The sequence below is a fragment of the Sebastes umbrosus genome, chromosome 7, assembly GCF_015220745.1.
Source record: "Sebastes umbrosus isolate fSebUmb1 chromosome 7, fSebUmb1.pri, whole genome shotgun sequence".
Lineage (NCBI taxonomy): Eukaryota > Metazoa > Chordata > Actinopteri > Perciformes > Sebastidae > Sebastes > Sebastes umbrosus.
In genome coordinates this window covers 34,580,158-34,715,632 of record NC_051275.1, presented here as the reverse complement: position 1 = coordinate 34,715,632, position 135,475 = coordinate 34,580,158, and the positions used below count along the sequence as shown (strand labels likewise).

Here is a 135,475-nt window from a genome sequence, read left to right as displayed (position 1 = left end):
TTTGTTTTAAACCTTTAAATCGGTCCACAGATCCGCCTGCAGACGCTTACGGCCGAACTCTTTGTGTTTGAACTTTGGTGAATATTATTCATATATTTATTATTTATCCAGGACGTCCTCATGGGACTCTTTAGCTGTGATTAAACAGCAGAGGGACATCTGAGCGGGTCAACAGCTCCTCATGCTGTGACCTCTGAACCTTCACATCCCCCTGACACTACTCCACAGTATGGAGACGTTCACAGTAGCTGCTGACCTCTGACTGCAGTTATACCTCCAACATGCTCAGTGACATCATCACAGGGTCGCACATGATGGACGGCGTCCTCGCCATCTTCACTGATATTCTCTCTGCGTTGATCGGCAGCTACAGGAAACAAAGATACAAGTGGAAATAATTAAAAAATACTTTAGGTGAGTCAAAGGTGGGAGATTTTATGAATCAACTGTTTATTTTATTTCATCAATTTATGACCTTCAAAGTCTTAAATCCTGACTTCCTCCAAATCAAAATTATGGAGATGAAAAGGATAATTTTTTTTTTTACATATGAAATCAAAATTATGAGACAAAAAGTTAACGTAAACAATTGTCAAAAATATGAAAAATAAAATAAAAAAATATCTGACTTGAGTTAAAATGATGAAATACAAGGTAAAATTCTGGCTTTGTAAAAATTCAAATAAATCAAAAATACGAGATAGAAAGTAAAAAGTAAGGCAACTTTAAATAAAGTTAAAAGAAGTAAAAGAAATTGGATAAAAAGTAAAAACTAAGGCATCTTTAAAAAAAAAAAAGTTCAAATAAATAATAAAAAAAAATCAGATAAAAAAATACAGGATACAAAGAAAAAAACGAAGGCAACTTAAAAATTTTTTTTTTAAATAAATCAAAAATATGAGATGCAAAGTAAAAATATTGACTGTAAAAATTTGAATGGATAAAAACATAAGGTATAAAGTAAAAAAAAACGGCAAGTGCATTTTTTTTTAAATAAATCAAAATAATGGAATGCAAAGTAAAAACTAAGGCCACTTCAAAAAACGAAACAAAGTTTTAAAAAGATAAAATTAATAAAAATATGGGAAGCAAAGTAAAATATTTGAAAAATTCTGAAAAAGTGAAAAAATCATAATTATAAATTAATATTCCATTATTTGATTTTTTTCATCATAACTTGTCATATTAACAAAGTGAAAATTATAAAAAAAATCTCAATTTCCATTTTGTAGGTTAGTATTTTTATATAATAATAATAATAATAATATTGACATTATTTTAACTTGCTGTCGGTATTGGACTCTGATCTGTTTGTATGTCAGAGTGAACTCATGTGTCTGGTTCAGATCCAGATCTGCAGGTTGAGATGACGTGTGTTCTTATTTATTTGTGCCAACACAAGATTCGCCGTTTCCCATGATGCCCTCTGGTCACAGACCAGGACCTGGTTTCCATACCAGGCCGATGAGGCGAGGTGTTAAGTGTCCCGACACCTTCACAGATGGGTGGTGTTGGTGGCGGAGGAGCAGGAGTCCAACCGAGAGGGGACAAGAACAACAGATTTACAGGTCTCAGGGCTCCGCGGGGTTTCTCTTAAATCCCAGGATGAGATCCAGATTCCTGAAGTTTGGTCTTTTGTTTTCCTGTTAATGAAAATATACAGAAGAACGACACGTGTTCCCTTTTTTACCCTCAAATCAAACTGTTTCTTTAACATCTGCTGGTTGGAGACGTAAACCTGAGGAGGAAAAAATAAACAAATTAAATTAATTTAGTCTTCTTTTGTGCTCCATAAAAAATAATATTATTAAAATGATGCTTAAACTTTCACAGTTAAAATCTTACAAGTTGAAGTGCTCAATTACTCAGAAAGACGAGTAAATTAGTTATTTATTGAACATTATTCGACATTAGTTTGTCCTGTAGAGAACAGGATGGTTTGAGTGAAATACTATTTAATATAAAACCATCTTAAACGAGTGTAAATCCAGTTTTAATGGGGAACGGCAAAGAAATGGCCTGGTCGTAAACAGCAATAAAAACAATTAAAATAGTTCAGATACCTGGGAAAACTGGAAATCAATCCTGTTGAGCAAAAAATCCAGTTCTATACTTTGATAGAACGAACTTTTTGGATGGTTGTTCTCTCCGGAGGAGTAAGAGAGAACAGGACGAGAGTTCAGAGAATTAAATTAAAATTTCACAAAAAGAAGAAAGAAACATTAAATCCTCCAACACACACTGTTTAATGTGTATACAATTGAACTAAATATTTTCTTCAATCCATATTTGTTGGCGTTTAGCCTTTCTGCTTCAATCCATATTTGTTGGCGTTTAGCCTTTGTTTTAGGAAGTTACTGAGCCTTTATTTTTTCAAATGAATGTGTTTTTACAGATGTACGTCATCAGTAGGAACCAATGTGCTTGGAGCTGCAGACAGGAAGTCAGACAGTAATGAGGGACGGACTTACACGTTGTTGGTTTGAGTCTTTTTTTTTTTTATGGGATTTGTTGACAATAAGAAAAATACAGAACAGACTGATCCTTGTGTGTAAATGAGAGACGAGGAGGGATCTTCGCTTCTCCACCAGTCCAGTCTTCACCGCGGCCACAAGCCGAGGCGATCACCCGTCCACGCCGCCACCACCGCCGGACGACGCCGACGGTCTGACACGCTGAATAAACTCTCAGGAACACTACTTCCTGTTTAATCTTTATTTCTTATAAACAATATTCATTATTTTAACGTCGTCTCCGGCAGCCAGTCTGACACACACACACAGAGAGGAACAGGAAATACAATTAAATAGACATTCTGGAGGTGCGGTACGGGAGCGCCGCTGATCTCAGGTCAGATCCTGTGAGCGGGCGGGGCCGATCCACAGCTGGAGTGGCGATAGCAGCGCTGATCTCAGATCAGCCTCCAAACCGCCAACAACAAGAGTTTATCCTGACCTGGATCCTCCGTCTCTTGTTTTTCTTTTTTTAACCAATCAGCAGCTTAGATACGCGTCAGGTGACATCCAACGGGAGCGGGGCCGCCGACGCCCCGCCTCCAAAAGAACAGGAAGTGCCTCTCATTGGTGCAGAGGACGGACAATGTTCCCGCCAACTGAGACATGATTGGTTGCAGGGACGCAGGTCTCTCCCCCCCGCCTCTCCTCTGGCCCCTCCCCTCGACGCAGATGGCGAGCCGGGCTGCGATTGGTGGACGTGTGAGAGGGTGGGGGCGGGGCCTCACTGCTGTTTGGAGCGCCAGAACCGCGAGGCGATGGAGCCGAGAGACAGTCCCTGTTTCTTCTGCTGGGAGAGCTCGGCCAGACGCTGCTCCTCCTCCTGAGGGACGGACGGACAGACGGAGACACAATTAAACCAAACAACCAAACAGAACTAAACAGAACAGGGTGCGTTTGATTTCTCCTCCTACCAGCGCCAGCTGAGCCTGTCGGCGTTTGAAGGCGTCGATGGGGTCGTCTTCCAGAGCGTAGTTCTCCAACACCGAGCGCACGTCGTCCACGCCGCTCAGAGCGATGGCTGCCAGAGAGACACACAAGCAGTTTGATTTATACGGATCATTACAAGACGACCAGCTAGCTAACGCCTGCTCGGGCTGGAGGCCAGCGGCAGAATGTAAAGATAAACTGAGGGCGTATAAATCTGTGGATGTCTCTAGTTAACTCTCCTTCAGTAAAGTCAGTCACAAAGAGAGTCGGACGATATCAGAGAAGCGTTTCAGAGACGGAGAGAAAGGGTTGCTAATAGTTTAGCCTCCTGCTAACAGCAGCTAACGGCTCACGTTAGCTGCTGTTAGCAGAAGGCTAAATATTAGCATCATTTCCTCTCCGTCTCTGAAACGCTTCTCTGATATTGTAGCTCTAGAGCTCCAATCACAGTTACTCATCTCTGATGTCTGAGATCTGGATTCAGACAACAACACAGAGGACATTTAGATGTGGAGCTTTAGCCCACTGCTAGCGTTAGCCTCCAGCTAACATTCATGACGTCGACACTAAAAGGATCTCTGTACATAAACACAACAGATGAGCGCTTCATGCTTCTTTCTGAGGCGAGATGAGAAGATGTTTTTGTTTCTACAAACTAAATAAACTAAACTAAATAAAGTGCAACAACTACGAGCCGATGGACCCTGAACGTCTCGTCTGGCGTCTTACTCTTGAGGAAGTTGGCGAGGTCGTAGAGCGTCCGGTCCTCTGAGTTTCCGTCCCACTTCTTCAGAGCCATGCCGTTGAAGGGCTGCAGGCTGAACGCCTCCCGCTTACAGTCCACCACAATCACCTTACTGGTGTCCCGGTTCAGACAGGACACGTCCTGGACACACAAGAGAGAGACGGGGGTTCAGAAACACACGGACGTGATCTTTAAAATCACATCACAACTAAATAAAAGGGTTAGTTTGAATCCTCCTCCTCCTCCTCCTCCTGCTCTTCCTCCTCCTCCTCCTCCTCCAGCCCAACATGAGCTGCAGGACCTCGTTGAGCTGCTTAAGTCTTAATCAAACACACAACTTTATCATCTGAATCATCCTCAATATTCTAATTAAAACACTTTCTCTGGTGGCTCCAGCTGGTGACTATTAGTGTGTGTGAGACAGATGGAGAGGGACGCTGCTCGTTGTCTCTATCACCACGCTCATCTGGCGCCCAGCCCCCCCCCACCCAAACACTGCTCTGTGCGTGCGTGCGTGCGCGTGTGCATGTGTGTGTGTGTGTGTGTGTGCAAACCCCAGCGGACACATCCGTCCATCCTCCTCACAGCCAATGAATAAAAGGCATCTGTCTTCCTTCAGTGTGTGTTTGAGGCTATAACCTAAACTGAACTGTCTGCACACGCACGCACGCACGCACGCACGCACCCTAAGTTTGATTACCATGAATTAACATTAGAGATATCCACACTTGTTTTGACTAGTGGTAACGTCATTATGACTAGTCAGAGTTCTTATTCCAGATATCTATAACCTCATTGTGACTAGCTAAGACGACAGTTAGAGATGTCTGTATTTAGCAGCACACATGCTCTGCACATGTAATGAAGTCACAGGATTCCATCAATGAAAGGTCGCGCCCCGACATCTTCTCTCTCTGTTCTCTGTGAATGAAGGAATTAGTCGGAAAATGCCTCTCGTCAAATCTGCCCTGTGATGTTATTGACAGGAGACATCTGTGGCTGCAGATCTCTGTTTGGAGAGTAGAAACAGAAGCGACATCTACCGCTGTGAGGAACATCTACTGCTGTGAGGAGCATCTACCGCTGTGAGGAACATCTACTACTGTGAGGAACATCAACCGCTGTGAGGAACATCTACCGCTGTGAGGAACATCTACTACTGTGAGGAACATCAACCGCTGTGAGGAACATCTACCGCTGTGAGGAACATCTACTACTGTGAGGAACATCAACCGCTGTGAGGAACATCTACCGCTGTGAGGAACATCAACCGCTGTGAGGAACATCTACCGCTGTGAGGAACATCAACCGCTGTGAGGAACATCTACCGCTGTGAGGAACATCTACTACTGTGAGGAACATCAACCGTTGTGAGGAACATCAACCGCTGTGAGGAACATCTACTACTGTGAGGAACATCAACCGCTGTGAGGAACATCTACCGCTGTGAGGAACATCTACCGCTGTGAGGAACATCTACTGCTGTGATGTGAGGAACATCTACCGCTGTGAGGAACATCTACTGCTGTGATGTGAGGAACATCTACCGCTGTGAGGAACATCAACCGCTGTGAGGAACATCAACCGCTGTGAGGAACATCTACCGCTGTGAGGAACATCTACTACTGTGAGGAACATCAACCGTTGTGAGGAACATCAACCGCTGTGAGGAACATCTACTACTGTGAGGAACATCAACCGTTGTGAGGAACATCAACCGCTGTGAGGAACATCTACTACTGTGAGGAACATCAACCGCTGTGAGGAACATCTACCGCTGTGAGGAACATCTACTGCTGTGATGTGAGGAACATCTACCGCTGTGATGTGAGGAACATCTACCGCTGTGAGGAACATCAACCGCTGTGAGGAACATCTACCGCTGTGAGGAACATCTACCGCTGTGAGGAACATCTACCGCTGTGAGGAACATCTACTGCTGTGATGTGAGGAACATCTACTGCTGTGATGTGAGGAACATCTACCGCTGTGAGGAACATCTACTGCTGTAAGGAACATCTACTGCTGTGATGTGAGGAACATCTACCGCTGTGAGGAACATCTACCGCTGTGATGTGAGGAACATCCTCCGCTGTGAGGAACATCTACTGCTGTGAGGAACATCTATTGAGGAACATCTACTGCTGTGAGGAACTATTGCTGTCATCCAGACACAGTTCCTGGAGAAGGCGGTGATATTCAGAGCTGTGTTTACCTCCGGATGATGTATGAACCCAGACACAACGACATATTTGGGACTTACACAACATGTACAAAACATCATTTCGACCATGGTTGATGAAACAGTGGAAATAAACACTGTTGGTGTCCATGGAGGAACGCCCCTCTTCCTCTCCGGCGCGTCTCGAGTAACGTGAGGTGAAAACTGGCTTTGCGTTCGGTGTGAACACAGCATAAAACAATTTTACTTTTGCCAATTTGTGTATTTAATTTTATTCATTGTTTATTTTTAGTTCAATATTTATCTGCAAATCTACAACCCAGCCTAAAACTGCTGACTTTCCTCTGAGAGATTAAGATTTAAATATTATTTCATGTTGTAATTATGTTTATATATGTTTTTACATTTGTTTGTTTTGTTAGTTTATTAAAATTAATGATCCACGGTGTCATTTCTAGCTAAAAAGGCAGCATGTGTGTGTGTTGTGTTATTCATAAATAAATAAATAAATAAATATAAGCGGTGTAATTAAGTCATTGTCTCTTGAACTCTACAGTTTTAAATGAAACCCACTTTGTCTCCATTAAACCTCCTGACAGTGAAGTCTACATGGACAGCAGGCTGTTGTGTTGTGTTTCCTATCCCGGCAACAACAGCCAACAAACAATAAGACGTCTGACGCTCAGATGCAGGGCAGCAAAACAATAGCTGCATGTTGGTCAGGTTTATGAGAGGGTGAGGACGGTCGACGCGCCGCGGCATCAGGAGGAATTAATATTATTCTAGCTAAGAGAAGAGAAAAGGAGGACTGGTAGACGACCCTCAGAATGCTGCCGTCTGTCTGATAAACGTCGGAAAAGTTTGAAAAGTAAATGAAATCTGGAGGTGTGGAGTTAGAAAGGAGTGAGACCTCTGTAACCCGCTGCTCCTCTCTGCTGCAGGCTACATTAGCCTAGCTGCTAACTAGCACAACACACCTGAATCTCTGAACCCAACTGTCAGAGGAAGAGTTGCATTGTGGGTAACGTAGGCGCCAGGTTTTGACGAGGGAGAAGAACGTGTGGAATGAAATAAAAAGACGATATCTCCGCAGGTTCTGCTGCATCAACTTTGATCCTCCTTGTTGTTAAAGGGCTTTTCTGGGTTTTTCAAATTAAAACGCCAACTCAGCCGTTAGCAAACACCCCGCCCGACAACCGTCAGCAAAAGCCCACGATTTCTTCTCATTTCTACTGAATAGCACCTGAATGCATCATAATGTAAATCAATGGTACCGTGTTGAAATCTGCAGGACGAGAGCTAGCTAGCGTTAGCTGTTAGTAGCCTGTAGTCCTGCACGGAGCTAACAGTTAGCTAACGTTAACTAGCTCTCGTCCCGCGGGATGACGGGATGCCGTTATAGTCTCGAGCCCTGACGGTACCTGCAGTGCTGCAGCAGAACATCACGTTTTCAGAACTTTCTTATCGACTCGGTACCCGAGTATCGGTTCTTGTGACGTCCCCAGTAGGGACTTTGGAGGACAGACGTTTTGCACATTACAAAAACACTGAAACTGCTCACAGTGTGTTTTTGTGTGCATGTTACAGACTTTCTGAACTCTGTCCACAGTATCTGGATTATAATGGTAGCTGGCAGAAAATGCACATCCATAAATGATCATTTACTAACTTTCTCTTTGACATATGCAGCATCTCGGACTCTCCCTCAGCATATGGAGCATTAATAACTCTCCCTCAGCATCTGTTGCATTCAGCGCCGCCTTGGCGTCATGGAGATGAGACGATAAGTGTGGAAGTAGGTTAACCAGCTCCTTAAAAACCTCCAGACTGTTCGTCAATAAAAACCCAGAGATGACAGTTGGAGGGAGACAGAAGGAAGAGGAGGAGGAGGGAGGAGGGGAGGAAGAAAGGAGGGAGGGAGGGGAAACATGAAGGAGGGAGTTAAAGAAATGGAGCAAAGGAAATGAGAGAGGAGGGGAGGAAAGGAAGGTAGGGGTGAAGGAGGGAGGTGAGATAAGAGGAAGAGGGGAGTGATGGGTTAATGAGGCCTGAGAGGGGAGGAGGGAGGACTATTGTGGTGAGGAGGAGAAGGAGGAGGAGGAGGAGGACGAGGAGGAAGGGGAGGAAGGGGAGGAGGAGGAAGAAATCAATGGCAGCAGCAGAAGGCAGCTCTGGAGATGAGACACGGGGGTTCATGCAGCCCGTTACAGGTGTTTTATCAACTTTATTTAATACATGAAGAAACTACAGAGCAGCTCTGGATTTATTTAAAGAAACACACGATTCTTTATTCAGAAAACAAGATTTAGTGGTAAAGAAGTTTTAATAATAAACTGTAAAGAGCTGGGTTTAAAGGAGACGTTGAATATCTGGAAGTGTTTATTATCATCAACTTTTAATACAATTAATAATATTTTGAATGATCACAGTTTGTTTAACTGGTACATTTAAAAACATAATAAAAAATGTTTATTATATATATATATATATATATCCTGACTTTCCTCTGAGAGATTAAGATTTAAATATTATTTCATGTTGTAATTATGTTTATATATGTTTTTACATTTGTTTGTTTTGTTAGTTTATTAAAATTAATGATCCACGGTGTCATTTCTAGCTAAAAAGGCTGCATGTGTGTGTGTTGTGTTATTCATAAATAAATAAATAAATAAATATAAGCGGTGTAATTAAGTCATTGTCTCTTGAACTCTACAGTTTTAGATGAAACCCACTTTGTCTCCATTAAACCTCCTGACAGTGAAGTCTACATGGACAGCAGGCTGTTGTGTTGTGTTTCCTATCCCGGCAACAACAGCCAACAAACAATAAGACGTCTGACGCTCAGATGCATATATATATATATATATATATATATATATATATATATATATATAGCCAGCATTAATTTTAATAAACTAACAAAACAAACAAATGTAAAAACATATATAAACATAATTACAACATGAAATAATATTTAAATCTTAATCTCTCAGAGGAAAGTCAGGATATATATATATATATATATATATATAATAAACATTTTTTATTATGTTTTTAAATGTACCAGTTAAACAAACTGTGATCATTCAAAATATTATTAATTGCATTAAAAGTTGATGATAATAAACACTTCCAGATATTCAACGTCTCCTTTAATATATATATACATATATATATAATATATTTAAATATTAAAAACAGCAAAATCTACATCAAAGTGGAAAAATATAAGAAATAATAATAAAAACATATTTATATTATATATATAAATTATATATATTTAAATATTAAAAACAGCTAAATCTACAACAAAGTGAAAAAAGATAATAAAAAATAATAAAAGATATTTATATTATATTATTTGATATACATATATACATTTTTAAAAATATTAAATATATATTTAAATATTAAAAACATAAAAATATATTTTTCTTTATTATTTTTGTTAATGTTTTTTTTTTTTTTTAAATGATTACACACCTTGTTTCTTACAATCTACTCTACGTGTCCTCTCCATAGGCTGTATAAAACATGGACGTAGTCTCCGTGACGTCAACTGAAGGTTTCTTAAGAGCCTGATACGACTCACCTGAGCTTCTTTTAAACGTCAGAAGATGAAGCAGAGAAACAGTCTTTGACCTCCGTCTCTGATTCAGTAGTGAAACATTTCCTTCACACATCAAACTTGCAGCAAACACAAAAATACACATCGTACCTTAACATGATGCCCCTCCATGTAGTGCGTTGCATCTCTGAAGAGGCGATACATGACGAACCCTGAGGGTCGATGCTGTCGATCAGAGGATACGCCGTCTGGACGGAAGATAACAAAGATAAAATCAGACATAACACACCGGAAAACTGTGTTTTCAACTCATTTAAACAGATGACATTAGTTGTTTTTGAGTCAAATTCAAGTTTCTCAGTAAAAAGATTCCAGCTGGCTGGCTCTCTGAAGCGCCGTCGCCGCCGTTGTTTGTCGGCGGTATGGAGGTCTGCGGGGACCACCGGTACACTAACAATATGATTTTAATTCACAAATATGGAGCATATTACTACTGCTGTCTCTCGCCGGTTAAAAACAACAACACATTTGGTCTTTTGCAAACAGAACTGATGTCTACGTGTGTGTTTGTGGCCTTCAGACGACTGTAAACAAGTCGACACACTTCACACACAAACAGAGCGGCGAGCTGCCTGACGGCTCCGTTAGCATCTCAAAGACCAGAACAAGAGACTGTAGAGGTGACTCAAAACAAATGACTGTTTAATACCAATAATCTGCCTGTTGCTACTCCTCACTTGATGTGTTCACACTAAACACACTCTATTTCACATGTTAATCAGGCAGCATTAGAGGTGCTGGGAGGTGGATATATATATATATATATATATATATTATTATTATTATTATCCTCTTTATAAAGAATTTATAAAAAGACTCCATAGATCCGCTGCTATTTAATGTATTTACTGCACGTTGTGCTATTTATTGTTGTGATTTACTATGATGTGAATTATCCAACCAGTGAAGTCGAAGGCAAATTTCCACATTTATGGACAATAAAAATTATTATTATTATTATCTAACTGCCAGTAACAAAGCCTGCATGTATTAAGCATGTTTCCCAAAATGTCTAACTAATCCTTTAAGAGTTTTACCTTGTTAATGTTAACTAACATCAGACTAAAACTTCTGCAGCTTCTTTTCTTTGAAAGTTGGTATTAAAAAAATAACTTCTGTGGGACTAAGATCAGATTTACCTTCAGAGACTCTACAAACATTTCTAACTAAACTAGAACACTGAAGAGCGCTCATCATTATTAAACCGCCGTGTTTCCTCGGGCAGCTTTCTGCTCCTGACGACATTAAACACAAAAAGATCTGATCTGATCAAACAGAAGTCAGCTCACATCAGCATGACAGAGAAACCTCTGAGGGCTTATTCACTGATAAACACACATTATCTAAAGTGTGTGTGTGTGTGTGTGTGTGTGTGTGTGTGTGTGTGTGTGTGCGTGTGTCTCACCATGCCGGTCTCTGCGGTGAAGATGACAATCTCGTAGAGCGGAGCGAGCTGCTGGAACAGGTAGTCGATGCCCGGACGCTTCTTAAACCGCCAACCTGTCGACAACTGGACACACAAAGAACCAGTCAGTGACTCGGAGAGATCGATGTGATCGACTCTTTCTCTTTAACCTGAGATCAAACTGTGGCCTTGAGGATTAAATCACATACAAACTAAACCAGAATATTGTGATTATTATTAATAATAAAGAGTAAACCACACCGTTGGTTGGAGCTACAGAATCGTACTAATGATGAGATATATTGTACCACAGGGTGTCCAGCAGATGATCGTGGTGGCAGGTCACGACAGTAATGTGAGAAACATTTAGTAAACTTAGAAACCTTGAGGGAAAAAGAGATGATGTGTTATTTAACACGTGTTAAATGAAGCTGTTGTTCAGAGCAGAGCTGCAACTAATAATTATTTTCAATTTCAATTAATCCGTTGATTATTTTCTCTATGAAATCAAGTAAAAAAACATGGATCAGTTCTTCCCAAAGCCTGAGATGACGTCCTCAAATGTCTTGTTATGTCTGAAAGTTTACCTCATTAACTTGGAAATAATTTCCCGTTGCCGCTGTGGCTGTCATGAGGTCAGAGGTCAGAGGTCAGAGGCCGGCGGTAGGCTACACAACACTACAACGATCTACACAAAACATGCAGTCATTTTCATCACCATTCATTCTAATAAAACAGGGATTTTTCTTTCAACTCTTGTCCCAAATTCGTCCCAAAATTTATTTCCATCCTCCCCAAACATATCTTCTGGCCACGGGACGGGAACCTGGGAACTTAATTTAGACCCTGGTCCCGGCGGTGGAAACGCAACGAGGTTCCTAGTTTCAGGGGGAAAGTTCCTGCGGTGGAAACAGAGCTCATGTAGCAGCAGGACCGCCGCTGTTTAGTTCCAGTCAATCGCTCAGAGGTCGTGACCTTTCCCACTCAGGTCGCCTCCTGTTTGCTGCGGCTCCAGTTAAACACACACAACATCAACAACCTGAGTGTGGGTCGGGATATGGACGGTGAACAGACTGATGTTTTTACACAGTGTGTTCTTTAGTTTCTGTTCCGACCCGGAGGACTCTGGTTGATCATCTGCAGCTGTACAGCTATAAAATGTTGGTGACAGTTGAAGCTGTTACTCTGTGTGTGTGTGTGTGTGTGTGTGTGTACACACACGGCTGTTAGAGAAAGGGAAGAAAGCTGGAAGCAGAGTGTGTTTGTACAAGTTGGATACGTTTGTGTGTGTGTTTCTGTGACAGGAAGGAAGATTGAAGTGGGGGGGCAGGTGAAGCTACCTGAGTGTGTGTTTGTCTGTTTTAACAGGCGGCAGGTGTCGAGTTACGGCTGCTGCACACCTGTCAGGTAGGAGGACAGAGTGTGTGTGTGTGTGTGTGTGTGTGTGTGTGTGTGTGTGTGTGTGCGCGTCTCAGCAGACAAAAAGACAAGTCGACAGGTGGTGGTCGACACACACTCCATATCCTCCACCTGTCCCGTAAAACCATTAACTTCACCTCCTCTCCTTCTTCTTCTCATCTTTAACTGTTACCCGTTTTCTTCTTCTGTTTGTTCTATGATGCCAGCGTGTCACTAAATAATAATCTCTATATTAAATATAATTGATTATCTTCATTATAATTCTTGACTGGTGAAAGACTGTAGAGGAGCAGAGAGATATTAGAGGAGTAACGGAGGAATCATTTGGTCGTTCTTCCATTTTTTCCACATTAAAAGGAAGGTTTTTCCTGATCCGAATCGAGAGTCTAAGGACGGAGGGTGTCATGTGCTGTACAGATTGTAAATTAGTAATGTGTAATATCGGGCTTTATAAATAAAGTTGACTTGAGTGGTAGTGAAAGGTAGGAGAGAGCATTAAGGCCTCAGTGTGTGAACACCAAAGTGCTTGTTGGAGGTCCGACTACGTCTGAAAATGTGCTCCGTTATCCCCGTCACCCATCACGTGGTCAGAGAACACGTAGGAGGAACAGAGGAGGCACAGAGAAGGAGTAAGAAAACACGTGGAAAACGCCAACCATCCTTTTATCCAAGGTGCTTGGGAGGTGGTTCCTGTCACTGGCTGACCTTTCAACTGGATGTTGTGACGTTCTTGGTCGTAACGTTGGTCAGATAATAAAGCTCTGGGTAGCCCTGCACTAAAATGATTAAGAAGTGGAACTACCTTTATCAGCCATTGCGCACTGCACAGGTGTCACTCTCACGTTTGAGCGCGCCTTCACCTCGTCTACATTGACAACAAAGAAATCCTGCGTCAGAGGCGTGAAGTGTGCGGGGAAACGTACCGACCACTCCGGGTGCAGCAGGACGTCGGTGAGCTCCAGCACCAGCGTGTAGGGAGGCTGGTAGTACGGCTCCTTCAGGGGGTCGGGCAGCAGCTTCGGGCTCGTCGGCTCGATGATCATCTGACCGTGACATCATCATCATCAACAACACACAAACACACACACAGAGAGAGAGAGAGAGAGAGAGAGAGAGAGACAGCAGGTCAAGCAGGTGACCTTGACACCGAAACAGGAAACTGTTCACATTCTGATGAACCGTTGGAAGGTGTTTCGTTCTCCGTGTACTAAAACATGTATTTCAGCTTCACACGAGGAAGTCGGCAAGTCAGAGAAAATTCCTGAGGTTCTATCTGATCTGTTAACAGGAGACCAAATCAGCTCATATCATCGCTGTGAAAAACCCAAACAGGAAGAAGGGAAACGCCCACATCAAGATACATCTGCAGAATATAGATTCAGGATTCTCTGTGGAGGAAAACCCAAAACTATAATCTACATCCTAAATGACTGGTTTAGGGGTTGGCACAAGGCTCATATGAATTACATTTTCTTTCCACGGTAACTCAAACCATTACTATTCATTCTGGTAACTCAGATCCAAAACAAGAAATAAGTGTGTGAATGACCTTTTCTATTAGTGTAACAGAAGAGTGAGAGTGAAAGTTAAGAAGCAGAAAACATCTCATGATGTGGATGACTGCACGTATAAAGCAGTTATACGAAGATAGGGCTGGACGCAAATAATCGACTATTCGGTTAATGGTTCGTTGGTATATGTCAGGGGTCAGGGGTCAGCAACATGCGTCTCTTTAGCTCCTATCCAGCGGCTCCCCGTGGAGTTTTTAAAATGGAAATGATTAACTGTTTCTTGTTTACATTTTCATATTTATGTATCATTGTTGTAGTATTAGGGCCACATTGAGGAAAAAAATAATAATCTGAGATTACGAGAATAGTCATAATATTATAAAGAAGTAAATTTACGTGTTATTTTTTCTCGTAAAGTTATGACTTTTTTCTCGTAATATTACGACATTTTTAAATGAATAACTTTTTTTTTGTTTACATTTTCATGTTTATTTATCATTGTTGTAGGTCTATGGTACGACGGTAGGACGGAGTATTAGGGCCGCATGGAGGAAAAATAAATAAACCTGAGATTTAGAGAATAAAGTCATAAATTTACGAGAAAAGAGGTCGTGATATTATGAGAATAAAGTCATAATATTATAAAGTAGTAATTTTACGTGTTATTTTCTTTTTTTCTTATGACGCTCCAGATTCCCGGTCCAGGATGTCGGACTCACCTGTCTGTAGTCCTGGAAGTATTTGAAGGTTCTTTTCAACTGTTGGACGACGGGAGGATCTGAGAGGAAGAATGGAAACAACACGTCAACAAATGTCTAGAAAAGACTCTGGAATAAACAATAGATGATTAATTAATTCACAAGAGCAAAGAAACATAAGTGTTAAAGCCAAAGAGAGAGAGAGAGAGAGAGAGAGAGAGAGAGAGAGAGAGAGAGAGAGAGGGAGAGAGAGAGAGAGAGGGAGAGAGAGAGAGAAAGGGAGAGAGAGAGAGAGTGCAGGAAGTGGAGAATCTTCTATAAATGTAGGTTGATCCTAAAAGTAAAATAATCTTCATTTCCAGGTTTAACTGAAGAGAAATGAAGGAAAATATAAACGAAGATGAGTCCAACAATAGAACTAAAGTGGTTAGATCCCCTTTAACACAGACAGATGTGGACCAGAAGGACAGCTGTAAAAACTACAACTCCCTCAGGAGTGACCGTCACTAACAGCTGATAACATCTGAGCAGCTCAATGAGCCTGTCTGGACCTCGACAAGCAGCCGAGCTGGAGCTGCAAACACTGAATATCAATGTTCATGTGACTGATGGATGATATTTCATGCTGATGTTGCATTTTTACATTTTCATGAAGCAGTATTTACCGTCTTCCTCGGATATTAAAACATTCAAATGAAGCTTCTGAAATGGATCTAAATTTAAATTCCTCTGGATTTAAATCTGCAGAGCTCAAGACGTTGTTTAAAGGCTCTTGGACAAGCGGCGAATTGTCTCCAATAATTACATTTCAAGTCAAGTATAATCAGTACACTAATCAGTATACTCCAAGGATGTCCTGAAACGTCTCACACAGACTATGAACAAGTTTAAAATTGGATCAGCTCTTCAGAGGTCCATTAACCCAAGCAGCTCCAGAATCACCTGTATCATCTCAGGGTGCTTTCACACCTAACCTGTTTGGTCAGTTTGCCTTGTTAATACCGTTTTTTTGGGGCTGAAAGCCGTCAATCAAACCCTTGTGCGGACCAAACAACCGAACCAAGACCACCTGAAAAGGTGGGTCTCGGTTCTGCTTCCAGTGAAGTGGTTCGTTTTGAAGTTTGTGTGAAAGCAAACCAACCATCCGGAGGATTTTATGATAGCAGATATGTGATTTGATCATGATTTCAAAACGCTAAACTACTAATAAATCCATCTGCTGATGGTGAAATCTGTTCAGGAGGCGACCTATTGATCTGTATTTAAGGTCATGTATATAGAAGCACGTCACAGCGGGTACTTTCCCTGATTAACAGGTTCAAATACAGATGTTAAAACTGCTGCGCTTGTATTCGACTCCGTGCACTTTGTGAGTTCATTACACCGGTCATCTGGGAGCGTGCTAAGGGGCTTTTGTACAGTCCTGTCTCTTCTATTATTCATCATAACATGCTGTCCATTTGCAGTAAAATAATAAAGGTTTTGTGTAAGTATTTATTTAAATGTAACTGTTGGACATCTCCTGGGACACTGAATTTGTATGAGGCCAAAGATTACATAATAAAAGAGAATATATATCCGTGTGTAACTATGAACTACGATAACTGATGCTGTCAAATCCAACACACCACAACTGAAGCGTACCAGAAGCTCACTGACATTTTACTTTTAGAGCAACGCTGGATGAGCTGTGATTGGTCAGGATGACGACACGAGGCTCAGCCGATCACAGTTATTGATTATCAGCGTGGTGATCGGTGACCTGCAGCCTCCAAGCTGATCAATGAGGCCGAGACACGACCTGCTGATGACGATGCTGATAAGCCAGCCAGCTAGCTAGCTAGCGAAGCTAGCAGAGTCCTGCTAAAGACACCTCCAGCTGTCAACGCGTTAATGACTAACAATAATAAAGACTCCATTTACCATGGGGCCGCGGGGCTCATTACTGCAAGTAGGGAGCACACACCTCTCTCTCTCTCTCTCTCTCCTCTCTCTCTCTCTCTCTCTCTCTCTCTCTCTCTCTCTCTCTCTCTCTCTCTCTCTCTCTCTCTCTCTCTCTCTCTCTCTCTCTCTCTCTCTCTCTCTCTCTCTCTCTCTCTCTCTCTCTCTCTCTCTCTCTCTCTCTCTCTCTCTCTCTCTCTCTCTCTCTCTCTCTCTCTCTCTCTCTCTCTCTCTCTCTCTCTCTCTCAACACGCACGCACGCTGAAGCTAGCACGCTCTGGTCCCCGGGGACTCAATCCCCCAGAGTTCATAGCAGCGTGCTGAAGCAGGAAGCAGAAGCCATCTGCCGCGGTCCTGCTGTGATGATGCGCTGACGCTTTCACACGTGTGGGTGTGTGTGTATACGTGTGTGTGTGTGTTAGCAGATGGGGAGGTAAATAAAGATCAGTGTGGAGTAAAGGTTGGAGGAGACGGATGTACAGAAAGAAAAAGTTACAGGTCGGAGTGAGTTTGATTTGTTTTTACAGAAATCTGGATTCAATTTGAGGGAAGATTTTGATCTTATTTTGAAGCTGTAAAACCCTGTGTTGTGAACGTACAGAGACAAGAAGAGAAGGAAGACAAACTGGAAGAAAATAATAGTTCCTGGTGACATGTAAAAAAAGTTTGGGAAAAGTCCGACATACGATGAACACCGAGGTTGCCACTCTCTCGTACTATTCTTTGGTTTATCCATATACACTCACCGGCCACTTTATTAGGCACACCTGTTCAATTGCCTGTTAACACAAATAGCTAATCAGCCAATCACATGGCAGTAACTCAATGCATTACGTCATCTAGACGTGGTGAAGACGACTTGCTGAAGTTCAAACCGAGCATCAGAATGGGGAAGAAAGGGGATTTAAGTGACTTTGAACGTGGCATGGTTGTTGGTGCCAGACGGGCTGGTCTGAGTATTAAACTGCTGATCTACTGGGATTTTCACGCACAACCATCTCTAGGGTTTACAGAGAATGGTCCGAACAAGAGAACAGATCCAGTGAGCGGCAGTTGTGTGGACGGAAATGCCTTGTTGATGTCAGAGGTCAGAGGAGAATGGGCAGAGTGGTTGGAGATGATAGAAAGGCAACAGTAACTCAAATAACCACTCATTACAACCAAGGTATGCAGAATACCATCTCTGAACGCACAACACGTCCAACCTTGAAGCAGATGAAGACCACCCGGTACTAGCAAGGTGTACCTAATAAAGTGGCCGGTGAGTGTATATTACTGTAACTCAGTATGGGCAAGTACTCATCCCACTAAACTCGTCCCTATTCTTCGTCTTCAGAAACGAGCATTAAGAATTATTAACTGTGTTCATCAAACTCATTCATCTCAACCTTTGTTTTTCCAGTCCGGCATCCTCAGTGTTTATGAAGTTAACCAACTTCAGGTCGCTGTATTTGGGTGCAGCTCTTTGAACAGGACCCTTCCCTCATATTTCCATGAACAGTATTCCTATAAATTCCACAATTATTCGACTCAAAATAACAAACTCAGAGCTCCGCAGAGTCGAACATCTCAGTCACAGTTTGGTTTAATCTACCGAGGTTCAGGAACCTTCTACCATCTAAGATTTGAAAGTTGGCACCAGAACAATTTCAGAAAGCCGTTAAAAGGTTTGTTTTAATCCCCCCAATGTTTTCCTTATTCCTACCAAAGATTCAACACGCTGAATCGGCTGAAAAACTTTTCAAATGACAAAAAAAAGAAATATGAATTAGGAGCGTTTCCATCAACTGGTTTGGAGCGAATAAACTGGACTACAGCGTAGTGGCTATAAGGAACGCATGGCTGTGATAAACAGAGTAGAAGAAGAAGTAGAGGTAGCGAACCGGAAACAAAACAAGTCGGCTTGGCCATCTAACCATCTAGAGAGAGAAATGGAGAGCGGTCTTCAGGAATCTGATTTTATAGTTCTTTCATGTCCGCTAGTATTGACCATGTTTCACACTATATACTGTGAATATGTATCCAGGAAGCCGCCGACAGCAGAAGCGCTGATCAGTCATGTGAGTTAAATGTTCACTACGTCAACAAAGACGTTTCCATATCCCATTTAGTGCATCAACTTTGACAAAAAAAACACAACTCAAACAAGCGTAACATTTTGCAGATTTTCTAACGAGATACTTCAAAATGCATTTAAAAACATGTTGATGGAAACACGACTGGTGTGGCGGAGTTTAGAGGTTTGGTAGCGATCCTAAACTCACACTTGATTTGAGGGGGGTGATAACATGCACTGTGCTGGGGAGGAGGATGTTTAACACACACACACACACACACTCACACACACTGAGTGGCAGAGTGGGAGTGTAAGCGTGGCTGTTGAGTAACCTCTCCCCTGGGAACCCAATCAAACACACCCTATAATAGGAGAACTGAGCCTCTGTGTGTGTGTGTGTGTGTGTGTGTGTGTGTGTGTGTGTGTGTGTGTGTGTGTGTGTGTGTGTGTGTGTGGTATGAGAGTATATTGCAGTGTTTTCCAGTGATGTCAGCCTTGTGAGTGTGTGTGGAAGCCCTCTGTGATGTGTTTGGGAGGGCAGAGATTAAGGCAGGCTTTTATTATGTTAATTGAAGAGGGGGAGGAGGATGGAGGAGGAGGAGAGGTGGTGGTGGTGGGGGAGGATGGAGGAGTGGAAGTGATGCTGATGGGTGGATGAACAGAGGATGACAGGAAAGAGATGGAGAGGAGGAGGAATGTTTGTCAGTGGAGGAAGCCGGCATTGATTAAAATTCAGTGGCCACTGTCACTCTCTATGATTTTAGAACATACGGGTACTTGTACTATTGTACACGGAGCTGAAACAATCAGTTGATTCGTTGAGGAGTTCTGGATCGTTGGTCGAACTAAACAAGCAACTAGAAAACGTCTCTTTGAGCGTTTTAGTTTTGGTCTTGAGAGAAACAATCATTTAGATATATTTTTGTGGTTGAAATGACAAAATGAATGTTCTTCTTGAATGCTTTGTTGATAACTTATTATTAGGGCTGTCAATCAATTAAAATATTCAATCGTGATTAATCACATGTCCATAGTTAATTGGGATTAATCGCAAATTAATCTTAATTTTGTATCTGTTTAAAATGTACCTTAAAGGGAGATTTGTCAAGTATTTAATACTCTTATCAACATGGGAGTGGACTAATATGCTGCTTTATGCAAAATGTATGTAAATATTTATCATGTCTGTAAAGGGGAGACTCGTGGGTACCCACAGAACCCATTTACATTCACATATCTGGAGGTCAGAGGTCAAGGGACCCCTTTGAAAATGGACATGACAGTTTTTCCTCGACAAACTTTAGCACAAGTTTGGAGCGTTATTTATCCTCCTTCCCGACAAGCTAGTATGACACGGTTGGTACCGATGGATTCATCAGGTTTTGTAGTTTCATATGATACCAGTATCTTCACTCTGGCTTTAAAACTGAGCCGCTACAACCTCTGGTTTGATCGATTGTGTTAAATAAATTAGTGGTAGTGTATTACGTTAAGGCATTATTATCGCGTTAACTTTGACAGCCCCATTAAAAACATTTAAAAATGGTGAAAATAGAATCAAACATGGAGCTAACTTTAAATAAAAATAAGACTATTTTTCTGAATATATGTTTTAAAATAGATATTGGTTGGGTACCAGTATGAGGGGTAAACCTTTACAGGATTAAATGTCTTCAATTTCCTCTATTTTAGGGCTTTGAAAGGTCTTGAAACCAAACAGGTCTTCTACTTCATCCATGCTTTACTTTCATCCCTACTTTACCAACTGCAGTGTCTGTTTGGATGTAAAATAACTGGGATTCCTGAGTGTTTCATCCTGATGATATTCTGGGAGTTGGGAAGAAGAGGCCACCAACTCCTCTACCTCCTCCTCTCTTGTTTCTCTCCTTTCATCTCCTCTCCCTCTCTAACGGTCGTCCTTTCATAGTCAATGTCGGCTCTTTGTGCGGAGAGGCCTCGCTCCGTCGAGCTGTCAGATCGAGGCTGTTTTTCCTCCAAAAAAACGGCCTGGGTGGGCCGATATGGGCCAAAACAACTGATCTGTCGGGGTGATGCCGAGGCCGGGCGAGCTAAATTTATCCTGCCTGAGGTCATTGGCTACTGTGCAGCGGCAGATTTAACCAGAAGGACGTTAAATACGCACTTCAGCTATGATCGGGTGTGAATATCCAACCGGATGTTCCACTTCCTTCACCGGGACGTCCCTGACCGTGTCTGCTGGGAACTCTGAGACCGAACCAGACAGTAAACGGGCCATAAAAAACAAAACTAGGAGCTAAAACTAAAAAGCTCTGATAGACGTCTAACAACATCCCAAAAGACTAAAGTGTGTCTCGTTTTTTTTGCTTTCTCTCATAAAGTTTGACTCTACGTCTCTACGACGTGTTTGACGTTACAGGTGGAGTCTGAGAGGAGAAAATGTTTTTGTGATCTGTAATATTAGCGGTATACATCAGGTTTGGGTGTTATGGTGCGTCCACACCAACGTTTTGTGCCGCGCGATTACATACAAAGTCAATGCACAGAGACGGATAGACGTGAATTTGCGCCGGGCAACACGAATGACAACGCAAACGCACGAATTTCGCATCATTATCTTGAGTGTTGATTGAGCAGCTGCAATGTTGGCATAGCCTGACACTGATCAATCCAAACTCCATTCAGAAAACAAGCATTTTAAAAGTTGTTTGCTTGTCGTCATGGTAACAGACCTGACAAAGCATCAATTCAGACTTTTGACTAACCAGCATAATTTTGTAGTTATTTCGGCATCATTTTGATCTGTTTATTACGATTAAATCACAGTTTATTTTGGGTTCATACCTCAGTAGCGACGTGTATGTGAATACAGCTCGCCGCCGGGTGATGTTATGAACCCAGACACGACGGCGTTTGGTTTTCTGTCGTATCTGGGACTTCACCAACATGTACAAAGCAGCAACAGTGGCTATTTCTTCCATGATTGATGGAGGAAATGGAGGAAAGAAGAGTTGTTGGAGACAAGCTCCTTCTCCTCTCCGACGCGTGAACATGAATGATACCGGCGGTCCGGCTCGCGCGAGTAAAGCGAGGCCGAAAATGTGCTTGGCTCTTGGTGTGAACACAGATTTAATCCTCCAGAATCAGAGCGAGAGCGTTCACTGCTCTCATTTTGAAACTGACAAAGAGGAAATAAATTGGACGTGGCATTGGGACATACATTTTTTCTGGGAAACAAATAAACTTTCTAAATGAAGTAGAAGCAGATGACGGAGATCACGAGAAATAATTACACTTCATCTTGAAATAAAATAAATCCTTTTAAAGTTGTTATTTAGCTTTTTGGAAGAAAAGACGCATATTCTGACGGTGAAGAAATTCATTTTAAAGTTTCTGTCACGTGTCGCGGAGGGGGTGAAAATATTCCCTTTTAAAGCAGCAATAAAGCTGAAAACGAGGGATGAAACAAAGAAAGAGAGGACGTAAACAAGCTGACCAGTTAAGGAGAGAGAGAGAGAGAGAGAGAGAGAATGAATGAAGGAGGGAGGGAGGGGCTGAAAAAAATAATGAGAGAAGAGAGAAGAAAGAGGAAGGATAAACAGAAAGAGACGGTTATGAATGCAGCGTAGAGGAAGAGGAGGAGGTGAAGGGAGAGGGGAGGAAATAAGGAAAGAGGGAGGATAAGAATGCAGGATAAAGGGATGGATGAAAGGAGACGAGGAAGGAAGGATAAAGAATAAGAAGGAGGTGAAAAGAAGAGAAAGGAGAAAGTAAAAGAGGGAGGAGAAAGAAAAGGAAGCATAGGAGGGAGAAAAGGACAGATGCAAGGGAACGAGAGAAGGAAGGAAAAGGACAGATGCAAGGGAACGAGAGAAGGAAGGAACAGGACAGATGCGGGAGGAAAGGAAGGAGGAAAGGGGGACGAGTGAGGAGAAAGAAGGCTAAAAGGATGAATGAAAGGGAAGGAGAGGAGGAATAACAAGGAGAGGAAGGAGAACGAATAAGGAGGCGAAAAGGAGAAAAGGAAGGAGTAAAAGAGGAAGGACACAGAAAAGGAAGGATGGGAGGGAGAAAGGGACAGATGAAAGTGGACGAGAGAAGGAAGGAAAAGGGAGAAAAGGACAGATGAGGGAGTACAGGAAGGAGACGAGGACAAAATGGAAGATTTAAAGGAGACAAAGGAGATAATGAAAGAAAGATATTTCATGAAAGGAGGGAGGAGGAAAGAAAGAAAGGATGAGTGAAGGAGAAGAACAAGGATACAAGGATGGATGAAAGGGAAGGAGAGAAAGATAAAAAGGTGTGGAAGCAGAGGAGGAAGAGGACGAAGAAGAAAGCATGGAAAGGAGAAAACATGAGAAAGAAAAGAAGGGAGAAAAACGAGGGATGAAGTGAAGAGGTAAAGACGGAGGTGTGGAGAGATGGATGGAGGGGCCTCCGTCCCAAACAAAAGCTGTGGTCAGGCTCAGCATCTGCTTCACAACAACACCCTTCCTCCTCCTCCTCCTCCTCCTCCTCCTCTCGTCAATCGCTTGTTTTCTCTCCGGGTGACAAACGGCGGCGTGGCGCGGCCTCTTTAATGTGTGGACCGCGGTGTGTGTGTGTGTGTGTGTGTGTGAGTGTGTGTGTGTGTGTGTGTGACGGGCCTCTAAGGAGTGTGTGTGTGTTAAAGCAGCAGCAGCGGTGAGCTGGTTTCATGTTCCACATTTACATTTAGAGATAAATGACTATATGATAAACACACGCAGAGACTCTTAAAGTGATTAAACTAAAGGCTTCATTTGGAGCTCAGAGTCGACGTCACAGACGAGAGAGAGGTGGATGGCTGATTATAAAGACACACACAAGTTCTTCTTGTGCTCAACAGTTCACGTCTTTACAGCCAGAATGTTCATTTGTGTTGAAAACATGCCTAAAATACGGACAAAGGACAAAGTTCATCAATGTTAAAATCGGTCTTAAATTAACACTCAGTCAGTCAGGGTTTACATTCCTCCTATTCATAGTCGAGTCCAAAGGTTTGTGTTACGAGGCTTCGGCAGGTTTGTTTTACAAAATAGTTTTGACATTTTTCAGACTTTTTTTTAGACATTTTTTAGACATTTTTCAGACATCCTGGATGCACCAATTTCAAACGGTAAATATTGTTAAGTTGCGGCAAGACTCACTTCCGAGAACCGAACAATGTCTGAGAAAAAACCCCCAAAGCTGTCAAAAATATTTAAGTTGTGTGAAAGAGACGAACAGCATCAACCTGGCGGCCGGGGCGATGCAGAAATATGAAAACAACAGTTTCTATGTTCATATGAGCCTGTTCTTTAAGGTTAACTTTATTAGCAGCATTAACGCCTTTACAGACTGCAGTGTTTGTTGTTGTTGGGGCTGTGACAAATAAACAACACAAAAATGCAGATGCAATGTCTAGACTTATATGCCTGAGGCTTTTATTGTGAAAGGTAAGAAGGGAAGGAGTGGATCTGGTCCTTTGCCGAGGTTGAAAGGAGTTATAAAGTATTGGTTCGGACTACGGAGCTTCCGTGTTGTTATTTCATAATCCTTATAAACATAGCCACACCGTGATTGGTTGAGGACTTTATTCGCGGTGTGAAAGCTCAGAATAATCTACCTTATTCCAGAAAAAAAAACTACATTGATTTTCTTTGCCCCATAATATTTACATTGTGTATGAAAGTATTCATGACAAAAACAACTGTTCATATTAATCGCACGGTGTTTAACGACCTTCAGAGGAAATCCACCTGATTGAAAGCTCAGAAAAAGCTAATAAGTGCACCTTGCATTGACGTTGTTCTGTATTTTTTTTTGTTTTTGCATCATACTGTGGACAGTTAACTATTAAAAATGAATAGAAAATAGTAGAAAACACACAGTTCTTGTCTATTAGTTATATGTTTAGGTGTGTGTTTGTATTTATCATGTCAGAGAACACACACAGAGCAGATTGGTCAGATAATTGTTGGCCTGGGAGGATCAAGGGGTCAGTGGACATGTCATGAAATCCAAGGGGAGTGCTTTGTGTGTGTGTGTGTGTGTGTGTGTGTGTGTGTGTGTGTGTGTGTGCGTGTGAAGGAGGAGGTGTCACATTTCCTGGTTGCTATGGTATCTGACGCTCCTCTGCATCACGCACACGAATGCCGCCACTTGGCACGCAAACAGAGTCTGTAGCCAAACACGACCCATTCATTCATCAATCCCTCCATCATCCATCCCTCTGCTCGCCGTCTGCTGCTCCCAGAGGAGCAGGAGGAAGAGGAGGAGGAGGAGGACGATGGCAGAGGGGGAGGATGGGATGAAGGAGAGGATACTGGAAGAAGAGGATGAGAGAAGAGGAGGGATGAAGAGGAAGATGAAAAGGAGGAGAGGATTGAGAGGGATGAAGGAGGACGAAGAAGAAAGTAAGGGATGGCAGAGAGGGATGATGGATGGAGGAGAGGATACTGGAGGAAGAGGATGAGAAAGAGGAGGAAGACAGGATGGAGGAGAAGAGGAGGGATGAAGAGGAAGATAGTAAGAAGGAGAGGATTGAGAGAGATGGACGAGGAGGAGGAAGAAAGCAGGAGGTGGCAGATGGGGAAGATGGGACGGAGGAGAGGATACTGGAGGAAGAGGACAAAGACAGGATGGAGGAGAAGAGAGTGAATAGGTGAAGATAAAAAGGATGAGGATTGAGAGGGATGGAGGAGGAGGAGGAGGAGACAATTAAAGGGATGAAGGAGTAGAGATTATCCATCGTTGCTCCCTGAGGGATGATGAACTTTTACCCCGGTCTCTAAACTCATCAGGGAATATTTGGCCCCGGTCCCTAAGGTCCCTCAGAGGTCCCTCAGAGGTCCTGATTGGCCCTCTGAAGAGGGCTGATGGGAAATGTTACAGAGATCTGAACCACGTACGAGTCAGCAGCTAATAATCATATATCAATATCATTTATCACCTTTCAGTGAAATCTATAACTGATGACGACGTGATGCTATGAATTTCTAAATTCCCTGATTGAAGTTTGTCCAGATGCAAAAAATATAACCAACCAAAAACTCCATACTTGAGTTGATTCACAATAAAAGACAATTATCTATTTCTCTGACTAATTCATTAATTGTTTGGTTTGTAAAGTGTCACATCATAGTGAGGGATGTCTTTTATTAGAGGTAACATCCACAGATGTCTTTGTTTTGTCCAACCAACTGTCCACAACCCAGACATACGCAGTTAGCAGCAAACGTTTCCAAGTGAGAAGCTGGAAGTAAGAAAGGTTTGGCATCTTGATTTTTGAATGCAATATCCAGAAGTAAAAAGCTAAACGTTAGGCTGCAGACAAACTCCACCACGGTCACATGACACAACGAGGCTGTAAAGGAGTACGAATCAGCGTGATGACGTTTAGTCGTCTCATTAAGCCGCTTGTTAACAACCGCCTTTTTGAAGACACGTAAAAGCTTCAAAATGTACGAGTGGGATATTTACTAACGTGTTTTAAGTAAACGTTAAAATCTCTTCAGCTTCTATTATCCACAGACGTTATTTCAGACATCTAACTGACAATTTAAAAACATCCAAATAACCCATTGACTTCCACACGAGGGAACAGGAAGTGCTAAAATGATAACTCATTTCAGGGTTTTAGCGCTTTATACCCGGCGGCTTCTGTCAACGAGCTGTCATCAGTCTGTGCTCTCTCGGCGCGGCTCAGTCGATGTGACGCGTCCTCCTCTGTGCAGAGGATTGTGGGTAAGAACAGCCAGAAAAGCATGCCGGCTTGCGTACTGCAAAATGTGACCAGATGCAGGAGGACAGCGTGGGAGGTCGGCGTCTAACGGAGCATACTGGTGTGTGTGAGCAGCAGCTGTGAGGTTTCCATCAGGTCGATCTGACGGGACAGAACTCTCCTTTTAAACTAATTCTGATCGCCTGCTGATACCAATAATCCCTTCGTCAATACCTCTGTGTTCCCCCCCCCCGTGCCCACATCCCTCTCCTTCTGTTCATCAATCCATCCATCCATCCATCCATCCATCCATCCATCCCTCTATCTATCTACACATCACCCCATCCTCTCCTGTCTGTCCTCACCAGACTCCATTCACTTTTCCTCCCGTTTTAATTTTAGCCTCAGCGTTGGTGAAAACCAAAACAAGCTGCCGGCTGTAAACAACACATTAGCTTTATGAGCGGAGGACCTCGGGGAGGGACCAGGACAGAGACGGAGACAGATGGACAGACAGACAGATAGAGACAGACAGTAATAAAGTTACAGACACAGTGGGAGGGATGATGAGTCAGGAGAGGACAAAGTGGACCTCGGGGAGTGTTTTATGATGGATGGATTCAGGAGGAGGGATTATCCTCTGGGGACAGAGAGTTATTGATGAAGTGATTATTGGAAGCAGCAGGCGATCAGAACTCGTTTAGAGGGGGAGTCAAATCACAGCAGATCTATCAGATTAGTTTAACATCATCTGGACTCATCTTCATCATCATCATCATCATCATCATCATCATCATCTTCATCACAAGAATCTGTGTTGATGTTCCAGCTCATCATTGAACACTGATTTGTTGCTGATGTTGTACATTACCACGTCTTTAGTCTTCTAAGATCATACGTCTATCTGAGTTTTATACATTTGTACATAAAACATCTATTTCCTGTCTGTCCATCCAGAGAGAGGGATCTCTCCTCCGTTGCTCTTCCTGAGGTTTCCTCCATTTTTTCCCTATTAAAAGCCGGGTTGTGAATTCTTTGCACCGCATATTTACGCTGTACTACAAACACAGGTACTTCCCGGGGCCGTGGCCAAAGTGTCACCGGGGCGGACTGTCCTTAGTGCGCCCCGACCGCATCATGTCCCCAGGACGGGGCTCAGCCCACGTAAAAGGCGCCAGGGGTCTGCGGCGATGTCGGCAACCCACCCGACCCGTCTTGGAACACGGACCAAGGAGTCTAACGCATGCACGAGTCAGAGGTTGAAGGCAAAACCCCCGTGGCGCAATGAAAGTGAGAGCCGGCGCGAGCCGGCTGAGGTGGGATCCTGGCGGGTGCACCACCGGCCCGTCTCGCCCGTACAGTCGGGGAGGTGGAGTGTGAGCGCGTGCGATAGGACCCAAAAGATGGTGAAGAGAGGTTAATGGCACGTTGCCGTAAAGTGGTATCAGTGCCGTTGTATCGGAGCCGTTTTGCGAGTACATGAGCACAGTATCGGACCCAATACTGGTATCGGTGCATCACTAATCCAGACATTCTTTAAGTTTCTATTTTCTAATTCCATTTTATTGTCCTCTTTTTTCGTCAACGATATCATATGGAGATTTAATCACAATTATTGTTGAATGACGTTTCATCTCATCAAGTGAGGTTTTAGTTTTTTTGGCGTTTTATCACATTTTTCACCAACAAAATGAACACAAGAGAAAAACTCTCTAATATGAGAATGTGACTCAATAAAGGTACTTTGAATCCGAGGAAGTTTTGGGAAGTTTAGTTTGGTTGTCTGTCCTTACGTTATGCGTGACCTCTGACCTCCTTCATCTGCTGATTCTCTTTCTCTGGATAAATAACCGTGAATGACAGTGTGTGTGTGTTTTGGGGTGGTCAGATGGGCAGTTTGGGGGGGATGAATGATGGGATAGGGGCATATGGGTGGTTGGTACACACACCAGTTGGCAGTGCCACCGAGGCTCTGTGGACTGATCCATCATTCAAACAAACACCGACATCAACACACACACACACACACACGCACGCACACGCGCGCGCACACGCACACACACGCACACACGCACACACACACACACACGTCGCTGCTTCTGCCAGGGTGTCAATAAAAACACACATGTTCAGTAGAAGATGGAGGAGGACTCATCTGGTCCGAGGCAGCGTGAATACAACACACACACACTGTTCATTCAATAACAACACATATACTGAAGGAAAGGCATCTCTCAGTCAGTCTGCTGCTGGTTGTTTTGGTTGTTTGGTGTTTTCAGACACATCGAGTCTCCTCTAAACATGATTCATTCTTTAGTCATATTAATGTCAGAAGATAGTGGGAAAATTCAGATTACAAGTTCCTTATCTTGTCGTTTTAGGTCCGATTCAAAAATATTTTTTGGAGAAACATACTGAAAAAACTGAGTTTCTCTTTCTGCTGACTGGCGCCATTTTGGACTGAAAACACCGATGAGTCTGAGGATGTATAACGAGACGTCTGTCAATCAGAGGATCATGTTTTTGAGTTGTGAAAACACAGAGTGAAGAAGAGATAAAAAGGGAAGTTGACACTCACCTCTGTCGAACTCGTCTGGAATCTGTCAGGGAGGCAGAAAGGTGAGAACAGTTATTAGAAATCTGAACAGCTGGCTGATAACCAATCACATCCATCAATCAATCAATCCATCAGTGTGTGGTGTTGACAGTAAACGTGTCGGCATCTCATCAGGACCTATCGGTGCACGTGATGTGACGACTCGGGGTTTTACGTTTGTGGTGACGACAAATAAACTACAAATCAATCCCACTCTGCCATCGATGGTGAAACAGACAGAAATCAATTAATCAATCAATCAATCAATGAGAGGCTGGAGGGCAGCATGTGGCACCGTGGGGGGGTTAGACTGACACACCTGCTGAGGTTTTATACAACAAACCACTGAGAGATGATATCAAGAAATGAATCATCAGATTCATGAAAATAATGTGGAGACGCAGCAGCCGTCATAAACAAAAACATTTTAGAGAAGCATTTAGAGGAGGAGGAGGAGGAGGAGGAGGAGGAGAAGAAGAAAAAGTGGAAGAGGAAGAATGAGAAGTATCAGGAGGAGAAAAGGAAGAGAAGGTGGAGGAGAAGATGAATGAGAAGAAGAAAACGAAGAAGGAGAAGGAGAGCATAAGAAGAAGGAGATGATGAAGAAGGAGGAGGAGGAGGAGGAGGAGGATGAGAAGAAGAAGCAGGAGGAGAAGAAGGAGGAGGAGGATCAGATCAATGAGAAGAAGAAGAAGAAGAAGAAGAAGAAGAAGAAAATTAAGAAGGAGGAGAAAACAAAGAAGAAGAAGGAGGAGCAGGAGGAGAAGAAGACGAAGAACAAGAAGGAGGAGAGGAAGAAGGAGAAGGAGAAAACAAAGAAGGAGAAGAAGAAGAAGAAGCAGAAGAAGAAGAAGATGAAGGAGATGATGAAGAAGGAGGAGGAGGAACAGAAGATGGAGAAGGAACAGAAGAATAAGGAGGAGGAAGAGCAGAAGAAGGAGGAAGAGAAGGAACAGAAGAATAAGGAAAAGGAGGAGCAGAAGAAGAAGAAGGAGCAGCCCTTTCTAGTAGAAATCCCTGAAGGCAAACTTCTATGTGCAAAGAAGGAGCAGAAGGAGCAGAAGGAGAAGGAAGAGAAGAAGAAGAAGATGAACTAGAAAGATTTGAAGAATCAGGAAGACAAATTGAGACATTGAGGAAAGAGGAGGAGAAGCAGTAAAAGTAAAGTATGAAGGAGGAAGGAAAGAAGCAGAAGGAAAAGCAAGAGGAAGAGGGAGGAGGAGACGGAGAGGGAGAAACATGGATGAAGGAGGAGGAGGAGAAGAAGCAGGTGATGCAGGAAGGTGATCAGTCAGAGAAGGAGACTGTGGGACCGACAGAGCTCACAGCTCGGGTGTCTGACTCCACCTGGTGGCCGTGACGCAGAGCTGCAGCTGGATTTACCAAACACTCTGACTGACTCAACATCATCATCATCATCATCATCATCATTCATTATTTATGATTTCCAGTATTTCACCTGCTGGGCTCTTTATAAACAGAGAGGTGAGAGGCAACTATAATGTACTCATCTTTAGTGAGTGACCAAACTTCCATAAAAACATTAATAAAATGACAAAATACAAACAACTATCAATAACTCCCTTCTGTCTGAGTGAACAAAGTGTAAACAAACATGTACTACGTGTACTACTCGGGATGAAGGACTTACTGAAGTTGAAATGTAGGAAAAGTTCCTGAATAAAACCTCTGGAAAAGTTCCTTCAGTTGAAAAACTCCTCCAACAAACACATTAGATTCTCAGCTAAGATTTTATAATAAATCCCTTAACTTTACAACGAGCTGAAAACAGACGACAACGCGACTCATTTTAATTTAAAACATCAAGTGTCAGGAGGGAGAGAAGGAGCGAGAGCGCTGTACGAAACGTCTTCTCGCCAACACTGCCGGAGCGTTGAACAGAGGTCATTAGAGGGGAACCAGATGCTAACATACGGGGGTGAATTGATGTCAGGAACACAGCTCAGCTGCTGGTGGGTCAGCGTGGACCGACGGAGGTGTGAAACAGGCCGTTAAACCTCATCGACACCTCGGTACGACTGCTGCTGCTGCAGCCTGGGAGAGCAGGAGGGGGACCGGTTCCCACGAGGACATAAATACTGAACTATTACATTATAAAAGTAGAGGCCTACAGCAGGGGAGTCTGTCCTACGGGATTTCATCTGTGACACAAATACGTCACCGAAAGAGAACATGTACAATAAGATATCCTTATAAACGTCGTTGGAGAGAACAACGACTGTTTTGTTGTGCATATCAAACGACAAATAAAGACTTGAACTTGAATGTTCTCCCTGAGTCAACAGCTGGAATCTGGGAACACACATTGTTTTAATCAATCATTCATCTTATTGTGGGGTCGCTGTGACGCTCCGCCCTGCAGAGACTCCACATGTGCACCATCATCCAACCATCAGATAACATGCATCGATGCCGACTTAACCAGCGGACCTTACCGACGACGTGCAACTCCGTTTAGTGTTCGTCACGGAGCACGCTCCACAAACATACGCTACAAACATTTACTGTAAACTGCTCAAAATAAGAGAGACATTCAATTACATCTACTTTATCGTCATACAGACGTTAAAAACTTAAAGTAAATAGGTTGTATTTAGGATCGAATGTACCCTTTAGACTAGAACACAGTAGACATGTTCAATAGATTGTTAAGTGTTGTATATTTATACATATGTAATATGCTTTACCCCTATCAGCAGCTATAACCCCATCATTTATTATCATTATTATTCAACTGTGCAATACTGATTTAACAGTGCAATACTTTTATGCCATAATTCAGCTCTGCAATAATCTGGTTTACTTATTCTTAATTATTTTTACACACTTAATTCTAAATCCTATTTTTCAGCATTATTATTTGCACTGTTTTTATACATATTTATTATTTATATTTTCTTCTTTCTTAATATATCTAGGCTAGAATAGATAAAATATATATATATTATATGATATATATATATATAATATATGATATATAATATATAATAAATATATATATAATATATAATAAATATATATATAATATATATATATATATATATATATATAATGTATTATATATATATATAATATATAATATATAAATATATATATATATACACACTATATAATATATATATATATATATTCTAAAATGGGAGCAAAACGTAACTCAATTCCCCCCCGGGAATCAATAAAGTATTTCTGATTCTGATATTTATTCATTGCCAGAGAGGGAAGTTGGTCCCAAAGCTTGTCGCTGTATTTAAATCCCCCCACCTTGAAGAAGAGAGCTTCATTGAGCTGTGAGTTGGAATAGTGGAATAGGGCCTTTATCACACCTCGCTGACACAAGTGTGCACTTTGAAGAACAACAAATGTCCAGTTCTGACAGATAGAAAGCTTAAAGTTGAGACAGGAAGGTGAGAGAAGTGTGCCGTCTCAACACCTCTTACAGTGAACCACGAGACACGACTAAACTAAAGAAAAAGAAAAGGACCTTCCATAATCTATTAAACCACAAACAAGTCACATTAATACAAATTCAATAAGAGCAGCTGACAAATAACATCATGTCATTTATGAACATGTTGGAACCAACCATCCTACACTACAGCGCTGCAGGTCAAATCACTTTACATATTCCACATGTGGCTTCTGGTGCAGTTTGTAAACCAGTTTAGCCTGATCTGGTTCTCCCCCTCATTCACACCTCAGCACTGGAAACTAAAGTAGTTCACTCTGCTGGATGTTTGTATTTCATTAGAAACAAACACATTCTATTTCATATATGTTGTTTTGTTTGTCACATATTTAATTTGCAGGAAAAGTCCAAAAGAAGAAAACCATATTTGTTTTTTTTATCTAAAAATAGTTTATCAAATACATTTGCACGAGATTGTACGAGATTAGGATACATTATATATGAAATATCACAATATAAAATACTAAAACACTGTGACCGGATGAGTGCACGTTGCTCATTTCCACTTATAGAGCCACATGAATTTATCACACTTCAAAAGACATTTAAAGCTGCAACAATTAGTCGATTCATTGACTAAATTAATCTGCAATTATTTCAATAATCGATTAATCGTTTTAAAATGTGACAATTCCAGCTTCTCAAAAGGAAGACTTTTCGCTCGTCTTACTTTACAGCATATTAAATATTTTTATGGCTGCAACTAACGATTATTTTCATTGTTGGTTAATCTGTTGAATATTTTCTGGATGTATTGATTAGTTGTTTGGTCTATAAAATGTTAGAAAATGGTGTTAAATGTTGTTCACAACTCAAAGATATTCAGTTTACTGTCACAGAGGAGTAAAGAAACCAGAACATATTCACATTTAAGAAGCTGGAAGAATTTAGACTTTTTTTTTTCTTAAAAATGACTCAAACGGATTAATTGATCATCAAAATAGTTTGTGATTAATTTAATAGTTGACAAATACTCGGTTAACTGTTCTAAAATATGTTGGTGTTTTGAACTGTCCGTGACTCTCTTAGGCGTCGTACACACGGCATGTCTTTGCGCCCTCAAATCCATTGTTGTCAATGTAAGCGTGTGGCAGGCGTGCACAAATATAGGAGGAAATAGGAGAGCTACGCCGTCGCGGTGCGGCGCACAAGCGCTTCCACGCGCCTATTTTTCAGCTTTTGGAACGCTGCAGTGTGCACTGCATGTCATGTGACGAGGAACCAATCACAGCGAGGAGAAGTTTTTTAGCGCAGGGCTACCAAGAGCTTTATGAATCCATCTGTCCCATGGAGTATTTTACTGGCTTCACCCGTTCTGACCGAGGACGTCACAACATCCGGTTGAAAGGTCAGCCAGACTGACGATAGAGAAATGGAGCAGTAAAGCGTCTGTGAGGGATTTACGCTGCTGGAAATGCATTTATCTTTGAGGCTTCCTCCTAAATTACAGCAACATCATCATCATCATTGTAGCGTGCAGGTTTTGGTTGCTTAGTAACGGCAGGCGCGACAGGAGCGCAACCTCCCAAGCACCTTGGATAAAAGCGGCACGGTTGGCGTTTTCCACCCGTTTTTAGACACAGCATGTGTACGGGTCCTGACGCATCTTTCACCATTTGAAGCTTTATCGCCCAAGAAATTAAAAGATGAATTAAGAAAATAACTGGCATAATCATAAAATGTCAGCACAGAGGCTTTTGGAAACGGACTTTCAAGTTGAACGTCTGATGAAAGAATCAAACAATTAGAAAGATCTAATTGGATCTCTTCTGACGGCGTCCAGGCTGAGACGTTCCCTCAAGATGAGAGAAGTGTGTCCTAGTTTCCCGTCCCCTCAGATGTCTGAACACAATCAGATGTAAAGCTGATGAGAAGTGTGTCCTTTTGAAGAACTTCTCCCCTATAAGTGTCCTCTCTGACAGCTGGGACATGTGCCCTCTGATGGGGGGAGGAGGAGGAGGAGGAGGAGTATGCCTCCTCAGCTTTGATCCAGTCTGCCTGTTGGCTAGACAGGATACAGCCAGAGAGGTTTATAACGTGTGAGACCGGGAAGGAGTACAGTACGGAGGAGAGGACAGGTCCTGGTTCCCGCATCCGAACAAAACCTCTCTAAAAAAACAAATACTTCACGGCAATTACAAACTTCATCCTGGAATAACATCCATCAGGAAGCGTCTTATTAACAGAAAATGATGGTTGATGTTGTAGGGGGCGCTAGCGAGCCATTTTACAACACCCAACCCCGAGACCCTCAAAATATCAAATTGTTCACCGCGTCTGATAAGTGTGCCAAGTTAAGCAACTTTTGGAGCATGGCAAAGGCCTGAAAAATGCAATTCATTTGCATGAAAAATAATAATTCCTACAGTTTCAATCGGGCCTTCGCTGGCCCGACGTCGTCGGTGCTCGGGCCCTAATTAGGGCTGTTCTCGGCCAAAGGAATTCTTAAGACGACTAAAATACAATTTTGTCGACTCGATAAGTTGATTTAATCGACAGATCTATAAAACTGAGGTTCTCCATAAGGAATCACACAAAAGCAAAAACTGTTTGCATGAACCAGACCCTGTAAAAAACAGGGAAGTCATGGATGACTCGGCTGAGACGAACACGTCACGTCATAAAAATTAATTTAAATTTTTACTCAAATGCAAGTAGAAAGTAGTCTTTGAAGTAAAGTGAAGTTCCCAGACAGCACTGGCACTCGCCACATGTCACCATCCCGTTTAGCAGATATCCTCTGTTAAGAGTCTCAGGGCGAAGGTGAGATAAGTGTGCACAGGACGGCCGACATGAAGAAGTGTGTCGTCTGAGCTGAGCGCTCCTGACAGGACGTCCAGGTGAGATAAGTGTGCTCTTTGAAGGAGGAAGCTGTGAGGAAGTGAACTGAGCCGAGACAAAAGACAGTACATCTTTCCCACAACCACACCTCGTCACACGCCACAGATGTGACCCCAAAACAAGTCAGGGTAGATTGTTCTGGTGACTCTTTATCCTGCATTTTAGTGCCCAATCTGATGCCCATCTCTGCACCTTTTGTTCAAAATAATGGATTTGGACTTGAATCCAGTGACCTCTGATATTCATATTAGTTAGGATCTAAATAAATAATCACATATGATACTTTTTGCATGTGGGGTTAATCTCCCAGAGACCTCTGCAGTTCAATTTTTCTGTCTTTTTGCTGCAGGAGTAAAGGAATTAAAAATCATTTCTCTCTTTCAGACTCTTCTTTCTCGGGCCAACAGCTTCAAACTCTGGATGACAAAGAGCACTTAGCAGGAAGCCATCCTGACATGTTTTGGCTCTTTGGTACCAACAAAAGGACCCTAATGTGAGAGAAGTGTGCCCTTTGAAGTGGCCCGTCTTCCCAGGACAACACCTCCAACAGCAGATCCTGTATGAGAGCTGAGACCAGGACCATAAAACCTGAGACCTCAACTTATCTCAAGGTACGAATCTTTAATTTGGATTAAATTAGTGCGGTAGTATTTGACATTGAAGATAATAAATGATAACATCTATGTTATTAATATTTTCTGATGCACAGCAGGCCTTTATTTCTAATTACAGTCAATTATGTAACAATATAATCTAAACTCAAAGGTCCACTTGCTAGCTCTATCGGTCAACAAGCACAAAGATGAAGACCTTGAGATGTGGTAGAAAGCTCCAAAAGCTTGCAAGTAATTTAAGATTATATTATTTTATTATTATATCATCATATTGTTATGTAATATTATATTAGGTTAAAATGAAGGTCAAGAATAAACTCCCATGCACAAACACAAAATGTACATTTTTTAAATCAGACTTTTCCATTATGAATATTATACGTTACCGACTGCTGCTACTTAAAGGTGCTGTATGTAACTTTCAGAGAATCCCTGTTATTAATAACACCAGTGGCTGTAAATATGGGAAAACTTAACTTAAAAACATCTGTTTGTAAAGAGACTAAAAGCATGAAAAAAAACATTCGGAAATAGGTGAAAAATATCCAAAAAATGTTGGGAAATTATTAGTGAAAAATATCAAAAAAAAAAAAAAAGATGGAAAATTATTAGTAAAATATGTGAAAAAAATAGTAAAAAAAATATTCAAAAAATATGTGAAAATTGTCTGAAAAATATCCCCAAAATTACAGTCAAATATGTGAAAACTAAACAATTTCCTTACAAAGAAATCAGACTACAGGCTGTTAAAGGCAACCAAGAAAGTCGAGGAAGGTCTCAGGTTTTAAGTCACATTAAGGTCTCTACATGTAAATTGTTACGTATAATACCTTTAGCTGGTGATCAGATCCATAGCGTGACTGTTAAATATAAATAAATGTGTCACTGCTTATGTGAGCTGAACTGACGACTGATGATGATTTTACATCTTTAAAATGATAATTCAGATTATTGTACAGTTACAGTTAGTTTCCTTGAAGTAGCACCGGGACATCAGTCAGAGGTACTTGAGAGGACTGGGAGTGCTGGTCATTAGTGTGTGGACGTGGGATAATCGGGCTCTTTGATGTTCCCCGACGTTCCCGACCTCACAGCTCAGACGAACACGACGTCTCATCTACCTGCCGAGTGTGCTGCGACGCCTCGTAGAGCAGCGGAACAACAACGAAAAACAATGAACAACAGGTGAGATAAGTGTGCTCCTTCCTTTCCCACAGCGACGGCTCCCCTTCAGTCGTCTGTCCACATTCACACCTCTGGACAGACGGGGACACACCTCACGGCCACCTGTGAAGTGTGTTCCCGTTACAACAGGAAGAAGATCTGCTACCTGTGAGGTGAGCAGGATGCCACCGCACTTCAAAAAGAACGGCTGAGATGCACAGCCAAGTGTCGAAAGTGTGCCGACACTAAACCAGCTTGGCTCTGGTCAACATGAGAATGTCCCTGAACGGTCCTCACCGTGTGGACACAAGCTTTTAAACCACCATCAGCTTACAACACAGGCACTGACAGGTACTGTCGGTGATGTGTGCAGAATCACACCTGGAGGAAGTGTGTGTGTGTGTGTGTGTGTGTGTGTGTGTGTGTGTGTGTGTGACAGTAAAACTCACCACGTGTCCTTGTTCGTCCACTGAATTGGTGCCTAAAAACAGTCAGAAACAACATTTATCACCTGTGTGGAAACAGTTTCTCTCTGAAAAAACAAAACTAATGACCAACAAGTTGTGATGCAAAGATAATGTTCATGTTTAATATTAATATATAGACTACTTATGGCTCTATTGAGGGGATCATAAAGGGTACAGCTGCTTATTGAACTTCAGTACTTTTTTGGTACCAAACAAATAGGGATGCATCGATTCCGACTCAAATAGCTGGATGGGATATCGGTGCCAATGGGGCCGATATATTCATATCAATTCTATGTTTATTAGGGGTGGGGAAAAAAATCGATTCACTTATGTATCACAATTTCTTTTTTACGATTTTGAAATTGATTTTCTTAATGCCAGATTCTGTTACAACAGGAACAGGATATCCTACCTGTGAGGAGAGCAGAACTCCACCACACATCAGAAAGGGAAAGAAAAAGACGGATGAAATTCACAGCAGCGTGTTGAAAGTGTGCCGACACTAAATCAGCTCAACATAGACTCAAATTTGCTTAATTTGAGTCTATGTGGAGGTAGAAGGAAGTTATCGCTTTTATTGTTGTAGTCTGAGTAACATGACATCATATCCGTTCCGTATCCGTCAACCAAAACAAACCACAGCCGGCTGAGACGACAAACGGTGGAGGGTCAGCGTGGATACGACCTGCACCCTCATGTTTTAAATCCAGCGTGGTAAACACTACACATCCCGTAAAGGATGGAAACACATTGGGTTTCACACAATGACAGGAAAAGCAGAGCTAGATCTGTCCAGATTAAATGAAGTAGTGAATATCCAGTCAGTGTTGCAGTTAAAATTCCTTCATGATAATAACAAGTCGTAACTTCACTCCGAGGTCACAAGCATCAGTGGTGAATCACAGCAATGACTGGACAGAAACTGACAGCGTGATAGTGGAGCGTTTCATTGAGCTGCAAAGTCTCCTTTGTTTGCACAAATTGAAGGTCTCACAATCAATATGTTTTTGGGTAAAACAGCACATTAGTCTCTGGACTAAATCACACCAGAGATTAGTTTACCGGAATATTTGTAGTTTTTTTCTGGCAAAATAATCAGTTTGTCTTCTTCTGTCTGGTGAGTTGTTAACAGACATTTAAAAAGATTTTAAAAGTGACAGCAGTCACTTAAAAGTTTCCACACTCACCGAACAGGTAGACCATGCCGACCGCTCCGCCGACTCCCATGAGCCCGGCGAGCCGTAGCACCATCTTCTTGGCGTAGGCGGTGTTCTCCTTCTGCTTCTTGTCCTCTGGTCCTGTATGTTCTCCTTCCTTCTCGCCCTCGCCTCCCTCAGGAGGAGGCTTGCCCTGGACGAACACAAAGATAAACCATCGTTATTAAGGTCTTTAACAACAGTTCTATAGATATCAAGGACCTGAACGGAGGGGTGAGAATCACCTGATTACAGATCAGATTAACACCTCATCGTTGCTTGTAGGGCTGGAACTAAAGGTTGGCATCATTAGATATTAATCTCTCTTTATTTTGGGATTAACCGAGAGCATTTTAGTCTATGAAATACATATAATAGATCAAATCAAAAGCAAAAAGTGATGTCTTGAAGTTGTTCTAACTTTGAGAACACAAACACAGAGAGGTGCAGACGTGTGTGAGCTTCAATGCAACTTCATCTACCATTAAAACATGTCGCACAACAACAGGTTTCCTTATATTCAGTCCATCCATCAGTTATGTTACAAAAACAACATCATACAGAATACTACATCTACTCTGCAGGACTTTACAAGAGAAATATAAATTATCATGAAACACAAAACATGCAATATTACAGCCAAGATATTCTTCAGCAGATTCACCATTAGAGAGTTACGGGTTAAATCTCACAGTTTCAATACAAAGCAGCAGATTCTGTCCTCTTTCAGGACGTGCACATCTCTTCTGCTGTTGACGTCAAAACATCCTTTAACAGTTTTTCTCCATTGTTTACACACTAACACCGGTACTTGAGACCACAATGAGCACAACCTGTAACTCATGTACCAACCCCCGGCACCAATTCTGCTAAAGGACAAGCACATTTACTGCTTTACACTCGGCCTGCATGATATGGGAAAAATCAGAGATAACATTGTTCAATATTGCGATGACGATATGACTTACGATAAATAAACAAATATTGAAGTGTGAATATTAGCTATACTATACTACATTCAGAACCGGATTGGAATTGAATAATTTTAAATATAACTACGTTAAATATTATTTCTAGAGCAACAACAGTCATGTTTACAACAGCAAAGTCGCTTTATGAACTCTGTAATATCTCACTGGTAACAGCGTGATGATAAATACTAACTTTACGGTCTTGAGCCCGGCGGCTCGTTTAATACCGGGTTTTCAGTAACCATCCCTAAATAAAATTATTTCTCTTAAAGGTCCCATATTGTAAAAAGTGAGATTTTCATGTCTTTTATATTATAAAGCAGGTTTAAGTGCGATATAAATACTGTTAAACTATCAAAACGCTCAATTTACGGAGAAACACACAGCGAGAGATTCTAGTATTAAAACATTGCATATTTTATTTTACAGGAGTAACACTGAACATGCAAAAGGCATAAGTCTCCTGTAAGATCTAATTATTATTATTGTTTTAGCAGCATGTCAGTTACATATGGTGATTGTGTGTGTGTGTCTGTGTGTGCGTGCGTGTGTGCGTGCGTGCGCGCGCGCGTGTGTGTGTGTGTGCTGCAGCTCTGAGCTTCCGGGAAGGTTTAACTGAAGGGTGGGGGTCTGATCTGACCTTCAGAGCAAACAAACCTTGGTTTGTCAACACATACAGTTTATCTAACAACTGCCACAGATAGATCATGAAGCCCTGAGAGACTGTTAGCTCAGAGAGAGAGACTGTTAGCTCAGAGAGAGAGACTGTTAGCTCAGAGAGAGACTGGTAGCTCAGAGAGAGAGACTGGTAGCTCAGAGAGAGAGACTGTTAGCTCAGAGAGAGAGACTGGTAGCTCAGAGAGAGAGACTGGTAGCTCAGAGAGAGAGACTGTTAGCTCAGAGAGAGAGACTGTTAGCTCAGAGAGAGACTGGTAGCTCAGAGAGAGAGACTGGTAGCTCAGAGAGAGAGACTGGTAGCTCAGAGAGAGAGACTGTTAGCTCAGAGAGAGACTGTTAGCTCAGAGAGAGAGACTGTTAGCTCAGAGAGAGACTGGTAGCTCAGAGAGAGAGACTGTTAGCTCAGAGAGAGAGACTGGTAGCTCAGAGAGAGAGACTGGTAGCTCAGAGAGAGAGACTGGTAGCTCAGAGAGAGAGACTGGTAGCTCAGAGAGAGAGACTGGTAGCTCAGAGAGAGAGACTGGTAGCTCAGAGAGAGAACATTACAGAGAGCCAGAGAGAGGAGGAACAGCTAATACTGATGCTAACTAACCACAGTACAACAGCACACACTATGTAGTTCAGTATTGTGTTAGGAGAGGCAGCAGCTCAGGTGATGACTGTTAAACTCACAGAGAGAACCAGTAGAGAGGCATGCTAGCATTAGCCAGCTAGCCTGTTAGCTTCCCTAATCTCAGCTTCATTCATTCAGCAGAAACACAGAATGGAGCCTTAATGTCATATTTATAAAGTTGACATGTATCCTGACATAATAACACACAATATATGATCAACACAGTGTGAGAGTTTGTGTTTTGGGGCTAAATATTGAGGTGTAAAGTAGCTTATAGGTTAACCTGAGGCTAGACATGTCAGAGGAAAGTGGTTTCGATTTGATCACCACGGGCAGCTCGTGTGGGCGGGGTTTGTTTTAACGTCCATGTGCAGTGTAGTCCCCGCCAACATATTACATCTCTATACTAATACAGACAAACACTGTATTATTATATTATTTATCATCAGTCTGGTGCCATTCTCAAACATAACAACTTTAAATATTAACACAGGAAATGTGCATTGTATCTATGTTAATATTTTATGTATAATTATAAATCTTTCGGACTTTTTTGGACATTTCTAAGACATTTTTTGGATATTTTTCGGAATTTCTTTTCGGACATATTTCAGCCACTTTTCGGATATCTTTTTTTTTTTTCTTTATATTTTTTTGGACATCTCTTGGACACATTTCAGCCATTTTTTGGATTTATTTTTTGTTTTTTTCGGACATTTTCGGACTTTTTTGGACATTCCTCAGCCATTTTTTGGGGATATTTTTTAGACATTTTTCAGACATTTTTTTGGACATTTGTTGGACATTTTTTGGATATTTTTTCGTATATATATATATATATATATATGTGTGAACATTTTCTGAAGAATATCCCCAAAAATATCAGAATAAGACCATTCAGAAATATCAAAAAGTTATATGTGAAAAATATACGAAGTTTATTAATAAAATGTATGAAAAAATTGCTTTAAAAAATCCGAATTACAGTAAAATATGTGCGAACTATACAAAATAATATCAATCAGTAAAGAGGACTTTCTACAAGCTGGAAGCATGAAAAACCATTCAGTCATATAGAGTAGTCTGTCTGTCTGTCTGTCTATCTATCTATTTATTTATTTATTTATCTATTTAATGGCTTAGTGTGTTACAAGGCATCTGACTCTCAGAGCACTAACAGTCCATGCAGTGCAGAGCAGTTTGAGGAGGAGACACCGGCTGAGCCGGTGAGTAAAGGGAGCGCTCCTAGAGCAGCTAGCTGTCTGACCTGCTGCTGCTGCTGCTGCTGGAGTCTCTCCTGGAGGATCGCCTGAGCCAGTCCGACCGGAGCCGGCTTCTCCGTGGAGAGGGTCCGGCCGCTGTCCACCAGAGCCTGACTAGAGGCAGTCACCGCCCCGCTGCGGAGCCTCAGCAGGCCCCGGCTCACCCGCACACACATGGACATGGACACGGGGAACACAGCCGCAGCCGCCATGTTGGAGAGTGTCGAGAAGCTGCCCGGCGACCGGAACGGGACAAAAGGACAAACACATCTGATTGGCTGGAGCTGGTTTGAGTGACAGGCGGGAGGAGCAATCAGAGCAGCGAGAGGCCACATGGAGAGGGTCGGGGGCGGGCGCTACAGCGTGTGGTCCAATCAGAAGCAAGAGTGAGTGTGACCTTCGATTGCGACATAGAACTGCCATGATGGTTTAAAGTTTGCAAAATTACATCACCTATATCCCAAAACATGGCAAAACAAAACCAAACAACAACTTTAAATATTAATACAGGGAATGTACATTATATTTATATTAATATTATATGTATAAAAATACATTTTCGGAAATTTTTCGGATATTTTTCAGACATTTTTCGAACATTTTTAGTACAATTTTTGGATATTTTTCTGACTTCTTTGGACATCTTTCGGACATTTTTCCAATATTTTTGGGATTTTTTCTCAGAACATTTTTTCGTATATTTTTCAGCCTTTTTTCAGACATTTTTCGGATAATTTTTGAACTTCTTTGGACATTTTTAGTAAATTTTTTGGACATCTTTCGACCATTTTTCAGATATTTTTCAAATTTTTTCGGACATTTCTCGGACGATTTTGTCGGATATTTTTCGGCCTTTTTTCGGGCATTCTTTTCAGATATTTTTCGGACATTTTTTTTGACTTTTTTTCGTATATATATGTATACATATATATATATATATATATATATGTATACATATATATATATATATGTAGCCATACTATACTGTTTTGAGTGACAGGCAGGAGGAGCACTCAGAGCAGCGAGAGGCCACATGGAGAGTCTGACCTTCAATTGCGACATAGAACTGCCATGATGGTCAATTACATCACCTGTATCCCAAAACATGGCAAAACAAAACCAAACATAACAATTCTTAAATATTGATACAGGAATTGAGCATTATGTTTAGATTAATATTATATGTATAAAAATACATTTTCGGACATTTTTCGGATTTTTTTTTTACTTTTTTCTGACATTTTTCAGATTTTTTGGGGCCATTTCTCGGAATTTTTTTTTGGGGTATTTTTCGGCCTTTTTCAGAAATGTTTTGGATATTTTTCGGCCTTTTTTAAAATATTTTTCGGACGTTTTTTGGAAATGTTTTGGACTTTTTTGGACATCTCTCGGACATTTTTCCGGATATTTTTCGGACTTCTTTCGGATATTTTTCAGACTTCTTTCGGATATTATTCAGACATTTTTAGAACATATTTCAAGCATTTTTCGGACATTTTTCCGGATATTTTTCGGACTTCTTCCGGATATTTTTCGGACTTCTTCCGGATAATTTTCGGGCATTTTTCGAACATTTTCGAACATTTTCCAGGCATTTTTTCGGACATTTTTCTGAAATCTCCGGACTTCTTTGGACATTTTTCTGAAATTTTTTGGACATCTTTCAGATTTTTTGGGACATTTCTCGGAAAATGTTTTCGGCCTTTTTTCAGAAATCTTTGGGAATTTTGGGATATTTTTCGGGCATTTTTTGGACATCTCTCAGAATTTTTTTCGGGTATTTTTCGGACTGTTTTTCGAAAAAAATTTGGACATTCTCTCGGATATTTTTCGAACATTTCTCTGACATTTCTTGGACATTTTTCAGACTTTTTTCATATATATATATATATATATATATACCCATACTATACCGTTTTTATATTTTAACATTCTCTTTTGTTATATTTCTGTACTATACTATATTATGATATATTATATCACTACCTTATACTTGTGTAATTTACCATATTATACTATACTATGTTAATATGTTACTGATTTTTGCATCATATTCTATATTATATTTATATTACATCATACTATTACAGACAAACACTATAAGTACCATTATTTATCATCAGTCTGGTGCAGTGCTATTAATCTCACTACTGTCACTTCACCTTACAGTTTGTGTCTCCATATGCTCTTGTGTAGTTTTCTATACAGTTTTATTCTTTGCTTATTTTAGTTTTTTATACCTATTATTATGTATTTATTTTACTTCTCTATTTATTATTGCTGTCCTTGTGATGCTGCAACAACTGGATTTCCCTGCTGGGGATTAATAAAGATTTTTCTTATCTTGTGAATAAACACCTGGACCTCCTGTAAAAAAATTAAATAAATAATTTTTCACAAATACAACATAACATATTTTTCCTGTATTATCAGAATCAGCTTTAATGGTCAAGTATGTTACAAGGAATTTGACTCTAAATGTACTTACAGTACATGCAGTGCAAAACAGTTTCAGGAGGATACACATTACGATTCAGCTAAGAGGTTTACAGGTTTAAATAGTGCTGAAATAAATACTGTATGGATGATGTAATAATGTTTGTCTATATACAGTACATCACTATGTATTCCAGCACTATTTACACATTGTACATTTTGGCACAGAAGTCGTGAGCGGTGTGATCCCCTTTCCACCTGAACATTTTTGATTACACTTACATTTTTTGCTCTAAATATTTACCAAATGTGGATCCAGAAAATACAGAAAAAAAATATTTATTACAATTTTTGGTTACTTTTCGGACATTTTTGGACATTTCTCAGCCATTTTTTTGGATATTTTTCAGCCATATTTCGGCCATTTTTTAGATTTTTTTTATATTTTTCTGACATTTTTCAGGCTTTTTACGGAATTTGCTGGACATTTCTCATACATTTTTTTCCGATATTTTTTGGACATTGTTTGGACATCTCTCGGACTTTATTCTTGATCATGTCATTTTCTTAAAACTGCCCCCAGATTTCTTTTGAATGCATTGTGCAAATGCAGCCACATTTAGTTGACTTGTGTTTACATATCAACTCCAAGAGATTTTTGTGTGGCCCATTGCCACAGCAAACTGCCCATATCACATGCTGATATATCACATCACCATTTCAGTACCAATACCAAGTACCAATATTCCCTAAACACTCTAAGAATAAGTTATATGTCTGCACTCTGCACCGTCCTCCAGTGGCCCCAGGCCGTAACTGCACCCATTTCACAATAGACAAATATGTTATTACATGTCTTGACCACCGGAGCGTGCACATTTGATCAGATTTTGTCCCTCTATCCCCCATCTCAATGGTTCTCAAACGTTTTACACCACGTACCTCCTCATACAATTTTTGCCAGGGGGGCAAACAAATTCTGTCAGACGTAACCTCTATTTTATCACCAAATTAATTTATAGAAAACATACTGCGCACTTATTTTTCAGCATTTATTATACTGAAAATCACTCCAAACAGCACATTATTAAGAACATGACATTATATGCAGGAGTTTTTGAACCGTACAGGACTGACTGTTTTCAAGATTCAAGATCAAGATTCACCTTTATTGTCATTTCATTGAGTATTTGCATACACAGAAAGAAACTAAATATTGTTTCTCCCAGTTTCCTTTAGTGCATTAAAAAGGATAGATTACTTATTTATTCATAAGTAAGTTTTGGGTAGTAATGTTTCCGTTAACAAAACTTAACAAAACAGAGAATCCCCCAGCATGCCAACATATAAAAACATGCACTGAAGGTCCACAAAGCCCTATTTTTCAGGGCAGGGAGGGTACTCACAGTACTGTACTGTACTTTGTTATTGTCATCTATAGTGGTTGTTTGCATAAAAACACACAATTCAAATGATTATGATTATTTAAATATTTGCTTTGATTAAAAAAAATCTTGGCAAGCTGCTTAGAGCTAGTGTTAGGAAGTTAAACAGGTCATAATTCTCTCTCTAATATCTATTTTATATTACTGTGAAAACATCTCCGTCAAACAACTGGATTTATTCAAGTTTCTCACCAAAAACTAAATTTTACGAGATTACATTTGAACACATCATGATAACGTTGTAATTTACCTTCGCCCAATAGTCCTTTTTCCTGAGCCAACTTTGAACACCTCATAACAATAACTTAATGGCACCTCCGTTAACGTTCGTATCTCCGGTACAGTCAGGACTGTGCTGCTAACGGCTGCTAACAGCTAACGTTACTAACTCTCCTCCTGCTGATTTAAACACAGATTTGTTGTTCACAGTGTCTTTTTATCAGGGAAAAATAGGGTGCGTCCCCTCAGGTTTAGTAGTAGCACATGCTGTTGAGCGCTTTTTTTTGCTCCGGTCCCGAAACAAACTGATACAGCGTGCGTATGCGTCATTGTGCAGCTTAATTGTGGGAAAGCATCAATACTGAGGAATCGACAGCCAGAGATTCCTCCGCGTACCACCAGTGGTACGTGTACCATAATTTGAGAACCACTGCCCTATCTGATAGGATGCTTTTTACATATTAAAGAAAGTGTATGAAACCCGAGCCCAAGATAAGATGAGATAAGATAGAACGATACACATCTATGGTGCTTATAGCGACTGATAACGCCTATTTAATGGCCTGATCACAGGAGGACCACCCAGCTAACACTTGTGTGAACGTGAGCTTGACTTTAACAAACTCAGATCACTGCTTTCCTTTAGTGCATGTGACAGGAGTGATCTGTAGAGGAGCACTGCCCTCCTCGGCGCTGGGTCGGATTAACGGGTAGATCCTGGTGTTTGCTGCGGTGCGAACAGCGAGCGACCACAGATTACTCAGAAACGGTGCCGGCGCTGTAAAGACACATCCTGTAAAGGCGTAGATCTGAGCCCTGGTATCCACGTCGTAGAAAGAGACCAGCCCTCCTTCATAATCCACAAACACCCCGACCTTCTGGAGCTCTTTACACAAGGACAGTGGGACAGGAGGGTTTGTGTTGGCCTGGCAACGCCCCCAATACAAGCCCAAAGTCCAGCATCCGTTTTCAGGGCTGAGGGACAAATGATCACTCTTCTTGCTGATGGACTCTCTCGCCACTCCGACTTCCCATCCCGTCTGCCCCGTGAGCGTTACTTCGTAGTAGAACCTGCCGGAGGAGAACCCCTTATCTCCGAGGACGTAATGGAAAGAGTAAAACCTTGCGGGGTTGTCGAGGACGTTCCTCTTTGTGCCTCCGTCCCTCACTTGTTTCCTGTCCTCGGAGACGATAAGGGACGGGTGTGCTGTGTCGGGATCCAGAGTCACACTTACGGCATACTTCTCCTGGATTTTCCCGAGCTCATCGTCAAACACCGGTTCCTCAACAGTCTCCTCTTCATCCACCTCTTTGATAATGTTCTCCATCTGTTCGTTGAGCGTCTCCTCCATCTTGGCCACTGCGCTCCTCACCGTCTCCACCTGCAGGAGACGTCTGGGCTCTGTGAAGCTCGTGTTTGAAGGGGAGGGGATGGAGGGGAGGAGGAGTTTGAAGTAGTCCTCTGTCTTTGAGAGCTCTTCCAGCTTGGTACTCATGCGACGGTCCTCTGCGACCTCCAGCCACAGCTGTCTGACGAGTGCTTCGGCCTTCTGCTCCGCCGCTTTCTGCTTCTCCTCCAACAGCTGCATCAGCTTCACCTTCTTTTTCTTAATCGAGGCCACCAGAGCGGTGAAGGCCTTGACGGTTTCCACCTTCGTCTCCTCGACTTCCTGCCGACCTTGCACCATTGAGTTCTGAATCCTCAGAGCCAGGTGGCACTTCTTGCTCAGGTCGTGCTCGACTTGCCTTTTCGTACATTTCAGCGTAGTCTTCCTCTCCTCACCCTCTTCCTCTAAAGAGACGGTATTGTGCATCACGTGGTCGTCCTTCAAGCACAAGAAGCAAACGCAGCTCTGGTCTTTCCTGCAGAAGAACTCCATCACCTTGTTGTGTGTCTTGCACACCCTGTCCTCCAGGTTCTCCACGGGGTCGACCAGATCGTGCCTCTTTAAGGCGTTGACCGTGTGATGTGGCGCCAGGTGAGCGTCGCAGTAAGAGACCAAACAAACCAGGCACGATTTCAGAGCCTTCTTACGCTTCATCCCATGGCAGAGGTCACAGGGCACCTCCCCGGGCCTCGTCCTCTTGAAATGCTCCACCATGTCTCTGAAGGCGGTGTTGACTTGCAGCCCGGTGGCTCTGGGGAACGTCTCCATGCACAGCGGACAGTGGCTGAAGTCACTAGTGGCGCAGTAGCCTGTGATGCAGCTCTTGCAGTAGTTGTGTCCGCAGGGAGTGGACACGGGATCGGTGAAAACTTCCCGACAGATTGGACACAAGAATTGCTCCTCGGTACGGGAAATGTTGGCTGAGGCCATATCTGGAGGAGAAAGGAAAGAGGAGAAGGATCAAATCAATACTCACTAAACTAAGAGTTGGTGCTTCTTAACTGTACAATCACTGCTAGGATTCTTACAAAGTTTACAGCAAGCTGAACTACCCACCATTCATTTACTGGAAATGCTTCACATACTCAGACATCTACCCACCTAGTACTCTACTTGACCCTCTGGTAGTCTATCTCGAGCAGTGTGGCTCCTGATAACAGGGTACAAAACCAAACACACCCTGATTGTTAAACACGAGTAACGGCGCTTTCACAAGACAACATGTAGTTTGTTCAAAGGCCCTGACATCCCTTACCAAAAAGCAGTATACAAGTTTATTTTATGTAAGTAATATAAGTATATATTTCCCAAGTATACTTTATATCAGGGGTCAGAAACCTTTACTATCAAAAGAGCCATTTTAGGTAAAAAAAAAAGAAAAGAAAATCAGTCCGGAGCCGCAAAACATTTGAGCATCATGATGAAGGTAACACAGTTTATAGTCTAAGTATATAGTATATAAGTCTAATGCAGTGAAGGCCAAAGAGACAATGTAAAACATCTGAGATTTACAGAATAATGTCAGAATATTACGAGAATAAAGTCATAACTTTACGAGAAAAAAAAGAAAACAACACGTAAAATTACTAGAACATTATGACTTTATTTTCGAAATCTCAGATTTATTTTTTTTCCTCAATGTGGCCCTAATACTCCGTACCATAGACCTACAACAATGATAAATAAAAAATGAAAATGTAAACAAAAAACAGTTATTCATTTCCATTTTTTAAACTCCACAGGGAGCCACTGGAGAGGAGCTGAAGAGACGCAGGTTGCTGACCTCTGCTTTATGTAGTAAGTATACTAATATCAATGTACTAGTGGTATACTTATAAGCATACTGCTTTAATACTTCTTGGGACTACATTTTTAGTTTATAAAAGTATACTTTTAAGTATACTTTAAGTGTAAGAATAATACATTTTAAATAACCTTTTGGAACGAGTTCGACTTCGGAAACGAAATTGAAGTCGAAGAAATCACAGTTTGTGGCCAAAATTTCAAAAATATTTAGGGCACCCTGGACTTCTAACCCCAAAAGGCCCAACTAGACCCCACTGTCAACCATCACAACAAATGTGAAGTTCCTAAGTTAAATAGTTTTCCATTTCTGTTCCGGAAACGAAAGTGTGACACGTGAACGGACAGGCGGATGGACAAACCGTTTTAGTTTATAAAAGTATACTGGTATTGGTACTGGTATCGTAAGGGAAACATGATGGTTCGGGGTTAAAGGGACTGTTTGTAACTTTTTAAGCGTATAAATGTACCGGGTCGGGACACATGCGCGCTCCCATATGCGCGCTCGCGTGTGGCTGAAGTCTCGTCTCCTCTGCCTGCTCGCCTTCACTCAGACACCGCGTGCTCACTCCACACTGCAGAAGAGTTAGTAGCTCTGAGAATATCTAGTGAATGTACAGTAGACGTTTGTGCAGAAATAACTGCTGCAGCTCCTCCAGACCAACAGAGGTTTCCCGTGTCTTGTGAAGTGAAGGAGCTCCGCAGAAAGAAACGTTATCTTCTCTGACCAAAACTCCGGCGTCTCCCCTGTTCCCTCCGGCCGCGGTTGTGAGGCGATAACGTCACTCGCTGCGGAGCCCCGCTGCTTCAGCTCCGACCAAAACTCCAGCGTCTCCCTCCGGGTGCAGTCGGGAGGCGATAACGTTTCTCTTTCTGCTTCAGCTGAGGCAGGAAAAGCCGACACTAGGATCAGCATTGATTCATGGAGAGACCTTCGTCTGGTCAGCTAACATTACTGCCAAGCAGCTGAAATATAGAGTGATATTGTGCTTTTAGCTGACGTGTGTCTCCTCACTGTTTTGAGCAATGCTCGTTCCTGTCTATGTAGAGCGAGCAAGCGCGAGCCCGACGCTGACTTTCGTTGACTTAACGGCCACAAGCATTTCTGCAAGTTACAAATAGTCCCTTTAAAGTTACTGCTTTGTTAAGGTTAGAGGACCTTTGTGGTCACGCTGAAGAAACTAAGTTGATCTTTGGTTGTCGCTCTCTCCCGTGTTAAAGTCCAATCCATCCAGCTCGGCCTCCTCCCTGCATGTGTGGACTTAGTTGCTCTGAAACAACGACACCCTGACTCCCTCCTGTGCTCTCGTCATAATTACTAGTTGAACTTAAACTTATATAGTTCCAACGTGATCTCATTCCTACTCGTCATATTTAGTTAGGGTTGGAAAAAACAACATAGTTTGGCTTAAAATAAATACGCTTGTAACGCCGGTCTCCCCTGAGTAATAGTCCTGTGTTTGCTTCCTTAATCTGTCCCATACATATCTGACAGCTGACACTTTGACCTTGAGGTGGCAGGTATTGGAGGTATTGGAAAGCACACACATACATGTACAGTAATTTTCCTCCCATTAATGTTCAGTACATGAGAACCTGCTGAACCTGCTGAACCTGCAGTCACACTTGTGAAGGCAAAGGAGAAAACATGGACTGGATTATTTGTTATATTTATTTTACATTTAGCAGTGATCAGGCTCTGAAGTTACAGTTAGACCTCTCTGCATTTCACATTAAATATGAAAAATAATCTCAAAACATTATTTTTTTTCTTACTTTTTTTCTTAAACTGTCTGTTTATTTCCATACTGTTAATAGCAGCACATATTGTGTTACCCCCTCGTATACTTTCACTTTATCTCTGTGCTCTTACAGTGACTGAGCCTCTACTTTATACTCTTCACACTAGATTTAACACTGATAATAAAAGTATACTATAATACAAACTCATCAAGAACAGGTAACAAGACCAAAGCTCACCTGTTCAGAAGTCACAGCAGTTGTTTTCGCTCAGTGGATCAGCAGGAAAGTCAGCACCAGAGAAATCTGGTTTCACTTTCGTTTTCCTGATAACAGAGAGGACACACCTCCTCTGACTGTGTGTGTGTTCTACTATACTTCTATCTCTGTGAGGACCAACTGGACCTTTAGACCTTGAGAGAGAGTGAGGAAAAATAAAATAAAAAATGTAATAATGTTTGCTCCATTTCTGCCCACTGCTCTGCTGATGCACCTGCAGTATGTACTCCACATAATACCTACTGCTCTGCTGATGCACCTGCAGTATGTACTCCACATAATACCTACTGCTCTGCTGATGCACCTGCAGTATGTACAATACTCCACATACCATCTACTGGGCTAAAGGGGAATCACCACAAGTGGACACACTTCTTATACTGTCACATTTAATGCTCATAATGCAAAAATGGCCCCAACAGACAGTGAGGACATTTATTTAAATTAAGATTTTTTAAAAATATTTTATTGTTATTTATCTTATTTATGTGTGTGTTTTTTTTAATGTTTTTTTATTTAGGACATTTTGGAAAGTGAGGACACTTTTTGATATATTATTATTGTTATTATTATTATTATTATTATTATTATTATTATTATTATTATTATTATTATTATATATATAAAAATATATATTATATCATTGTTTATATTTATTTTGGGGGTTTTATGTTTTTTAATTCATGACATTTTGGAAAGTGGACATGTTTTGAAATGTTTTAAGTTTTTAAAAAAATTTTAACAGACAGTGAGGACATTTATTTAAATTCATATTTTATTGTTATTTATCTTATTTATGTGTGTTTTTTTAAATGTTTTTTATTTAGGACATTTTGGAAAGTGAAGACACTTTTTGATATTATTATTATTATTATTATTATTATTATTATTATTATTATTATTATTATTATATATAACATATATATATATGTTATATATATATTATATATATAATATATATATATATAACATTAAAAAACGCCAAATATAAAATACATTTTATTTTGGTGTTTTTTAATGTTGTTTTTTTTATTTAGGACATTTTGGAAGGTGAGGTCCTTTTAGGACAGTGAGGGCATTTTTTGAAACTTAATATTTTTTTTAAAATATATTATATCATTGTTTATATTTATTTTGGGGGGTTTTATGTTTTTTTTATTAATTCATGACATTTTGGAAAGAGGACATGTTTTGAAATGTTTTATTTTTTTTAAAGAAAATATTTTATTACTATGAATTTTATTTTTGTTTTTTTACTATATATTCTTTTAAATTTAGGACATTTTGGAAAGTGAGGAAGTTTTTTTGAAAATTTAGATTAATATTTTTTTATCATTATTATTTATGTTATTTTAGTTTTTTAATGTTTTTTTTTTAAATTAGGACATTTTAGATAGTAAGGACACATGGAGTTTTTTGGAAAAGTAAAGGCAGATTGTGTTTTTTTCTGATTTCGGGAAAGTGTGACTTAATACTTTTTTTTTACAATTCAGGACAATTAATTTAAAACAAATATATATATATTTTTGGAAAGTTCAGGACATTTTGGGAAATGAAGGTATTCTTGCAATGTGGGTGTGTTACGTTTAAGATTTAGAAAATATATATTTGATTATAATTTATTTTTATTTTGGTGTTTTTATAATGTTTTATTTTTAATTTAGGACATTTTGGAAAGTGAGGACATTTTTTGAAAGTTAAGATTTAAAAAAAAAAAGATTTTATTTTTAAATATTATATCATTATTTATTTCACTTTAGGGTTTTTAAATGTTCTTATTTTTTAATTGAGGACATTTTGGAAAGAGGACTTTTTTGGAAAAGTAAAAGCAGATTTGGGTTGTGAATTGTTGTGATTTTGGGAAAGTGTGTACCTTTTTGGAAAGTTGAGATTTATTTACTTATTTATTTATCTATTTTATTTTATTTTATTTTATTTGATCTTATTCAATTTTATTTTATTTTATTTTATTATATTTTATTTTACTTTACTTTATTTTACTTTACTTTACTTTACTTTATTTTAATTTAATTTAATTTAATTTTTTTAAATTATTTTATTTTATTTATTCAGATTGATTCAGAACTATTTTTACAAGGGAATTTTTTTTTTTTAATTCCCTTTTTTAAAAAAAAAAAGAAGAACAATTCATTTTCAAAAGATATTTTCAGGAAAATTCATGACATTTGGGGAAGAAGAATAAAATGTAAAGTATAGTGACATGAATTGAAATGAATAAAGAGAGAGAGGTGTGGTAGAGAGAGGTGGACAGGCAGTAGGAGAGAGAGAGAGACAGAGAGAGAGACATACAGAGCATCAGTGTTGTTCCTGCTGTGGATCAGAGAGCAGCAGAGAGACTCATCACTGAACAACCAGCAGCTTGTTTTCAGGTAAAAACACCTCCTTTAATAACATGTTTATAGATTATAATGATTATTATTATTAATATCAGTGTGTTGTTTCTGAGAGGATGGAGAGATGTTGATGCAGATAATAAACCTGCTTGTTTCATCTCTCACATTCTCTGACTGTTTACAGATTAAAACGAGCATCGTGTGTTTTATTATTTATTATTATTATCTGTATGTTTCTATAAAGATGCTCGTGCGTGTGAGTGAGTGCGTGTTTTCATTGTGTGTCAGTGGGGCGTTTTTCTCTCATCCTTCATCCTTCACTACTTCACTACGCACATTGGCTCAAACCTCCATCCGCAGCTCGGTGTGCTTCTCTGGATGCTGTTGGTTTTATATTTCATCAGATCATAATCATCTCTGGTTGGTGTTTACAGCTGAGCAGAACTCACTGTCTGCTGCAGCTGGTCGTGTTTTGGTGGTTTAGATTTGGAGTCTCTGGTTGGGTTTGTTGTAAAATGGAGGCTGGATGGAGGAAGAGGAGGAGGAGGAGGAGGATGCTGCCTCCATCCCTCCTCCTCCTCTCACAACCTGCTGGTTCACATCACATGATAGATTCCTCTCTACACCCTGCAAAGCATCCCAAATCAACCCATACAGAGACATTAAACGGGCTTATTATAGGTTGTATATAACAGTATAACCAGTATTCCCACTGGGACTCCAGTCTATATAATCACAGGACTGCACTGGGGAAAAACAACAACAACAATAAATATTACATGTTTTCCTCTGTTTTTCAAAATGACAAGAAAATAATTTTCAAAATACAAGAATTAACTGAAATGTGTTTTAACAAAAAATACATTAAATATATTAAATATCTGTTTGTTTTTGTCATGCTAATTTTAACAAAACTAACCACAAAAGAATTGGAAAAAAAATATTGATAAAAGTAGCAGCATTTTCTGTAATTTTACAAAAAAGAAATTTGTTATGCTGATATTTCACTGTCCAATACATTTTATGTTATTTATTTATTTTTATTAATTTATTTAACAGGGACAATACATGTAGGCATCGTTACACTTAATTACACTTAAATATATATACATATATATATATATATATACATGTATGTATATATATATATATTTCAATAAAAAAATAAAATAAAGAAATACATAATACAACATTATACATAAAATCACATAAAATTGTGTTTTAACAAAAAACTAAATGCAGTACATGGAATATGTTTTTTAACAGCTTTTTCATGCTAATTTTAACAAAACTAACCGTAAAAATTGAAAAAATATATTAATAAAAGTAGCAGCATTTTCTGTGATTTAAAAAAAAAAAAATGTAGATTATTTATTTATTTTTATTAATTTATTTGACAGGGACAAAACATGTAGGCATCGTTACACTAAATTAAAGTGCAACCGATGTAATATATATATAGGACTTCTAGCCATAGCTAATTTGCAGACTCTGGTTAGGCTTTCAACAATAAAAAATAAAAAATAAAAAAAATACAAAATACAACATTGTACATAAAATCATATAAACATACTGTTCTAATATATTTAAAAGTGAATAATTGCAATAAAATATATGCCTAAAAAATAAATATTTTGTCATTTTGCATAACTTAACCACTACTTTACATTCATCAACTGAAAAAAAACATGCGTTTTAACAGATTTGGACTTCCTCTTTATCTATCGTCGTCTGTCTGTCTATATCATTACAATATTCCAACAATACTGTCTAACTCCATTTTATCTTGTTATTTGGGGTTTTTAGACCCTCCCCTCCCTCCGCCCCGACCTCCTCCGTTCGCCGCTATTTATACTTCCTGATTCACAAATACATATGAATCAATTACTTGATTACTTACTAGGAGTATAACGGTACGTTTCGGTTCATACTGTGGTCAATGAATTTCGGTTCGATGCAGCGGAAAAAAAAACAAAACAAATGCACAAAGATCTGTTTCTTTTCATTTAGCCCAGCCGATGTAAATGCCAACTGCCTTCAGTAATTGTTTCATCCTGTTCTGCATTCGCGCCTAAAGGCTGCTTGGAAGTTTGGCTGGTTAGTTTCTTCCTCGTTCTGGTGGTCGGCACATCTGGGTGATGCCGTCGATGGATGTGTTTCCATTCACATCCCCTACAACGGTGGAGCGACGCCGACACACCGTCGTCGTCTTATACACAACTCTCTCTCCGTTGACTGGGAACCTGCAGGCAAAGAAGCAAAGAGACGAAACTCGCTGCCGCCATTTTGGACTGAAAACGCTTACTACATTTATAATATTTTTTATTGTTCAACACCATTTTGGTAGAGAGAATAAATATGACAATAGGAATAATTTAGTTTCACTTTTCTAGGCGGACGTTTTACTGGCGTCCGGTAGTCGCTTTCAGTCCAAAATGGTGGAAGCGTAGCTCTGCTCCTGGACGCTGATGTTGACATGGAACAAACGATTGACTTTCACTTCTTGGCTGCCGGCACATGTTGCTAACGGCGTATGGCTAGAAGTTTCCAAGCGAAACTCACACTTCTGAACTTTGGTTCCGCATTATGTGCATCAGTCTACGTACCGTGTATTCTGTATGTGGGTGCGTGCACCGTACCGTGACGTTTGACCTGAATGTGCACAGGAAATACATTAGAAAACAATAGAACAGGTAGAGTCAGTTTCATGTGGCAGCAGCAAGAGAAATACACAATTCCTTTTATCTTGATTAGAACCCGACCGATAAATCAATATCGATATATCAGTCCTCAAACATCCACCGGTCAGACTGTCGTCTTCATTTTTCATGTTGTGATTCTGAAGCTGTTCTCTGTGTGCGTGCTGACTCATACAGTCAGTCGTGTTGTATAATCTTTATTGAGGCCTCAGCTGTAGTCCCGGTTCAGACGGTGATTACTGTTCTGTTCAACCAGCTGAGGCCACAGCTGACGTTACAGAGACACATCACACACACACAGAATTAAATCAAGCAAAACGTCACAGCAGCAAGTTTTCATCGGTACAGGAAGCTGAAGAGACACACGTGTTGTTCTGATGTGATCACCACGTTGTTATCAACAAGATCACAAAATATCTGCTCTGAGATCAGGAGAACACACTTTACCATCTGCACCAAACAGACTGAAAATCAGACTTAAATCATTTGAAATCAAATTTGATGTTGATCGACTGAGTTTTCTGTGTGAATGTCTGATGCAACTGATTAGCAACTGTTAGCTTCGCATGTAGCTGCTACTGCTGCAGACAGAGCTGCTGTTTGTGTGGATTAAACTGTTCAGACTATAGAGACGTCTCATACGCCTCATTTCACCTGCTAGATGATCTGTGTGTGTGTGTGTGTGTGTGAAGCCTCCGATATGAGCAGATGGATAAAGAGGCTGTTACTGGTTTAACTGGTTTCTTTCTGCTCTCTCTGTGGCGTCGTTCACTCTGCAGCTCAGAGAGTTGATAAAGAGATGAATTGTTTCTTCTTTGTGGTTCATATCTGATGGTTTCTGATGTTCAGTACCAATACAGGAAAGACTTAACCTGGTTCCTACGGTGACCAGACATCCCAGTTTGTCTGGGATTGTCCCGGTTTCAAGCTGGGTGTCCCGAGTCCCGACAAATATCTGTAAAACGCTGAAATGTCCTGGTTTTCAACAGTCACGAACAAATTGTTCTGGTTATCACTACAATTAAAATAATAATATTAATATATTTGTTTTCAGCGCTTAAATAGACGTTTATCATATTCTGTCTCGCTTATTAAAAACAAACAATCCACCACACGTCAACACTGATTTGTCTGTATGTGTGTCATTCAATGAGTGTGTTGTTGTCAAGGCTGTTGCTATGATGCTTGCGGCTTTCTGACAGAACAGTAGGCTAACGGTTAGCTGTCATGCTGGAGAGAAAGTCGGTCTTTTCTAAAGAGCTCCAGGAGGTTTACTCTTTTCTTCGTAAAATACCCGGCAATGAAAATGCTGCTTTCTGCACACACTGCAAGGGTACATTTTCGGTCGCGCACGGTGGAAATGCCGTTATAAAAGATTTCATTAAGAAAGTAGATTTAAGTTGGTGTTTGTACGCTCTTCAATTATTGTTAATAAATTATATAATTTTTGTTTACACACAATTTTTTTTGTTACTCCCTCCATCCCCTGGACCCTAAACGGGGTAACGTAACAATTGGGGGCTCGTCCGGGATAGAGATGATATAATTTATTGACATTAATGCAGAGTGTACAAACTTAAATCTACTTTCTAACTACCTGAAAGCGCAACTTAACTATACAGCTCAACACTACAATAATAAACACACTTGATTCACTTAAACCACTGCCGACTCTGGCACACACGCCCAACCACTGACGCTAAACACAGGACACACATTCTCAATAACTGCCGTTTGGCCCACTGGCACCGTCTGCTCGTCTCTCCCGCCCTCTTATCTGCCCGGCCCTTATTGGTGATTAGGCACAGCCGCGTACTTCCATTGACTGCAGCTGCACAGCGGGGGAGGACGGCACCTGAGGAGACGCAAGAGAGGGCACAAAAACACACAACACAACACGGCACGTAACACTCAGCCAGATAGCGACATACAATAGCTGGCAGAGAATGTGTCACAGTCGGCCATTTAGCCAGCAACCTGCGCTTGAGCACACTGACAAATAATGTAAATCCTTCTGTTTTAAAAGGTATCTGACTATCAATCATTATATTACACCCATACAATCCTTGTGTTTAGTGATTATATACTGTTTTCAAATATGTTTTGGAGGATTGATGAAAACGCCTCTGGTGTGTGCATAACAAGCCCCCAAGAAGAGAGCCGGTCGTTGATCCCAACTTTCGTAGTGGCCAAATGGCGGACTTACATTGGGAAAGAGACGTCTGTAACTCAGAGTATCATTTTTAAACTTAAAAGTTGTAAAACGCACTAATAGCTGAATCCAGAGTTATATCCCTTCCTCCGTTCATGTGAATGAGACCCAGACCGAGGCTGGAGCGAGGGCTGTGAGGCGGAGTTGGCAAGCTGTGACGACGGCAGTGACGTTGGGCCCCCATGACCGAGCCATGTGACCGAGCGGACGCTGCTGCGCCTGCTCAATGGGCCCAATGGATGCGTAAGATCGCCGGGAGATCCGAGTACTTTTCCACTTGGCAGTCGAGTCATTTTGGCTTCATGCTCCGCTGAGCAACTTTCATAGGAATGAACGGGAGCCCCGCCTCCAACACTGGATCCAGTTCTCTTAATACATCCAGAGTGCATAAGCACATACATGTTTGCGTGCATGAACGTGCGGTCCACTTAAGGGTCCTGGTTTGGGGGTTTGAAACTGGTTCCAGACCTTTGAATCACTGACTAGATAAGCCACACACTTCTTGAATATATCAGCCGTTATACTTGATAAACCATGTTAGGATATAAATTCATCTGTTCTGCTTTCCCTCCTCTCTCGGATGTGTGATGATGATGATGATGATGATGGAGGAGAAGATGGAGGTTGGATGATGGAGGGAGTGGCTGCTGGATGGATTTCAGAGTCCATTTGCTAAAGTGGAGAGTAGATGTAATCCAGTCAGACCCGTCAACAGCTAATGACGGACAGCGAGCGTTAGCATTAGCCTCTTTAGCTGCTGTCGTTATCCTTGAGCTGCAGTGGCTCAATTAGCTTTCTCTCTCTCTCACACACACACACACACACAATAACACACACTAACACACACTCCGGAGGTAAACATAGCAGTCGTCTGGAGATGCAGAACAGAAACCCAGAGGCTGGAAGACAGACGGGACCGGACTGGATGTTTTGACTCCATGAATATGAATTATCCTGTTATTATTAATGTGATGTAGTGGAGAAAATGTTTTCTTGTTTGACGTTATTAAAGGTGTCCTTCCTCTCTCCTCTGAGACAGGCCCAGCTGCAGCGTCCCTCACCATGACTAAAGAGGAGAACCTGGAGGTGCAGGAGAAGGAGAGGCACGACCGGGAGGAGCAGGAGGAGGGCCGGGTCCAGAAAGACGAGGAGGCGGCTCTGACCGAGGAGGAGGAAGAGGAAGAAGAGGAGGAGGAATATGAGCTAGAAGAGGAAAAGGAGGGCGAGGAGAGGGCGGAGGCGGAGGATGAAGAGGAGGAGGACGAGCAGGAGGAGGAGAGAGAGGAGCGGGAGGGAGAGGAGGAGGAGGAGCCACTGACCGGCGGCCGGGAGTGTGACGCCGAGCCGGAGCCCGAGCCACTGTCGGTGTCCGAGTACCAGAGTCCGGTTCACGAGCCGCGTCGCCGGGCCATGGTGCACCCCTCCGCCCAGGCACCGCTGCCCAAAGACTACAGTACGTCATACCACCTTAAATACACACTGTTATACCACCTTTAATACTGTACATACTGTCATACCACCTTAAATACATACTGTTACACCACATTAAATATATACTGTCATACCACCTTATTTGATCCATCCATCCTCTGAATGCTCTAGGCCTCTAGTTTAATCCATCCATCCTCTGAATGCTCTAGGCCTCTAGTTTGATCCATCCATCCTCTGAATGCTCTAGGCCTCTAGTCTGATCCATCCATCCTCTGAATGCTCTAGGCCTCTAGTTTAATCCATCCATCCTCTGAATGCTCTAGGCCTCTAGTTTGATCCATCCATCCTCTGAATGCTCTAGGCCTCTAGTCTGATCCATCCATCCTCTGAATGCTCTAGGTCTCTAGTTTGATCCATCCATCCTCTGAATGCTCTAGGTCTCTAGTTTGATCCATCCATCCTCTGAATGCTCTAGGCCTCTAGTTTGATCCATCCATCCTCTGAATGCTCTAGGCCTCTAGTCTGATCCATCCATCCTCTGAATGCTCTAGGTCTCTAGTTTGATCCATCCATCCTCTGAATGCTCTAGGTCTCTAGTTTGATCCATCCATCCTCTGAATGCTCTAGGTCTCTAGTTTGATCCATCCATCCTCTGAATGCTCTAGGCCTCTAGTTTGATCCATCCATCCTCTGAATGCTCTAGGTCTCTAGTTTGTGTCTGTAAAGTTTCATGAGGCTGTGATCATCCTAGAGGTCACCACAGGTCATTGTATACAGTGAGGTCAATGAAATGTCTCCTATGGAGACTAACATCATCACACATGAATACAGTTGGGCTCATTGGATCCACAAGAGTCTCAGCTTTACAGTGAAACACAGTTTATGTAATACAAGACTGTTTAGGGACCCCAGTATGCAGAAAAAACCCACAGAGAGCTGCACGCCGAGTGGTAAAGTAAAGACTCTCTATTAGAGTCATAGACCACAGTCTGTATTAGTGATGGATCAATAGCTCTGAACAGCTCTGGACTGACTCGTGTGTGGACGACGGGCTGATCAGTATTCATCAGACAGACTGAGAGCAGACCAGCTCCTTTATACACTTTGTAGTGAATACAGAGCGCTCTGACCTGACTGTGAAACTGGGAGACTTCAACAGGCCGATCGTTCACTAATATTTACTACATTCCTCCTGCTGATTTTATTCCTTTCAGGCAGCCGTTCACATTCATTCACTAATATTCATCATCTGACAGATGCTTTTGTCCAAAGAGAATTAGGTGAAATCCAATTAACAATAAATCAATGAGAAGCCATCGAGGGAGCCCCCTTCTGGGGGGCACTGGACGCCCTCTGAAAAAAATATATAAATAAATTAAAAATTAAAAAATTAAATAAATGAAAACTTAAAAATTAAAAATATATATAAATAAATAAATTAAAAAAAACACAGAGATGCCCAGTTCAGATAGTCTGGATAGGACTTTTTTTCATTTCTATGAAACGTGTGTGTGGTTGTGTTGAAGTTGGTGACAGTAAACAGACTGCATTAATAAAGCGCTGTTACCGAAAAGCCTGGTGTTATTCCCACTTTTAAAAAAGTGGACGTACAGTATGGGCTACATTGCTTAGCCTGACCATGGCCTGACCTGGACGCCCTCTAAAAAAAATACAAAAATTAAAATAAATTAAAAATTAAAAATTAAAAATTAAAAATTAAAAATTAAAAATTAAAAATTAATAAATATATAAATAAATTTAAAAAAGTTAAAAATTAAATAAATGAAAATTTAAAATTTAAAATAATAAAATAAAAAAAAAATTGTATTCTTTTTTTTCAAACATAGCATAACAAATATAACAGAACACAACACCGGTGCCATCATACAAAAAAAATTATATCTTACATTTAACATTTAATATGTCCTTACATATATACACACATACACATCGCTTCTCACTTCCACACAGAAACAGGTTCCTTCCTCCCACCCCGAGAGGTAGAGTTACAGAAAAAGTTAAGTTACAGAAAAAAAAAAATAATAATAAAAACAATTTAATTAATTAGTTAAAATTAAAGGTAATAAGTACTACAATAATATAATTCATGGTAGTAAGATAGAAACCATATAAAATTTATAAATTACTTAATTGTAAAAAAACAAAAAAAAACAGCACGTAGAAAATAATAATTGGTAATTAAATAAATACCATAGAAAGGTTAAGTTAAGCAGATTCTATATAAGTAATCCATGGATCCCATATCCCATAGAAAACCTCTTATAGCATAAGTTATTTTTTTCCAAGGGAGCCTATGAATTATGAATAAAAAGATAATTTAAAATGCCGGTGAACAAATAAACAGGGTTGAACCCTAAATTCAAGAGCAAGTATCCAACTCACAACCTGGAAAATAAAACCAGAACTACCTGCAGAAGAAACTGGAAGGAACCGCTGATCCACGCTAATAACAAACTTTAACACTATTGAATGATCTCTGCTTCTCTGCCTCGTCCTAAAATCCTGTTTCAGCCTGAACTACATCACATGAAGTCACAGTTTGCAGGGGAACGTATAAAACCTCTTTGTCCTTTGTTTGTTGTTACTCAGTGAAATGAAATCTCTCAGATCAGAGAGCTCAGACTGCAGAGCTGACAGGAAGAGGAAGTGTAGAGCTCTCAGGTCACTTCTGATGTGATGACGGTGACAGAAACTTTACCATCTCAGTGATCTACTGATCTGACCTCTCCTAGCTTCCTAGCTCCTTCCCTTCTCTGTTTCTCTTTTAGATATTAATCTGTTCTTATCTCCACCCGTCTCCTCCAGCCTTCACCTTCTTCGACCCCAACGACCCGGCCTGTCTGGAGATCCTCATGGACCCTCGGACCACCATCCCGGAGCTGTTTGCCATCGTGCGTCAGTGGGTTCCCCAGGTGCAGCACAAGATCGACGTCATCGGCAACGAGGTGAGAACGCGCCGTTTTAACACCTCCATCCACATTGTCTTTATCTCATATCATCATAAACTGAATCCTGTTTTTTTTAAACTCTTTTAAAAATACATTTTCAGCTTAACGTCTTCAGCAGTAGAGCCAAACCAATCAAATTGTATTGCATACAGGTTAATGCAAAGTGCTTTACAGCTGACTGAAGAGCTAATATAAAGACGAATGCACACAACAAAATAATATAAATTATTAAAGTGAAATAATAATGACAATAGATTAGATAAAAGACAATAAAAAAATGAAATAGACAAAAGGTATGTTACTGGTTTACGCATCACAAGCATGTCAACAAGATGATGAACTAGTGAAATCATTTTTAATTCAATATGAAACTGACGGGCAACAACAAGAGTTCTGTATCAATATGAATTCTTTTAGACGGACAAGACGGGAGAGTCTGCTGGATGTAAAAGAATGCATTAGTCTTTCTGTTTTCAGATGATAAAAAGCAGATTTAAGTCCTGAGTTAAATATGATTCCAGATTCAAGATTGAAGATGTTTATTGTCACACCGGTTATACAAGTACAAACATGTGAAATACGTTTCGCTGGGAAGCTCCATGAAGAAAGCAGTAAGTTAAGTAGCAAAAAATAAAACAAAACAAAAATAGTAGTGTATTTACAAATAATATACAGTATAATAATAAAAGGACATACTTGGCATATGGTAAATATAGAAGCATATATATAACAGTATAGCAGTAGAGGTTGCATACTGTAAAAATATTGCACAGCCATTTTTTTATATTGCATATATATATATTATAATTAAGTTTTAATTTATTTAATTTTTAATTTTTAAATTTATTTATATATTTATACATTTTTAATCTTTAATTTTTAATTTTTAATTTTTTGATTTTTTAATTTTTTAATTTTTTAATTTTTTAATTTATTTTTTGTTATTGCATTGATTGAAGTATTGCACTTGTTTATTGCACTTTTTGTGAGAGAGAGTTGTATGATTTATCTGTTTAAGAGTCTGATGGCCTGGGGAAAAACACACAGAGGTTTCTGGCCTGCTGGCTGCAAGGCAAAGAAGGGAAGGAGCTAAAGCTGATAGAAGCTGATAGAAGCTGATAGAAGCTCTAACGCTGCAGAGGCTCAAACCTCTAACCGGTTGTGTTTAACTGCATTGCCGGCTGACTTATAGCCGCTCTGGCATGAAGCCTGAATCCACAGTCGGTCTCCATTGTCACGTTGACCCAGATTCAACGCTCACACACAGATAATGAACAATGAAAGCCCTCTGAGCAGCGCGGAGCAAAGAACATTTCACATCTCATTCTGTTCAAAGCACGAATCAACGAATCAAGTCAGTCAGTAACGTAAGAACACACACACACACACACACACACACCGACACGGTGATGCTGACCCAGTTCAAATGACTGAAAGAGAGAGAGAGAGAGAGAGAGAGGCGGTGGTGCAGAGAGGGAGAGAGAGTCATTGAGGCTCTACCATGACTCAGCAGGAAGCTGACTCAGCCTGGAGGGATAAAACATGACTCATCAGAAACAGACCGGACGACGGAGTCTCAACAATCAGACAGTCGAGGACATTTCACACCACAAAGTTGTTTTAAAGCCTCGTATCATAATATTTTTTTATTTTAATAATATGATAGAGAGATGAACCGCTTCAGGTTTTATTCCAGAAGTTAGAAAACCTTTCAAAATATTGAATCTTTTAGCAGCTTTTAATAAACACATAATATCTTAAAAGACCAAGAACACTGTGGGTTAATGCTGCATTCAGGTCACATCGTTCAGACTGTAAATACGGGTGTCAGAATGGGAAAAAAAAGAGTTGTATATATCTGGAATTTCTGTTTAATATCCAGATAATAAACACATATATCAATAATGAGAACAATCCTTCGTTACAACTCTGGTGCAGTTAAAATCATTCTGCTGTCTCTGAACTGTCCTTCCTGTCTCTTTCTCTGTCTTCCTGTCTCAGATTCTGAAGCGTGGTTGCCACGTGAACGACCGCGACGGTTTTGACGGACATGACGCTGCTTCACTACAGCTGTAAGGCCGGAGCACATGGAGTCGGTAAGATAATTCATATTAATATGGATACAATCAGTCGGTGTGGATCTGTGGTGTGGCGGGTGGCGTCGGGGCCGGTTGGCGCTCTCTGCTCCTCTCATTGGTCCTTACCGTGTGTGCAGGTGACCCGGCGGCGGCGCTGCGTCTCAGCAGCCAGCTGATTGCTCTGGGCGCCGACGTGAGTCTGAGGAGCCGCTGGACCAACATGAACGCTCTGCACTACGCCGCCTACTTCGACGTCCCAGAACTGATCCGAGTCCTGCTCAAAGGCATTAAACCCAGAGGTACACACACACACACACACACACACACACACACACACACACGCACACACACACACACTCACACAGTTTGAAGCTGAAGGTCCGGCGTGGCGTGGAGGTTAATCTGATCCTCTTCTTCTTCTTCTTCTGTCGTCTCCACAGTGTTGAACTCCACCTGCAGTGATTTCCACTACGGCACGGCGCTCCACATCGCCGCCTCCAACCTCTGTCTGGGTGCAGTCAAATGTCTGCTGGAGCACGGGGCCAACCCCATCGTCCGGGTAACGACACTTTACTTTATTAACCTGAACATCATTTTGATTCTCTTCGTTCTTCTGTCTGACGTTGTGTTCATTGTGTTCATGTTGGCGGTTCTCTGTTTGGGAGAGGAAATCCTGACATTTTGATCTAGCTAAAGAAAAGTCTGTCTTTTCCTTTACCCCCCTCCCTCGCTCTCTTTCTGCAGAACGATAAGGGCCAGGTTCCCGGGGAGGTGGTTCCCGACCCGATGGACATGAGTCTGGACAAGGCGGAGGCCGCCATGGTGGCCAAAGAGCTGAAGCAGCTGCTGCTGGACGCCGTCCCTCTGAGCTGCAACCTTCCCAGAGCCACGCTGCCCAACTACGACAACATCCCTGGAAACCTGATGCTGACCTCGCTGGGCCTGAAGCTGGGGGAGCGCGTGATGCTGGAAGACATGAAGGTTAGAGGCTCAATCCGTCCAAAGTGTCTCATGCAGCATAGACTCTGTGTGTGGCAGCTGATGGTTAAAACTGAGCTGAATGAGAATATCAGTGAGGTTTGTTAGTAGAGAGAACGTTCAGGAAACAACCTCCAAATAGCACTTTATGGGTGAAAGGATGCTTTCGTGTTATCAGATTGTATGAACATCAAAGATAAAACGTGCACAGAAATGTTGATCATTGTTCCAGTAACATCCAGTTTAACCAACTGGAATTGGAAATATAGATTGTTCTGACAAATTTATATTTAAATACATGTAATAATGATCAACCTTCATTTTGGACGAGCGAGAGATTGGCCCCTCATTTCCGATTAATTCAGTTCGATGAATCAAAATCAGAACTTAATACAATGACAATAAAATAACTTTAGAGAATTAAAATGTCCTCTTGGAGCTCCCGTCAACCCCGGTGGGGTTTCCTTTCCCTGGTGGAAAGGGAAGTAACATAAAACCAGTTGAAATCAGTAATTAGAGGGCTCTAAGGATCTGTCTTATTTTCCTATTTTTAAGAAAAGTAGAAAACAACAGTAGATCACATACATGTTCTGTAAAAAGCATGTTGTTTACCAGTTGAATGCAGTAATAGACAGAAACGAGAGACACATTGTTGAGCTGCTGGTACAGAATGACAGCTCATTGTGTATACTGGTGGTGTAACTGGTTGTTCTGGGTTGGAGAGCTGGACTGGTTGCTCCTTGTGGAGGAAGATGGGCGACCAATTACCAGCAAGGAACCACACAATGTTGTTAGTGAAGCTAGAGTGAAGATAATGAATCCATCGGTACGAACCATGTCAGCGTGTCATGAAGGAGGTTAAATAACGCTCCAAACTTACACTAAATTTTGGCGAGGAAAAACTGTCATGTCCATTTTCAAAGGGGTCCCTTGACCTCTGACCTCCAGATCTGTGAATGTAAATGGGTTCTATGGGTACCCACGAGTCTCCCCTTTACAGACATGCCCACTTTATGATAATCACATGCAGTATAAATTCTAAAGCCTATTCTAAAATCATGTATTTGAATATTTCTGCATACTGGGGTCCCTAAACAGTCTTGAATTACATACATTGGGTATCACTGTAAAGCTGAGACTCTTGTGGATCCAATGAGCCCAACTGTATTCATGTGTGATGATGTTAGTCTCCATAGGAGACATTTCATTGACCTCACTGTATAAAATGACCTGTGGTGACCTCTAGGATAATCACAGCCTCATGAAACTTTACAGTCACAAACTAGAGACCTAGAGCATTCAGAGGATGGATGGATCAGACTAGAGACCTAGAGCATTCAGAGGATGGATGGATCAGACTAGAGACCTAGAGCATTCAGAGGATGGATGGATCAAACTAGAGACCTAGAGCATTCAGAGGATGGATGGATCAGACTAGAGACCTAGAGCATTCAGAGGATGGATGGATCAGACTAGAGACCTAGAACATTCAGAGGATGGATGGATCAGACTAGAGACCTAGAGCATTCAGAGGATGGATGGATCAGACTAGAGACCTAGAGCATTCAGAGGATGGATGGATCAGACTAGAGACCTAGAACATTCAGAGGATGGATGGATCAGACTAGAGACCTAGAGCATTCAGAGGATGGATGGCTTTCCTAGCTATAGATGGACAATAAGGGGGTTTCTGAGCAGTTTACGCAACAGAAGTGCTCGACATCCAAAAATGGCTGCAACAACTTATGACACATAATAGAGCATGGGGATGATCATCATATACTTCTATCATAATGTTCTATACCCTTATACACTCAAATTAATCTTCAGGTTCCCAGGTTTCAGATGATGTACACCACGTCTCTGTGACATCTACTGTTGACCTGCGATCTCCCCCTAAAGACCCCCTGAACCCCCCTAAAGAAAAGACTAAAACAGGTCTACTGTGGGTCTCGGAGGGTTAAATGAATCAACAATAGTTGGTTAAATATAAATTTAGCGCTTACTACTGAATCGGGGGTTTTTCTTTGTGTGATTGTCCTTCACACCTTCACACTGTGTATGAGCTCTGAACGGTGTGTTCTCGCTCTGTAGCTCCAGAGAGACCAAAGCAGAGACGACAGCCCGGCTGCAAACCTCAGACAGGTTGGTTGGAACCGGGCGGGCGCCGGCTGTATAACGTAGACTAACTGAACTGACTGCATCACTCTGACACCTACACTCCATCTGTAGCGCTGACGCTACGTCTCCTCATGAAACACAGACACTCAGACTATCTGCAACCTAACCTGCACCTATACTAACCTTCATATCTCTCTGTGTCTCGCAGGCCGGCACTCTGAGGTTTTGTGGCACTACAGAGTTCGCCAGCGGCCAGTGGGTCGGCGTGGAGCTCGACGAGCCGGAGGGGAAGAACGACGGCAGCGTGGGCGGCGTCCGCTACTTCATCTGCCCTCCTAAACTCGGTAACAGCTGCTGCCGCGGTGCCCCTGAGCAACACGCTGCTGCTCTGTGAGTTCATGGCTTTGAGCTTTCTGTTTCTGTCCTGCAGGGATTTTTGCTCCGGTGTCAAAGATTTCCAAAGCCGTGGAGCAGGCACCTTCATCCGTCACCTCCACCCCCAGAACCCCCCGCATGGACCTGGCCTCACGCCTCACTGGGAAGACCAAGAAGGAGAAGAAGGAGAAGGAGAAGGAGAGAGAGAAAGGTAACGTACAGACACAGAACAGGTGTGTGATGGAGGTGTGGATCTCCGTGGTGGTCTACAGTACTACAGTGTTGTCTGCTTGTATCCGTCCTCAGCCCAGAAGAAGAAGTCATCAGTCGCCAGTCTGGATCCGGAGGGACTGAACGTGGAAGTCGGAGACCAGGTTCTGGTCGCCGGACAGAAAAACGGCGTCGTCCGCTTCTACGGCAAGACGGACTTCGCTCCAGGTCTGTCCGCTGGGCTTCAGCCGGGTCTCTTACTGTGTTTCATTCAGTTCAGAATACAAGTAAATCTGTCAAGGTGTTCCTTCCAAAAACAACTTTAAGCCACAGATTCTTCTATTTTCTTCCCCTGTGTTTGACATTTGTGACATTATTTCTAGTCATTAATCTAATCTATTAGATTACTAATCATTCTGGATTAACACTGAACCTCAAAACTTCCCTTCAGCCAAGAAAAAACATAAAAATACTGGCTGAAATTTGAAGTCAATTTTCATTTTGCACATACAAATATAAGTGAAAAACTCACATAGAAATTAATAAACTTTATTTAATAATAATAATAATAATAAACTTTATTTGTATAGCACTTTTCAAACATGGTTCAAAGTACTTTACATAAGTTAAAATAGTGCAAACATCAAAATAAAAACAATACAGAATAAAAACATAAAAACATAAAAACATAGGCCAAAAAAAAAATTTGGAACTTAAGACTTAATAAAACAGTGTGTACAAAAAGTCAGAACATGCTAACATGCCGGGCATTACATGCTCAATATTGGTATGTTAACTTAAAGTTTGGGTAAAGTAAAATCAGAGATTTAAACACATTATACATGTTAGAAAAGGAGCTGAAAACATGTGAGAAGACTGTGAACTGTGTGGTACTGAGTTGAGGAGTTAGACTGTTAAAACATTTTTTCTCAATTTTCATGTCCAGGATTTTTTTGGGTGGGCCTGAAACGGCCTGAAATCATGGTTCAATGACACGCTGGAGCCATCCTTAGTATAACGCCCCCCCCTAACACCAGTTATATGTACTTACCACAGCCTACAGTTTGCTAGCGGTGGTGCACTGGCCACATCAGTGGTGACTCCAGCAGGTGTGAGCTGAGCTCTGTGTGTCCTTCTGCAGGTTACTGGTTCGGTATCGAGTTGGACAATGCGACGGGGAAACATGACGGCTCGGTGTTCGGAGTCCGCTACTTCAGCTGCCTGCCCAAATACGGAGTATTTGCTCCGCCCTCCCGCGTCCAGAGGTCAGACCAAGTTCCTCTCATCATATCCTCTCAAAACAACATCACTAATACGGCTTTGGTAGTGTGAGGATGGTAGACGTGCAGCGTGAAATGTTGAATTCTCTCTGACAGCATGTTAAAGTCTCCAGTAAACTGACTCTGTTCATTGTTGTTGTGTTAGAATCGGAGGCCCTAAAGAAGGCTCACAGAATGACAACTCCATGGTGAAGAAAGTCCACCAAGTCACCAGTAAGTAGCTCTCTTTGTGCTGTCGTATCCCGGACGAGCCCCCCATTTCTTACGTTCCCCTCCATTTAAGGTCCAGGGGCTGGAGGGAGTAACAAAATAAATTTGTAAACCCAGGCATGAAAGGACTGGCAACAAGATTGTGTGAAAAATAATCATATAATGTATTAACAAAAAAATATGATAACAAAAATGTACAAACACCAAATGAAAACTACTCTCTAACCGAAAGCGGGAGGCAAGTACACAACTAAATATTATGGCAGTAACCAATAATAAAACACTCAAATTAAAACAACCCGAAGGTACTCAAATTAAATATATATATTACTATATTTTTTATTGTTTATATTTTATTCGAATTCAAATATTTAAATATCTGTTCTACAACTAAATCTCATCGTGCAATCCTGTATTTTATAATGTCAATAAAACCTTGAATATTAATAACATAACTTCTATTAAAGGATTGGAGATTACATACATTCCTAAACCTGGAAACAGCATCACTGGGTTGTTGGTTTGTGTTGAGATGTTGGTTACAGCTTAGTGACCTCATATTTACCTCTGAATCAACCATTAACGGTGATCTCCTCCTCGTATTGATGTCATTGTTGTTTGTTTGTTTGTGTCCTGCAGTGTCGCAGCCGAAGCGTAACTTCAACACGATGCGTTCTCCTAAAGACCTGACGTCTGAGAGCTCAATATCCAGGTGACAACACACACAGATAGAGACACTGACTTACTGCTAATAATAAACCTGTCAGGCTGCATTCAACAACACAACTGTTCACATCCTGTTCTGACCTAAAAATAACCCATACAAATATTAAAATATCTCATGTGGGTTTATGGTGCGTTCATGTCATGGAGGATGTAAAGAGAAAGAGAAGATTCTCAGAGATTCTCGGGATGTGACACTTGTTATTGTAAAGGAGTATTTTTATATATTTGTATACTGCTAGTTTTTCTAGTGAAGGATCTGAGTAAATGAGAGTTGGACGTGTGAGGGTGAAGAATACTTGTCATGGTCAGGGCCGGTTTAAGGATATAGGCCATATAGGCGGTCGCCTAGGGTGCCACCTGCTGGGGGGCGCTGGTCGCCTTTTAAGAAAAAACAATGAATGATGGGCGCCCTTCCTCATTTTCTGCATTGAGGTAACAAATAAACAAATAAATAAATATATAAAAAATGAAATACACATTAATAACTCTCATTGTAGTGAAACTGACTAAACACTTTAAAGCCAACAATATCATGGACCAATTGTTTATTTATATTCTAATAAATATAATTATTTATGATTTTCTTTTTTTTTTAATTTTTGTCTTTTAATGACCTTGTACAGGTTGATGTGATTGATATTTGTTTGCTTTTTCAGTCACTTTCATTATATTATTGACAGGTGAAGTGACTAACATTGATTATCTCGTTACCATGGCGCATTGATGCACGTGGGGAGCGAAGGCTGGCCAGTGTTGTCAGATCCCATAGAAGAGTTACTGGAGCTCAAACTGATGAAAAAAGTTAATGCTGGTTCCGATAGAAAGGTGTCAGAACACACAGTGAGGAGCAGTTTGTTGCGTACGGTGCTGCGTAGCCGCAGACCGGTCAGGGTTCACGTGCTGACCCGGGTCCACCGCCAATCACGTTTTCTTTTACATCACGTGGACGGCAACGAGTTGGAGGTGTCGACTCGGCCTCCAAATTCTCCAGATCTCAATACAATGGAGCATCTGTGGGATGTGCTGGACGAACAAGTCCGATCCTTGGAGGCCCCAACTCGCAATCTACAGGACTTAAAGGATCTGCTACTGACGGCTTGGTGCCAGATACCACAGCAGACCTTCAGAGGTCTAGTGGAGTCCATGCCTCGACGGGTCAAGGGGACCTCCTAAATATTAGTCAGGTGGTCATGATGTTCTGGCTTATCGGTGTATGTCGGAGCTTTCAGAAACATTTTGAGTTGTAATTATAACTTGGATGTTGACGTGAACGTATTTATAACAGAAGCGGTAACTCCAACATGACATGAATGCAGCGTTTCCCTGTTTAGTCTCAGATTGATTTACTAAAACCACTGTACCCTCCTCCTCCTCATCCTCCTCTTCTTCTTCTTCTCCTCCTCCAGGTTGCTGTTCTGCTGTTGGTTCCCGTGGATGCTGCGTGCTGAGATGCAGTCCTAACCTCGCCCTCCCTCCTTCCTCCTCCTCCTCCTCCTTGACTCCTCCACCGGATCGATCTCTTCTCTCCATCTTTTTACTTTTACTGCTTTCCTCTCTCTTTCTCTCTCTCTCTCTCTCTCGTCGTCAGTCACGTAGTGATAAAACTCCCCCCCGTCCCTTCTTCTTCTCTCTCTTAATCTCAGCCCAGAATCCCTCTAATTTAGCCGTTCTATAGCAACATCTATAGTGCCTTGTATCTGATCAAAATGTCCTGCATTCCTTTAATGAAACTGAGCTAAAGCAACCCCCCCCCCCCGAAAATATTCTCTCATCGTTTAGTTTCACCGCATCATCACGTCGTCCCGGCTTTGTCCACGTCGTGTCTTCATCAGGTTGTGCTGCTGCATGTTTTGTTTTCGCTGCTGCTCGATTTGGGTCTCAACAGATGTGGAGGTTGGCACCAGCTAGAGCTTCAAATTAGGAAATTAATGCCGACGTTTTGAGTCGTGGTTTGCAGCTCACAAATGTATGCATACTCGTAAAATACTTTGCCAAACGGATGCCACGATTGTACATTATTCTGAGTCCTGAGACTCATCAATCTGCATCTCAATTGAAGCGTAGAAAATGCTTTGTTTATTTGTGGTGATGGATCCAGATCCGGCTGCTGCTTCCTCACCTGAGAACCAAGACCTCAATCCTCTAGAAACCTTTATAACTCTAGACCATGTGTGTGTGTGTGTGTGTGTGTGTGTGTCACCTGCATGCTTTAATCTCAGATGTCAAACTGAAAACAGGGTTAATTAAATCAGCTGCTGACTTTATAGTATTTCATCATCGTGTTACAGTCAGTTTGTTATCTTACGACTGTGGTTCTTGGTCTCTATGAAATGTCTCCTGCTCTGTAGTTAATGTGGATGCCAACGTTTTTATTACAACAAATCTGAACGAACAGCTGGATTTAACTTTTTGCTTCATCACTTTATTCTGTGTTCAGACCAAGAAAGAAGCAAATTTTCGCCTGGCTTTACTCGCACGAGTTGGACCGCCAAGATAATTTGTCGAGAAGGAACTTTCTTGGGACTTTTTTCTGACTTTTTTTTAGAACATTTCTTTGGACATTTTTTCGGACAACTTTTGGACATTTTTGGGGATTTTTTTGGACATTTTTTTCAAACTTTCTTGGGACTTGTTTTGGACAGGAGGAAGATCTCAACGCTGAGAGGCTTTCACCACACAGCGGCACGCCAATATTTCGCTTGATTTGAAATATTTCAACTCCAGCGAATGATGCGACCTGAACATGCGTAATTCGCGCCGCTCTAGTCGCCTCTTTGCGTTGACTCTGTACGTAATCACACTGCGTGAAAAGTTTGCTTCGCTCTTGGTGTGAACACAGCGTAAGAAAAAGAAAAAAATATTCAGTTTATTTAGTCGTTAATAGATGAAATACTGTTAGACGCCTTAGAACAACTGTCATTATTAATCAGTGTATTGCCATCTATAGTTAGAGTTAAATTATTATTATATTAAATCTTATAAAGAGCTGCAATCATAATCTGTCGTTAACCAAAAGTGCTAACAGACCCAAAACGATGACTTTCTTTGATGCAACTTAAAAATCAAAAAATTGTTTTCTCCCGCCCCGCTAACTGTGATATTAATGTTTTTGTGTTGCTGATTTTGAAGTTAATGTGATCTATTTAATCAGTTGGGAGTCAGATGTACATCATCAAATCTCCTCCATCAAACATCCATCTCCTCCATCTTGAGCTGTTTAATTCCCCAACACACAGATTTAACCCCTAAACTCTCCAGAGAGTCCGTGACACTTGTAAGAGTTTTCCTCTCTGCTTCTCTTCCCTTCTCTTCTCTCATCCCTCTTTCTCCACTTAAATAAGACTTTGCTTCCTTTTTGTGAACGTGAGCATCTGCAAAAAAGACAAAACACAAGTTAAATCTAAACGTACGTGTTTGCTTGATGTTAAAAATCTCTCTCGAAGTAACTGAAAAGAGCAATATGTAAACCTATCTCTCTGTTCCTGTGTTAATGTCTCTACACTCTGTAAGCACACTGATAATACTCAGAGATGAACACGCTCACGTGATGCTCCAACAGCCGAGGCCGACGGAGACGAGATGCTCAGACAACAAAAAGTGTTCATACAGACGAGGAAAATAAATCAATCTGTGGAGGCAGATTTACACCTCAGTGGCCGGTTGAGTCAAAACTTCAATAGCCAGAGAGAGTTTTTGTTGTGATTTTTCACTTTTTCTTTCAATGAAGTGATTACAGAAACAAGTTTATCTACAGTTACCCAAAAAACAACGGTGGAAATCCAACGTTTGGCATCTAAATCTATAAAAAACAAACATGTATTTCACGTTTTACAGATGAAATGCTCAGTTTTTGACCACGAGACTACATTCACATGTATTCAGGCAGATGTAGATTGATTATAATTTTTGTTTTTTTTTGGACATGAAATGCATAAATCTTAAAAGATCTGAACTGCAAGTTACCAGAGTTGTAAAACTCCATCTATGTCCGTCAGTATCAGTGTAAACTGGGATTGTACCTGCAAATTATGGATTGTAATCAGAATTTGGGGTTTTGTGTCGGGCTGTCAATCGATCAAAATAGTTAATCCCGATCAAAATGTACCTTAAAGGGAGTTTTGTCAAGTATTTAATACTCTTATCAACATGAGAGTGGGCATGGCCATGACTGTTTTTCCTCGCCAAAATGTTAGCGTAAGTTTGGAGCGTTATTTAACCTCCTTCCTGACAAGCTAGTATGACATGATTGGTACCGATGGATCCATCAGCTTTTTTAGTTTCATATGATACCAGTATCTTCACTGCAGCTTTAAAACTGAGCCCGCTACAACCTAAAATCGCAAGTTGCGTTAATGCGTTAAAGAAATTAATGGCGTTAAAATGAATTTGCGTTAACGTGTTTTATCACGTTAACTTTGACAGCCCTAGTTTTATGATTTAATAATACTGGTTATGCTCGGTTGGCACATTTCTATCCAAGGATTGGCTTTCTCATAAAGATGCTTTTTAAAAAAAGAAAACAACTATTACATTTTTGGTAAAATCACAAATTTGGTTCTTAAATTTTGAAATCCACCAGCCTCTGAAGCCGGTAAACCTCCTCCACTCTTCACTCTCCCTGTCATTCAGACTGACAGTAAAGAGCCATCGAACTGAACTTTGTCGTTGGTTTTCTGAGCGTCTCCGTCAGCCTCGGCTAAAGGAAACACTTTGTGGTTGCTCCTGCACACCGCTGTTGATAATTGTTCTTTGTGTGCCCGTGGAATCAGCTTCAACATCACACACTAATGATATAACTACACTCATCGGGTGCTCAGTTTAGTCGGGCTGCGATCGGACCAAAGCTTTTTCATTCTCACCTATAAACTCAAAGCTTAACTAAACGAGACGGTAAAAAGATCACGTGGTGCAAGTCGTACTTCACCTGTAACTCTTAAGCTTTGTTACGAGTCGTATAGGTTGAGTTATGGGGCGTCCTGATAGGTGAACGGAGCATGGATCAATTAAGCATTTTGAACACAAACTCCTGCCCTGTCAGGCAGTCTGGATGGTTTAATCAGCTCGTTAAGGTGCAGAACACTTATAATGAAAACAGAAATGGAAAAGGAATAGTGAGTTAGCAAATCCAGGGTTCCCACATTTCGTGGAAAAACTGGAATTTGGAAACTACAATCTGTCCTGAAAAACTGAAATCTATTTCGATTAGGTAGCTACGATTTCACAATTGCCCAAAATGTCCCTTCAAAGTCCAGCTTTGTTCAGGGGAGACATGAAGTTGAAATTGTGCACGCAGCACATTTTAGCATTCTTCTAAAGTTTACAGTTAATTGGGAAAACTAAATTAAATTAACTTAGTCAGCTGTTATCAAACCCCCAAAAATCCAGATTTTCCACCTTTGTTTAACAGAAGTCAGACTTAACCTCCACTTTGAGCCACTTTTCTGAAAGACGGGTTAATGAAACTGTTCAGTTTCTCTAAAATGTGAGATGTCACGTTAAGCGATATGCAGATGACTCACATCTTTACCTTCCTACATTCATGCCGTTGCCTACGTTCCCCTGCCATCCCATCCAAACCCGAACAAAAGAGCCCGATGAACTAAAGGAACTCCACATGTTGTAGTTCACATACTCTTTATAAGTTCACACACAGGTTCAAAATGTTTTGTCATGTTTGCGCTCCGCAGAGTCGGGATGTGCCGACTCCTTTAGGTGAACATATAGACGTCAGTGGACCACAGTGATGGTGAGGTTTGTCTTTGTACAGTAAACGTGTACAGTACAGTCAATATGTGAAGCCCCTGTTGGTTTGAACATGGTGTTCTTACTGCTGTGTAAATGTGGAGCTTTTCTCTGGTTTGACCAGTAAAGTGTCACTAGTGAGTCTCTGGTTAATCATTTCAAGACAAACAAAATGTTACATAAGCTTTCCTCATCACGTATTCTCTCTTTGATTTGTACGACGGCATATTAGGGCCGTTGTAGGGAAAAAATAAATAAATTACGGAGCTGAAGGAGGGGAGTAATATTCTGAGAAAAACTCAGAGATTAAAGTAATAAGTTTATGAGAAAAAAACTAAGAAATTCTCTGAGGTTAAAGTCACATATTAACAAGAACAAATTTACAAATTTACAAGAAAAAACTTGAATATTTTTTAAGATTATATTCATAAATTTACAAGAAAAAATATCTGAGATTAAAGTGGTAAATTTACAAGAAAAAACTTAGAATTTCCTAAATTTCAATTCACAAATTTAAAAGAAAAAAATCGGAATTTACAAGATTAAAGTCGTAAATTTACAAGAAAAAACTCTGCCATTTTCACTGAGATTTAACTGGTACATTAATGAGAAAGAACTCACAAATTTACAAGAAAAAAACGTGAATGTTCTTTGAGATTATAAAATCAATAAATTACAACTTTAATCTCAATTTTTTTTCTCAGAATATGACCCCCGTCCTCCAACTCAGTAATTTTTAATTATTATTATTTTACCTCCAATGGCCCTGACACGTCATCACAGTCTACTCCATTTAAAGGACGATACTGGTTTTGCCTGTTTTAGCGCTTTAACCACAAACTACTGTATGAATACTGCATTATATTCTGCTGACTCATTTACAAACACTTCTTCAAGTTTATTTATTCATTTGGAGGCAGCCTTTAGTTCCCGTTCATTTCTATGAAAATTAACACAAAACCTGCTGCAGAAACTTTTCATCTTCATCCAACCTAAGTCACATTTATATTATTTGTTCAAGAACACTAATGGATGATTTTGAAACTGATCAGCAGGAATATAAAGTATTTGTTTGTACTTGATGAGTTAAAACATTCAGAACCGCCGGTTTCGTCCTCTAAAATCATCTCTAAATAACCGATCGGTGTTTGTGTCTGAGAATATAACGCTGAAGTCATCTTCATAGAAACTAACTCAGCACTGGTTGTTTTAACATTAACATGTCTTATTAAGAATATACAGTATATAGCCTATATTTTGATAACTTCACTAAGTGTACTTTTTGTTTTGTATTGTGTGTGTGTGTGTTACTTTGTGCTCGGTTACAGTCCGTGCGTGTGTGTGTGAGTAACTCCTGTTTTAAAAGGCTGCCGGACGTTAAAGAGGAAACAGGAAGGAGGAGAAGGAGCATCGGACGTCCTCATCCTAACAGATACTCACTGCATGCTCTCTCTCTCTCTCTCTCTCTCTCTCTCTCTTTCTCTCTCTCAGTATTTTCTCATTTTATTTTGGGTTTTTCAATATGTGTATCTTCTTCTTCTCATCAGCATGGAAATGCTTCTAATAATAACAGTGACAACTCTATGAATATAATAAAGAATTTGATGTTGTTTTTATACCTCTCCTGTCCGTTGCTTTTACTCACAGAAAATACTTTGATCTGTAGTTGCAAAGCATAACTTATTATCTATTATCACCCGCCAAAATGTTTATTTCAGACACAAATCAATGCCGATTACCATTTAATCTCACTTCGAACATAATTTATACAGTTAAATATCAAATAAACAAAAGACTGAATTCATTTCAACTCAATTTATTTTTCAACGAGGTCACAGGTGAAACTTGTGTTTAAAAACATTTCATCTTTAATACACAGATTTCAATAAATTACATAAAAATACAAAATAATTTAAAAGTAGAAAATAGATTAAACTGCAGTTTAGACCAAACTATAAGCTCTCCTGAATCATTAACCGTCTCCAGGGTTTGGAGTTTCAGGTGTCTGACGTTCCCAGCAGCTCCTGAATGCATCATCATGTTATGTTGAATGACCAGCATCCAGCCTGCTGAAGTGCCCCTGAGCAGGATTCAGTCAGCTGACCTTTGACCTCTGTGCAGCAGCAGCAGCAGGCGGACGGTCTGTCGGGTTCAGAGGAAGGAGGTGAAGAACTTCTTCTCTGCTGCAGCACTGGGGGGGGATTTGACCTTTGACCCGCTGCGCTGCCGCTTCCTCCGAGCTCTGCGGTTCTTGAACCAAACCTGGAAACACAAAGAGAGGAGAGTTTTAACTGCATGTTTTTCTTTTTAAAGTGTTAACAGGAAACATAAAGTACAGCAATATATATAATATATATACATATATATATATATATATCCTCTGACAAAGTTTTTCTTGTAAAAGACATCAAATTTTTCATTCTTTTAATTTGTCTCTTTTTTACGGAAGACAAATTAAATAAAAATGTAAAATTTTACATACAGTTTCTTTATTTTCTTCATATTTTATTCTTATCTTTTACATGTTTTATTGTTCTTATAACTTCCTTTGTTTTATTGCTTGGTTTTGTTGTGCAGTATTTAAATGTTTTAATCCGTCTGATTTTATTTATTCTCCTGTTGGCTCAATTTGTTGAAAAACACTTTGAACTACTCCCCCTGTATTATTATTATTATTATTATTATTATTATTATTATTATTATTATTATTATTATCATTATTATTATTATTATTACTATTATTATTATTATTATTATTATTATTATTGTTATTATTACAGAAAACATTGGCTAAATGTAATGGTAAATACATTTACATTAAAATAGGAAGAATGTGGAAAGAAAAGAGAGCGTAAAAATGGAGAGGTCTTGCGCATGTGGCTTGTAGGCCTATTTGTTTAATATAATAATAATAATAATAATATTTATTATATAACGTCAGATAATAACTTTACCTAAAAAGAAAGAATTGATTTGCAACATAAAAGAAAAAAACTTCTTGGCAAATCGGTGCGTAAAATGCAATCTGGAAAGATTTTACGCAACCTGGAGAGGTTTTGCATATGTAGCTTGTATATTTAAAAAAATACTAATTATATAATGTCAGATAATAATCCCTTGAAAAGACATACTTCATCTGCCACATGAAAGAAATTGAAAAGAAACGTCTTGGTATATCGGTGCGTAAATCCTGGAAACATTTTATGCATCCTGCCATGGAGAGGTTTTACATGTGGCTTGTAGGCTTATTTGTTTAATAATAATAATAATAATAATAATAATATTTATTATATAACGTCAGATAATAATTTCCCCTTAAAAAGAAAGATTTTATTTGCAACATAAAAGAAAACCCTTCTTGGCAAATCGGTGCGTAAAACATTGGAAACATTTTACGCATCTTGCCGTGGAGAGGTTTATTTAGGTCGGACTCACCCTGACGGTCTCCTCGCTCAGCCCGGTGCTCCTCGCCACCTCAGCGCGCACCTCCACCGTCGGGTAGTCGGTGAGCTCGAACAGAGCCTCGAGCCGCTTGGTCTGACTGTCGGTGAACACCGTCCTCATCCGGGCCTTCTGACGCGGCTGCGGATGCTGCTGCCGATGGTAACCATGGTAACCCGCCAACTGATGAGCATGATGGTAACCATGGTAACCTGCCAACTGAGGAGCATCTGGGGGGGAAAAAGTTCAGAGTTAGTCAAGAAGTTAAACAAGAAGAAGGAAGACTTGGTAGAATAGAAAGCTTTATTGTCATTGTATTAAATACAACGACATTCAAAGTGTCCACTTCTGGTCAGTGCTTTAAAACAAACACTTGACAAGACTAAACTAGGCAGATAAAACATATAACAGGTAAAACACACACACAGTTATATAAAGCAAATTAAACAGATAAAGTAGATGTAACAAATAAATATAAACAGAAGTGTTACACTAGAAGTATAAAATATAAAAATAGATGTAATGTAAACAGAGGTAATTGTAAAATAGGAGATAGAGTAGATGTAATAAATAAAATGTAAACAAAGTTGCTCTTGAGGTGTATAAATTATATATATTGCATCAAATATGAAACTATACCTGTAGAGTCCTGGCTGCTGAAGGTCACGTAAGCTCCTTGGTTTGGATAAATGTTGGTGTGATGGAAACCTCCTCCGTACGGGTAAAACGCCTCTCCAAAGCTCATCCCTCCTCGGTACTGCAGGCAGCCGGGCACCGGCACCGGGACCGGCACCGGCACTGGGTGCAGATATCCGTCCGATGAGAAGTCCATCATCGGCTGCAGCTTGTGTCCGAGCTGATGGGAGAGGATGCGCTCGATGCTGAAGTCGGACACTCTGCTTCCCTCCATGATGTCAGAGTTTAGACGTTTCCAGAGATGCTGCTGCTGCTGCTGTTGTGACCTCTGAGCTGCTGCTGCTGTGAACTCTGAGCTCTGGAGCTGATCTGGTGTTTCACTTTTAAACAGATACAGAAAAGTTCTGGAGCATCAAACACCTGACTGGCTCTTTAATATGTTAATGAGCTCCCTGAATCTGAGTGAAGTTCAGAAGAAATCCGGACTTTGATTTGACCTTTTGAACTCTTTGAACTCTTTGATCTGATGATTATGGAGTGAGAGTGTTAAACTTTCATCTCCAGATCAGCTGTTCACTTCACTTCAAACAACTTGATGATCCTGCTGACGTCATGATTCGAGACACACAGAATTTCCAAACTTCTAAAGCTAAGCTTGTTTTGAATGCAGAAAAAAACTAAGCTTATGTTGTTTTCAAAATCCAAGAAGACGGTTGATACTAATCCAAACATTAGAACTGTGCAGGGTGAGAAGATTGAACAAGTCCGAGCTGTGGAGAGAGGATGCGCTCCATGCTGAAGTCGGACACTCTGCTTCCCTCTATGATGTCAGAGTTTAGACGTTTCCAGAGATTCTGATGCTGTGACCTCTGAGCTCTGGAGCTGATCCGGTGTTTCAGTTTTAAACAGAAACAGAAAAGTTCTGGAGCATCAAACACCTGACTGGCTCTTTAATATGTTAATGAGCTCCCTGAATCTGAGTGAAGTTCAGAAGATATCTGGGCTTTGATTTGACCTTTTGAACTCTTTGAACTCTTTGATCTGATGATGATGATGATGGACTGAGAGTGAAAACTTTCATCTCCAGATCAGCTGTTCACTTCACTTCAAACAACTTCATGATAAGATAAGATAAGAGATAAGATAGACCTTTATTAATCCCCGAAGGGAAATTCAGGTGTCAAAGTAGCAACATCAGCAAACAGAGTGAAACACAGGAGAGGTAAAGGTATACACACATTATAAAAACAATAATAGAGATATAAAAGTCTGTCAATAAATAGATGTAATATGTACATATGTGCAGTCTATAAAGTGGTATATGGGATGTATAGTGTAAAGTAATGTAAATGATGTCATGATTCTGATGACGTCATGATCGAGACACACAGACACTTTTATTTTGTCGGGCGTCTCTTAGGTTTTTAATATGTTTTATTTTTATTTCAGTGAACTCAGATATTAAATGGATCGGTTTGTTCATTTTTAATCAACTTTTTAGAGAGAGAGATCACATATTTCTTTTTTTTATCTTGTTATAGATAAAACAACAAATAACTGTATTAATCCCAAAGGAAGATGCTGCAAGAAATACACAAAAATACAACAACATAAGAATAGAAAACAATAAAGTAAAAAACAACAACTCATAAATATAAACAACAGAGAAATACATTTTACAGTTTAATAAAAATACAATTTAAAAAATGTGTGATAATGTGATTTAAAAGTTGTCCATAATGTCATTCTTGTTTACACAGTTAAAACTTATTGCAGAATATATGTCATTTAATTAGTTTCACTTGTTTTACGATGTTTTTTTATTTCCCAGAGACAACGGTTAAATAATGTCGACAGCAGACTGAATAAAACACATCGAGTGTGAATGGAAACTTGATTTTAAACGTGTTGGAAACATCCATCCGTTCATCTTTGGACTAAAGGAAACAGAGTTTTTAATTTGATTTGGTGCCGTAAAACACAAACTTTACACTTTTCTGTTCCTTTCTGTTTTTTTTATTTCTTGTATTCTGTCATCCCAGTCTGCTGTTATCTCCTGATGTTCTTTTACAGTGTGGCGGTACTGAGTCAGAAGACTGAAAAACAGTTCCCATCCACATAATAATATAAAATAAAATGCCTTCTTAATAATAATAATGAACAAATGCCTCTTCAATAATGAACAAATGCCTCTATAATAACAAACAATTAAGGAAACTGAAATATTGGTTTTGCTTTTCCTTTTACCCTCCTTTAAAGTTTTCCCAAATAAAATACACTAAAAGAAATGGGTATAAAGGGTTTCATTGAAAATCAACAAATGAATAGAATACAAAAATACAGCCTGCAGGCGTTAGGCTATTGTAAGGCAAGCCAGATCGTTGCACAAATAGTACCTAAACGTCCCAGTGCAGGTAACCCAATTGGTTGGCACTTAACTTGTTTCCCCAACTAGGAGTCAACACTCTCAACAAACAAAACACAAAGATCACAGAATCCCAAAAGGGCCCAAACAGACCAGAGTTTCTGGTAAAGCTGATAACACATGTTGCATTGAGTGAAGGAGAGATCAGAATGACCCTGGGTGTGCAGTTTCCCTCCTCTTTTAAGCCCTACAGAAAGGGCGTCGTTACACCCTGATTGGCCAAGAGGGGAATGCACCAAGCTGCTCTCAACTATCATTTAAGAGCCAGTCCCCACACCCTGCGCAACAGGTGAACTGAATAACCCTCTAATCACTCAGCAACTCAACCAAAAAAACACCAGGGAAAAGGGAAACAACAGCAAGCACCAGAGAATTGGCAGCTGCCACAACAGGATGATTTGAATTCTTTGTGTAATAATAATAATAATGTGCAGTGAGTGTTGGAGGCCTGCAGAGGTCACTGCTACTGTTTGTACATTCAACAACTACCTGTTGACTCATTAAGGACATCTACTTCATAGGAAAACGAGACATAAGAAGTATCGATGAACGAGGATATTGTTGAGATAGATTATGAGTAAAGTCCAGACTGTCACACTCACACTGAGCTTCATGAATATCTCACAGTGAATATCTCACAGTGAAACCAGCGTGTTCGTACGTTAGTTCATCTTTGATCTGCAGCTTAGGAGCTTTGTCACTTAACAGCAGATCAAACAGGAAGTGAAAACCTGCAGACACTGAAACTGTCTGAAACTGATCAATACAAGCGGCTCTACATCACACACATCTATATCACAGCCCAAGACACAATCCAATAGAGAAACATATAAATATATAGAGAAGGTTGCAGTACAACATCACAGTTCTCTAACTCTCTCATGAAGGTTAAAGGTTGTTAGTGGAGTCAGACTTCTGAGGGAAGATCAATCAGTGATCAATAGCAGATCAATCAGCGTCTTCTCTTTAAACTCCCTCTGATCTGATCCATCGTTAACGACCATGACAGGAATACAAAGAACCAACAGACAGGCTGAGGATTAAAGACATTTAGATATTTAAATATTATATTATTCACTAAGGATGGTCAACAGGAAGTCAACAGGAAGTCAACAGGAAGTCACTGGATGTGCTTCATTTGCAACACGGAGCAAAGCTGTTGTTGCAACAAGAGGAATAAATAGTAAAACAGAGACTTCAAGACAGCAGGTTGTGTAGTGTGAACTGATCTTAAGTTAACGTGAGCATGAAGCTGCAGTCAGACCAGATTTCACCGGATGGAACTGACTCGTGTAGAACGGCTAAAAGCTGGCGGGACAGGAAACAGCGAGGGCTGACGGGCTAACGGGCTAACGGGCTAACGGCAGCCCTCCTTCTCAAAAACCTGTAAAAGTGTCTGGAGTCTGGTGATTTCACATGACTGGAATCATGTCCAAGTTCAGCCTGATTGAACTCACAAAGCGAGAGAGACAGGGGTTCATTTGTGACAGGAAGTGAAGACGTCTCACCGTGTTTCTCACACCTTTATGGGCCGAGGTCGTGGTTTGGTTCAGCCGATCCCAGCGAGGGATTGTTTCACGCCGCTAAAGCAGCGTTCATCTTGTTTAATCTGTCTCGTTGTGTTCTTTATGTTATTCCCTCCGGGGCTGCTGAGTGCTTCACGTCAGGTGTGAGTGTCTCCGTCAGACTCTCAGTTCGTCTCTCGCTGACTCGCCTCTCTCAGCATGAATCAGCAAAACGTTGTGAAGCCCCAGACTGCTGGGTGAGCTCCAGACATCCCTCCCTCCCTCCCTCCCTCTCTGTCTGTCTGGCTCACTGTCTCTGTTCTGGGCTTGATTAGTAAGCACGGCGGGAGTTCACTCGCAGGGCTTTTTGGACAGGTTTCAGTTCTGCTCTCGCTCTGCCTTTTGGGGACAGTTCATCTCTCCTCCTCTGTCTCTGTCTCTGTCTCTGTCCACTCGCTGAGGCGGCCGGGTTACACTGTGTCTGCTCTGCACTGCGTATCACACATTTCACCGGCTTGATCTAAAAAACCTCTGCAGGTTTCCCGGCTGGGTTGCAGGACGGTTTTGAGTCTCTTGCAGAAGTCCTGTTTGCATTCAATCGTCAAGAGATATCTGATGCTCCGAGTATCTCTGGTGCGTCAGACGGCGCTTTAAATCTTATCTTTCTCCGAACTTGTCACTTTCTCCGTCCGTCACTCAAATGTCTTATGACCATGAAGAGAAGACACAGTAGCTCACAGTGCACACGTTACATAAGCTCCACCAGCTGATATTGATGTTATTTAGAGAACACATTTATGGATTATTTTATGGTGCATTTACTGCAGAACTTCTGAACAAGAGTATTTCCAGATTAAAAGACTTTTCTTGCACACAGCTGGGATTGAATCTGTGGCGGTTACTGATTCTCCAGATGTCAGCCGATCGGGAAGAAGCCGGAGAACCAGTAACCATATACCAATAAACTAAATAACACCTGCAGGCATCCTGCACAACGTTCAGCTCTGACGCAGGTAAACTAGTGGAAAGGTGTTCTCTAAAAGTCTCAGTTTCTGTCTGAATCTGCTGATTTGAGGTCTGCGTTCAGTGAAGGAAGGAACAGAGTGTCCTGAGTGTTCAGTTCCTCTCCTCTCTTAATCCCTAAAGAGAGGGCGTCGTCTCACCCTGATCGGCTGAGAAGGGAAATGAACCGAGCTGCTCTCACTTCTTCATTAGGAGCCATTGGTCCTCCTCACCTGTTCATCAACAGGTGATCTGAATAAACCTCCAATCAACTGAGCTAAAACAAGACAGAGCTTCTCCCAACACAAAACTTAGAATCAGATTTCAGCACAAACAGGAACGAGAATCTCCAGCCGTGCTACTGTAGGAGCTCTGTGAGGCTGCAGCTCATTTGATGATCGAGATGAAACGTTAAGGGATCACCAACGTTCCTAAAGCTCATCCTGAGAGGAACATGAATGTGTGCATCAGATTTCATGACAATCTATCCAGTAGTTGTTGTAGATATTTCAGTCTGGACTAAAAGTGGTCGAAAAAGGGTCGAATAAAACATTCACTTCTGGTGGCAAAGCAGATTTGCATCGCGTGGAGTTCAACGTTAGTGAACTCTACGAAGTCTCACATTTCAGTGAACTATTTACGTGAAATAAGAGAAGAAAGTTTCCAAACGAGCCTCCATACTGGTTCCGGTTTGAAAGCTGGGAGCAGCAGCCAACGGCGGGAAAGCGTTCGTCCAATCAGGAGCCGAGTGCCTTGTTTCTAGGGACAGCACACCAAGCGTCCAATGTTGGGAAGCGTCGCATCCCCTCGATAAAAAACGCCCCTGTGGACACGTACCATTAGCCTGGTCGCTGACGCACGGAGCAGGTTAGGACATCTTCATTGGGAGAAAGTGAAACCATCTGATGTTGGCTGGTTTGCATGGCGTCCAGTTAGGAGGAGGTGTCATGGTGTGTTCCCTCCAAACGCTAAGGGATTGTTTTTGCATGGCGTGCTTGTCAATGCAAAGAATGAATAGATCCAAATCTGCATATTGGCGCGATTTATAGTGGTGGGTTTCAATACTGCTCCAGGCTGTGATGAATAAAAGGAGGAGGAGGAAGAGAGAAACAGGGAGGAAGGAGAGATGAAGGGTTGATGACCTGAACTATCAGAGGACAGCATGAAGAGGAAAGAATATGAAGATTAATACGGATTATTTATTGATACGGATCAGTCAATAGAAGAGAGAATCACCCTCTCTCTCTCTCTCTCTCTCTCTCTCTCTCTCTCTCTCTGCTGGTCAGATCAGCTGATCCAGAGGAGGATTATTCTGGTCTGTCCTTCTGAAACTACATCAGGACTTTATAGTTTGTGAATGAATCTCCAGTCTCGGTGAGACGAGACGCCCGCTGGCATCAGAGTGAACCTCCTCTGTGGGTTCCTGCTCGGTGCATCATGACTCATCTCTCAGCCTGCAGGCTCACATCAGGAGGGGAGTCTGGAGGTATTGACTCTGGTGGAGCTGAACGGGGTTCAGAATTAATTACGATGCAGATTTAAAGCTCCGCGTTCTCCGGTTAATAATCTGCTCTGGCTCGGGGTCACGAGTGATATCTGGGATGCAGATGAATGCAGTTTAATCGACTGACAGCGGGGGCTCTTCCTATTAACACGAGGTGTACACGCTGAGTGCAGGATCTCCGGTTCAAATGCTTCAAACTGGGCTAATCAGACAGGTTGAAGTTGCTCTTTAATGATGAGAACAAATTATAACCAAGTCCAGATGTGTGGTGTTTTGTGGAAGAGTCACATGAATGTAAACCAACCTGAACATACTACATACAGTCTGTGTCTCCATCTATCCTAAGGCCTCTTCATTACTGCCATTTCCCATCCTCCATAGATGCCCTCAGTCTTTCCCTCAGACTTTCCCTCCGTTCTCCGTCACCTGACTACACACCTGTTTCCACGTCCCTCGTCAGCTCTGCTGCTCCTCCTCTTCCTCACCTGCATCTCATCCCCTCATCAGCCGCTCTCTGCAACCTGCCACACAATGTGGATTTCTGTCATTGATTTGGAGCTCCTGTTAAGGCTGGTCAACACTAACAGATGTTTCAGATCTAACCAGATGTGTAAAATGTGAGAGAGCCGACACATGACGACATGTTGTGTTAAATTTAACAGTTGCTGTTCTGTTTCTCTCTACAGCCTCTGTGCTAACGGTTCAAGTTTCAAGGTTATTTCATTTATATAGCACTTTATATATCTCTATATATATATACTATATACAGTATATGCTGTCAAAGTTAATGCTATTATAACGTGTTAACGCAAATATGTTTTAACGCAACTAATTTCTTTAACGCAACTTGCAATTTTTTGGTATCATATGAAACTAGAAAACCTGATGAATTCATTGGTGAGGAAAAACTATCATGTCCATTTTCAAAGAGATCCCCTTGACCTCTATGTGAATGTGTGAGGGTTTTTGTCCAAAATAATGTCCGAAAAATGTCCAATAAATATCTGAAAAATGTCCCAAAAAAAGTCCCAGAAATGTCTAAACATTGTCAGAAAAATGTCCAAAAATTGTCCATTAAAAAAAAAAAAAAATTCCCCAAAATGTCTGACAAAAGTCAAGAAATTGTCAAAAAATGTCAAAAAAATATATTAAAAAAAGTCTGGAAGGTGTCTGAAAGAAAGGCAGAAGAAAAGTCCGATACTGGTATCATAGTAAACTAGAAAACCTAAAGAATCCGTCGGTACCAACAAGGTCATACTATCTTGTCGAGAAGCTTTCAAAGGGGTCCCTTGACCTCTGACCTCCAGTCCTGACACCTTCAGGAACCTTCAGTCTCCCTGCATCTTCCTCCTACTGCAGTTACATTGAAATAAAAAACTAAAAGAAGTGTTGTCAGTGAATGAGAGGAAGCAGCAGGAGAGTCTGCAGACTCCCCCCCCCCAGGGATGTGTCCTCTCCTTGCTCCTGTTCTTCCTCGACACAAACGACTTCACCTCAGGGAAACACGATCTATTAAACTCCTGTTAAACTCCTGAAGCCTGCAGACCGCACCACAATCAGCAGTGAAGGGAGGCTGACCAGCTGGAGAGAGGACGGAGGACGGAGGACGGAGGACGGAGGACGTCAGGAGGTCAACCTGACGGAAGAACACTTCACATACCATCACATTCATAAACTATTAATCTGCCATAACAGATAAAACATCTCACTGTTCTATAAACTGTACATTTACTGTGACTACATGCACATTAAACCACCTCTTGGATATATATAGAATAACCTAATATCAAACAATATTTATTCTTTGCACTCCATGCACCACAACCCGTTATTTACATTCAGAGCTACGTTTCTATAAAGTTCATTCTGATTTTAATCCGGGTGTTTTGCAGAATCGTTGTTACGTTCTTTGTTATTTTAGACGATAAAAACTGGATGATTAAAGTGAACAGTATCCGCTCGGTTAGACGCCATCAGTGGTTCTAACATGGAGCTAAAACTGGCTGTTCAATTCTTACACGTTTAATACTACGTTCTAATACGTAGTACTACGTTCCAAATGTCATACTTTTACTTTTACTTTTAGTACGTATTGTAGCTGCTCTTACAAAGTATGTACTGCTGCATGCACACATAAACAAATGTGTGGTTAATTTGTGATTAATCTTGATTAACTATGGACAATCATGCGATTAATTATGATTAAATATTTTAATTGATGACAGCCCTAGTTCAGACGTTTTCTATAGTAATAATAAAAATGGTCCAAAATGATGTATAATAATAATACAAAGAGAAATATAACAATAATAATAATAATAATAATAATAATAAGTTAAATGAATAAATAAGTTAATAAAAAATCAATAGAATAAAATAAAAAAAATCAATAATAATAATACAACAAGAAAAGAAAAAAATCAATAATAAGAATAATAAGTTAAATAAATAATTAAGTTAATAGAAAAAAATAGAATAAAATAAAAAAAATCAATAATAATAATACAATGAGGAAAAAAGGAAATATAAACAAATAATAATAATAATAAGTGAAATGAATAAATAAGTTAATAAAAAATAAATAGAATAAAATAAAAACAATTATAATAATAATACAATAAGAAAAAATCTATAATAATAATAATAATAATAATAATAATAATAAGAAGAAGAAGAAGTTAAATGAATAAATAAGTTAATAAAAAAATAGAATAAAATAAAAAAATCAATAACAATAATAATACAATGAGAAAAAAAAATAATAATAATAAAAATAATAAGTTAAATAAATAAATAAGTTAATAAAAAAAAGGGTCATTCAAATTAAAGCAAAAAACATTGAAGTCGCACAACATTTAGTATAATGTCAATATATAGACTGACTTTCTCTCAACACCCCCAACTCTGACTTCCTTCCAGTGTCCCTGACTGCACACAACAGTACGTACTTAAAGGAAAAGGAAAAAGAGATGTGATTTGGAATGCAGCCTCTCGTTAATAATAATGAGCCTGATTGGATATTCCCAGCTGTGAGGTTCAGCTGCAGTGAGTCTCTGTGACCAGCAGGAGGCGGTGCAGACAGACAGCTGGTTAACACCATTATGTAACTCTCCATCTTCCCAGTCCTCTGTTATCTTTTCATCCACTTCACCCATAACCTTCCTCTTCCTCTTCCTCTCTCTCTTCACACCTGTTTCAACCTGTAATATCCTAATATGATATCATTAGAAAACAATGGGAAGGTATGCAACTCTCAGCTCTTTGTCTCTCTCACACACACACACACACACACACACACACACACAGTCCAGACAGTCATTAGACGACTGTCCGACCTTCACTGCTCCACATAGCCCACAGGAGACACCACACAGCCTCCCTCCCGCCGTGCTGCTCGCCACCTGAGGCGGTACAGAAGTCTCTCTCTGAATAATGTGATCTCTCTTCAGGCGCGCTTGATTTAACTCAACTCAGATAGATCCGCCCGTCTCTCCTCCTTCTGATGAATCAAACGCACCCTCCAGGATGCTGAACTCTTCTTCTGTACCAGAAGAGAGAAAGAGACACAGAGAGGACGGGACGAATGAAAATCAACCATCAACAATGTGTTCGTCAGCCTCTCAACACGTCTTGACTTCCTGTCAGCTCCAAGCTCATTGGCTCCTACTGAAGATGTGAGATGACCTCACAGATATATAGTTACTTTTTAAAAAAGGCACAGAATACACCAAGTATATTAAAGTATTAGTACATAGAACGTATAAAACAAGTGGACGTTGTCACCGTGACGCCACCCATTGGTTTGAGGACTACGGTTTTGAAGCCATCTTGGTTTTTAGCTGTATTTAACTTTCACTCAGGTCAAAGTAGGCTCTCCGTTTTTGCCTATCGCCAGCCTGGTATTTAGCCGTTTTGTTAACACAGATGTTTTTTCTTGGTGGAGATTTGGAAGTTATGGTTTAATTAAGAATAACATGTATGCAATAATAATTAATAGAGGTTTGTTTGGCAGCATATCAGCAGTAGGCTAAGGATTGGTAGATTTGGTTGCTTGTTTCAGGTTGAAGTTGAAGCCTGCTTGGTGAAAATATGAGAAAATGTCACCTGTAACCAACGAGGACAACAAAACACAACATTTCACCCTGTTTTGTCATTTCTCTCTTCTTAGTGTGTCAGATAAAAGTGGCTAACACTCCCACGCGCTGCCATTAAAAAGGTCGGAACTGATGTAGCGGTAAAGGTCACACACACACACACGCGCACGCACACGCACACACACACACACACACACACACACACACACACACACACACGCAGCTTACACGCTGTGCAGCTGATGTACAAGTGTGCATTTAAACAAAAGAGTGAAGGGAGGAGAGATTGAGTTCAGTTATACAGGGTGTGTGTGTGTGTGTGTGTTAAAGAAAGACGTGGGTGTGGCGTAAATATGGTAACGCATACTGCAAGCCGATTGGTCCGTTTGGGGGTACATACGGCGCTCTGATTGGCTGGTTTGCGCCACAATAGGAGCTGAGATTGGCTGACAGGCGGACAATGGCCGTGTCATTGGTCAGTTCAGGGAACAAAAGGCTGTTTGGGCATCGAGGCGGAAAGGTGAGGAGGTCAGTGTGTGTGTGTGTGTGTGTGCGTGTGTGTGTGTGTGTGTGTGTGTGCAGTCCATTGTGTGGACGACAACATGTTTTCTGAAGCATGTTAGAAAAATATGATTCAGGTACGAAGTATATTGAAATAAAATAATTTGAAACTCATTTTTGTTGCGTAGAAAACAGAAATGTGTCACAACATGAAATAGAGATGGTTTTGCATTAAATTTACAGAAACAACTATTGAAATCAATAAGAACAAGATAATGTTAATTATTCAACCATAATTGTGTCCATGTTACCCATCGTTAATACTTTATAATGTAATTTAATTAACCTTATATTATCTCAGAAGACTTGAGAAGTTCTATCATGTATTCAAATCTTTGGTTGGAAGCTCGCAGGTTGTTGTTGTTTCTCGCAGCGACAAGGATTTAAAAACTAAATACTGTGACTTGTAAATGTTCATAAAACAATAAATGTGATGTTGGGTAAACACAATTGTCTGAAAAGCAATCAAGTTTTTCGGGATTTTGCACCTATACAAATCTGTTAACCTTGAAAGGTCGTCTGATGGGACTCGAACCCACTACCTCTGAATCACTTCTCCTGTGCTGGTCAGAAAATCGGCATGCCAGTAACATGGAAAGTGTGGCTCTGTGGCGCAATGGATAGCGCATTGGACTTCTAGTAAGACACAGGAGAAGTGATTCAAAGGTTGTGGGTTCGAGTCCCACCAGAGTCGACATTTATAGCCTTATAAAGGTGTTCAACTCCATAGCTCCGACATGTTACTACTGTGACGACTTGTAAATGTTCATAACAGAATAAATGTGATGTTGGGTAAACACAATTGTCTGAGAAGCAATCAAGATTTTCGGGATTTTGCACCTACCCAAATCTGTTAACTTTGAAAGGTCGTCTCTGGTGGGACTCGGACCCACAACCTTTGAATCACTAGTGCTTGTCAAAAAATCAGCATGCCAGTAACATGAAAAGTGTGGCTCTGTGGCGCAATGGATAGCGCATTGGACTTCTAGTAAGACACAGGAGAAGTGATTCAAAGGTTGTGGGTTCGAGTCCCACCAGAGTCAACATTTATAGCCTTATAAAGGTGTTCAACTCCATAGCTCCGACATGTTACTACTGTGACGACTTGTAAATGTTCATAACAGAATAAATGTGATGTTGGGTAAACACAATTGTCTGAGAAGCAATCAAGATTTTGGGGATTTTGCACCTACCCAAATCTGTTAACTTTGAAAGGTCGTCTCTGGTGGGACTCGGACCCACAACCTTTGAATCACTAGTGCTTGTCAAAAAATCAGCATGCCAGTAACATGAAAAGTGTGGCTCTGTGGCGCAATGGATAGCGCATTGGACTTCTAGTAAGACACAGGAGAAGTGATTCAAAGGTTGTGGGTTCGAATCCCACCAGAGTCGACATTTATAGCCTTATAAAGGTGTTCAACTCCATAGCTCCGACATGTTACTACTGTGACGACTTGTAAATGTTCATAACAGAATAAATGTGATGTTGGGTAAACACAATTGTCTGAAAAACAATCAAGTTTTTCGGGATTTTGCACCTACCCAAATCTGTTAACCTGGGACTCGAACCCACAACCTTTGAATCACTTCTCCTGTGCTTGTCTAAAAAACAGCATGCCAGTATCATGAAATGTGTGGTCCTTGGCGCAATGGACAGCGCATTGGACAACCTTTAAATCCCTTCTTCATAGCGTCATCACAGGAGTAACATGTGTCTACTATGGAGTTGAACACCTTTATAAAGCTATAAATGTCGACTCTGGTGGGACTTGAACCCACAACCTTTGAATCACTTCTCAAAAAACAGCATGCTAGTATCATGAACTGTGCGGCTCTTTGGCGCATTGGACTTCTAGTTGGACACAGGAAAAGGGATTCAAAGGTTGTCCAATGCGCTGTCCATTGCGCCACGGGCCACATATTTCATGGTACTGCCATGCTGTTTTTTAGAGAAGAACAGGTGAAGTGATTCATTGGTTGTGGCTTCGAGTCCCACCAGAGTCAACATTTATAGCTTTATAAAGGTGTTCAACTCCATAGTAGACACATGTTACTATTGTGACGACTTGCAAATGTTCATAAAACAATAAATGTGATGTTGGGTAAACAATCGTCTGAAAAGAGATCACGTTTTTGGGGATTTTGCACCAACCCAAATCTGTTAACCTTGAAAGGTCGCATCTGATGGGATTGAAACCCACAACCTTTGAATAACTTCTCCTGTGTTTGTAGTAGAAAATATGCATCTCATGACCGTCCTTATCCAGAACAAAACTGTTGTTCTTTAGCTCACTGAAGCCAAGAGATGCATCTGTCATCACACCGCCATCGGCTAATCCTCTTCAGCTCCACACAATCATCTCCTCGCTATCTGAGAACTGCTTCTATTTAGCTCCATAACTGCTTAAACTCAATCCACCGAATTAAGCTACTCTTCAGCTGCTGAGACCCAAGTGAGGCTAATCAACCGGCGAAAATACCACATGTGCCATCTTAGGAGGCCTGCAGCGTCGCGCCGTGGCAAACAAAACCCTGAAGGAAGGTAATGAGACCATCTAACTGTGGTTACCAAGTTCCAACTGAGGTGAATCAACAGGAATTTGTTCCTCCTGTACAACTGAACAAGCTGTTGGCAAAGTTTTAACAAACTTTCTTGTAGATGCAAAAGTAAACTTTCTAAAATTCACCAGTTCAAATGATTTGATGGGTGTGATCAAGACTTTGGTTTTAACCAAAACAATGTTGCAAAAACATGTTGTAAAATAGGTACTCTTGGCTATTTTCCATGTAAATTATGGTGCAAAACTAGCTGGTGTGACCGTAGTTTCAGTCATGATTTAGAGCTTGGTATTGATTGAAAACATATTATATTGCTGCCACTATCATACCTGAGGTTCTGTACCAATACTGGCATATTTTAGATACCTTACTTTGCAATGCATAGTGTCTAGATGCAAAGAAAAAATAAGGCAGAAATAAATATATAAATACATACATTTTAAAATAAATATAAAATAAATACAAAATAAATGCAAACATAAATACATAAATATATAAAAAAATAAATACATTTAAAAATGAATACAAATGAATACATAAATAATTAAAAGGGAAAATTAAACAGAAAAGCACATAAATAAAGAAAATAGTACAAAGATAAATAAATAAAGAAGCAAATTAAAACAGAAATATCGATTTATGTCACATTTTATTAATTAATTAAATAATTAATGGCTACATTTATTTTTAATATTATTTTTGCTATTTTTAATGACATTTTTATTTATTTATCGAGTCTTTTCTTTCTTTATTAATTTATTTTTGGCAGTTTCCGTCCTCCATAAACTCTATTAAATCATTATGTGTGATTTCATTGAATTCTTAATTTTTCACTGGTGGCTATAAAGTCTGACAAACAGAAACCGTTTGTGTGGAGGAAGTGATGAACTCAGCAGCCACCAACCTAAATCTAGCAGCTCCTTGTATTGGCTCGTGCTCGGGTGTTAAATTCCCTCTTTAGTCGTAGCCATAAATACGGCACATTGTCTTTGTGCCATTGTCTTGGCGCGGCGGCGTTCGTCGTGGCTGTAAATAGCCTCAGAACCTCACAGTCTTATGTAATTTTCCTGCTAAACCTCTTTTTGAAATACGGCGCTTACGTAACTGTCCTACAACAGCAGGCCTCATTTACATAATTGCATAGAGATAAAGTCACTGCACCAATCTACGGCAGAGTATGTGTGAACTCATTTACATATATGCAGATGAGCCACACGTGTACACACAGACACACACATATTAAAAAAAACAGGCATTGATTTGTTGTGTCTGTCGGTACTTTGAGTGTGTGTGTGCGTGTGTATGTGTGTGTGGAGTCAGTCATTACAAATATTGTGCACTAACATTATTTAAACCCAATAAACTAAATTAAAAATGTATATAAAGTTATTGGGGGTGACATGTTTCATCATGACACTTCTCTCACCAAAATGTACAAGCATTGACATGTCTGCATTACAAAGCTGAACACCCTGATATACCTATAAATGTCGACTCTGGTGGGACTTGAACCCACACCCTTTGAATCACCTCTCCTGTGCCCAACAAGCTGGCTAGTGTCTCAGGTGTTTGAGGGGGGGACAAGCGACTCTGTGGCACAATGGGCAGCGCATTGCACTTCTAGATAAAGACTGCAGAAGTGATTCAAAGGTTGTGGGTTCGAGTCCCACCAGAGTCAGTCTAATTTGTATGAAACTATGCAGAATCAAGGTTGTAATAAACCACAATTGATTTGTACCAGCTGAGACAAATAAACTGAACGTCATGTGTAAAATGTCTGGAAGTCAGTACGATGTACAGTAGCACATATTTGTGACGTATATTATATTGATTATATTGACATAGCTCCCACTGTTATTGTATGTCATTTATTTTAGTTTAAGTTGTGCAAAAACTTGTGAAATCAACGTCAGATAGCTTCATAACATATATATATATATATATATATATTTATATATATATAATTGACATACATAACAGTAGTTGTTTGTTAAGACTTGCAAATCAAACTCGGGAGTGTCGACACATTTCCTTTGAGTTTCTGTGGAGGAGAAAGACGCCCTTTTGTTTACATCTGGATCACTGATTGCACCTTTCCAGGACATACCTGTTACACAACGACACCACGGCAGCAGTGTGACAGCTGGAAGTACCACCTATTTTGTAAGAAGTACATCTGTTGAAACCACAACAAGTCTCTGCTAATAACTGTTTCAGTGTTATTGTTTCTATTTGCGCATAATAATACAAAAACACTTTAGCTGCTCCAGTTTCAAGGTGAACATTAGGAGAAGTCCTGCAGTTAAAAACATTGTTGTATATTTTAATGTTTATATTTTAATTTCATTGCTATTACACTAACAAAATAAACAAACAAATGAATAAATGAAAGTAGACTGTCATGTATGAAATTGAAACTGTAATGCTTTATCTGTAATTTCCTATTTATTCTATTGCAGTAATTAAATTTATTCTAGTGCAAGATGATATTGTAATTACTTATTATTTTAGTGTTGTCGGCTGTGGATGTTTGTTTGCTTTTGTTTTTATCTTTTAATCAGCAGCAGCGGCGCTCCTAGTTTTATTGTATTCTGCACAATGTCAATAAAGGCTTTCTGTTGTAATCATTTACCAGACATCTCCTGGAAACAAATATGTAATCCGTCGGGACAATAAAGACAAAGTTCTGAGTCAGTTGAGTTAGTTGTGTTGAGTTGAAACAGCCCTTGTTGAGCTTGAGATGAAACCTTAAGAAAATATATAGTTGAACTAACTGAATGAATGAAATATGACAAACAGGAACACTTTCTTTTAGAGAATTTAAGAGATGGGGGAACTTGAACTATTGACCTCTTCTGTTCCTGCACCTCAACTCTGGGATTTCTTATTGTAGTGCTGGCATCTTTTAAATGGCCTACCTTTAAAAAACATTTCATTGTGCAAGATGGTAAATAATATAATAATATCTGTTTTACTTGTTTATGTCAGTATTTGATTATTTTATTTTATTCTACTTATTATATTGTTTTGTAAAACACCTTGTGTCTTTTGTTTTTATTTATTTTTAAAGGTATAAATAAGGTTAATTATTATTATTATTACTATTTATTTTTTGTATTATTATGTATTATTTATTATCTATTATTATTGTCATTATTATTATTACTATTATTTGTATTATTATTATTATTTTGTATTATTTATTATTATTGTTATTGTCATTATTATTATTATTGTCATTATTATTATTACTATTATTTTGTATTATTATTATTATTATTATTTTGTATTATTTATTATTATTATAATGATGTATTATTATTATTATTATTATTATTATTATTATTATATATACATACAGTATACATACTTTATCATGATGTGTACTAAGTCTTCAACCCAAAAAAACAATCTTTATGAGATGTTTTATGTGTTTATGGTTTGATGACTAACATAAAGTAGGCCAGCAGGGCCGCGTCCCATTCCTAAATCTGCTCCACTTCTATGCGTCCTTCACTAGTGACCATGGATGTACAAACACAAACAGCGTTGAGTGTTCATAAATTAAAATAAAATATATAAGTAAGTGACAGAAAAGTTATTAAACCAGTTTATTCTGTCAGAGGAGGAGAACTAGGACACATCAGAGGAGGAGAACTAGGACACATCAGAGGAGGTGAACTAGGACACATCAGAGGAGGTGTTTGGTAAAAAAGAAATGGGACGCAGGTAAAAGGGCAGAGCTACTGGCACGTGATGAACGTGATGATCAGCTGCAGGTGTGTGTGTGTGTGTGTGCAGGTTCAGAGGGGGCGTGTCTTGGCTGGGCTACCTGCAGCAGGTAGGTTCAGGTTACCTGTCTGCTGCTCTGTAGTCGCTGGTTTCTGTCTCTCTGCTGCAGACTGAAGATGATTCACTACAGTTGAGTTTACTATTATTATTATCAGCTGATTATACAACCTGGACCCTCACCTGGACCCTCACCTGAACCCTCACCTGGACCACCGGAAGTGACTGTTTCACTAGTTTATTTCTAACAGAGTGTTGTTTTTCCTGGTTTCCTGGAATGAGCTCATCCTGCAGCAGCCGGTAAGTCATCACATCACACCGGCTGAGAGGTTGTTTCTGGTTTGTTGAGAGCTGTTTTTAGTTGTTGGAGCTGTTTCACCTGTAAACACCCACCCCCCACCCCCCCAAGTTTCAGATGTAACCTGAACAGAAACTCTAAGCACCTCAACATGTTGTTTCCAGGAAACATGTAGCTGATAATTTGACACTGTGAAGGGAAGGAGGTAATTCAAACTACTAGAACCAGTTCCTGCTCTCTACCTGGTGTTGGTGTGTCTGTCTGTGTGTGTCTGCGTGTGTGTGTGTGTGTGTGCGTGTGTGTGTGTGTGTGTGTGTGTGTGTGTGTGTGTGCCCTCAGGATAGGGGTTTAGAGATGTTTGCTGTGCATGTGTCCCCCTTGATGCCATGGTTACAGGGACAGGTAACCATGCTATGGTCTGCGGTCTTTAGGAAGGTTCCTAACCGAGTGAGAAGTATTTTATTATTGTCCTTTATTGAACCAGGTTAGTCCCATTGAGTTCAAAGATCTCTTTTACAAGGGACACCTAGCCAAGACAGTTCTAGTGAAAGGAACAGACAACACATCAATTAACAACATTAAAACTTGCTCATACAAAACACTGGACACACACAGACAACCTGGACTGCAGCGATTCCACCAGAGCTTTAAACTCATTCAGGCTGACTAAGTCTTGAAGTTGAAGATCAGATTGTACATTATTCACAGCAATAGGTGCCGAAGCTTTCTTTCCCAATTCAGTCCGTACTTTGGGAACAATTAATTGCAAAATGTCCATAGAATGAAAATTATGACTTCCAGTTTTCCTTTTTAAAAGAGAAGACAAGTAAGAAGGAACTACACCCAGAATGCAATATGCAGTATCTCCGTGGTAACCATGATGAGAGCTGTTTAAATCCTCTAAATGCTGAGGAAAGGAGCTTCCATGCTTCCTTTTACTATCTCCTTTAGCATAGGAAAGGAAAGGAGATCATAACATCTCACAATCCCTTGTAGCCGCAACTTTTAAAGCGACGCACCGTTCTACCGTTCCTGAAAACAAACGATATCTTGCATGTTATTTTCATACAGTCATATACTAGTGGGATTCATGTTGATAAATATGAGTGGACAGTTACAACCATTTAGTTTCACTTCAAGTAACAAATAAGTAAAAAACAAAACAAGAATAACAAATCAAATGAGCAGTAAACATAAAGCAAACAAAATATTTATCATATAAACTTTGTGTTAGCCTGTAGGTTATTTTTTTAAAATTTCAATTACAACCTTTGAAGTGATATTTTTCACCGGTTGTCCACGTTTAAGGTCAGATTATCATTTATTATATGTTGATGTAAAGTGTTCCAGCAGCAGAAGGACCTGCGGTATCTCTCTAAGACACTGCGGGTGAAGCAGCCTGTCACTGAAGGAGATGTCATGTTATGATTAGAGCATATTGTTTTATTCTTAATGCAGTACCTGTGAGGGTTTCTGGACGATATCGGTCATTGTGTTGTGTTGTTCATTGATTTTCCAATAATACATATATACATACATACATATTTGTCCACTCCCATGTTGATAAGAGTATTAAATACTTGACAAATCTCCCTTTAAGGTACATTTGTTTTTAAGGTTTAGGTATTTTGTCGTTGTAAACTGAATATTTTTTTTTTTTTTAAACGTTGGTTGGAGAAAACCAGACGTCTCGTCGGACTATAGGAAACTGTGATGGCTTTGTTAAGTTTCAGTGTGTTTCCTTTAGTTGTTATGTACCGTGTTGTTTCTCAGGTCTTAACACATCATTACATCGTTACAAACAAACACACGTTGTGGTCTGTAGTCGTCAGCAGCCGTCGGTCGGTACTGTAGGAATGTGTCTCTGTGGTGAGACGCGTCTCCGCCCAGAACAACCCTCAGACCTGTTTCTGGGCGTCTGACAGCAGACTGATCCGGATCATGATCCTGATCCTCCGCCGCACCTGAACTGAAGAAACAATTAAACATGTCTGCCTCCTGCCTCCAGGTCCAGGTCTGAGGTCTCTGGTGGATCCACGTTGATCCCTGTGAACGGGTTCAGGGCTTTGTCTTGACACCGGTGTTGCAACTCTTTCTGTTTACTCTGTTGATTTGATTAAGGATCCCCATTAGTTGGTTGCATAGCAACCACCTCATCTTCCCGGGGTCCACATTAAGCACATACAAACACGTTAAAATACAACTCAGTCTCACAGCAGTTTGTGAAATAGTCACACATTTTAATCTATTTGATTAGTGTACAGTGACACACATTTCCCCTTTTTTTTGGCGACGCTCAGCACGACTTCCAACAACGTATTTTTCGTGCATTTCCTACAAATGTCCAGCAACACGTGATGCACGTGTAGATTTCTGCTCCAGTTTTTTCAAAATAAAATTACTTAGTTAGATTTAGGAAAAGATCGACTTGGTTAGACTTACGCAATAAAACTACTTAGCTTTAGGAAAAGTAACTTTGGAAGTGCTGTTACTTAATTACGGAAGTTACGTGGCAAATAAATCAACTTTGACTTGTTGATCGAACGCCGGTCTCCTGGGTGATAATCCGGTGTTAGAGGAACTTCAGATACTGTCATTGACTACATTTACATGCACACTAATATTCATTCTAATTAGTCATCTAAACAGCATATTCTGTTTGGATATTCTGAATGGAGCATTTCCAGACTAAGCCATGTGTGATCTGCTGATATTATTCAGGTTTTAGGAGCGTTCTTTGGACACGTATACAGCTCATTCAGTCAGGGGGTTTACGGCAGCGTGCGACACACAGCCTCTTGCCTGTTTACGACCAGCAACTAGCCGACAGTCTGCAGAGATGCATGCCCAGATGAAAAAGAAGGAGAAACACACCGACTGTTAAACATCATGAAAGACTTGGAAATGGATATCAACAGGTTCCTGGATATGCACAAATATCACAACGCCGACTTTATCAAGAAGGAATGAAAGAGGGAGGCTGTGTTCACACGTTAATCAGAGTATGAACGGCTGCATGTAAACGGGAATATCAGAAGCTTATTAGCAGCTTAGTGGGAATACTGTCTTTACTGGCATGTGAACGTAGTCAGTGAGCTGAACGCGTTGGAGCCCTGACGGCGCCTGGTTGTCTGCGTTAATTTGATCGGTTGACGGTTTGGTAATATGCCCCACTTTAGCAGAATAATGAACTGGACTGTTAGGTCTTTACTTCACCTCCAGGCTCCGTCTTGTAGAAGAGCCGTGTGTCAGATGTCGTATTAATACCTCTTAATGTTTTCAGTTGATGTTTTGGTGTGTAACATAATCACATAATCAGTAAACCTGGAGCAGGTTAGTTCTCCTGGAGGTGCTCTGGTTGGTTTCTGTCTGTTAGAGGATCATTTATGGATGTAGTGGGCGTCATGTTTCATCCACTATAGCGACCCGGGTGTTATGAGTACAGGTCACGTCCTGTATGGACTCTATGATGTCACTGAGCTCAGGTGAACCAACCTGCAGCTTCTACTCTAGAACTGTGTCACATGTATCATATAACTGTCTTCAGTTTCACTACAGTGACCTGATCCGTGCTGAGAGGCCCAGTTCTGTTTGACCCCGTTCCCACCTGAAGCTAAACATCAGGATCACTGGAAATAAAGCTCTTATTGTTTTCCTTTGACTTCAGATTCGGACCAGAGCCTGACTTTTCTGCAGCACTACTAATTAATAGGGATGCACCGATTTATTGGCTGAACATCGGTATCGGCATGTCGGCAAATAAGATGACATTCACCGACGGCAGTGGCCGATGTTTATCTGTTGTTTTTACGCCGTGGGTCCGTTCAGCCCGAACAGCTGAGGCAGCGAGGCAGCGAGGCCGCTCTAGCAGAGCGTAGCTCTTCCTCCGCTCCCCAGCACCATTCTGCCGCCACTAGTCCGCTACTTTTGGTGTCATCCTGGACCCAACACTATCCTGGACCCAACACTATCATTCCAGTCTCATATCAGGTTCATCACCAAATCCGCCTTCTTCCACCTCAAAAACATCTCACGTCTCCGGCAATCACTCTCTGACTCTGTGGCAGAAACCCTCATCCACGCTTTCGTCACCTCCCGTTTGGACTACTGCAATGGAGTTCTGTCCGGGGTTCCCAGCAAAGCCCTGGACAGGCTCCAGTATGTGCAAAACTCGGCTGCCAGGGTTCTCACCCGCACCAAGCCCTGGCAGCACATCACCCCCACTCTCATCCACCTCCACTGGCTCCCGGTCAAGTCCCGCATCACCTACAAAATCCTCCTCCTCACCTACAAATCCCTCAATGCCCTGGCTCCTCAGTATTTATCTAACCTCCTCCACCCCTACACACAGCCCCGGAACCTTAGATCCTCAGGCACGGGTCAGCTCTCCATCCCTCACACAAGAATGCAAACTTTTGGGGACAGAGCCTTCAGTGTGACAGCCCCCATACTTTGGAACTCTCTCCCCATAGAGCTCCGCAACGCACCATCTCTGGACACCTTCAAAAGACTCCTCAAAACCCACCTCTTCACCAAGGCCTATGGCCCCTAGCTTCTGTTACATTTGTTGTGTTTATTTATGTCTTTGTTAAGCGTCCTTGGGTTTCATGAAAGGCGCTATATAAATCCAAGCTATTATTATTATTATTATTATTACTTTTGTACGTCTGGTGGACGTGCAACTCAGGTTGACATCAATAGTTGAACGTTAAAAAGACGTTTAAAAAAGACGTCGCAAAAACTCTCATTCTAGCTCCTCAGTGGACGTCTTCGGACGTCGACAGACACGTTAAATTGATGTCTTTTGGACGCGTCTTCGCTCAGTGAGTCTCTCAGACGAATTATAAAAAAATTAAAATGCCAAATACACTGAGACAGCCGTTAATATCTGGACGAAATGCTCAAGTAAAGTCTGTGTGAGAAACACGGCTCATGTTTCTGATCCTTTACTAAACACATATTTTTGTTGGGCTGTAAGTGCTGAAACATTCTTCTTATTGAGTAGGTAGATGGGTGAGTGATCGGTATCGGCCCAGAATCGGTGCTTCCCCACTGATTAACCTGCAGGTTATTTTTTTTTAAAGTTTCAGAAAATCGTACAAAATGTCCGTCACAAGTTCCAAAAACTGGCGGTGTTGTGATGATTTGACTTGTGTTGTCGGTCCGACTGTCTAAAACTTAAAGAGATTCAGTTTAATGTCATTTAACACATAGAAAAGCAGCATTTCTTTTACATTTCTGAAGCTGGAAACAGACAATGTTACGGTCAAAGATTAAACGATGAATCAAGTAATGGTTTCAGCTCTAGTGTTCAAACACTTCTGGATCCTGAAAAGAGGATTTTGTGTTGGTGAGAAACGTGAAATATAAATGTTTTCATGCAGATTGGAAGATGATACTTGCGTGAGTCGATGCTGACTGTATTAATGAATCCTGCTTGAAAACAAGTAGTGAAGAGCAGAGTTTAGTGAGGGAGAAGAGGGAGAGATGAAGAGCTGATTGTGCAGCAGAGAGGAGAAGAGAAGATGAAGAGCAGAGAGGATGCAGAGCAGGTTCACAGTTGATCCGAGCGTTTTGAAAGGAGTTAATGTGTTTTATTAGTGTTGCTGAGGCTGCTGGGCTTCATTCTGACTCACATTACCTTCATTATGTCCCGCTGCCCCCCCCACCACGGTCTGCACTGACTCTCTGCTAGCTAACATCTGCAGGCTAATGTCCCCTCTGACGGCCATAACAACACATAATGTTATTACACCGTTAAATAGCCTGTTTCCTTCAGCTTTATGGGGCTGCTACCTGCAGCACATCAGCACACAAGCACTCTGACTTATCCTGCTGCCACTGCAGGGCCAAACAGAGCCCAACAGGGCCAAACAGCCCAACAGGGCCAAACAGAGCCAAACAGAGCCCAACAGGGCCAAACAGCCCAACAGGGCCAAACAGGGCCAAACAGGGCCCAACAGGGCCCAACAGGGCCAAACAGAGCCCAACAGAGCCCAACAGAGCCCAACAGGGCCAAACAGAGCCCAACAGGGCCAAATGGGGCCAAACGGGGCCAAACGGGGCCAAAGAAGGCCGAGCAGGGACAATTTGGGTTCCTCTAAACTGACAGGTAGATGGCACAATGTATTTTTCTTGCACGAAGGCTGGAATTGTGGAAAACTTGTCAGGGCATCGTGGAGGAGGTCGTCGTGCCAACCCGGTCTCACGGGAAGGCGTATAAATACTACGACATTAAACGTTAGGTCCAGACAAGAAAACCACTTAGTTAGGGTAAGGGGAAATGTCATGGTTGGGCTTAAAAAAAGTATGTAAACTAAATAAAATATGTACGGAAACAACTACGTGAAACACATCACAAACATAACTAAAAAAATGTGACAATCGTCACTAACAAAACGCCGGTCTCAAACACAGGCCTCCTGGTGAAATGTCCAGCCCGTCCACCATCAGTGGTCTTTCTCTCTCTTTATTCTACGTCACTAACTCTTATGGTACGTGTCAACAGCCTCCATGCTTTCCACGCTTCCCATTCATTGTCTATGCAAGTAGCTGCGCAATGCGTTCTGGTAGCGTGGCGTCGCGATTCGAGAGACTAGGCGTCACGACGCCCGCTCCTCATTTGCATAAAGTTGAAAGGCGTCCGACGCGACTCGCTGCCTCTCGAAACTCCCGATAATCTTTTAAACTAAACATTGTTGATCCAAAATAAAGACAGATTCATCAACATGGATTATTTCTCGCCTCAAATGTTTTCAGAAACACATCTCAGTAAACTATTTACGTGAAATAAGAGAAGAAAGTTTCCAAACGAGCCTCCATACTGGTTCCGGTTTGAAAGCTGGGAGCAGCAGCCAACGGCGGGAAAGGGTTCGTCCAATCAGGAGCCGAGTGCCTTGTTTCTAGGGACAGCACACCAAGCGTCCAACGCTGGGAAGTGTCGCGTCCCCTCGCGATAAAAAACGCCCCTGTGGACACTTACCATTACCGTAGCATTTATAGGTGTATGTGTTTACATCGCAGTCAGTACAGGATACATGGCGTACAAATGACACGCGGAAATCAAGAAAGGCGTACTTATTGCACGCTGAACGCCTTGCTCATTAACGGGCTGTGCAGACGAGCTCATCAAGCGAGCTGAGTGGTGGATCCAGTTCCTGTCAGGAGGTGGGTTTGTAAACGGGGTAAATATCGGAACAACCGCTGCTGGATGACTCTGCGTCACAGTCTGTATCAGGACTCCTGCTGTGTGTTTGTTGGCCTGAACATGACAAAACAAGACTGGCCTGCTTCGTCAAAGAGCCAAAGAGGGCTAAACAAACCTTAGAAAGTTAACCTGCTTTTCCCTGAAGGGTCAAATAGAGATGTGTCAAAGAAGCCAAAGACGGTTAGTTTAGTCTAGTTCTTATTCCTAAGAGGAGCCAAACAAGGCTATCCTGTTCTTCTGAGGCCGACCTGGTCTCACTTCCAGGGCGTCAAATATCAGCGCTTGGTCAGCGCCTCTCCGTGTCTCATACCGACACACAAGGCACACTTCAGCGCCGGTATGAGATGCACCGGGTTTTCGACTAACTCCCCCATCGGCGTCATTATTAGACGCTCAGCAACTGACGTAGTATTAAGAGCGAGAAGTCCTCTAAGAGTGGGAGGGAGGGTCAAACAAAAACAGGTTGAGTTGAATTATTTAAGTTACGTTACAAGCGTACTTATTTTAACCCGACCCATGATCTTTTTTCTAACGCTAACCAAGTAGTATTGTTTCCTAAACCTTCTGCGTCAAGATACGATACAAAAGGCGGCTTCTACCCAAGCTGCAAGATATGAAGAGTAGGGATGAGATCACGTTGCAAGGCCGGCCTGGTTCCTACTATAAACGCGGTCAAACTGGGTTCATCAGCAGTTATCCTGGTTTCCACTGAACTGAATCAAATGAGGCCCAGTCTGGTTTCTATTGTTAAATGGCACCAAATGGGTCCATCTAACCAAACCAGTCCAAACAGGACCTCCTCTGGCTCGGTCGCTGTTTGGTCTAAACTAAGTTTAGAGGTTTGAGTTTCCTGCTTCAGCTCCAGCAGAGCACATTTTCCTCCTGGTTGTTTGTTTTAGATAAAACAAAACTGATTAAAGTCGTATTTCTCTTTAGTGAAACATGATTTTTCTTTACTGCTTTTACCTATAACCTCCATGTTGATCTGTTCCTGAGTGAATCCAGTCAGTAATATCTCATATTTGTCCTGAGGATGGTGCTAGAGGAAGGTCAAGGGGTCATTAAATGTCATGAAATCCAACTACTGTCAGCGTCAGAGGTTCTGCAGCTAACATGGTGATAAAAACAATAGTTTCACGTGTCTTTAAAGACATTAACGTAGTTTTATTTTATTTTACTGAAACCGAGCAGAGCCTGAATCTCCTTATCACAGTCAGAAATATGTCGTCACACTCTCCTCCACTCGGTGATCCTCTCTGCTGCTTATCCCCCTAAAAACTCCTCCACTTCCTCCTTTCAGTGCGTTTAATTCACCGCGCTGTGCCGCCTCCTGACGCCACTTCCAGCTTAGTTAGTTTAACATTCAAATCTGCAGAGAAACGTCGACGTATTTGGGTCATGAGATTAAGATCTGGTGAGTAAAAAAGGCTCCTCTGACACCTTTAGAAGTTTCAAAGTCCCGTTCAGCCGGAAACCAAATTTGACTTAATCACTGAGCTCCGAATTCTAACGTCACATCTGTCTGATTCACTTTCATAAATCACAACTGCTTTTTATGCTCTCGTGCTGTTTGAAGAATCATCATTTGAACGTTTTATAGTCTGTGGTTGTTATTTTAAGGTCACGGCTCCTCAGAGTGTCTTTACAATGAAACAGCAGGGTTCACAATGACAAATAAATCCAGTGAGTTAACAGCTCATTAGCCCGGACTAAGGACTTCCCTGGGCCAGATATAATTACTGTGATTTATGAAGTGATGGAGAGTGTTTGTTCCTTCACAGTTGCTCTACGTGCTCCATTAAAGGTGCTATACGTTTAGCTTTCTGAAATCAACACATCATTGCCTCATTAATTTTAAAAAATGTGACCATAATAATGACTGTAAGGAGATAAGACGATCGGCCTCATTTGCCTCTGCACTGTCAGCACGTTCGCACGAAAAGCCGCATAAATGCCACGATGATGTGAAAGGCGTTTAGCCTGCAATTCTTGATTTCCGCGTGTCTTTCGTACGCCGTGTATCCTTTACTGACTGCAATGTAAACGCATCCACGTATAAATACTACGGTAAGAGTTAGTGACGTAGAATAAAAAGAGAGAGAAAGATCACTGATGGTGGATGGGTCCAACAAACACAGGGCTTTTAACCAGGAGACCGGTGTTGACCGATGTTTTTTTTATAAGTTGCGTTGTTACGTTTTTAGTGAAATTGGAGACGTGTTTTCTGTAGTCGTGTTATATTGTTTCCGTACATATTTTACTTAGTTTACGTACTTATTTTAAGCCCAACTACGACGTTTTCCCTTACCCTAACTAAGTGGTTTTCTTGCCTGAACCTGACTGTAGACGTTAACGTGGTGTACTCGTGACACGCCGAATGTCTGTGTAATGTCGTGGATTTTTATACGCCTTGCCGTGAGACCGAGTCGGTGCCCTTTATGGAGGCTACAGTACGTCTTCATCTGACTTTTCATGTTTATGTCTGAATTTGAGCTTAAAGTACCTGAATGTAAATGTTTTTTTCAAATAATGATTATGTTGCGAAACCTTCTTCTTCTTCTTCTTCTTCTTCTTCTTCTTCTTCTTCTTCTTCTTCTTCTTCTTCTTCTTCTTCTTATTCTTCTTCTTCTATAATTATAATTATGATTATTATTATATATAATTATATAATTATATATAATTATTATGTAATTATTATATATTATTTAATATATATATATATATTTAACAGCTGTTTACTACTGACCATGGCCTGGCTCAGATTAAACCCTTTAATGTAAAACATGAACAAATACATACAGAGAATGAATGACATAGAACTTTCTTTTATTATTCAGTTTGTCAGTTAAGATAAATAAATGAAGTTAGGAATAAATAACTATTTTGTATTCTCCTAAAGTAGCCTGGGTGCTAATTAGTCCTACAGCATCTGTACAAACTACCTGCAGTCAGTTCTTCTTCGCTGCTCTAAAACCTACCTCCAGGGCGACAGCACGGTGAAGACTACTGTTTTGGAGTGGAGAAGAAGAACTGATTTCTGAGTTGGAGGTTAATAAATGATGGTATTGGATCGGTGCGTATAGACTGACGTACTCACCGAAACCACAGCCCATGTTTTGTGCAGTATGGGATGCATTTCCGATACTGGTATGGGTATCGGAACAACTCTATACCACTCCACATGAAATACTAAAATAGCTCTTCTCAACCATTTAGTTCCAGGAACTATGGAGCCACGAGAACTGAACTTTCCTTTTGTACATTCTTGTTTGTATTCTTTCTTTTATTACGGCTGAAAGTACTGCACCTGGAACAGGGACGGAACTTTTCTCTGGTTCCTCTGGTGGAAGTGTAACGTGACGAGAGAGACGGACTAACACATTGTTGGTTTTAGTCTTTTCATGAGTTTTGTTGACAACGAGAAGAATATAGAATATCACTAATAGGTATAATACATATGAGTATTGTGTCTCCCCCTGTGGCTCTCTGACTCTATTTTCTACCTGTCACTTATTTTAAGGATGTTTCCTAAACATATACACCCTCCAGATATTCTCACCGTCTCCTTTTCCATCTTCTCATTTTCCTCCATCTTCTCTACGTAATTAGAGAGTCGAGGTTGGGTTTCTGTCAGACCCTCCACCCCTTCCTCTCTCTCTCTCTCTCTCTCTCGGTCTGTCTGTCCGTCTCTGAGGAGGACAGAAAGCCTGTTTGTTCCCTGCCTGCCTCCTTTTGTCCAGATGAGACAATAGACTGACTCTGGGGACAGAAAGGAGGAGAAGGAGGAGGACGAGGAGGAGGGAAGAGGGAGCAAACATGTGTTAGAAGGGACAAGGACAAAGAGGTGAGATTAGGAAAAATATGAAAATTCAAGTTATTTCTTGAAAACACAAGGATACGTACATTTAACATTACATTACATTACTGGTATTGGTATCGGTGCATCCCTAGAAAATCTAATCATATATAATCATGAACCAGGAAGTATAAAGAGTGGTGAACGCCATGTAGGGAGGAGGTCGGGGTGGGTCAGAAAACAGCCCAGGAGACCGCTATTGGTGCCCCGTGTGAAACCAGAAGTCAACGTTGATTTATTTAGTAACTTCCGTACTAACGCCACTTTCTGTGTTATTTTGAATTTAGTACTTTTATTGCCTCAACTTAAGGAAGTTGTTTCCTGTGAAGACGGAAGTTTATTTTGAAAAGACTGTATGCATGTAACTACTAGAAATTGACGCGTGTTGCTGGACATTTGTAGGAAACTGAATGAAAAAGGAGGATTAACTTTTTCGTAAAATATCATACGAACCGTTGTGTGAGAGTACGTTGTATGAGAGTACGTTGTATGAGAGTACGTTGTATGAGAATACGTTGTATGAGAGTACGTTGTATGAGAGTACGTTGTATGAGAGTACGTTGTATGAGAGTACGTTGTATGAGAATACGTTGTGCTCGTTGTCTGCTGGATGTGTAAATTGGCAGCTGTTTGCTAAGACGTTAGATCAGCGTCATAAGGTGATGATATGTGTATGTTCTTACAGCATGTTGAGCTTCCCTTAAGTGTCCCAAAACATCAATTCATTCTCTGAATAGTTTCAGGTTTCCAGCTGTCCACAGAGACACTTGTTCTCCTGTATTCATCCCTGTGTATTCCAAACTCAGAGTGGCTGAGAGGATGAGATGATAAACAGCGTTCGTACAACACAAATGGTGTTTAATGTGGTGACACAGCGGCCATGTAAGCTCAGGTTAGTTTGTGTGTGTGTGTGTGTGTGTGTGTGTTCAAAGCTGAGCAGCAGAGGGGATGATTAACTTTGTCTCAGGACGCAGACGTTATTTTAATCAGTCTTGGTTCTAATAGTCTCTTAACTTCCTCTCACCTTCATCACCTCTTCGGCTGAATATCACTTTCCCTCTACGGCGGCGGCGCTCTAATAGGAGCCATTCATCTCTTTTTCCTCGCCGCTGAGGCTTTAGGGAGTGATGCATTTCACTGCTCCCTTCCAGCATTTTCCAAACTGCACCCGCTGACCTGCAGTCATTTTTTTCTCTCTATACGCGCATAATATGCTTGATGTCAGTTTGATTGTGTTTTTCTAAACGATAAGGTCACGACCAAATTAAAGTGCCGCCTTGTTTGCCAGTTCTACATCCAGCACTATGTACAGCAACGCCATGACAACATTCACTTTAATGCTGCTTTCATCCTGCAGCTTTAGGTGGGGATGGATGGATGGATGGATGGATGGATGGATGATGGATGGTTGGATGATGGATGGTTGGATGGATGGATGGATGGATGGATGATGGATGGATTGTTGGATGGATGGATGGATGAATGGATGGATGGATGGATGGATGGATGATGGTTGGATGGATGATGGATGGATGGATGGATGGATGGATTGTTGGATGGATGGATGGATGGATGATGGATGGATGGATGGATGGATGGATGGATGGTTGGATGGATGATGGATGGATTGTTGGATGATGGTTGGATGGATGATGGCTGGATGGATGATGGATGGATGGATGGATGGATGTATGATGGCTGGATGGATGATGGATGGGATGATGGATGGATGGATGATGGATGGATGGATGATGGATGGATGGATGGTTGGATGGATGGTTGGACGGATGGATGGTTGGATGGATGATGGATTGATGGATGGATGGTTGGATGGATGGATTGTTGGATGGATGATGGATGATGGATGGATGGTTGGATGGATGGATGGATGGATGATGGATGATGGATGGATGGATGGTTGGAGTACTTTATTAATCCCAGCGGGGAGCAAAAAAGACAAAAATAAAGAGCAAAACCATTTAAAGCTGCAAGCAGTGATGAACGGGCCTTCGTACCTTCCTGCACGTTTGGGGTAATGGCAGGATGCTGATTGACGCAGCCATACATTTCAGTGACTATCGGACACGGCACGCACGAGTTAGACGTTATTTCCCGTGTGTAATGCATGCCCCAGGAACTGACTTATTATACATTTTGTACCACTTCCTGTGTCCACCATGTGGTGCTAGAGAACTCAATAAACACGCATTATGTTGCTGTATATCAAGTGTAGACAACACAATGTAAATTCCATGTAAATCGGATGATGTTTGTCACATAATGCTGACTTCCTGTTGCCAGTAGGTGGCACAGTTACTATAACTTAATATTGCCATTTAGATGTCCTCAGGCCTGGACTGTTATGAAGTAAGTCAAGTTTGGGGCAGATTGGACCAAGTACAGTCGAGCTACAACAGTTTGTCGTTTAATGGCAAATCATGTACATTTTCCGCCATGCCACGTCAACGCCGTTTCATGAAAGCTCTTTTAACAACTTTTCATCCCAAAGGTCTTCAGATTGTAATGACCAAATCTGAAGTTGATCGTGTTAAATCTCTACGTGGAGTTTGTTAAAGTACAGAGCCTGGAAACGGCCAAAACTACACACAAAAAAATCACACAAAATTCAAAATGGCCGACTCCGTGTTGGGTTTAGAACATGGCCCCAAGAGACTTTATTTTAAGTCTACCTGTGATACATGTGCTTAACAAATGTGGTACCTCTAGGTGAAACGTACCGTGAGGGCTGCTTCGTCAAAATGTTCTAAGGGGTGCTAACCTTGCCACACCCAAACACAAGAACCATCGCAATGACAATGACATTTCACGAAAAATAAAAAGGTTAGCCGTCTGGCATCATGAAGGTCTTCCCATTTTCTAGACCATATTTGAGGTGGATCTGGTTAACCTGCTAAGAGTAGTACGCCAAAATATCGTGACTCTAACTTCCTGTCTTATGACTGTGATTCAAAATTGTCCTGTAGATGTCTTCAGGCCATGATGCTCATCAAACGTGTGAAATTTGGAAAGGATCCAACAAGCATTCGGGGCAAGTTTGACCAAGTACAGTCAACACCGATTCATGGAAGCTCAAATTTTTAATACCTTTACGTCGCAAAGGTCGTTAGATTGTACCGACCAAATCTGAAGTCAATCCTGTTAAATCTCTAGGAGGAGTTCGTTAAAGTGCAGAGCCTGGAAATAGCCAAAAATACACAAAAAAAAATTACACAAAATTCCAAATGACCGACTTCCTGTTGGGTTTAGAGCATGGCCCCGAGAGACCAGGAGAAAGGAAATAATCAGCGAATAAGTTCTTCATGAAAACGAGCTGAGACTGTTTGGCTGCGCCGTAAACAGACAGACGCTGTTTGCTGTGGTATTAAATCACACCTGCTGTTACCGACAATCCACCTGGATCAAAATCTTGAGGATTATAACTGTACGTCAGAGTCTGCTCATCATATTCATGTTAGATGCTCTCCATTCATAGAGGATGAAGTCTCAGGACTCAGTGGGAATATCATCACGTCCTTTCACCTCCAGAGCTGAACGTCGTCCGGTTTACGCTGCAGACCTGACAGCACAAATCCACCTCTGACCGACGCGCCAATAAAGCTGTTTAAAGTTATTTCACTGCTACTTTTCGGCTTCCTGACATTATTTAAATGAGTCTTCAGAGTCTTTCCCTCTCACCTCAATCTCCTCCTCCAGCTCCGTATCACCGTCGGCTCGAACAAAAGCCATTTTCTTAATCTTAATAACATGAATTCACCTCCTCTCCTGCTACACGGTGTACAGCGGAGGAGGTGATCTCCTCATCATCTCATCAGGGAGGATGAGCTGCTCTGTCTGGATGCTTCTGCTTTAATGCAGACACAACAGCAACATGCACCACAAAAAAACAATATTATGTAATCTAGAGATATCTTCTGGTATCATACAGAAACATCTGCCAACAGGGTAAGAACAAAATACTTTGAACGTAGCATTAGTATACAGTATGACCTTTAAAAAGTCGTAATGTAAGCAGTGACTTCAGACATTAAAGATAAAGGTTTGACTCATAATTCATTCAATTAAAGCAGAAGTACAGAAGAGGATCTGATAGTTACCCTGAAACAAGTTTAATAATCTGATGCAAATTATACTTTTTATCTTCGATAAGAAAAAAATAAGACTTACATTATGTTTTATTGCATTTCCTTGATTGTACTTCCTGTTAAAACAGGATTTTGAGGCAGTGGAATAACCTGTTAACCCTGTTATACTTTTATGTTTCAGACTAAAGAAGGAATAAAAAACACGTTAAAAATCAATCATCAGGCCGACATAAATTGAAGATGAAGTTAGACCGTGATGAACATGCTCATGTCATGGATTATGAAACTTCTTATCGCTTAAAATTGAATTAAAAAAAGTTTCTGAAGGAATGTTTTGTAGTTTGTTTTGAAGTTCTGGCGATTTAGTAAATGGTAATGGCAATTTGGTATTGAATACTAGATTTCTGGCACTGTGACATCACTAGTTTAGGTCCTGTTGTCAGTCAGATGTTTGGCTGTTGAGGAGAAACAAGATAAGAAGAACGAGTGATGTTACGGTGTTGAGACTCGGCCGGCTGTTTGTCCCACCAGACAGTTTGTTTGAGGCGTCAAAGTCACAGAAGTCAATGATCTGACAGACACACACACACACACACACACACACACACACGTCAATCATTACGGCCAATCAGACTTCACTGCCAGCTTGTTTGTCCAATACCATCACAGGATTTATTTATTCTTGTCTGTCTCGCTCAGCTGGTGATGTCTGTGACATCATCAGTGATGTCACTAACTCATTGTCTGTCTGTCTGTCTGAGTGAGTGACGTGTTGTTGATTGAAGGATTACTGAGAGACTGAGTGTTGTCGCTGTAACAGGAGGCTGTTTTGCATTCTTGAACGTCCTTTAAGATTCAGTGTAATTCTCTAATATTTGACTGTTTGAATAGTTGTAATCCTGCATTAGTTCAGCTGATGCAAATTTATCTCTCTCTCTGTGTGTTAGTGATCTCAGTCTCTGCGTCATATTCAAATGTTGCCTCCACGGAAAACTACCAGACAAAAACCTCAAAGAATGTATGTTGATAAGAAGTGAAAGTCAATAGTTGGTTCCGTTGCAACGTCAGCGTCCAGCAGAGCATGAATTTATCACGTTTAAAAGACATTTAAAGCTGCAACAATTAGTCAATTAATTGATTGACAGAAAATTAATCCTATTAGTATAGTAAATTAAATATTTTAGGGCTGCAACTAACGATTATTTTCATTCTCGATTAATTAATTAGCTGTTGAAATGTCAGAAAATGTCGATCAGTGTTTCAAAGCCCAAGACGACGTCCTCAAATGTCTCAAAGATATTCAGTTTACTGTCACAGAGATGAAAGAAACCAGAAAATGTTCACATTTAAGAAGCTGGAATCAAAGAATTTAGATTTTTTTTTCATAAAAAATGACTCAAACTGATTAATTGATTATCAAAATAGTTGCCGATTAATTTAATAGTTGATTAATCGTTGCAGCTCTAAAATATTTTAGTTGTTTTGAACTGTATTCAGAGGCATTGTTCACCGTTGTCTTGGTACCAGTATCGGAAATGTAAGTACTTGTACTCGGTCTGAAAAAAGTGGTATCAGTGCATCCCTAAAGCTTTGTGACAGTTTATTGATTCGATCATTAAATCAATACATCAATAATGAAAGTGATCGCTGTAATGGTGATAAAACTGAAGACACAGTGATGCAGACAGACAGAGAGGAGGATCTATGTGGTCTCTCAGTGGTGCAGGGCTGAAGCCTTGGCCTCGTAACTCTGATATCACGCACGCACGCACGCACGCACGCACACACACACACACACACACACACACACACACGCACACACACACACACACACACACACGCACACGCACACGCACACACACGGTCCTGCAGGTGGGAGTCTGGAGGATGAGGCCTTGGCCTGATCAGCCTCCTGTGGGGCCGGAGGAAGCGCTTGATTTATGAGTCTGGAAGTTCTCAGGTGTTCACACACACACACACACACACACACACGCATACACACGCTCACACACACACACACACACACACACACACACACGCACACACACACACACAGGTGCTCTGGATGAGGTGTGTTTTTGAGCTGAGAAAGGGAGAAGGAAGGAAGGAAGGAAGGAAATGAAGGAGGGAGCAGAAGATGTAATAAAAGGAAGGGGAGAGGAAGTTGGTTGTTAAAGGAACCTGTTCTCACTCATTTGATGATTATTTATCCTCAGTTCTCTTTTAAAACCAAACATCTTTTCTGGGAAGAAGTCCTGGTTTTCCCGGTAGAGTGACATATTTCATTCCTTCAACCCTTACGTCCACTTTTTAAGACCTCATGACATCACAACAGACAGACAAGAAGGTCCCGTTTCAACGTAAATCACCACTTTAAGAAGTCTCATTTGTCCTCTCCAGGTAAAGGTCACGTGATGTCAGGATGCCTGGAGTCCCACCAGACCCGCCGCCCCCTTCAGAGCGCCACGGCGATGCCGTCCCCACCACCGAGGGAAGCGGACAGGAAGTGAGGGACATGGAGCCGTCTCCGGACCGGTTGGCGTCTCCGTCTCTTTCCACCTCGATGTCTCCGCTGGAGGAAACGCAGGAAGAGGATGACGGCTGGAGCCGAGATGGAGACCTGCAGGGATGTGGACAGTGAGTGTCCTCCATGAGAGACTGGACTCCACGGGTTGGACAAACATTAAAGTCATAAACCAAACAGTAATAAGTGACCTTGTTTGCAGCTGCTGATCTTAAGGAAGTGAAAAGAACACATCATTTGATAGCTACAGAAATCTACAGCTGCCATGAAACGCTGTGCTCACAGAATCATATTCATGATGTCCTCCCACGCTGTCTTCTGTCATCTTTCCACCTTTGTTGCTGTAATCTCTGCAGTCTGAAAGATGTCTGCACCTTTCTGTCCCACTTGTCCTCCTGCAGACACTCGACTGTGGGGTTCTACCCGCTATGGTTCAGCGTTTATGGGAAATGGTGTTTGTTAAATGCCTCAAATGCCTAAATAAATAAATATGTCATTAAATGCAGCAATAATAATATTAAAAAATAACTGTAGCCATTAATTACTTGATCAAATGTGACATTGATTGATACTTCTGTTTAATATTAAATAAATTAAATAATATTACATTTATAAATTAATACAAATAAATACATAAATAAATAATAAAAGGGAAAATTAAACAGACGAGTAAAAAAATAAGGGAATTAATAAAAAGATAAATAAATAACTTGGTAAATAAATAAATATGTCATTAAATGTAGCAAAAATAATATTAAAAATAAATGTAGCCATTAATTAATTGATAATTGATATTTCCATTTAATATTAAATTCAAAAATAAAATTTTAGTAAATGAAAAAAAAGTAGATAAAAGGGAAAATTAAACAGTAAATAAATGAGAGCATTAATACAAAGATAAATAAATAAAACAGAAATATCTATTTATGCCACATTTGATCAATTAAATAAAAGCTACATTTATTTTATACTTTTGCAACATTTAATGACTTATTTATTTATTTATTTATTATTTTGGCAGGTTCCGTCCTCCGTACATAACAATTGCAGGAAGAGAAGAAGAAGAGTTTTTAATCCGGGAGTGTTTTGATCATCGTCGACGAGGGACGAAGAACTGTTGTTTGTGACTTGTAAAACCGTAAAAACAAATACAATAATCAATAATAATAGAACCGGAAGTGAAACGATAAGCGGAGCAGCATGCGGTGAACAGACTTCCTGTTGGTCCCCGTGGCCGACCGTAGCGCTGCAACAGGAACATTCATAACATGTTTTGCATCTGTTTCTTCAGCAGTCTGTGTGTCTTTCTAACAGACTCTCTCCGTGTTTGCAGGCTGGAGACGAGGTGGATCCTCTGGCACGAGTTTATGAGAGAACATGCCCACCTGGATACCTGGCTGCGATTGGCCGAGCAGGCTGTCGGCTCCCCTGACCCCGCCCACGTCGCCTACGTCACCGCCAAGGAGGAGCTGAGGAAGTTTCAGGTGAGTTTGAGGAAAGAAGTCAAGCAAACTAAACAAACTTTGAGATTACCGGTCCCGCGGCTCAATTAAAAGTTAAAACCAGAGTGAAGCCAGACTTTAATCATTAAAGGGATTAAAAGGAGATTTCATTTTCTCATCAAAGGAAACATGGAGGCTTTTAACTTCCAATAACATGTCAAAATGAACACTTTTACTCTTTTCCACAGCCTGATTTCTGACTGAATCTTTCACCTTGAATTGACCTACATTTTATTTCCTTATCTTTTGTCACTCATTGTCTAAAGTACCTGTGTGTCATATATTTGGAAAGCTCCCATGTGAGTCCGTCAGAGGTTAGAGAGCGAAGATAGCGGGTTAAAGATGTAATCCAGGTAGAGCGTAAATATCACTTCAGTCGTAAAGCCGCTGAAGCCGGCAGTATTTATGTGTAAACCATTACATCATAAAGTTGGAGTGTGCAGCCGAGCTGAGCCGAGCTGAGCCGATCCGATCCGAGCCGAGCCGAGCGGAGCGGAGTGTCCATCCCCGCTGACTGAAAAGCTGTAGATTCTCCTTGTTTGTCCAAATTAACCTCCGCTGTCAGGTTGGTCACTTCTGGGAAATGTGATCCTCTGCAGCTCCAGCGAGGCGAGGCGTCTGTCGGTGCAGGAAGGGATGACGCTTTTTAGTCACTTCCTGTTGTTCCTCCAGTGGAGCAGCAGGCAGGTGAATGATCAGTAAACACAGAGACAAGCTCACAACCAAGCAGCCTGTATCTGGACTTATTAAACGTTAATATAAGGAAGATGGCTGAAGGTCAAAGTCCCATTATTATTATTATTACCATTAATATTGTAATGTGTCATGTGTCATGAATTCATTAAATGGTTGCATTTTCATGTGTTCAAGTTTTGAAAATGTTAACATATCATATTTTAATAAGAAACATACTTTAGATGTTACTGCAGCAGCTCCAGAAAACACGTTTAACAGCAAATAACGGAGTCAAGTCGTCTGCATAACGTAGGACTTTAATGTCTGACTTGCTCCGCGTCAGACTGACTACAGCTGCAACGATTAGTTGATTAATTGATTGATTAGTAACTATAACTATTTTGATAATTGATTCTTCTTTTAGTCATTTTTTTTTTTTAGCAAAAATCCCAAACATTTGGTCCCAACTTCGCAAATCAGAAGATTTGATGCCATTCTTTGTCAAATATGATAGTAAACTGAATATTTTGTATTTTTGTTGAATAAAATAAGTCGGAGACATCACCTTGAGGTGTAAACGTATACTTATTTGTATATATATACATATATATATATATATATATATTAGGGCTGTCAATAGATTAAAATATTTAATTGCAAATTAATCGCACATTTTTTATCTATTCAAAATGCACTTTAAAGGGAGATTTGTCAAGTATTTAATCCTCTTATCAACATGGGAGTGGACAAATATGCTGCTTTATGTAAATGTATGTATATATGTATTATTGTAAATCAATTAACAACACAAATCAATGACAGATATTGATCCAGAAACCCTCACAGGTACTGCATTTAGCATAAAACAATATGCTCCAATCATAACATGACAAACTGCAGCCCAACAGGCAACAACAGCTGTCAGTGTGTCAGTGTGCTGACTTGACTATGACTTGCCCCCAAACTGCATGTGATTATCATAAAGTGGGCATGTCCGTAAAGGGGAGACTCGTGGGTACCCATAGAACCCATTTACATTCACTGATCTGGAGGTCAGAGGTCAAGGGACACCTTTGAAAATGGCCATGACAGTTTTTCCTCGACAAAATTTTAGCGTACGTTTGGAGCGTTATTTAACCTCCTTCATGACCAGCTAGTCTGACATGGTAGGTACTGATGGATTCTTTAGGTTTTATAGTTTCATTTGACTTCAACACGCAGGATTTCTGGGTAATGAAGTCCTCTGAGGAAGCCTGAGTCGCTTCATGAGGCTGTAGGTAAATGTGTGTTAATTTCCTTGTGTGTGTGTGTGTGTGTGTGTGTGTTCAGAGGCTGCGGTGCGAGGCCGGATCTCGGCTCGTCCAGTTGGACAGTCTGACCCGGAGGAACCGAACGCTGACTCAGCTGTTTCATGGCGCCATGCAGACTCGGCTGCTGGCGGCGGCGAGGGAGTGCGGGCGACGATGGGACGGCGTGAACGACAAACTGGAATCCATCATTGGACGACTGAAGGTCAGAGTTCCTCCTAATAATAATACAAATAATAAAAATAGTATAACTCATCTCGTTTATGTTATAGCATAGTCAGAGAGAGCTCCCCAACAAAAGCCCCAGAACAGAGGCAAATCGGCGTTGGCTCGCAGACTCATTCCAGATATCTAGCATGCTTAATATTTGGACCTGTCGGGGACGAGCTACAGCCAATGAGAGCGCGAGACACGGGTTGAGGGTAAACTTGGGGTCGGAGGAGTCGCCTGTAACAAAACAGGACTAGAATGAATAGAAGGTTGTTGCATCTACAGTAGAGGAATGCTTTAGTGACTGTGGACGTTACCGTAGTTTTGTTCCGTGGCGTACAAATGACACGTAAAAAGGTTAAAATGCGTCTGTGTGAATGTCATGTCGTGTTATTTATACGCCTTCCTGTGAGACCGGATTAAATCAGGAGTACTATCATGCTCACACTTCTTCCAAATCTGCACCAAAAAAATTTAAAATCCATGAAGTTTCCAACATTTTGATTTCATCGTGGACTCCATGTTTGTAGTTTAAAGTGTGACTGTGATACGTGTGGTCATTTTGGAGAAATCCCAGTAAACTCCGAGCAGAGACGGCGTGCTTTAAAGGGACTGTTGAACTTTGTAACTTAATAAATTGTAAACAAATACTGAAGCATTTCCAAACCGTCGGAGCAAAAGTGATTTGAAGACGGAGAATCTCTTTATTTTTTCCTCTGTCAGCTGTTTGTGTCGGAGTGGGAGGGGTTTGAGGCGGAGAGGGAGGAGCTCTCTCTCTGGTTGGCTGACCTGGACGTCCGTCTGACCGAGGTCGATCACCTGACAGGAAACACCTGCGAGAAGCTGCGACAACTGCAGGTGTGTTACAGAACTATAAATACTCTAACATCTCTTTTCCAACATCTACCTGTGTATTTATAGATTTGTTTTATGTGTGTGTGCGCGTGCAGTCCTTCCAGCAGTGTGTGTGCGTGAACTCGGGCCGTGTGAACGTCCTGCTGCAGCGCGGCGAGGCCTTGATCCAACGCAGCGAACCGACGGACGCTCAGCGAGTGGAGAGTCGTCTGCTGGAGCTGCTGCGGCGCTGCAGCCTCGTCTACAACGACATCGCACGGACACACACCCGGCTGCTGAGCATGAGACTGGTACACACACACACACACACACACACACACACACTGATGTAAACATACTTGAGGGTGGAGGGAAGTTCACACACAGGCAGATGGCTGCACAGGTTTTCTTTTTCACAAATATAAACATTTATACAAGTAAATTCAGACGCTCTGTTGGTACACAAATGCAGTATTCTGTATTCACCGCCTCACTGGTTTATACTTCCATAAAGGAAGTGGACCTGTGACAAAATAAAAGCATCAGAGGCCGAGACATCCTGACCTTTAGTCTCTGGGTCAGGCTTCAAAAACACCAGATCCTACAATTCCCACAATGCAACTCAAAAGCATCTGTTCTCAGACTGTCCCTTCCTGTTAAATGCCGTCATCGTTCAGACTCGATCAGTAGAACCCTGATGACATCATCATTATAATAACATTATAATACTTGTGTACTAATGTGGTTTTATTATCATGATGACGTCATTGTGCAAATCAATAATAAAAAGAGGAGTTTAAAACTATGATAAAGTAAATAGTAAACTGTGCTTTACTGTACAGTTTAGATGTACTTCTATTACTATTCTACTGAACGCTTTTTACCAACTTTATTAACAGTTACAGCTGCTGCTTGCTTTAATTAAGATTTTACATAAATATGACGACCTCATAAAATATAAATACAGTCATTAAAATACTGCTTAATGCTCCAATAACAGAAATAACTGATGCAGTAATATCAAATATATTCTCATCCTCCTCCTCTCTCTCTCTCTCTCTCTCTCCTCCTCCTCTTCCTCCTCCTCCTCCTCTTCTTCCTCCCCCTCTTCTTCCTCCTCCACTCTCTCTCTCCTCCTCCTCTTCTTCCTCCCCCTCTTCTTCCTCCTCCTCCTCCTCCTCTTCCTCCTACTCCTCCTCTTCTTCCTCCCCCTTCTTCTTCCTCCTCCTCTTATTCCTCTTCCTCCTCCTCTCTCTCTCTCCTCCTCCTCTTCTTCCTCCCCCTCTTCTTCCTCCTCCTCTCTCTCTCTCCTCCTCCTCTTCTTCCTCCCCCTCTTCTTCCTCCTCCTCCTCCTCCTCTTCCTCCTACTCCTCCTCTTCTTCCTCCCCCTTCTTCTTCCTCCTCCTCTTATTCCTCCTCCTCCTCCTCTCTCTCTCTCCTCCTCCTCCTCCTCTTCCTCCTCCTCCTCCTCTTCTTCCTCCCCCTTCTTCTTCCTCCTCTCTCTCCTCCTCCTCTCTCTCCTCCTCCTCCTCTTCCTCTTTCTCCTCCTCCTCCTACTCCTCTTTTTCCTCCTCTCTCTCCTCCTCCTCCTCCTCCTCTCTCTCCTCCTCTCTCCTCCTCTCTCTCTTCTCTCTCCTCCACCTCCTCCTCCTCCTCTTCCTCTTCTTCTTCTTCCTCCTCCTCCTCCTCCTCCTCTCTCTCTCTCCTTCTACTCTTCCTCCTCCTCCTCTTCCTCCTCTTCCTCCTCCTCTCTCTCCTCCTCCTCCTCATCCTCTTCCTCCTCCTCCTCCTCCTCCTCTTCCTCCTCTTCCTCCTCCTCCTCCTCCTCCTCCTCCTCCTCCTCCTCCTCTTCCTCCTCCTCCTCTTCCTCCTCTTCCTCCTCCTCTCTCTCCTCCTCCTCCTCCTCCTCTTCCTCCTCCTCCTCCTCCTCCTCCTCCTCTTCCTCCTCTTCCTCCTCCTCCTCCTCCTCCTCCTCCTCCTCCTCCTCCTCCTCCTCTTCCTCCAGGTGTTTGAGGATGACTGGATTCTGTCTCAGGCTCCAGACTCTGGTTGTCCTTCAGAGTCTCTGTTAGATGAAGAGGGAGCGTTTGATAAACCTCACCTGAACCTCCCTGCAGGTGAACCAACATAACGAACGTTTGATTATTAATATTAATTATTAAATGTACAATCATTAAGTAAAGATCTAAACTGTTTCTTCATCTTCATCTTCTCTCAGCTAACCCCACCCTGGCCTCCTCCTCCTCCTCAGCTCTTCACCTCCCTCCTCCTCCTCTTCCCAACTCGTCCTCTCCTACCCATGAGCACCTGGGGCTGGAGTGGGACCCCTCGGTGGACATCGGGCGCTCCGTCTCCCGTGACGACGCCGACTCGTCGTATTTCAGTGCCAGCACAGGTAGTTAGAGACGGAGTGGAAGTCTGGGATGTTTTTACTGGCCAGAATAAAAAAAAGTGTTTTCATTTCCCAACAGTTTACCGTGTGTGTGTGTGTGTGTTGTGTGTGCGTGTGTGTGTGTGTGTGTGTGTGTGTGTGTGTGTGTGTGTTGTGTTGTGTTGTGTGTGTGTGTGTGTGTGTGTGTGTGTGTGTGTGTGTGTTGTGTGTGTGTGTGTGTGTGTGTGTGTGTGTGTGTGCGTGTGCAGGTCTGTTTCACAGAGACGGCGTGAAGAGGCTGAGCTACCTCAGCTCCCTTGGCTCTCAGTCTGACATCAGCAATGACATCATCAACCAGGAAGCAGATTTGGTGAGTTAAAATCTTGCAACCCGTTATCTCTCCCAACTCGTCCAATACCGCCGTTTGGTCAGCGCCTCCGTGCATCGGATACCGACGCACGGAGGCGCCCTTTAGCGACAGAATGTGAAGAACCGGGCTTTCAACTAACTCCAATTCAAACCCACCCTCAGCGTTATTCGACGTTTAGAGCAAGTGACGTAGTATCAATAGCGTGAGAGTCTGCTCAGGGGTCAACCAGGAGACCGCCGGTCATGTCCCGTGAAACTAAAAGTAACATTGACTTATTTTGTCACGTCAGTTGGTAGTCACGTGACTCGCTGGTATCGTCAGTCCCGTGAGTCACATGAGTCGTTAGTCAGTGAAGTTAACGTCAACCACGACTGTTTCCTAACCAACGGACACGATGCATGTAACGAGTGTATGTTGACATGTCCGTCCAAAAGTAACACTAGAGGGGTAACCCCGTGCGTCGCTCTCCAAAGCTGAGGGGCGCTGACCAAGCGGCGGTAAGATATATGACGAGTTGGAAGTGAGAACCATCAACCAGGAGACCGCTGTTCATGTCCTGTGAAACTCAAAGTAACGGTCAATTATTTTTAGGGCTTGTCAAAGTTAATACGATAATAACGCGTTAACGTAAAATCGTTTTAACACCACTAATTTCTAACGCAATCGATCTTCCGGAGGTTGTAGCGGCTCAGTCTTAAAGCTAGAGTGAAAATACTGGAACCGTATGAAACTAGAAACTCCAAACTTATGCTAAACTTTTGCGAGGAAAAACTGTCATGTCCATTTTCAAAGGGGTCCCTTGACCTCTGACCTCCAGATATGTGAACGTGTGAGGGTTTTTTTGTCCAAAATAATGCCCGAAAAATGTCCAATAAATAGTCTGAAAATTGTCAGAAAAAAAGTCTGAAAAATTTCTTAGAAATGTCCGAACGGTGCCTGAAAAAAAGAAAAAAATGTCAGAAAATTGTCCAAATTGTATTATCATTTGTTTTTTTTAAAGTGCCCAGAATATCCGAAAAATGTCAGAACATTTTCTAAAAAATGTCCGAAAAAACATATAAAAAAAAAAAGACCAGAAAATGTCTGAAAGAAAGGCAGAAGAAAAGTCAGATCCTGATATCATATGAAACTATAAAACCTGATGAATCCATCGGTACCAACCAGGTCATACTAGCTGGTCATGAAGGAGGTTAAATAACGCTCCAAACTTGCACTACATTTTGGTGAGGAAAAAACTGTCATGTCCATTTTCAAAGGGGTCCCTTGACCTCTGACCTACAGATGTGTGAATGTAAATGGGTTCTATGGGTACCCACGAGTCTCCCCTTTACAGACATGCCCACTTTATGATAATCACATGCAGTTTGGGGCAAGTCATAGTCAAGTCAGCACACTGACACACTGACAGCTGTTGTTGCCTGTTGGGCTGCAGTTTGCCATGTTATGATTGGAGCATATTGTTTCATGCTAAATGCAGTACCTGTGAGGGTTTCTGGATCAATATCTGTCATTGTTATGTGTTGTTCATTGATTTACAATAATAAATATATACATACATTTGCATAAAGCAGCATATTTGTCCACTCCCATGTTGATAAGAGTTTATTAAATACTTTACAAATCTCCCTTTAAGGTTCATTTAGAACAGATACAAAATGTGTGATTAATTTGCGATTAATCGTGATTAAATATTTGAATCGATTGACAGCCCTATATTTATTTACTTGTAACGTCCAAACTGATGCGTCCTCATCGTTGTCCTCGTCGTTGTCTGAGGAGGACGACTACGCAGAAGAACATCAGGCCTGAATTTGAACAAACCCATGTGGTGTTTGTCTTCTAATTTCTGTTGTTCTGCTCTGAGCCAGATGCTACATGGCCCAGAGGCTTCGTCTGTCTGTCTGTCTGCCTGTCTGTCTGTCTGTGTGTCTGTGTGTCTGTCTGTCTGTCTGTGTGTGAGATAGAGATGGAGACAGATAGACACACAGGGTCATTGATGTTCTGATACAGCAGCTATCTAAAAAGCGTTCTCCGTGGCTGTGCGTCGGCTTTATGAGCTGGTCACAACAGTTCTTCTGCTGATTTATTGATGACGCCTGCAGGATGCGGCTCCTCTGTCTGGTGTTTTTTAGCTTTATTTTGGCGAGAAACGGGGGTGTGTCAGTCGCTGTACGAGAGGGAAACTGAAGCACAGAAAACAAAGAGATAGAAAATAACAAGACGGAGACGAGAACAGACATTTTGAAGTGATTTGAGTGTCCTCTTGGTAGCCTGCAGCTCCCCCCCCCACCCCTCTGTCTGTTTCACACCCACACACAGTTGCACTGTCGGTGAACCCCGACAGGAACAGAGCTGAACACAGAGAGGCATGTAAAACTGAATTAGCATCAGATTACAGCTGCAGCATCCCAACAAAGACATCAAAGTGTGCACACTGGTGTCGTCCTGCTGTATTCTCCTCTTTCCTTTCAGTCTTATTTATCTATTGGACGGGTAACGGCGTGATGTCAGCACGCCGTCCCTGCATAGGACTGTTTGTACTTCATTAATCAGCAACCGTGTGACCTTCTCCGCTTGTACGCCGCAGGAATTCTGAATGCAACTCAAAAGAGTTTTGTCTTTTGTTTACCGCCCTCACCACCACCACCGCTATGGAGGACAGAACCTGCCAGAATTAAAAATAAATGAATAAATGACTCGATAAATAAATAAATGTCATTGAATGCAGCAAAAAAAATATTAGAAATAAATGTAGCCATAAATTAATTGATAAAATGTGACATAAATTGATTATTCTGTTTTTAATTTGCTTCTTTATTTATTTATTTTTGTATCAATTCCCTGATTTATTTACTCTTCTGTTTAATTTTCCATTTTATTGATTTATGTATTTATTTTTATTAACTTTCAAATTTATTTATTTATATTTAATTTATTTTTACATTTGTTTTTTTATTTATTAATTTATTTTTGCATTTATTTTCTACATAAATATGAGGAGACAGAGTTTGACGATGAAGTTAGTAAACTTCCACATTCTGGATCATCAAGAGACGAATGGAGCAACATGATTTCTAAAATGACCTCGTTGGTGTTTATTATCTGTTTTCTGTGCAGCGATTGGAGGGATGGTTTGACCACGCCCACCCCAGTGTCTTCTCACCAGTCGCGACCCAGGGGGGCGGGACCGGGCCGAACGGAGACCAGTGGGCGACCTCGACTCCCGACGGACCGGACGGAGAGCCGGTCAGCTTTGACGGCGGGCGCGTGAGGGCGTGGCTGGGTGTCCAGAGCCCCGCCCCTCCAGAGAAGAGCACTTCCTGTTCCAAAGCGGTGCAGACTGACGGCCAGGTGGAGGTGGAGGTGGGTGGAGTCACCGTCATTCACACTGTTGAAACCTTTTTGCAACAATCAATCTGGACCAAAATACATAATTTCGGACCATTCCCGACCTTTGCTCTACTGACACAAGAATTATACTTAATGTGGCAGCATCAAGTTGACATTTTAACATTTTAACTCGATTTCAAAGGATAAATCTGGTGATATTCTATATTTTGACAACAGTGAATGCCCTGTTTCCTCCTGTTTGATAAAAACTACAGTGACCAGATGTTTTAGGGCATTTTATTTTAGTTCTGAAACTATTAGTGTCAAAGTTAACGTGATAATAACGCACCTCCTTATTGCCTCGTAAGTCTTAACTTTGTGCTGAGCTTGTTGTCGTGTGGAGCTCAGCGTTAACATTCAGCACACGGCATCACATGAACATCATCTGTGTGCAGAAACTCCTGACCGGACTCTCCAGACTCACACTGATGAGTGGTTGACCTCATGGAGACCATCTTTGTTAGGAAATCTGCCCGTGATTCAGATTTATGAGAGCAGAATCAGTTTTGAGTGTTCCATCTCTATAATGTCTCTTTGTCTGCTCTCTCTTTATTTTTTCCAGCTGTTTTAGCAGCTTGTCAGTACTTCACATTGAAGGAGGGAGCTCTTAACTCATTTTTGACTAATAAGCTTTACAGTTTTCCTCAATTCGCTTTGGCTCCTTTTTTAAAACAGCTTAAACATTCTCTAAACTCACTCTGATCTTCAACCTCCGTGGTCGGGTCGCGGGGGCAACAGCTCCAGCAGGAGACCCCAAACTTCCCTTTCTCTTTCCCACATTAACCAGCTCTGACTGGGGGATCCCGAGGCGTTCCCAGGCCAGTGTGGAGATATAATCTCTCCACCTAGTCCTGGGTCTTCCCCGTGGCCTCCTCCAGGCTGGTCGTGCCTGGAACACCTCCCTAGGTGAACCACCTCAGCTGGCTCCTTTCAACGCAAAGGAGTAGCGGCTCTACTTCACGTCCCTCACGGATGACTGAGCTTCTCACCCTATCTCTAAGGGAGACGCCATGGGCCACCCTCCTGAGGAAATCCATTTTGGCCGCTTGTACCCGCGATCTAGTTCTTTGGGTCATCACCCAGCCCTCATGACCATAGGTGAGAGTAGGAACGAAGACTGACCGGTAGATCGAGAGCTTTGCCTTCCGGCTCAGCTCTCTTTTGGTCACAACGGTGCGGTAAAGCGAATGCAATACCGCCCCCCCGGCTGCTCCGAGTCTTCGTCTCCAATCTCCCGTTCCATCGTCCCCTCGCTTGCCAACAAGACCCCGAGGTACTTGAACTCCTTCACTTGGTGTAAGGACTCATTCCCTACCCGGAGTAAGACAATCCATCAGTTTCCTGCTGAGAACTTTCTCTAAACTGTGAATGCAACTGTTTGATGTGACATCACAACTCTATTGCATTTCTGCAAAAGGTAGTAACTCACCCAAAACACTTCATTCATGCTTCTAAACCAGTTATTGGCACCAAAATGAAAAGTTGTTTCCTAAACATTGTAAAGAGTTCCAGCTATCACACACAGACGCTGAGTGATGTCGTCTCTCACTAGAAACTCCATCAACAGTCACTTTATTTCTCCACCTTTTGTAGAGACAGATTTCAGACTAACTGTCCTCTATCCTCCTCTGTTTTCTCTCTCTCTCCATCAGCCTTCATTTTCTCTCCCTCTCTCATTACCGGTGAAAGCGGCACCTATTTATCCTCCTCTTCCTCCGTCTCGTCGCCGCCGCTCCTCGGGCCGCCGAATGAATCCATAAAGCCTTGATTTATGCATCGAGTCTGGCTGCACTTTAACTGTCGCCATAAAAACAGGAAAGGAACACGCAGACTTCCTCCTTTCCTTCCTTCCTTCCTCTTTACTTCCTCCTTCCCTCCTTTTTCCTCCGTTTTCACTCACATCCAATAACTGTCCGTGTCCAGGGAGCAGACAGGAGTTGGTAGATTAGTCTTTCAGGGTCACATCTGATGACAAAGTGTGTGTGTGTGTGTGCTTTATTGTAATTAGAGCGATCTGGTACACACTCATCTGCAATATGCGGGTTTGATTGAACGTGTTTGTGCGTAATAGCATCGGCACTTTCTAATGAAGGTTCATTACTGACAGAACTATCGAGCGAGCACCAAACAAATTGGAGCAGAAATCAAGCAGCGAGCTCAGATCTGGGAGCAGCGAAGGAGAGAATCAGGAGTTTAATCGATGTTTTGGAGCCGCTTTGTACAAACTGAAACTCAGAGCAGATCAAACTCTCTCGTTCTGACTCGGCCTCCTTCTGCTCCTCAGGATGCTCCATCAGCTCTTATAGCTCATTATATTATATTTATATATCATCAGATCTTATAGGTGAACTTATGGCGCTTTAATATAACAATATATACAGTTACTTAATTCACAAAGCCCAAATCGATGAATGATCTCCGAAAATATCAGAAAAATATCAGAAAAATATTAGTAAAATATTGTATGTGAAAACACTTGTGTAAAATGTCCAAAAAATATTAAGAAAATATCTGAAAAATATGAATGGAAAATATCACAAAAATATCAAACAAATATCAGAAAAATATTAGTGAATTAGGTGGAAAAAAATAGTGTAAAATGTCTGAAAAATATTAATAAAATATGTGAAAAATATCAAAAAGTTACTAGTAAAATACTTAAAAAATATCTGACAAATATAAAAAAAAATATTAGTAAATTATGTGAAAAAAATAATGTAAAATGTCTGAAAAATATTAATAAAATATTAGTGAAAAATATCAAAACATTATCAGTAAAATATGTGAAAAATATCTGACAAATATCAGAAAGATATTGTGAAAAGATTAGTGCAAAATGTCCCGAAAAATATCTAAAGATTATTAATAAAATATGTGAAAAAAATTTATGAAAAATGTCCAAAAAATATCCAAACGTTATTAGTAAAATATGTGAAAAATATTTGACAAATATCAGAAAAATATTAGTTAAATATGTGAAAAAAAATAATGTAAAATGTCCTAAAAATATGTGAAAAATATCCAAAAGTTATTAGTAAAATATGTGAAAAATGTCCGACAAATATCAGAAAAATATTAGTAAAATATATGAAAGAAATAGTGAAAAATATACCAAAAATATGTGAACATTTCAAATGTGAATGAAGCTAAACTGCTAATTGATAATCAGAAAGGAGGGCAGTTCATTTTCTAATCAATGAGTGGATGCATCGTTTCAGCACTTGTAACCTCGGTGTTACAGATGAACTTGCAGAATCAGAGGCTGGTGAGAGGAGAGAAAATTGCTGCAGGACTTTGGCGACTAACCTGTCTGTCACTAATGATGCTTAAATGTCCTCTGGAGGGTTTAGAAACAGTCCAAACAGCTGGAGGAATTAGTTATTCACATGTTTCTCTGCATGATTTAGATTTGGAGACTAATGATGGATCATATTATCTTATCTGTTGTGTGTTACAGTGTTGCCTGGATGGAAGCCACATCGACACACCCACCCAGCTGCCTCCTCATCCCAACAACACAACACCGTCACCGTCACCGTCACATGACTTTAACGCCACATCTGATTGGATGAAGCACCAATATCGATCAAATCTGCAGGTGAGTTGATGTCATCAGTCGGTCATCTTGATTCTGAGCGTTAAACCAGATGTTTCTGGTTGCAGGCTTGTTATCATGACGCATAATGTACAGTGTTTAGAGGATTTCATCAGTTATAACACACACAGCACCTTAAATAAGAAGTAGTAATGAGACGTATGCCCTCTGGGGAGAAATAAACTGTGTGTGTGTGTGTGTGTGTGTGTGTGTGCAGATATTTCTGAGCTGATCTATTCTTAAGAAGTTTCCATGTGACGTGTAGTAAATGTTGCCTGAAACCAGCGTTGCATTAACAGAAGTTCTTCTGTTCTCCAGGCTGAAGAAGAGACGTCCCGTTGTGAGGAAGCTGAGCGTCTTCTCTCCGAGCAAAGGTTAGAAAAGGGTTGGAGCGATTTAGAGACGCAGACCGGCTGTAATTTGCCGGATATTTGTAAAAACCACAGAGATAAAGAGAGATGGAGAGATAAAGAGAGAGAGAGTACAACTGTGTTCTTTATGTTCATGAGGAGGAAACTAGTAGAGAGAAATACAGAAGGTCAACAGCCAACAGCCATGTCTTTGATCGGGTCATTAACGGGAATAGTACTAATCTACTACTGCTACTACTACTATTACTATTACTACTACTACTACTACTTTATCAAATCTGTGAGTGTATTTAGACACTAGACAAAAAAAAGTATAAAATCAATTTATGATCCTTATTTAGTGAAGCCAAGTTTTATACTCAAGCAACTGAGTGATTTAATGTTAAAGTGCTCTGCAGCCAGTTTAATAGAATTAGCAGAAATTAACATATAAACTCTTATATTATATCCAAAAATTATTAGTAAAATATGTGAAAATATATGTGTGTCATGGCTGAAAAATACTGATAAAACATATGTAATATATGTGAAAAATATCAGAAAATATGAGTAAAATATTTGAAAACATTTGTGCAAAATGTCCGAGAAATATGTGAAATATATCCGAAAATTATTTGTAAAGTATGTGGAACCATTTTTGTAAAATGTCTGAAAATATTAATAAAATATGTGAAAAATATCAGAAAAATCAAAAAAAAATTATTAGCAAAAACGTGAAAAATATCAGAAAAATATTATTAAAATATGTAAAAAAAATTGTGCAAAATGTCCGGTAAATATGTGAAAAATATCCAACAATTATTAGTGAAATATGTGAAAATATCTCTGTATCATGACTGAAAAAGTTTGATAAAACATCTCTAAAATATGTGAAAAATATCCGAAAATATTAGCAAAATATGTGAAATCATTTGTGTAAAATATCTGAAAAATATTAAGAAAATATGTGAAAAATATCAGAAAAATATAAAAAAAAATATTAGTAAAATATCTGACAAATATCAGAAAAAAATGAGTAAATAATATGGAAAAAATAGTGCAAAATGTCAGAAAAAGATGTGAAGCTGGAGCTAATAAAGGGACTCACGAGCGCGCATGACGTCACATCCGTTGGCTTTTCTTGTAAAAATGAGCGTTCTTCACATTAAAGCATCGACAGGCTGACAGAGGAAACCCAGAAGGTCTCATTATTTAGGTTAGGTTACAGCCTGTTCACACACTGGCAATAAAAAACAATTAAAACATGTTTATACGTGTAAAAACGTACATAGAGTCCCGTTAACACCGTCAGAGTGACTTTCCAAAGCGACTGAGCAGACTAACGCCTGCACCTCTCCCTCCTCCAGCAGCAGGCCTCCTTCCTCCCCGCTCTCCCCAGCCCTCCTCTGCCTCCTCTTGGCTGCAGCTCTGGCTCTCCTGGCCGGTCTCATCTGGCTCGTCCTGGAGCCGCCATCCTGTCGCTGCGGCGGCAGGACGCCTCGCAGCTTCCACCTGGCGCTGAGCTACGTCAACGGACCCCCGCCTACCTGAAGACCGCCCGCACCGGACGCTCTCAAGGACAAAGCTCTCTTTCCTCGGGCTCGACACAACGGAGGTTTGCAACTCATCACGTAACGGTCATTTCAATTAACCCGCCGGCCTCAGAGATCGGACAGAAGTCTGCAGGGAATGTGGGATGAACAAGCAGGATAATAAGACCTAAACAAGCTGTTTTCTGCCCCTTTTACCCGTTAATTTCCATCATCACTCCACTCCTTCTCAGATTAAACTCAGGCAGCTGCTGTATTGTTGTAGTGACACCATGTTTTAGGGGTTGCAATATCTGAAAAGTCAATGGAAAAATTAATAATTTCTCATTATTCAACCAAACACATAAATATTTTGACTCTGTACTGTTTACATCATTCAGTATCTATAAAAAGAGGCTTCAGTATCAAGAAAAAATACTTTAATTTCTATTAGAAACAGCTGAAATAAGGTCATCACTTTCTTTCATCTAAGAAAAAACTGATTAAGTCTTGAGAAAGAAAATTCATCCTTGACCTTGAAAATAGTAATTTGACCAAAATGAAAAGCGCACTCACCACCTCCTGCCTTGTTCAGGAGCTCTTTTCAGTAAATGACTGTGTAAGATGGAGTGTGTTTCATGGCTCCACGTTGGACAATTCTAACTGGTTTTGGATGCAAACTTCTCCAAACCACCACAGTTTAAACACAAGGAATGACCACATGAGATCAACAAGTTGCAAACCTCTGTTGATGTTTGTGTCCGTCGATAGCTGAAGATAAAAGTGTGTTTTTACACATTTACAAGAGTACCTGCAACTTTTTTTTTGTTTTCAGCGAGTGTTTGGAAATGCTTTCTCGCTTTTCGCTTTTGCTTTGTGGCTCCTGGTGGTCTGATGGTCTGGTGGTCTGGTGGTCTGGTGGTCTGATGGTCTGATGGTCTGATGGTCTGGTGGTCTGACCAGTCGATGGTGCAACCCGGTCTCACAGGAAGGCGTATAAATACCACAAAAGTATGTACGCATTTTAGCTTTTTCGCGTGTCATTTGTACGCTACACAAATGTCTACAGTTAGATTTAGGCAAGAAAACCACTTAGTTAGGATAAGGGGAAAACGTCATGGTTGGGCTTAAAATAAGTACGTAAACTAAGTAAAACACGTACGGAAATCAACATAACACAACTAATGAAAACACGTGACAATCGCCACTTAACACACGTCACTAACGTAACAAAACTCCTGGTCTCTTGGTTAAAAGTCCTGTGTTTGTTGGACCCATCCACCTTCCCATCATTAGTGCTCTTTCTCGCTTTTTATTCTATGTCACTAACTCTTACCGTAGCATTTGTACGTGGATGCGTTTACATTGTAATCAGTGCAGGATACATGGCGTACAAGTGACATACGGGAATCAGAAAAGGCGTACTTATTGCACGCTAAACGCCTTGAGCATTAACGTGGCATTTACACCGACCAGCCATGACATCAGGTCAGCGTTGGGCACCTTGACCGGTCCCCATACGCAACAAACTGCTCCTCACTGTGTGTTCTGACACCTTTCTATCGGAACCAGCAGTAACTTTTCCAGCAGTTTGAGCTCCAGTAGCTCTTCTATTAGATCAGACAACACGGGCCAGCCTTCGCTCCCCACGTGCATCAATGAGCCTCGGGTCTGACCCTGTCGCCGGTTCACTGGTTCACTGGTTCACCTTCCTTGGACCACTCTTGTTAGGTCCTGACCACTGCAGACCGGGAACATCCCACAAGAGCTGCAGTTCAGGAGATGCTCTGACCCGGTCGTCTAGTCAGCACTGGCCCTTGTTGTCAAAGACGCTAACATCCTGACGCTGGCTGTTGGACACAAAGCTATAATCCAAATTCTACCAGCAAACAAAACCAAATCATGTTGTGTTTGATAGACAGCCTCACTTATTATCTTCTCTCAGTCAATTCCAGCTTTCAGTCTGAGTTTAGCTCTTTCCTCTAGCCCTCACTTATGCCGCCCATTAAATTAAATCAGGACTTGTGATCTTATATTTTAAATATATTTTCGTCTCCTACTAGCAACTAATAGGTGACATGAAACATGTCGAGTCTATGCCTTAAATAATAATAATAATATAACCATAGCAGAGTGTATATGAACTAACATGAAGTTGTAATGATGTATATCTTTATGTATGAGATCTTTGGTCAATGAAAGCATTCTTAGCTGCCTTATTTACCGGAGCGATGCTACGTTATTGTAGCATCAGCTGGTTAAATGTCCTGCTGTGTGTTTACTTCAAAGTTATAAATCTGATGTTTTATTGGTTGTGATTCTGATGTTTCAGTCGTCACGTTTGGAAAAACCAAAGAGGAAACACAGTTATTGTCAGACGTTAAACCAGTCAGCAGTAGGCTAGGCTAATACTGTCAGCTAGTTAGCACATTAAAGAAAGGTAAATGTGCACATGTTGCAGGAAATGAAAGTTGTGTTTTGTAGATTAATAACAGAAGAATTTAGACAGTTTAACAGT

General features: G+C 41.0%; 5 protein-coding genes and 4 non-coding genes across 13 annotated transcripts; 6 read left to right on the top strand and 3 right to left on the bottom strand.

The window, feature by feature from the left end:
- Positions 1-2,227: 2,227 nt before the first annotated feature.
- timm50 (translocase of inner mitochondrial membrane 50 homolog (S. cerevisiae)) lies at positions 2,228-42,868 on the bottom strand. Its single transcript, XM_037775535.1, is given in 12 exon segments — positions 2,228-3,336; positions 3,428-3,534; positions 4,173-4,329; positions 10,092-10,156; positions 10,159-10,189; positions 11,407-11,511; positions 13,749-13,868; positions 15,056-15,114; positions 29,312-29,333; positions 37,885-37,916; positions 39,093-39,255; positions 42,631-42,868. Coding segments are annotated over 12 exon segments (1,167 nt in total). The 5' UTR covers positions 42,838-42,868; the 3' UTR covers positions 2,228-3,237.
- A 3,782-nt stretch (positions 42,869-46,650) lies between these two features.
- On the bottom strand, positions 46,651-52,156 carry LOC119490912 (E3 ubiquitin-protein ligase TRIM39-like). Of its 2 annotated transcripts, none has more exons than XM_037774453.1 (2): positions 51,897-52,156; positions 46,651-49,045 (listed from the first exon to the last, which is right to left on the bottom strand). In XM_037774453.1, the coding sequence occupies exon 2, from the start codon at positions 49,041-49,043 to the stop codon at positions 47,355-47,357; it is 1,689 nt and encodes a 562-aa protein (XP_037630381.1). In that variant the 5' UTR covers positions 49,044-49,045; positions 51,897-52,156; the 3' UTR covers positions 46,651-47,354. The 2 variants fall into 2 exon arrangements, with proteins under 2 accessions (XP_037630381.1, XP_037630382.1); XM_037774454.1 differs by lacking the exon at positions 51,897-52,156 and adding an exon at positions 49,215-49,476.
- A 2,036-nt stretch (positions 52,157-54,192) lies between these two features.
- clip3 (CAP-GLY domain containing linker protein 3) lies at positions 54,193-75,310 on the top strand. Its single transcript, XM_037776224.1, is given in 15 exon segments — positions 54,193-54,325; positions 60,240-60,653; positions 63,458-63,597; positions 65,602-65,640; positions 65,642-65,696; positions 65,816-65,977; positions 66,119-66,237; positions 66,423-66,659; positions 68,986-69,121; positions 69,208-69,363; positions 69,459-69,590; positions 70,504-70,627; positions 70,788-70,855; positions 71,492-71,564; positions 72,985-75,310. Coding segments are annotated over 14 exon segments (1,887 nt in total). The 5' UTR covers positions 54,193-54,325; positions 60,240-60,262; the 3' UTR covers positions 73,040-75,310.
- Positions 75,311-79,217: 3,907 nt separating this feature from the next.
- dharma lies at positions 79,218-81,671 on the bottom strand. The gene is made up of 3 exons (XM_037774516.1): positions 81,401-81,671; positions 80,756-80,991; positions 79,218-79,582 (listed from the first exon to the last, which is right to left on the bottom strand). Exons 1-3 carry the CDS (start codon positions 81,669-81,671, stop codon positions 79,472-79,474), a joined length of 618 nt encoding a protein of 205 aa, XP_037630444.1. The 3' UTR covers positions 79,218-79,471.
- An 11,419-nt stretch (positions 81,672-93,090) lies between these two features.
- On the top strand, positions 93,091-93,182 carry trnar-ucu. Its single transcript is given in 2 exon segments — positions 93,091-93,127; positions 93,147-93,182. It is a non-coding gene; the product is annotated as a tRNA-Arg (tRNA).
- Positions 93,183-93,439: 257 nt separating this feature from the next.
- trnar-ucu lies at positions 93,440-93,531 on the top strand. The gene is given in 2 exon segments: positions 93,440-93,476; positions 93,496-93,531. It is a non-coding gene; the product is annotated as a tRNA-Arg (tRNA).
- Positions 93,532-93,788: 257 nt separating this feature from the next.
- On the top strand, positions 93,789-93,880 carry trnar-ucu. The gene is given in 2 exon segments: positions 93,789-93,825; positions 93,845-93,880. It is a non-coding gene; the product is annotated as a tRNA-Arg (tRNA).
- A 2,753-nt stretch (positions 93,881-96,633) lies between these two features.
- trnar-ucu lies at positions 96,634-96,725 on the top strand. Its single transcript is given in 2 exon segments — positions 96,634-96,670; positions 96,690-96,725. It is a non-coding gene; the product is annotated as a tRNA-Arg (tRNA).
- Positions 96,726-98,848: 2,123 nt separating this feature from the next.
- On the top strand, positions 98,849-133,290 carry si:ch211-137a8.2 (uncharacterized protein LOC777613 homolog). 4 transcript variants are annotated; one of them, XM_037774446.1, is made up of 13 exons: positions 98,849-98,888; positions 116,701-116,937; positions 118,158-118,308; positions 120,331-120,513; positions 121,242-121,376; positions 121,469-121,663; positions 123,358-123,469; positions 123,571-123,747; positions 123,993-124,093; positions 127,211-127,456; positions 130,941-131,081; positions 131,397-131,452; positions 132,796-133,290. In XM_037774446.1, exons 2-13 carry the CDS (start codon positions 116,723-116,725, stop codon positions 132,977-132,979), a joined length of 1,896 nt encoding a protein of 631 aa, XP_037630374.1. In that variant the 5' UTR covers positions 98,849-98,888; positions 116,701-116,722; the 3' UTR covers positions 132,980-133,290. The 4 variants fall into 4 exon arrangements, with proteins under 4 accessions (XP_037630374.1, XP_037630376.1, XP_037630375.1 ...); XM_037774448.1 differs by lacking the exon at positions 98,849-98,888 and adding an exon at positions 98,895-99,136 and having other exon boundaries at positions 123,604-123,747; XM_037774447.1 differs by lacking the exon at positions 98,849-98,888 and adding an exon at positions 98,895-99,136 and having other exon boundaries at positions 132,799-133,290.
- The last annotated feature ends 2,185 nt before the right edge of the window (positions 133,291-135,475 follow it).

Bases quoted from the DNA above. Each gene is read 5' to 3' on its own strand.
- LOC119490912 (XM_037774453.1), bottom strand. From the start codon at position 49,043: ATGGCCTCAGCCAACATTTCCCGTACCGAGGAGCAATTCTTGTGTCCA.
- dharma (XM_037774516.1), bottom strand. From the start codon at position 81,671: ATGGAGGGAAGCAGAGTGTCCGACTTCAGCATCGAGCGCATCCTCTCC. The intron at 80,992-81,400 runs GTATAGTTTCAT...TTTCCCCCCCAG, and splicing joins CAGCAGCCAGGACTCTACAG to ATGCTCCTCAGTTGGCAGGT. The intron at 79,583-80,755 runs GTGAGTCCGACC...TTGTGTTTCCAG, and splicing joins TGAGCGAGGAGACCGTCAGG to GTTTGGTTCAAGAACCGCAG.
- si:ch211-137a8.2 (XM_037774446.1), top strand. From the start codon at position 116,723: ATGCCTGGAGTCCCACCAGACCCGCCGCCCCCTTCAGAGCGCCACGGC. The intron at 116,938-118,157 runs GTGAGTGTCCTC...CCGTGTTTGCAG, and splicing joins GACCTGCAGGGATGTGGACA to GCTGGAGACGAGGTGGATCC. The intron at 123,470-123,570 runs GTGAACCAACAT...ATCTTCTCTCAG, and splicing joins TCACCTGAACCTCCCTGCAG to CTAACCCCACCCTGGCCTCC.